Genomic DNA, 144,179 nt, shown 5'->3' with positions numbered 1-144,179 from the left:
CTTTTTCATATTGACTCTTTAGGGCATACCTTACCTCTGGTAGGAAACATAGCTTAGGTTTGCTAGTTTATTCAGCTTGTGTCCTTGGAGGACCTAAAAATGCTGAAGTATGCTGAGGCCAATAGCTTGCTTACATAGCAGTGAAAAGAGCCTGTGAGCTGACCAAACCTGTCTGAAATGAAACTGTGGTTCCCAACAGGCTTCGGGATTACATTTTTTAAAGTGGGAGGCCTTCTTGTCCAAAGATTGCGTGACAGCAGTTCTTTTTTCTGTTTTTTATTAATTTGTTTATATGTTTACATGTTTACAGGGAATGATTTGAAAAGAACATTGGGGAGGCCTCCTTATCCAACCATTGCGTGACAGCATTTTTTTCTTCCAATTTCTGTCTTTGTTTATATATTTATAGTGAATGATTTGGAAAGAATGCTGGGGAGACAGATCAGCAAAATAATAATCTCAATGGCCATTGATCTACACAGATGTGCATAAAGATGTTGTTTTTGAAGCAGTTACAGTTCTGTTAACCACTGAGATGGTTTTTTAAAAATATATTTGAATTAATCTTCAGTTTTAGAGAACAGATATGGGTCAGTGAGGGGGCCATTATATAAAGATTTGATAAAGTTGAACTTGTTAGCTTTGACAAGTGCTGTAAAAGTCCATTGTTGGTTTACTAAGCATTGGCAGCTTACTGTTAATTAATTGAGAAATTGTCTGCATTTGATCCTTGCCAAGAAGGGGTGGAGTGGGGGTGTGTGTGTGTGTGGGACCAGGCGAAAACAAGCCCTGGAACATCTCCAAATTATGCACTTCATTGGCAGCAATGCCACACATGGCACCTCTACAAGTGCTCACGTCCAGCCTCTTTCTAGTAGCTTTTCAGGGAGCAGGCTCATTGACAGACCAAAGCTTAATGATAACTACTAGACAGTCATATACACTGAAATGGGATTTTTGATCATCTTACCAAAATGCCAGGCCATGGCTGAATTTGATAGAAATGATGGTGAAAGTGTCTTTAAATGGTTCTGGATATTCAAAATTTCGCAATTTGCAGCATCCTCTTATCTCAAAGGCATCACTAAAAATCATCTTCTGAGTAAGTTCATGAATGATCTAATAATCTAATTGATCATTTTCACTAGTAACCATTAATATCAGTAGTATGTGTGAACAATTCTTTGTGAGCATGATTCAAATTCTTTCACATAGATGGAGAGATTGTTAATTTAATTCTCATTATCTTACTGCTGTACTGTGTGTGCCTTCATTAACGCCAGATGTCACAGATGTCAGAGATATGTGTATGTCTATATATCACATCTACAAGCACTGAACTGGCATTGAAGAGTGGTCATTTGTTGTTCATTCAGAATACCCCTGAAGCATGTAGTTTGAAGTGTGTCAGCCTCTGTTATGACAAATCTAGTATGATGTTACTGATATTTGAAGGACTTCTTTGCAAAACAACACATTTTGAAATCTGTTTCTTGTGGGGACAGTTTCTAACATTCTAAGGCAACCAGATTTCAAAATTGGTTGTCAGATGTCACTGATAAGGACAGTTCTACACAAAAAGCAATATTATCAATCTTTTGCTAATCTTTGGAAATATGAGAAATTAGGCCTGCTACTTTCTGACATTGAAATTCATAGACATTTAAACATTTTATGAAGTTGCCAACAAGTAATTCACCAATGCCAAACACTATAACAGACACACTGCCAAGTAATATATTTTACCTGGACTTTGACTTTTGGTTCAACTTTTCTCACAGAATAATGAATAAACTGTAATTTGTATTATCATTACAAATTCAGACAAAATCTCATTCTACACCAAAACCAATCAAACTGCTTGTGAAGGTAGTCCCCAGTGCAGTCCCTCACATGCAGAGTCTCCCTCATTATCACAGATCAGCTACAGGAGAGCTCTGAGGAAGAGTACTGACACTCTCTTCTCAGCTAACATACCACAGATTACCCCTTATCTTTTGTATGCTGTCAGTACAAATATGCCACTTGACAATTTGTCTTACATTCTGAGATATTTGTTTAATAAAGTTTCACATGTAATACTTGCCTGACATAACAGGTGTGCCACTGTTCTGGCTCTCTTTGTTCTACAGATTGAAGCAGGCCCCGATTTCTACACAAACACAATGCGACTCGATACAAGGAGTGTTTCCATTCTCAGTCTACCTGATTGTCATCTCTCAGGCTTTGAAGGAAAAGTTATTTTCCCATTTCCCATTCTGTTTTTTTTTTCCACAATTTCTTTATGGTTCATGTTACACCCACCACAAATGTGGATGATATTTGGAATGAATGTATGAATATATGTTTTGAGGATGCCTGCATGACATTTTAGGAACCAAAGCTCTAATCCATTGTTTTTCAAAGTCCGGGCTGGGAATCATGGATGGTTGGCAGGAGATTTAAACTAGGTTGCCAAAGCAAACTAGATCTACAATGTAGATCTATTCCAAGAGTAGAGTTATATTTATATTAGCAGTAAACCTTGTAGACACATGAGGCAATTTAGAAACATCCTCTGATGATACTGGAGATAATTATACCACACTTACTGAGAAAACAAATTTGTTCTGATAACACTGTATTAAATGAGAAATTAAAGTGGGAAATTTAAACTCTGTCCGATTGCAGAGTTAAAGTTTAAAGTTCATTTTTGATTACTTCTGTTGTTGCTCGGGTAACCTTGGTTTGTCATTTTAAAAATGTGATTTTCCTGAAAAAATTTTAAAAACCTCTGCTTTAAGCCACACCCAACATGGTTGCCAATGAAGACAGCGTGGCCTTGCAATCGACATGCATATATTATGATCAATACTGTAAATGCAGGGCATGAAAAAGTTTGTTATATTGCAAATGCTTTAATCTGATGTCCACATTGCATGGTGAATGCAAAACTGTTCCATGATTCCTGTTGGAAGCCAATTAGGCAACCAAACTGGTCATCATTCATAGAAGTGTGTTTCATAGAAGTGTCACATTATTTGTCATGTAACATTGCTTGGAAATGGGAAACCCAGTGGGAAATTATTATTGTCATATGCTTGCATGGCATTTGGTTTCTGTACTTCTGTATTGGTTTGAATGTAAGGCAGCATTTCTATCTCCTAAATATACATTTTAAGGAATCAAATCACCCTATATTTGCAGACAACTTAAAGTTGCTCGTGCTAATAACAGAATAACCCATGGCAAGCTAAAAAAGTATGGTGTGTCCACAAAATAATGTGAAAATCACACAGAGAAAAAAAATAAGAAGAAAATACAGCAAAGGATGTCTTCATTTTATCTCTTCCCAGTTCACTTACATTGCTCCTCCAAGTTTGCCCACCATAGCAGCAGTAACCTCAGCGTACATGCAACACCATCAGTACTATAATGTTTGTACATACTAGACAACCAAGGACATTTGCTAATTGTACTTCATAGTATGCTAGTGTGTGATTTGGGATACAGTCATAGTAAATATTAGTACAATTTAGTACTAGTAAAATTTTACCAGCATTCACTTATTCATGTCAGCTTTGGTACATGCATTGTTCATATTGCCTGTGTGTGTGTGTCAGAAAGAGGGAGAGAGATACTTTTCATGGCCTTAGGCTATAAACATTCTTATTATAGTCACCAAAAGTGTTTTAAACACATTAACGTATTAACTTATTTATTTCACAAATATTTTTCACACATTGTATGATTCAGCTGAAAGTTCATACACTTAATAGTCATAGTCTATAGCTGTGCATAAAATACCCTTTAACCATAAATCACCTGCCAAATGACTTGAAAGCCTTGTGATTGGCTGGAGCCTGTGGTTAGAATCTATCATTTCAACCACAGTGGCCATGCACATACTGGGTGAATACCACAAAGAATAGATTAAAGAAAGCGGAGAGAAAATTTTCTCAAGACCTTAACTAAATCTCTGGTCTACCCTCCTTTCCAGATAATTATGGTTTTTCATTACACAAGACAAGGGCATCTGTAATAATATGTATACTGTGCACAGCACTTTTGAGGTTCCCGTTTCTGACAGCTGAAGCCTTCATTACCAGCTAATTTTGTGAGGCTGGGAAGGAGGGGTGTTATATGAGCTTTCTTTACACCCTCCGTGGGTCTGCTAGGTAAATCAATACTGCAACGCCAACAGCAGGCCCCATTGAACCGAAAGTGTTACTCTCTCGTTAAAGTGCAGATTAATAGCAAATGAATAACAAAGTAAACAATAAAACTGGATCCCCGCAGCTTTTCCAACCTTAGTGTAACAATGAACGGAGGTCTGTTTTGCTTCTCACAAAAGGTATTTATTTTGACGTCTGCCCACCAAAACCAGCACTCATTCCATTCTTGTAAACGAGGAATCTGTTTTCGCGCAGAATGGTGGAGCGAACCTTATATCCGCAGAGGCCCATCCCAAAGCCATGACCAATTCCAATTTACTGCTTGTGCGCACACACTGACCGTACAAAACAGCCTTTTTATGAGGCTGTTGTGAATGGTAAAAGGCAGGTGCAAAACAACTTGCTTGTCCAGGGATTTAAGAAACATCTGACTTGTGTTACCATGAGACATACAAGCCACATTGATGAGAAGTTGATTGTCGTGAAATGACGGCGTGCACATGGCACCAGTCGGGCACTTCTCCTAACCAGTCCTGTCCTGTTTACCGATGGCAGCCAGGTTCCTTTAAGGGTAGAACTAATAGCCGCCTGACAAGCAATAAATCCACCATTAGGATCAAGTCTGTAGTTTGTGGGTAGCGGGTGAGCCAAATGTGGTTTGAACCTGGGCCTTTGCCAGAGTGAGGTTTCATTCCTTTTGGTTTATCTCACGTCATGCCACAGATGACTAAATCTAATGTGAGCAGAACTGGGTTTGGGAATGGTTACAGACCCTCCGGTGTGGTAACCAAATGACTCACGCTTTGTGAGTCAGGACGCGTACTGGCTGTTTCTGTTGAGAAAAAGGAAGTGGCTTTCGGTAGGAACAGCTGCTCCCTTGTTCGCTGAAGGCAAACATACCCTGTTCATTAATTAGCCACAAAGAGACTGAATAATTGCAAAAAGCCTCAGTAAAAGACATACTGTCACACCTGACTTGCAGCATGTGACAATCTGCAGATGGGACTGGACTGGACAAGGGGGAAAACATGGCTTCACTGATTTATTGATTCATAGAAATATTTCTTCTTCTTTCAAATAGGTGCTTGCATTCAAAGTCTAGTCAAGAGGTTCCTCTGAATGAATTCACTGGTTATCACAAATGAGAATAGGTGACTTAATGTAGCTGTGTCTGCACACACCTGCATGAGGATGCATCCCTGTGGTGGGGTGCGTCCACCACCCTCCATCGCCACACATGTGTCTGCTAGCGATTTGACACCGCGGCTCTGCTCAGACCCGCTCCTTTGTAACATACTGTGCTCCCATGTGTTTTTACGGCTGACGGCCCATAAACCTTTGCACCCGCGGGGCCTCTTTTATGGGTCCCTTTGCTTTCATGCACCTCCTGTGATCGACACTTGCTTATGATCTTCTTTACTGATGAACACAAGAGGTTTGGGAACTGGAGAGGTTTAATGGTGGGAACAGGCCGTTTCTCCCCATCTAAGCCTGTAGGCCATTGGGAGGCTGCCTCTCTGGAGCTTGAGCTGTGCCTTGGTACAGCATTACATTACAGCCCTTCACACTCATTACGCTACAGCCTGATGTACCCAATAAGAAACAGAACCAAACTCCAGACTAAATCAGACCTGCTTGCGTCACACCGAAATAGAGGTCCTGCGTAGTACCAGTTTTCAGATCTCAGACTTTAAACATCAGAGGAAACGTCTTGTGATAGTTCCAGGTAGTTATGCCACTCAAAATAAGCTGTATCTGACCAGAGATGGAGATGAAAGGGGTGAAAGGGGGTCAAGCCCGGTGAAATGTTCTTGTTAGTTAATTGGTGTCTCTCACAAATCAGGGACAGAGGCAGAGTGATCAGTGCACCAGGTGTCTTTCACAGAAGAATGAGGTTTCATGCACCAGGTTTCTGTCACAGAAGAAACAGTGATTGTTACACCAGGTATGTTGAGTCATTTTCCAAGCTGTGGACTGCTGCTGGTTACACATACATTTCAACAATGTATTTCTGCTGCAGTCAGTCAACTATGAAAAGGACAACTTCAGTGTCACTCTTAGATACTGTAATTCCTTTTGGTTCAACACAGGTGACATCTTTTCCTTTGGCCATCTCATTCCCCATTGGGGCCTCGAGGTAAACAAAGCCCCTTCGGTTTTAATTTTAGTGATGAGTGGGAGACAACCTGGGAAAAAAGTCTGATGATCTGAACACAGTGGTGGACATGACAAACAGATGGTTGCACACATACAAGAATACTTATCTGGGAACAGTGCCTTCACAAAGGGAGCCAAAAACTCACAGTGGAGATCACAGTGCTCCACTCTGCCCAGCTGGTCGTGAGCATGGATCCAGGTCTGGAAACAGACAGCCACTCCTCTGGCAGATGAGAGCGCTGGCTTTCAGCAAGGTCCCCTAAAAAAGTGGTCCAAATCATGCCTGTCAAAAGATCCATTGTCAGAATTTTTTTCTGAGGGGTAGATTGCAAATGAATAAACAGTAAAGGACACACAACACAAAGGCTCCAGACACTGTATTTTCAGTATCTATTCAACCAGACCAAAAAACCTGAAAAGCTATAATTACATTTGCAATTAGTTTGCTAGCAGCCCAGGTGCATGTTATGCAACTGTGTGGAAGAGCCCATTCCCTAACAGGAGTCCTTGCACTGGGTGTCTCTGTCTGCCAATCTACAGGATCTGCCAACCAAGCCTGAGTGGGTGAGCTCGCAAACATGCTGACACTCACATTTGCAAGGGATTCAGTCAGCAAACTTCTCACCGATGGAGTTTGAGAGTTTCACAATTCACTGAACTCACAACATCCAGCGATGGGGCAGTAGATTGGGGTAGTGGTGGGGAGCAGGGCTCAGGATGCAGCTTGACTGTTTGACTCCCAGGTGGGCCAATGCTGTTGTATCTTTGGGCATGATACTTAATCTGAATTGTCTCAGTAAATGTCCAGCTTTATAAATGGATAGCATGTGAAAACAGATGCCATGTAAATCCCTCTGGATGAGACTCTGCTAACTGCTACATTAGAAAATAAATCAATAGGCTTAGATGGAGATGTACGAGCAGAGCTGAAGTTCCAGCCCAGTAGTGGTAGGGTAGCACTGCAAACATACAAAGAAAGTCTGCAATAAGGCAGACTGACCATGGGCTGTGAAGTTCCATGTCTCGATGAGTGGGATGAATTGCTGACCTCTTGGACACTGTACGCAGATGTTTTGAGATCCTCATGGATATTCTGAGTGGAGCAAATGCTGGTTCATTGCTTGGCAGGCCCTCTTACTCATAGCAACTTACACAGTTTGCAACTTTTCACATTGTCCATTAATGCTACTGGATATTTACATAGGCAGTTCAGGTTCAGCACCTTGTAAAGCAGGGCCCCACCAGGGAATAACAACAGCATCCTTTGGGTTACGAGCCCTGCTCCTTACCACCATACACACACCGCTGCCCTGCTGAGGAGTGTATAAAGATTCTCATAGTAAAATATCAGATGTGGCAATCATCACATTGTGAAGAACCCCAGTGAAAACACACTAAGAACATCAACATCAATAAACTCACCTTCTGCCGTTGACTGGACAGCCGTGATCTAACCATGAGTTTACACACTCTTCAGATGTTCACAGCACGTCCTGCCGCATTCGTTGCCATCCAAAGAACAGGAAATGGTTAAGGAGCATGCAAACAGTTTCAAGCATAAAATGGCAGGAATGCAAGCATGGAATGCTTGAAGGGAATCTGCCTGTGACTGGAGGAGAAGAGTGACAGTCTGTGTTAATTATGTTTCTACCTGAGCCCCTCTCTGTCAGAATCCCCTGCCTGATCAGCTCACTGTCTCATTGCTTATCAGTGCTGTGCAATGGCCCCTTGTTTAATATAACATCTCCTGTTGACAAAGAGGTTTGTTCAGGTCAGGAGGAAAGGGGGGTGGGGTGGCATTAATGATTAGGGAATTAGGCATTTCAAAGATATGTTATGCAACCAAATGTTGCATGTAAGGAGCTTTTGCCTTCTGTAGTTACTCTCATGTTCAGGTTCTGTGTGCAGCTGTGTACAAAGTCTTCATGGACTGCACATGCTGGTTTTTATAAATTATATGTGAACCCCGAAAAAGATGAATACTGAAAACTTTGCTAATGAATAATTGAGATGTATTTCATCTATGTAAGATAACATAAGTTGGGAAATGGGTTTTAATGACCTTTGTAGCTGTAAAAACTAACAAGGGGAACGTATTGCAGATCACAGAGCCTTATTGAGGGAGAGTGTCACAGGTGTGTTTCTTTTCTGTGTCTATGTGCCACGTGAGAGCCACCTCTCCTGCTCTCCCTCTGACCAACTATCCAGTGCTGCCCTCCTGGACAGATGTGAGAAAGCAGCTCGTTGAAATCGATTAAGACATGGAGACACATCATATACTTAACACAACATCTAGGGCTGGATCCCAACATAAGCACAGGACGAGCTCTGAGCCCCTCCTGCACAGCCACAGAGATCAAACACTAACCCACCCCTGAAGAAGAAGAAGCTCCTCGGGGGGAGTGGGGATGGCTGTGACCGATCTCCTTGTAGACATGCATTAAGCAGATAAGACATCCCATTGAGAGCGATCCCATCCAAGCGCCACGAGCCACGAGGAGAGTCTCCAGCATCTCCTTTCATTCCTCTGTGACAGGAACTACTTCCACTTAATTAGGGGATCTGGGGTTTGCTGTGGGTTTATCTGTGCATGCCACCATACCGGCTCAGGGCTATTAAGTGCACATCAGATAGAATCTTTATGTCCCATCTCATAATGTACACAACACCACCCATCGTCCCACCACCCCTCCCAAAAAAATAGAACGAGAGCACCAGCCACCCAGCCACCCTACCCTCAGTGGTTACAGTGCCTCTTTGTTTTGCGCTGATAATTAAACTGCCGCTTCGCCCCTCTGAAGCAGGGCTGTCCACCAGTACTTTTGTAAGGTCCATAATTGGATAACCACAGGCGAGGGTCTCGCTGTCCCCCCCCCCCCCCCCCCCTTTTCAATCCCCCACTTTCCCTGACGGAACTAAAAAGGGGGCGCCGCGAGTTGTCATGGCTGGTGCCCAGCCTTGTTGGCCGAGGGGCTCGTAAAGAGCACTATAAGTAGGTTAGTCATCAACATTGGGAACTGACCTATGTTTATCTGTTTATTGAGTGATTGTGCACACCACAATGGCTTCAAATAGCAATTCACAGCCGTTTTAATGGAGGTCACTGGCTACATTTCCACGCTCAAGTGCTGTATGGGGCTAAGGCTGCCTGCTGACCGCTTTCAGTGGAAGAGGATCAACACCATACTGACCTCAGGTCAGGCTATGTTCAATGCCACACTGACCGCTGACCAGGCTGTGTTCGATGCCACACTGACCTCAGAGCAGGTTGTGTTAAACACCACACTGACCTCAGAGCCGGCTGTGTTCGACACCACACTGACCACAGGTCAGGCTTTGTTCAGAACTGCACTGACCTCAGGTCAGGCTGTTTTTAACACCACACTGACCTCATGTCAGGCTGTGTTTGACCCTACACTGATGTCAGGACAGGCTGTGTTAGTCTGTTTTCTAAGTGGTGATGCAATTCCACACCATTAACTGCAGCACAGCAGAATTTTGATTTCCCTCCAATAAGCATGTGAAACCCATTTGTTAATAATACATATTTATTTGACTGCACTCCCCTCTGAGAAATTTCCCTCATAATGCAGTTGACAAGCAATTCACTATGGCTGTCCTATTTTATCCTATCGCACATCTGGTTCTAAAAGAGAAGGACGAGGCTGGCTGCTCTTTGCCCACTAAAACGGATATGAACTTATTGGTCTTTGACATATTACATTACACTCTCTGTGATTTGAGAAGGAAAATGGTATGAGTTTGTTTCCCTTCTATCTGAATGTTTTCTGTTTGTTACTCCAACCTCAGAACCTACTGTAAACATAGGGAATATCAGGGCAATAAATTTCACTGACCTGTTTCCATGTATTTTGCAACATGATCTGGACAATCGTAGCAGACTGTGCAAAAGAGTTTAGATATGCTACATTAACAAGTGCTGGAAGACGTAAGGCCAGCAATACGAGACAAAGCCTCTTAAGCTTGCACAGAAATATGTGAGTTGAAAGCACCAAATCACCACAATCTTTGATGTGATTATGTGTTTAAATGAGGATTCATTATGACTGAGGACGTGTGCTCCCTATTGTCTTAGATTGAACATTCATCCTTAGGCTTTGTCAGAACATCTAAAAAAGAATTTTAATTATACACCTGCTCACACACCAGCCCTTAGCATGTAGATCACACTTCCATTACATATATTCTGTTATTGAAATGACCAGTAACCTTTATTTTCAAAAATGGTTTAACTATGGGGCTAAAGGAAAGAACAGGGCAAAAGAAGATTTATATCACTTTATAAAGGCTTTCTATCTGACCCTAAGAATGATATCATGGGAAAATCTTAACTCATTCCATCAAAGTACTCCTAGTCTCTGACTGAATGTTTATGGCAGAACAGAGCTGTGTTCCTCATAATGACATACATGTAGTTGGATCATTGTGTGTGGAAACATTGCTCTTTGGATCTGCCAGCCCAGCAGGTGAAATTCTAACAACAGTGGTGTAATACAACTGCCGTGACTCAACTGGATCCACATCTGTGATTCTGCATGTTTTCTTGAATGTCGTGAATGTTTTGCAGGTATACATTCACAACTTCCTGTTTTCCTCTGTTAATATACACATCTGAGACTGTTTTTTCTCTGTAAATGTACACATCTGTGACTGTGCTTTTCTCTGTAAATGCACACAGCTGTGATTCCACTTGTTTTCATCTGTAAATAAACACAGTGATTACGTATGTTTTCCTTTGTAAATTCATTTCTGATGCCGATCTAGCACCATCAGAGACATGGAGAGGCAATGAGGGTGGCTTAACTGTGCCCAAATGTCAGTTGACACCTAGGAAAACCTTAGCTAAGGCCAGCACTGAAACAACATCAGACCACATTAATGCAGTTTATTTATTTATATTTATAACAAGAGATTTTTAAGAGATGGTAAAGCTGCTTTAGAAAAACACAGGAGAAATGTGACCTTTTAGCAAGTACCTCTGGGTAGGAAGAGCTATTATAATGGTTAATACCATCAGCACTTGCCAGAATCTATCTGAAAAGTTTCTCTGCGGGGTGATGCTGACTCACGCCAGGTCCTTGGAGTCATTTCTGTAATTTAAGACTCGTGGAAAAGGCCTCGTTATTAGGCCTGCTTCAGGACCCCATCCCTTGACTCGGAAGGGTTACAGTACCTGGGGGGGGGGGGTCCTGAGCCATGGATGTGGCTGTCAACATTAATCCCCTTTTACAGATTCTAATCGGTAGTAAAAGAAAAGAATGTGTTAGAGGGCAGAATGACACACAGGCACAGCCCGGCAGAACTGCGCTGCTAGAGCCACTTGTCACTCTGATGGACTGACCTTCATCTTATCCTGTGAACACAGCACAGATAGGTAGAGATGAACACAGAGCTCTGTGAACACGGCACAGATAAGTAGAGAAGAACACAGAGCCCTTTGAACACAGCACAGGCAACTAGAGATGAGCAAAGAATTCTGGGAACACAGAAGAGTCAACTAGAGATGGACACAGAGCCCTTCGAACACAACTAACAGATAACTAGAGATGGACATGAGGCTTGCGATCACAGCGCAGACAACAAAAAAAGAAAACACCTTTCAGGCCTTTCAGGATCACATCTCATGCCATACTTGCATGCTCTGACATGACCTTAAGATGAGAAGTAGTATATACAGACCTCATTCTTCATTGTTTGTATACTTGATGTAGTGCCAATGCAGGAAGCCTGAAGCCTACTGACATGCGTTGATGAACAAGTGCAGCACAAACAGTCTTAATATGCTCATTTGACAGACACATTTAGTGCCAATGCTTAATGAAATGCAGCAGTGTAAGGAACAGTTGTAGTAGTCACTTGTGGGTCTGCACTGCTTTTTATAGCTTGTGCCTAATTAATTGCCATTGCTCATTGTAACTGATTAACGTCATCACTTCAGAAGGACGGGACCATGCAAGTTGACACATATGGTTTCAATCAAGCTGTCCTTGGAGATAATATTTCTGCTAAAAAAAACAATAACAAAAACAGACAAAAAACTGGAGCACATTATGTCCTGCATTTGCTGTGACTATTGTATTGCATTTCTTTTGGAAATGGAGAATGAAGTCAAATTAGTGTTGCATGTTCTGTTAATAGGTCCATTTACATACTGATTGGCTGCTGTGACACATGACAGCACACTAAAACCATGAATTAGTATGCATTTTCAGGCGAATTATGTATCATCATAGATCTATAATATATATATATATACGCGTGTGTGTGTGTGTGTGTGTGTGTAACAAATGGATAGATAATAATAATTATAATAATATTTAATAACAGATATATACTTGTTCATAGCTTTATATCATTAAGACCTATGCTTTTTCATCTGGGTATCAGAGATGTAGATGGATCACAGATGGGAACCATCCATCTGCACACTTAAACTAGGATGTTTTATTGTTCTTCTTGGGAAGGACCTTTGGGTTTTACAACCAAAAACAACTCATTACGCAATACACTGCTCTGTGCCGATGAATTGGGCGAAGAAGTTTCTGCCGCAGGGAGTACTTTGTATTAGTATTAATTACAAATAGGCCATAGGAGCCTATTTGTTTTAGTCACACTACATTAAGTTGCTCTTTACCAATATAGTTATCCTGCAACCGATGATTACAATGTAGTTACTGTGTAATGGCATTGTAGTTACACCCTTGTTACATAATCATCCACCGTATGTAAACTTGCCGAGCCCTTTAAATAGCAAACACACTGTAATTTACATGTAATGGCATGCAGTTGCACTCTTGTTATCTAATTACTTGAAATATGGCTACAATGGTATGGTGCAACTACATAAAGTGTTAGCCTACTTTTGTTTTACTGGGGCCTTGAAATATAGGAGGTGAAGAAATGGTGCTATTGTTCCTATAGGGCAGTGGCTCAGCTGAATGCTTTGACAGTGGAGCCTGCCGGTCTTATTGTGTGCTCTATTTTAATCTAAACGGAAGGAGCGGGTGTTTGTGCACTCCGGCTCCTCACTTTGAAGGGCTGCATATTTTTGTCCCCCTGTCTAAGTGATGGATTAAAGCAACACCGAGACTACATTAATGTTTTGGTCAATATGCGGGGCAGTGAAGCATGTGGACAGTGGGAATTTGGCATGGAGTGCAGGAGCATGAGACTGAGAGGAGGGTGAATGCATTGAGAGACCAGCTCCGGAGAGACTAGGGTCCGGAATGCTGCTGTCTGGTCTATTTCACTGCAGGGGCAAGCATTTGGGCTGGGATTCACGGGAGGGGCAAGTGTTTGGGCTGGGATTCATGGGAGGGGCAGGGGTTTGGGCTGGGATTCACTGAGGTTTGGATGTTTGAGATAGGATTCACTGGAGGGGCAGGGGTTTGGGCTGGGATTCAATGGAGGGGCAGGTGTTTGGGCTGGGATTCACTGGAGGGGCAGGCATTTGGGCTGGATGGGGGGTTGTTCTGCTGAGAGTGGTAAATGGCAGTATGCTGTTTCTCTGTGGGAGCTGGTCCTAGAATATTGGGTTTTGTATTAGTGATTTTGTGTGTGTGTAAATGTGTGATTGTGTGTGAGTGGCTGTGTGTGTGTGCATGAATTATGGTGTGTGTGTGTGTGTGTGTGTGTGTGTGTGTGTGCGCATGAGTTATGGTGTGTATGTGTGTGTGTGTGTGTGTGTGTGTGTGTGTGTGTGTGTGTGTGTGTGTAGGTACATTTCCCATGTGCAGCACTCATGATTGATGTTCCTCTCCACCCCAGGAGGTGAGAGGCAGACCAGCTGGGGGGGACAGGTGGGGGGAGCGGGTTGCTTCATTTCATCCTAACTTCCTTCAGTTAAGCCTCTCACAAAACACGGTCTCTTTCCAAACTGTTCCTGCGCTCTCCTCCCTCCGCTGCTCCCCTTGCCCCTCTGAGATACCAAACCCTTTGATTCCATTACTCCTCATGTCGCTAATGCAGAGCTTAGCTCACTCATCCAGCATAAGCACAGAGACCCACGTGTCTGCGATCCATCATGACTAATCCAGTGGCAGGCCGGCTCTCTCCAAGTGTGCCCCAACAGCGGCCACCGGCCCCTTCAGCTGCGGCCAGGATCAGGACATTGATAAATACAACAGCATTGGGCAGCAGTGTGGTATAGTGGTATGGTAGTGTAACTAAAAGGTTGCTGGTTTGATTCCCCAGTGGGGTGCTGCTGTTGACAATAATGTAATGTCATAACGTCAAAGGAAAAAGGAGAAAAAAATGAAGACATAAAAATGACCAAAAGTAAACAGCAGCAGTAAACAGCAAAAGTAAACAGCAGCAGACCCAGCGTCTCTGTGCTTTTGAGCTTAGAGCTAACGGCCGTTAACGCTGTGAAACCCACGTTTCAATTGCACTGGTTGTCGTGGCCAAGAGACAGGAGCGCCGAGATGTTGTGCACTTCATTTTTATTGTACATCCTGTAATATCTGCCGAGAGGCTGTTACAACTGCACACAAATACCGGCCAGATGCAGCAACGTGGCGAAAACCCGACAATAAATTAAAAGAAAGCTCACATAGGCTGCTTACATACAGAAAAACAAACAAACAAAAAATGAACTACCACATCTATGTTACATAAAGCTTTTCCTTCAGCTTCTCTACAGTTATACGATGGACCCCTATGTTCTAACATCTTTTGTGTCACTACCTATTTGCAGAAAACATAGCAAAAATGTTGGAAGGTCCTTGTGGTACGATTGGGTAGTGTTGGCTGGAGACTGCATTCTCTTGCTGAACTCTTGCATATCAACAGATTCCATACAGAGTACTTCTGATGGAACAAGAAGACAAACACAACTGATAATAAGGCAATCATTCCCTATCTGTACATCAGATGGTACTGCTAGAAAAAAACACACACACACACGCACACACACACACATCTAAATATATTCTTAATTTTAATTTAGGACTAGAAGTATTCTGATAATGTTGCTGCATAAACCCTACTTTGAAGTAAAATGTTCCTTGTTGTACTGCTTTGAACATAAGTATTTAGTGGGAATGGCTGATTTAGCATGGCTGAGGTTTTAGTATGCGGAGAAATATTGAATCTTCTTCAGCAAGGAAGACTGGTGTTCTTTACAGCACGCGGATAGGTTTGGGCTGAGCAAGCTTCTCCACACCTCTATGGGGGGCCAGGTTTTTTGAGCCAGGTTTTTTAGTTGGGTCCTGGCGCCTTTGTGCAGGTTGCAGGCTGCCATCTTGTAGGGTTCATGCTCCACCTACATACCACAAGGCCTTTCATATCAGATTCACCATCCCTCCCTGATCCCAGTTCAGAATACTAAGCTGCATTTCAGAACCATGAAAAGCAAAGGGGTGGGAACCTTCCAGTAGGAAGTCTCGGGTTCTGGCCCTAACCCGCCCCCTCTCAAATGACAGTGTGTCAATATAACACTGTGTTATTGCCAAGATGCTGTCATTCCATGTGATGAACCCAAAACCTAAAGCTCTACTCAGTAAGAACAGTGCTTTCCATGTAGCAATTTTGTAGCTTTCCATGTATGACAATTGATAGTCAATAACTGAAAAACTGATTCACTTCTTGGTTCATATGAGCTGACCGTGGCGCCTCAACCAGAGAGTGAAAAAAACCAAGCTCACCCTTTTTTTATGGTATGTGTAATCGTATGACCCACGTCATCTGCAGGTGGATGCCCGAGCATGTGCAAGGATGGACTTCCTGCATTACATCTATCATAATCGGATGAATCAATTCTCCTTTTTTGATGGGATCATCAGCTGCTTCATTAGTATATTTCCTTTCATATCTTACCATGGATTTGATTATGAATATATATTGGCATAATCTGAAAGCAAACACACATGCACACTGTAGACACAGCACACTGTAACAGGCAGACAGGGAGTGGTGTACAGAGACAGCGTTAATTCGGCGTGTCACTCTTTAAAATATATGCCTTTTGTTGTCATGGCGGCTGTCTGCGTGAAAATAAAGGACAGATATGGAACACTAACATGCTCCAAGCAATTGGCAGATGAAAGACAAAATGTTCAAGATGTTCCAAAAAAGGGTAACTCCACCCCCCCACCCCTCACCATATGACCTCAAGTTTCTCTCCTCCAGGCTGTGGTGTGCCAAGGGTCCTCCTGCCGTGTATTGGTACAGCGTGGTCACTAAGGTTAGTACACAGCTTATTAGCTTATTTAAAAATTTTTTACAAAGCATAGCAGATTTGGGGGTTCCAAGATTCCATAACTCTAGCCTGAGAGAGATAAAAGGAGCAGCAGCTAAAACCGTGACAGAGAGGTGGCTCATGGGTGCGCATTCAGGAACAGAAGGACTCATCTAAAGTGCAGAGAGTGAACAGACAGCAGGTGAAAGAGGACGCTTCTCAAAGCCGTTGCTACTGTGTTAGTACTGAGGGTGCGCTCCTTGGCGGGCGGGGCGACCAAGAGCCCCTTCCATCGTGTCAATCAGAGTTACGTTACCACCACAGTCATGGTTTTCACCTCCCCCCGCATGTAACCAAGGATCTTTCCCTTCTGCCCAGGTGTGGTCTTAGGCCGCAGTACCAGAAGGGATGATTTAAAAAAAAAGCACCTGCCCCACCCCGCCCACCCCCATCCTCCTGGTTCCTTGGCTCCGCTCCCTTAGCAGTGGCTCTTCTCCGGCTTGTCCAGGAAAAGGACCCGCACCAGGTCCTGCAGCTCGGTCCGGCAGGTCCGGTTGGTGCACATCTGGCTAACCTGGGTCTCTCCTTCACGGAAGATCTTCCAGCGACCTGCCGACAGAGGCCACACCCACATTTTGGTTTCTTCAGATTGCGATGTGATGCAGCCAGAAACCGGGGGCAGGGGGTGTGGTGGTCAACATCGACAAAATAACATCAACAACTGTTCTTGTGTCAGTGAATGAACTACAGAGGGGTAGTATAAACGGTAATGTAACACACTGCTTGGAAACAGTATAAACAGCCAATGCACCGCACAGGGACAGTATAAATGATCAGCTGACACACTGCTTAGGGACATTATAAATGGTCAGCCAACCCACTACATGTGAAAAGTGCTCAGTAAATGATCAGCCAATGCATCGCATGGTGACAGAGCAGTCAGGCACACATACTCTGCGTTGTCCGTGTCAGTGGTTTGAAGTCGCTGCGTTTGTGGAAATCCTTCACGGGGATCTTCTCAATGTGGAAATTTCGCAGTAGACCTGGGGGAAAATGGTTGAGGAGACACACATCATCCCTGACCACAAGGCTGTGAACATTACTTGTACTAAAGGAGAAACAGAACACATGTTCCTCTAAGAATGAGCATTCACACTCCTACTGTTTCATGATGAACACTCATGAATACTGAAGCAATCACACAATGGAGAACAAACATAAGCGCCTTTCATTATTCATAAAAAACCACTCCATTTTGCCGGTACTTTGTTTCAAAAAGTGATTCACATCAGCCTTCCCATCCAAATACCCACCCACAGCCTCCGAGTCGCTGGGAAGGTTAGCTCCATGGTCTCAGAGTCATGGCGTGTGAGAGTTCACACCCTGTCCCATTCCTGCATTTGGCTCAGAGAGCAGAGGGCCGTGAAGACCATCTCACCGGTGGGAATCTTGCGTAGCCACGATGCCAAGACCACTCTGAGACAGGCGAGGAATTCCGCAGAGGGGGAAAAAAGACGAGGCGGCTCCCGATATAAATCTGTCACGCGGCGGCACGAAACCGATCACCGTCTCCACTCTCTCTCTCTGTTTTTTTATGACTCATGGAGGCTAATTTATTTGCACCTCCATATTGTGTTTCAGCAGCTGCATGTCACGAGGGCACCGAGCAAGTTATGCATAAAATTGGCGTGAAGGTACATCCGCACGGCAGCAAGTGCGAGCCAAGCGCTTGTGAACACCGCTGGGGAAATTTATGCACTGGAAAAATCACTGCGGAACATGTATGGCCTTGTTTGTGTCAGCCATGTTTACCGGCAGATGCCATTTTGATTGGATTGTCATAAACCGGCCAATTCATTTCTTCAGACAATTAATGATGGTGCTCCTTTTGGCTATATGGGATCAATCAGGCACTATATCAATGGTTCCCATATCAATGGTCTGGTAGGCAGACACTTCCCTTCAGGTGTCTGCCTTATCTCTGATCTGATTTGGGGTTTTTTCATTACCTCAGGTCTATTTCAGGGGGTTTTCATTATCTTGTCATAATTCTGGTGTTATGGTCTTTGATCTAATTCAGGGTTTTTCATCTTGTCTGATTTAATTTAAGGGTTTTAATTTTTGCTTCATAATTCTGGTGTCATCATTATCACTGATCTAACTAATATCTTCGATATTTCTAGTTCAGATAAGGGTTTTTCATAATTTCTGTTTAATGCTGATTTTTCATTATTTCTGATTAAATTCAGGGCTTTGTGTAGGTAATTCAGAAGTCCTCATCATCTCTGATTCAGTTCAGGGGTGTGCATTTTCGCTGGGGTAATTCAGAGGTTTTCATTCTCTCTGAGCTTACCTTTTACAATAGTCCAGATGTGTAGCTCGGCCTCGGCGGGGGTCTCCATCTCCATAGCAATGGTCCTGATGCTGGCTCCCTCAGCAGACTCCAAGGCCTCGAACACAGGCAGGGTCTCTTCTCCACAGAAGTACTCCTTGCTGTCCTGGCCATCCAGAGCTAGCTCCTCCTCTGCCGGGACACGGGCCAACTGACACCAGGGACACAGGACTCTCCCCCCCACCCCTTCCCAGATCATTTTCATTTCTGTTAATTTATTCTTTGTTTTTGCAGGAAGTTTCCATTCAGATTAATACCTCTTTTCCAAGGGAAACCTTGCCAAGAGGCATCAATGCAGTGGTAGGGAACATGTTACAAAAGGCTATATTAAAATTGATGAAAACAATGATGATACATAAGGCATGTTAGCACAGATCGGTTTTACTGCTGCATTGATGGAGACGTTTCTAACATTTCCAAACCTCAGATGATGAAGGTTATGAAGCTCATAGTTGCAGCTACAGCACATGCTGAGTGATCATCAGTAGAGAGCACAGCCAAAAACGTCTGGCTGTATAAAGTAGAAGTACTCCCAGTATTAGTTCCAATTACTTGGGTTTTCTAGCCAGAAGGAGAATGAATTACTGAAATCACCTGGTTCAGTCCATGGCCAGAACAAATACATATGAGCACTTTTGCTTTTTAGAACTGAAGACCTCTACCTCAACTGGACAGTAGCTGTCCCTTTCAATGACAATGATTGACATTCACAGGGGTCCTTGTCCTTTCAACTGTCCACTAGTCAGAAATTCAAAACGTAAAAACTAGCCTCACAAAAGCGGAACACACCACAGGCAAGAATTCGTTCTAACATTTGACATGGTTTTAACCTCAGGGGCCAGAATAGTAGAGGAAAGCACGTTTAACCAGCTTTTTTTATTTAAATGAGATTTTGGAAAGCAGCGTCCAGCCAAAGGGCAAATCACCCGTTTGGTCCAGTAGCACGCGCCAGCCGAGCTCCACAAGCAGACAGAATACGTGCGTGATTGTCATACTTTCCAGCGTATCTCATTTCATTGCAGCCATTTGTAATCTCTGCCCGGGCAGCGAAGCGTGATGGTACGAGGCTTTATTGGCTGTTTGTGAACCGCGGAGGGGCCACAGTAATGCAGCCCGGGTCCCGCCTGTCGGCCTGGCTCCAGACTCCACCCCCAACCCCCCAGCACCGAGACCCTGCAGTAGCTGGAACACGGCAAACGGCAGACACCCCGCTGGTTCCCAATAATGCTTGATTTGCATCTTACTTTACTAGTCTACTACTTTTTAAAAAGAAGCATATGGAAAGCCCCAATGCATTTCTTTTGAGAGATGTCCAAAAATGCCCTGAGCTCAGTTCCACTAAGCGCTGCCTTGGGGGGGAAAAAAGGGGTGGGAGAGAATTTGTGCCACTGTGGCTTATCTAATCATCAGGGGACATGTCGTATTAATAAACCTGAAGCCTCCGTTGGAGCCGTCGGATTAAACGGACAAATGGCAAGTAGTTGGCCCTGGATGTCTGAGTGGGATCGCGTATGTGCATGATCCAGGAAGATTACTGGATCATGTTCGTATTCGTGGGAATAAAACAGCTTCGGCGTGCGGCTGGAGAACTGGGACCCTAAAAGTAGAGTGACTGTTCGTGTGTGTGTGCGCGCACGCGCGTGTGTGTGTGTGTGTATGGTTGGAGGGGGGTGTATCCCAGGTGCACAACAGTGTGAGTGTGCATGTGTATGCATGTAGGGTTGGGGGATGGGGTAAGGGTGGTGTAACCCAGGCACGAGATGGTATGAGTATGTACTTGTGTGTGTGTATGTGTGTATGTGTATGGGAAAGTATCTCAGGTGCTTGGCAGCATGAGTGTGTGTATGTGTGTGCTTGCAGACGCGCAAAGAGCAATGTACCTGGACAAACCTTGCAGCACTTGCCATTGATCTTGTGCGGGTGCTTGCAGGGGTACAAGTCCGGGCAGTGGATCTTGCGGCACTCCTGCCGTGTCACGTTGCAGGTGCAGAGGACGCACTCCATGACCCCGAAGGAGCGCAGGACGGGGTGCCAGGACTCGCCATGTGAGTATGTCTTCCCATTGGACACGCACACTTGGAGAGGAGAGAGACAGCACATAACAAGTGTGTAGCCCCAGTATGGTGTAGGAGCAAGGAGCAGTGCTTGGAAGCCAAATGCCGTGCCACTGGGCAAGGTACTTAACCTGCCTCAATTGCCTCTGTGAATATACTTGTTTATAAAGCACTTTTCAAGCACACAGCACAAAGTGCTTCACAAAAACAGAGGGACAGCTAAAGAGTTAAAAAAAGAAATGTGAAATATAAAAAACAGATCCAAAATCATTAAAAATAATTAAACCAAACATTACAATACAGATTTTTGAAATAGAAAAATAATATTAAAAAAGTAATAAAAAAATTGTAAAACCAAACTTGTATCTAGCCATTAGTTAAAGCAATTCCACCTCCAGCTGTGTTAATATTTACACAGTAATGGATAACATGTTCAACTGTAAGCTCTGTGAGTCCCTCTGGGCTAGAGCATCTGCTAAGGGCATGTGCTGTAATGTGATGTAGCCGCAGAGGCGTCTGGCGCTCCTGAACCCGCCGGACGGAGAGCCGGGCTGACCTCTGCCATGCTGGCTCTGGCTGTCGATGAGGATCTGCACGGTGGTGCCCGCGCTCTGGGGTGGTTCATTCGGCGGGCCGCGGTGGGACCGGAAGCTGGGCAGGCGGGGCAGGCCGGACAGGGAGCGTGGCGGCAAGAGCTCGTACTGAACGCGCTGGTACGAGTGCCTCTGAAACACAACAGATCACGCGTACTGAACACATTGGTACGAGTGCCACTGAAACACAACAGATCACGCGTACTGAACGCGCTGGTACGAGTGCCGCTGAAACACAACAGATCACACATACTGAACGCGCTGGTACGAGTGCCGCTGAAACACAACAGATCACACATACTGAACGCGCTGGTACGAGTGCCACTGAAACACAACAGATCACGCGTACTGAACACATTGGTACGAGTGCCACTGAAACACAACAGATCACGCGTACTGAACGCGCTGGTACGAGTGCCACTGAAACACAACAGATCACGCGTACTGAACGCGCTGGTACGAGTGCCACTGAAACACAACAGATCACGCGTATTGAACACATTGGTACGAGTGCCACTGAAACACAACAGATCACGCGTATTGAACACATTGGTACGAGTATCTCTGAAAATAGGATGTTGCTCATACTGAACACACTGATAGGAAGAACTCAGAAACAGAAGACCGCTTTAAGTACAAGTGTCTCTGAGAAACAGAACTTCACTCACACTGAACATGCTGGTTATGAGTGTCAAAGTGAATACATAGCACTGACAATGTATATTTATATTTGGGGATAAACACATTGTCCACAGCAAAACTGAGCCAGTGTCTAGAACAGAATAGTTTCATGGCACCAGCTAATACATTTAGAGAAACATTACAGACAGGAAGTCATGTTCCACGGTGATTATGGCATAGTTCAGTTGAGCGCAATTCTTTTTCAAAATCACCTCCCCAATGTGAAAAGTTCTGTACCCTCTGAATGCTACTGGTTTTGTACATACTGCAGAAGTCAAAGCCGAAATGATGTTTTGTATGGTTTGGTTAAAAAAAAAAAATAACTCATCTTTTCAATGGTGATGATCTCCCATCATTACGAGCACTTCCACAGTTGGGTTGGGCAGGGAGGCACGCTGAGACAACTGGGAGTTTAAACACGCTAAGCCAACACGGACCTCAGACTTCAGTCATGTTATGTATTAAAATTCATTTTTACTGGATGATTCTACAAAAAAACAGACAAGTCGCAAGGAAATGTCTATAGCCTGACTCAAAACAGCTCCACTGAAAGCTGTCTGTTATCCAGGTCTCATTTGCATTTAGTATCTGGAAGCAGTCAGCTTGTTTTTCTCCCCGCTTACATATTTCTCAAACGAAGAAGAACTGATTGCAGCAACACCCTCCCCCCAAGTCAAGCATCACACATCTCATTACCATCGTAAATAAAGGTCAGGGGGGCCATCTTTGATTCGTGACTGTTTGCAAGCGACACCGCAACCGTGAGGCTGAATACATTAACTCAACAACGTACCAATACCCAGACGGGTGTAAAAAAATGCAGAGAGGTGAAATATGTTCCCAATAACTCATAGCAAATGTGAACTTTGGACCGTAATGATTAAAAACACAATGCTGGAGACAGACAGACTGGACGCGTTTGCCAGGAGCTCTTGCCCTGCAGTAAAGCTTAGCGGATCAAAGAAATTGACTGCTTTATACAAGCAAGACAGTTATCCATGGTGCTGGTGGATGAAACAACAGAGCCACTACATACCTACAGTACAAATAAATTCAGTTCATTTTCAAAACAGCTCTCGGTAAGTAACAAAACAGTGACCTATTGTGACCTAAAGTAATGAAAACCCACCATGAACAATATAATATATCATTTACATTTTTTCAGATCCCATTTTCAGACCCTAGAAAGGTCCCATTCTTTCTGAGTGTGAGTGTTATGCAGTCCTTTATTACACAGATTATGTACACATGTGTTTCTGTGCATGTGTTGGTGTGTGAGTGTGTGTGAGTGTGTGTGTGTACCCGTGTGTGCAGTGTATGTGCGTGTGTGCGTGTGCATGCATGCATTGCTCAGTACCAGTCAAAAGTTTGGACACACTTGATTAGGATAATGACAAACACACCTTCGAAGACATTTCCATCCAAAGTCTTATGCTTGAATGCTTGAAATTTGCTTTTTAGACGCATATAAATAGGGAAGTTGATGCTTATGTATGAATTTCTTTCCAAAATATTTTAAGGCTACTTTGAAGAATCTAAAATATAAGATCGTTTTGATTTGTTTAACAATTTTTTATTCACTGCATAGTTCCATTTGTGGCATTTCATAGATTTGATTTCTTTACAATTATTACAAAATGTAGAAATAGTAAAAATAAAGAAAAAACCTTCTACGAGAAGGTGTGTCCAAACTTATGACTTGTACTTTATGTGTGTATGTGTGCACGTGTGTGTGTCCAATGCAATACATACCGCCTCTCTGTTAGCGGGTTGCCGAGAGATCTCGCCTTCTGCTGGGTCCCATGAAGTGTCTCCATCACCTGATCCTCAACAACACAAACACACACACATACAGTATACTCACACACACACACACACAAGTGTATACATGCACACACACACACACACACATACATGCATGCACACAGACAAACATACAGATATACACACATGTCAAGTGTACCCATGCATACACATGCATACAAGATTAAAGATGTACAAACTTTGTCTTCTACTAAGTTTTGCACTAACAGATACAGAGTCTGAATTAATGATGCATGTATGTCTCCAGGTAATCTCTCACTTAAATTAAGATTCACAGATAACCCACACACAGCAGTGTTCAACTCAAATTGCTTGTTTAAGTGACATGGTAGTTAGATGTTAGACATGTAAGTTATTCTCAAGTTTGCTTTTGAAAACATGCTTACTTCCTCAGTGCTTTAAATACTGGGAGGCAATTTAACATAAAATAAATGGAATGCATACTTTTATGCACTTCTGTCATTTCCACTTATATTATAAGGACTCATTCGACACATTCATATGCCATGCACAATCAGTCCCATCATAAATTAATGACATTGCGATAACTTCTGGGTCCCTGGCTTGTCAAGGAGAAATTGATATAATGTCATTTGATCAGATGTCATTGCAAAAACTGTATACCTTTACAAACCCGACAGCAGGACTCTGGGACAGAGACAGGAAAAGCGCAGGTGAGCTTGGGACAGGTACGCAACCTGCAGTAGACGTTCCCCTCCTGAAACACAAAGTCCAACATGGCACCCACTGTGACACATATTCACCACACCAGAGAACACTACATAACTCATGTCTATGTTTTAGCCAGAAATCCAGTTGTGCTACTAGTTAAAGTTACAATGAAAATGAGCACATAGTTCACTGGCAACAGCGACTGAAGTTGCTTTGGATACTGTAAGAGCGTCTGCTGAGCAAAAGTAACAACAGAAAAGCCAAAAGCCTCTTTAAAAGTTGTTAATATCCATACGGTCATGCTCACTGTTGGGAGAGGGCAGATGAGATGGCCTCAGATATCTGCTCTCATAGAACATTCACACCAATCACTCACAGAGCAAACTGATCACTCACAGAGCATAATCTCAGTCACTCACAGAGCATAATCTCAGTCACTCACAGGGCATAATCTCAATCACTCACAGAGCATAATCTCAGTCACCCGCAGAGCATAATCTCAGTCACTCACAGAGCATAATCTCAGTCACTCACGGAACATAACCTCAATTACTCACAGTGCATAATCTCAATCACCCACAGAGTATAATCTCAATCACTCACAGAGCAGTAAACTAGTCACTCACAGAGCAGCTACACTGGGCACACTGGTTGGCCTGGCGGTTGGGAAAGAGTCCTTCAGCCACAAACACCTCCCCGTGCTGGTACTGCACACCATTGTAGTCACATGGCTTGCCCCCCACGCGGACCACCATTGGGGGAGGAGACGCCTCTAAGGAAACAGTGCAAAAACACTGTCACTGTCCAATGTCCCATGTCAACAGTACCACAGAACCTCATACAACTTGCAAGGTACCTGCATTGAGCAATGACTGAAAACCTTTACATTAATTGTAAAGTTGATTGTAAAAAAAAGTCTTATTAGCTGATTAATAACAGTATTAAAAGTGTGCTCCTGCACAGGCACTGAATTTGGCAGAGAACCTCCCTTTCGTCAGCCACATAAACTCAAAGCATTCCTGTGCTGTCCATGTATTCTCCTGATAAAACCAGCCCATTTCACATGAAAACTAAAAGAGGGTTTTCTCTGAACTGGAGATTGAAATAAAAGTGTTAATAGCTTAAACTGAGAAAAAAGGTTCTGTTTGGCAATCTTGGCAGCAATATGACAAGTAAGATTAAAAGTACCGCTTGGCTCAAAATTGCTTTCATTTCAGCCTGTTCACAGCGCCAGGGACACTTTAAGAGAAACAGCTCACTCTGAAGAAACACCGCCTGGCTCATGGGAGAGAAGAACTAAGCAGACTATGCTGTTAGTCATCACAGCAGAGGGAAAAGCAGCACGCCTCTCCCTCAGACATGTCGCTCTCTGGCATGTGTGGCCTTCAGCAACTACAATATCCCTCAGCAAGCAAGTCAGTATTTTTCACCTCCGTGTCTGTAGGCTGCCCTGGGCCTTTCCCGCCATAAACTGAGTGATGTTGTTGAAGTTGAGTTTGAAAGAACCAAAACAGCTTGCCAAAATATGCCTGAGATTTGACTGGAACTGTTTTACATGTGTGTGCGGACATTGATAAACAGTTTGTGGTTTTAGAACTGAAGGAACAAGTTGCTTTTCAGATTAATGTAACACAAAACAGAAACCCTAACCTATCTGTAGTTTTTGTCAGTTGCATTTGAAATGCATATACGGAAAGGATAGCACATTTTCCCAGGGGAACCTAGCTGAATTACATGTGAGATGCAGCTTGCTCTGAAAGCCAAACAGAGCAACTCCGAGACAAACCACTCATACGTGACAGTCAGTCAGTTGCCGAATTACCAGAGGAGCGCTTGCGGCGCTTGTCCTGAGAGATGGAGCAGACCAAACGTATACAATGGGGCACCCAGAGAGTGAGAGGGCCGGGGGGGGGATGTCAAAGATGGGGCGCTCACAGAGAGGGGTGTGCATCTTACCTGGCAAACTATGATGGTGTTCTCAGGGAGAGACAAGGAAAGCTGAGCGGGGCATACCTCGGGACCTAAGGTAGGGCACCTAGAGAGAGGGGTCCCGTGGGGCCTTACCTGGGCACTTGTGGCAGCACTGTTGCGGGACAGGCACTGGGCTGGCACAGGGTAGAGGAGGGCACTTCACACGGGTACACAGCACACTGCCACTCTACCAATGAGACAGAGAACAAGATCAGGCCTGGCACCTCTGTCACTCAGAGTCACTGTTCCACTGGAGGGACATGATCTGAGTCAGGGCTAATCCACTAGAGAGACATGGTTTGAGTCAGAGTTAATCCACTGGAGAGACACAATCTGCTTTGAACACAGCATTTTAGCTATTCATACATATGGTCTTGGCTTAAAAACCAGTGGCCTATCAACTTCTTAATTTTATTATACGGGTGGATAATGTCTCCAAAAGGGTATGTGGAAAAATGACAAAGAGAGAGAAAGAAAGAGAGGGAGAGTGAGTCCAGAGCCCTGAGCAGCATGCCAAGGCTCCAAACTCCCGCTCATCCCCAGGCGTGCCGCCCACCTCGGAGCACAGGCAGTTGATGCAGTACACGTATCCATAGGGCTCCAGGTATGGGTGCCATCTCTCCCCCACTTTGTACTTCTTCTCCTGGAACATGCAGAAGGAGTGGGACTCTGTGCAGAGGGAAGAGAAGGACGGGTCAGAGAGGGAAGTGCGTCAGGGCCACATCACAGGTGGGGCGTGTGTGTGTGTGTGTGTGTGTGTGTGTGTGTGTGTGTGAGTGTGTGAGTGTGTGTTTATGTATGTATGTATGTACAGTATGTGCATGTATGTTTGCGTGTGTGCGTGTCTGTGTGTATGTGTGTCTATGTCTGTGTGCGTCTGTGTGTATGTCTGTGTGTGCATGCATTTATGTGTCTGTATGTGTGTGTGTATGTGCGTGTCTGTGTGTGATTATGTGTGTGTGTCTGTGCGTGCGTGTGTGCTGGCATAGTGTGCCCCTCATGTTTCCTGGCTCACTTTTATCCTCCACTACTCACTAGCAGAGCTGTTTGTATTGGCTTCACCCCGCTAAGCAAGGGACAGTGTTACCTAGTCTACGCTCAACCCTGGCAAAGCCGGACAGCAGGCCACAACCAGAAGCATCTCATTACCACCTTTAAGAGACTTACACAGACCATTAACCACAGCAAGAGAGAATTCAGCAAACACAATATCACCAGACGGCCACTAACACACTGTGAAATCAAATGGTGGTACAATTAGCAAAGCAAGGGAGTTCCGGGTAATGGTTGTAACAGTTAGCAGGGCAGAGTGGTCAGCAATAGTAACGGTCAGCGGGATGCAGCGATTAGCACAATGGTACAGGTTTTCTTACTTACGTTTCTGGGAGACCGAGCGCATTCCGTCCGTGGCGGCCAGGACAATCGTCCACACCAGGGGCAGGCACCAGTTTTCAAGCCTTGAGGGTGTGGCCATGGTGCCTGTGGGAAGTGGGTCCTGGGGATTTTTGTATGACCGGGAAAAACAAAACTGCTCTGTTCCCCTGCTTTTAATCGCCTTACAGACCAGGGCTGGGAATGCCAGCGTCAGGTTTCCTTTAAAGTCTTACGAAATATAAAAGGCAGAAATTAAAGAAAAGACATTTCATGCCGCAGGACGTAATCAGAATGACATTCAAAGCCTTTCGCTCCACTGAAAAATAAGCATTTTTTCCCCTTGTTGCAAAGGCTGGCTAATTCTCACTCAGTCGTAAAGCAGACTGCGAGCCAGATTGCACGTTCTCGTACATTATTCATTGTTACAAGTATACAGCAGGCGGCAGTGTAGCACAGTGGTAAGGAGCAGCGCTCATAACCAAAAGGCTGCTGGTTCGATTCCCTGCTGGGGCACTGCTGCTGTACCCTTGGACAAGATACTTAACCCATAAATGCCTCAGTAAACATCTGGCTTTATAAATGGATAAAATTGCAATCTTTGTATGTAATTCACTCTAGGTAAGAGTGTTGGTTTCACAAATGTCACCATGTTAGTCAGATGATGACAATTGGCTGTGGGACACTGTTTTCCCCAAGCGCTGAAATCTCAGAAATGTTAATGTGAAACTCTTTAGATTTGCAAATACATGCAGATATATAGCACATGTGGCTGTGTAGCTTAGTGGTAAGGAGCGGGACTTATAACCAAAAGGTTGCTGGTTCACTTCCCTACTGGGGCACCATTCCTGTACAATTGGGCAAGCTACTTAACTCAGAATATGCAGCTTTGTAAAATGGATAACATGAAAAATTGTAACCTATGTAAGTCGATCTGGATAAAAAGGCCTGCTAAATGACCATAATGTAATATAATATATCAGGCCCCACCAACATTAGCATCATAGGAGTCCAAGGTGCATGGATGTCTTGCATTCTTAGCATTGACAGCTTCCAAATGACCTGAGTATTCAGAGATTAAAAAAAGCAACTGGTCATTTACATTAGGCTGACAGTCCTAGAGATATAGAATACATGGCCTACAACATAAACTCTGAGTACACAATACACATAATTCTACAGCATTCAAGGAGCTGTGTATCTGTGTGGAACAGAGGCATTGTGCTGGCACTCTCCTGTCTGTCTGAAATCCCAGAACTCCCGGGGTTAGGGGGGTGTAATATCAAGTATTTACATTTTTGTCAGGAGTTCAAATGCAAGCACTGGAAGGCACTTGGACTCGTATTCAAAAAGGCCGTAGATTGTTCGACTTAGTGTGCAAATTGCTGTCAGCTTTTTCCAGCGTTTTTGGCGGTTACTGGTTCGGGGGCTTCCAACAGAAATCCAGCATGATTGCCCTGTCAGTCATAACCTGCCTCTACCGCTCGCGGCTCTTTTTCAACTGCTGCAGCCATAGAAAACGCAAGCAGAATTTTCAGGTCCGAAAGTAAAAAATTATTAAACGTGTAAATGGTTGAATGAATGACGTCAGCGTGGCGGCAGTCCTACCCGAAGCACCGCTCGAGGAACGCACAGCGCAGGGCTAGAACTGCGCGCCTCTACACCCAATCATCCAAACGTTGTCTCCAGAGGAAAGTCTCTTGGTTGCCCTTTCCTTCCAAAACTGTCGTTTTCACCTCTGTGAGGACTACGTGGCAAAATGAGAGAGCCCAGCAAAAAAAAGACGCTGCGAAGGACGACTCTTGTTCTGTCTACAGAGGGGAAGAGCCGAACAGCACAGCAACCGCGACTTTACTGTCAGTTCGACGTTAAGCAACTTCTGATCTTGCCCGAGTCAACCCTGGGGTCGTGAACGCAGGGTTTAAACCATGACCATGGTCACCCGCTGTTAACCCAACCCCTCTCTGCGGATGAATTATAAGTCTGAACGACCCTTTCTGAATGACCCGTTTTTCCTCCCGGCTCCACTTGTTTCTTGGCGTCTTGGCAGCCAGCGAGACGTGGCTTTATTTACCGCTTCTCGCTCACAAACCGCAGACTTCACTTTATCCCAGTTACTTTTACAGCGGTCTGACGGCGAGCCTCTTCCTGCGTTTGATCCTCTTAGGGAGGTAGCGGGGACAACCGCACCGGATCTAATACCATCTCAAACCTACTCCTGTCCGGGCTCGCACAGAACAATGTTTAATCGGCATGTTACACACCAGCCTTACAGAGCAGGCCTAAAAGTAGTCCGTTAAAATAACGTGCTTCGTCCCGGTAGAAGGCTTGACTGATTTGCTCAAAATATGTCTTTCACTTTCCCTTGCTAGTGCAAGTATGGAATAATGTACTGCTTGCTCATTATCATGAAAGATCGCCAGTAAAACACGTGTTTCAATTCTGTTCATGTGTACTGCATCCCGAAAGGTTGCAACAGTTGCACAGTTTAGACATCCAGATTGCAATTACCGTGGGCTATCTTACAGATATTTTGTATAGATGAATTAACCTATAAAAAGTAAGGAGACCTGTTCTAACGGTTATTTTATCGGTGCACGCATTCATTTCGTGAAAGTAATGACTTTAATTCCTAAGCATTTTAAATCTCAATGACGTTTATGTATAGTGCACACACCGAATTGTTACACATTTTACTGCACCTAAACAAACAAACAAAACACAGGGGTGTCTGTGTGTATATTTTTGCCTTTGCAGCCCGAAACATAGCGGTTGGGGGTAAGAATGTCGGCTATTGCAGGAGGCAAAATTAATTTCGAAATATTTACAGGCCATGTCTCACGAAAAACAATCATTAATGGTATTAATGGTAATCTGACATTAATGGTTTATCTGACATTAATGGCATTAATGTCAGATAAACCAACCCCGCTGTTAAAGGACAGCTCATTTCTTATTGCCTTGTCATTAAAAATAGTTTGATCGACGCCACAGGCAAACACTGAGAAAGGATACTTTTATGTCATAGGTTATTGATAATAGTCAATCTGACCTCGGACTTGTAAGTTTATTCAAGCAGAGTGAAGCTGTTCCTATATGATCAAGGAGTAACTAAGACAATGTAACTTTTAAATTGAGGTTTTTACTTGTCTAGAAATTTCATTGGTAACGTATGAAGACGCTTCGATATACTTGATGTCCATTACTTTTAGCGCAGAAGAGGGCGCTTAATATTGAGGCTATAATCTGTAGTTACATTTTTGTAATGTACATCACATTGAATCAGTTTTGCTGCGCAAGGAAAAATAACAGCCAAGGTGAACACTGAAAAAACCACAGCAAGTTTCTGGAATCAGAACTGTACCAGGCTTATTGTGGCTATCGTCGTTAATATTTTTCATTAATTTCGGTCAGCGTAACAGTAACATGGTATAAAATAATTTCGTTTAAATAGCTAGTACTACATTACGCCAAAGGGTAATATACTTACCAAAACGACGCTTTTTATTGGTTTATTTCCACAGTGTTTCAGTCGTGGTCCACAAGTAAACAAGCCTCTTTATCAGAGCACATTAAAGTGCAGCCCGCACCTTCTTTCTTTTTTATTCAGGGACAGCCAGATGAATAAAAACGTTTTGCTGGAAAAAAGTAATTGCGGCGAAAATAAGGTTCCTGAAATTGCGAAACGGAGGCGAGGGATTTCACTATCGAACTTAGTAACAAGTTAAAGGGCTCTTTTTTCGGGCACCTGCTCCCACTCCACTAAAACGAGTCAGGGGCGCTTAAAAGCGAACTGTAGACCACTGAGTATTCCTTCCACAAGCTTTGTAATCTCATGACTGAAACACTGTCAGAGTTCCAGAGAAAAGGAAAACCTGCCAACTTTTTTTTTAGTCCGCAGACTGGCCAATGGTGTACAGCGGTTCTCTTTATAAGAAAGCGTGCTTTAGGTTGAAGGTTGTTTTCGTCTGCGGGCGCCTTAGCGTGGAGGTCAACGAATTTTACAATCACGGTTTGCCACAAAGTAACGGTACGGTGCAACATTAATCGAGAGCTGTATCTTTTACTAAGCAGGTAAGATAACATCCATCTAGTAAACAGGGTCTTTCTTGCGGTAATGGCATTCCAAATAATGGCATTTTAGAGGCAGTACCATTAAGTTTTGAGCCAATAAAATTATTTGTAAGGGAGGATTAGACTATTACTATTCTAAAATTAATATGCGCATAATGCATAATGATAAACCTTACTCTCTTAAACACTCAACCATCTAAGCGACCTATAACGTTTACATTTTTCATTTCCTGACGATTCGATATGATTCTTAACTCAGTAGGCCTATCTGGTAGATAGTAGTTGAACAGAAATTAATGGATTACATATGGACCTATGGCCATATGGATTGAAAACAATGTCAATAGTTATATCTCAGACAACAGGCTGAAGCTTTCTCTTTGAAATTCATCGCCCGGTTAAAACCATAACTTTAGCGAGAATGATCTAAGTATTAGACATGTACACAGTATATTATTTTATCTCCACGCCTCGGGGGTAACGTGATTAATGTCCAGATGTATTTTCTCGTGCGATTACAGCTATAAATTGTTCAGATAAAGCCAATAAAACAGTCCATTTGCTTAACATCTCGCCTGGAGGTCTCGAGTAGCCTATACTTCAATGGTTTTGATCTACGAGGTACAGCCAGGGTCTGACTCAGGGAGTAGGGATCTAGTTACGCGTTGACACTCCAGCCTGATTGACAGCCTTAAATCTCTCTTTAAAGACACTTTTCCATCGTTTCATTTTACTTGACCAGATCAGACTACATTCAAGACAAATGCGTGGAGCGCAACAGCAAGCGCAGAAGAGGTAGATTTTGGAAATGCGCTCTGGCCGTCACCAAAACTTAGAAGAGAGGCAGAAACTCTTCCCCACCTGACAGGCCGGGTAAGGGGAGCTAATTAGCCCGAAGCCTCCGCGCTCTCAAAAAATAAAACATTTTAAATTGATTTAATTTCACGCATGATCCGTTTTAGCTGAGCACAATCCATTCCTGCCAAAAAGGCATCTGGAGGGTGGAAAAAATGTGTTGGCGCCCTGCATGCCCTACCTTTCTGCATTTCAAAATCCGTCTTTAAGAGAGGGGCACAGAGGAGAGTTTGGGTCGGGATGAAGGCCCGGTTGGCGGATGCCGGTAATCTTCCAAGAGTCACGTTAACTACTGTGGCAATCCCAGCATGAGTCAGCAGCATCTTACCCATCACAACCAGAGGGACTAGTGTGTGCAGTAGTGTATTGCTTAGCGGTGGAGTGAAGCTACCATCTGTGTCTGGGTTCTGGTCAAAGAGGGCTGTAAAATAAGGCCTCCGCTACCACCCAGAGATAGTGTAATGAAGGGGGCATTACAGAAACAACTTTCACAAGGAAACGCTACACCACACCTGTTATTAGTGTTTAATGAAGACTTCACCTTCATTTCACTCAGCTCCTAGAAATAAAACCTTATTAAACGGTTAGGCTAGCCTCCCGATTCCCCCTGTGCTGGGAGAGGCCGTCGGACAGGCAAACGGAGCCAGCAAAACTTATCAGAACTGGACCTAGGCCAGTCCAAACCGCTTTAGTTTTTTTTCCACCAATTAGCGGAAACCTCCAAGCTGCGGCAATGCCCAGCAGGGACCCCACTCCTCTAAAAAGAAAACTGTATCAGGCCTTTGAGTTACCTTCGCCTTCAAGGAGCTACGCGCAAGCACATTTCTACTGGATCACGCAGGAGAAATGAGATTATCATTGAGGGAGCATTGTGTGTACAGATGGGTGTTAATGGGGGTGTGGGGGGTGGAGAAAGAGCCTCTTAGTTGGAGGGCCTTAAAATGAAATGGAGAAAGAGGCCCAAAAGCAGAGACAGCCGGGTGGGCAAACAGCCTTTTCCGAGTAGTGTAAATAAGCCCAAAGGGCACAGGACAAGGAAGGCAAGGAAAATATCTCAGCATCATCTTGAAAGAGGTACCAAGGCTAAATGAGATTTACAAATTCATGCGAGATATGTTTTATAACATGTACCGAGTGCATGCATGTGCAATTGAGATCCTGTAAGCCCGTGAGAGCTACGCTCTGCCAAATATAGCTTTTAGCATGTCGCAGCTGATTAATAAAAAGCTGAATGATCTGGGTTCTAGGCCATGGTTGGCTGGATGTCGTGATCTAGCGTTGCAGGATGTGGTTTGGAGTGCTGTCTCACATGCAAATATTTTATGCGTTTTATGAGTGGAACTTTAATTGTGGAATTCAACTTGTACAATTCTACTAATCCGATATAAAATGTGTAATCATATTCTGTCCTCTTGAATAAAGTGAATATTAAACTGTATGAATACTGCAATGCCAAGAGAAACTTTGACAGTTTGAAACTACCAAACAAAAACACAAAGTGTAAATCAGTAGCCCACAACCAACACAATGAGGCATGAGACACTGGACTCAAGAATATAAAATCAGCTTTTTATTTAGTCATTTTAAGATTCACTAGGACAGCAATCCTTACCCCATCAAAAAATATTAGGATCAAACAAAGACAACCCTATAAAAATACTATTTACATACTAGCTTCTATGTACATAGAATAATGAGCTCTAAGACCAGTTAGTGCTCAGACTATCTCCATAATTCTAATATTTCCCTTTTCATAAAACAGTTCACAGTATTTATTCTAATGCCAAGTTTCAGTGCCACCTTAATAAGGCAGGGGAAAACAGCACCTACACATCCACCTACAACACAATTATTAGAGCTACAACATTTATGTGAACACATAAAAAAGACAGGACATCTTAACAACATGTAAAGAGGTAAAAACTGAAGGCTGCCGGTGCTGAGCTGAGTCGGCGGTGTTCAGGGCTACTCTCGGATGGGCGTGCACCCAGAGAAGAAGCTGCTCTGGCTCGTCAGAACCCTTTTCTTCTTCTTCAGAATGCTGGCTGTGCTCCTCTCCTGCTCTTCCTCGTCCTCCTCCACCGTGGCTGGTTTCCTCTCTAGTTTGAGGTCGGCCGGGAGCTGGCCAATGTCGCCGATCTCTTTCAGAACCTGAAAGCACATTATACTGTATATCTACAGCACATCTACAGTGTGCTGCCCATTCGCCTCTATAGCAAACCTACAGTGCACTGTCCATTGGCGTCTACGGCAAATCTACATTTCCCCATTTGTCAACATGTACCATAACACATACACACTAGTAACCTACTGACATAGGATTTTTAAAACAGATACAGATTTTGATATTTGAGGATTTAACAATCCGATAATGATATATCGGCCGATATTTTTTTCCCCCAGAAAAAAATAATGTGTAGTTATTTAAGAGTCCTCACCAAGATAACATGACATAATGCAGTTTAAAAATAAACTTGTTTTATTGTCATAAATAGTACTTTGAACAAAAGTACAACAAAATATATTAAAGTTTTCATAAGAGTCAAATGTATAAAAACATAAAAAAGCTAAAACAAATATCATGCCATCTTAAACTATTAGGGGTGTGCAAAAATATTTTTTCGATTCAATATCGATCTGTAAAATTTATGGATCGATCTTTTAGGCTAATATAAATTTTTTCCGATTTTCTAGGTTCATTTCCGAAATGGTTAAACATAGCCAGAGAATTAAATAGACGGGCTCTGACATAGCCTAACTGTCGTATTAAAGGCAATTACTCTTCTGTGTCTCTTAACGTCCACGATACGTTCTGTGAAATAGGACATTATGTGATTTGGACGTTTTGAAAACACCATACTATATATTCAGCAAACCTATATGGAATAGGCACGAGATAAGCATAAAAAGTTTACCGTATAACAGTCAATCAATATCGAATCGAATCGTTAGCTTGTGAATCTGAATCGAATCGGATCGGGGCATCTCTGCCAATACCTAGCCCTATAAACTATGCAGTAAACTGATACAGTGACCTAGAGTAAATGCTGCTATTGAATGCATCTAATACTACACGACTGTCTGCAACAAGTACTTGTGACTTTGGGATTTCACACTACACGTTTGAAAGAGAAGCTAGATAACTTTGTTTGGCTACCAAGCCATGTTAGATACTTGTTCAGCTCATGTTTATTTACGTGTCCCCTCTGGTTTAACCGTTTCGCATGTAACTTATTTTTTATGCTATGTAGCACACGTGTTGCCTTACATGGCTCGTTATGCTTCCATTAGCATTTTAAGCTTCTCATAGTTTTCGGTTAGCATTTGCTATATATTTTTTTTTTTTTTTTTTAGAGTTAAATTGCTGTTTCTTCAAAGCTAAAATTAGCTAGAATTTCTCCAATCTAGTGTTCTAATCGCACCAGTTTTAGCATATGCGCTAAATGGCTAATCACACCGGTGTGACTGTACACGCAAAAGGGTTAATTTCCAATGCACTGAGTAACTACAAACACGAGAGTTGCAGATATATTTACCATTGCTTCATTAAGGCAGAATAATTTAAACGCTATAGTTTACCCGCTCATTAACGTTAGTGGTCTGCCACTGATAAACATGACATTAGCTAGCTTTGTGGCTAATCTAATTTAGCAATGAATGGCGTTATAAGCTGCTTTAAGCAATGTTGCCAGAGAATTTTGTGATGAAGGAGAACGTCAAACGAAATTTTGATGTTTGACCGAACATACCGGCTTTCACATTACTGCAGCAAAACCAGGCATGGCTGACATGAATGTTGTCAGGCTTATTTAGGCTAAGAGGAGAAGTGATGGGGATCTTTAAGTAACGTATTTCTCATGACAATTACCAACTTACCATGAACTACTATAAGCTACTCTGCTCGACGGCTTGGGTCAGCAGATTGTTGTGATTTGTGGTGTTCCAACCACGTGTGTTGCCAACAGTGGAGTTGCAGTGTGCACTCTGGTGGACAAACTACGCAACGACAACACTCATAACATGGTTGAAGGATCCATCTTCCGTCTCTCCGTTTCTTTTTTATTTGTCATTTATCGTTCGTTATAAACGCTGATACTGATATGAGCTAATTGCAGATATATCTGCCGATAATATCGGCACACCGATTTATCAGTCGGGCTCTAAAACACACACATTTACATAGGCCACATTAATGTGCCTGCACACATAATTTGCCATCTGTGGAGGCTGTATGACGACAGAGAGCCCACCTTCATGGTAAGAGTGACGCAGGGGGGCTTGAAGAAGGTGGCGTCCCCTGGGCTGACAGCTGTGGGGTCCCGAGGGGTGAACACAGAGTCTGTGGCTGATTCCTCCATTTTGCTGGAGTCCTGCAAAGGCGCAAAGAAAGAAAGAAAAAAAAAGATGACCCAAGGAGCCCTGAGGAATCGGGCAGTGCGGTGTGGTACAGGGGGTGCTCTCACCACGCTGGACAGGTGGGGGTCCATGTTACGGCATTTCTCGTGGTTGCACTGGCAGTTCTCCCCGCACGTCATCTTCCCCTTGCGGCAGTGGCACAGCTTGTTGCCACAGCGCCCCTTGCAGGCACACTGTAGGAATAACACACAACCAGCAGCCCTTTCTCAGTTGCAGTGGATACGTTTACGAGGTAATGATGGACATCCCAATGGACACTCCAATAGAATAGGTGAACAGGAACACCATGACCATGTCAGGTTGGCCAGTGTGGGGGTGCCTCTCAGCCCCACTGCTCCTGATTGAAATCTGACCCTTCTGAAACACTGCTGTAGCTGTGGCATAATAATAACACAATCTTTAAATGCAACAAAACAAAACTGAACTATGCATTGTGGTCATACCCCAGACATTGTAGAGTTCTTGCGGTTGCGATGGGCTTTCTTCCTCCGAGGGACCCACTCGTCCTTCTCCTGATCGGGGTCCGAGTCAGAGGGCGACATCAGCTCGTCCAGGTCAATGGTGGTGGACAGACAGGGCTCTCGGACAGCAGGGAAGTGGCTGGCTTTAGGCTTAGGGGCGGGAAGATGAGCCGTTAGCCATACCCATTGGAACAGCAGGTAACAATAACCCACCCCCACCTACACAGTACAGTAATTATTCAGACACTCAGAGGAAGTAGTTACCTAAGGAAAAATCACCTTCTTACATATTCTATTAGAATTTAGAAGATTTCTTCGTGAATGAGAGGCTTGCATGAGAGTGGCCAGGGGGAAACTCCATTGTGAATGGTGGATGGTAATAATCAGGACCGTTTGATAGGACACTATGCTCTAATGCTAATGTGACACGCACCCATGTGACAGGTGTGAAGCATGGCCGACAGAGAGGGTGAGGTGACCTCTGACCTCTGAATTGGCATGGCAGGGAAGACTCACCTTGGGAGGGACGTACTCGAAGGAGGAGTCTGGGGACAGGCTCGGATCCGGACACTGAGAGTCTGCTTTCCTGCCACCGGTCAACTGGAGGAGGGTCAGTCTCTGCAGGCCAAGTGGAGAGACTCAGGCACGCAATGCAAGACGGATAAAGCAGCCAACCATAAGGCTTCTGGGCCGAGTTGGCTACAAGGGCGGTCTTTACCTGCTTGTACTGGCTGTTCTCCTCCAGCAGCGTCTGATTCTGTTCGCTGAGCTCCTTCATCTTCTCTATCTGCTCCTCCTGTCAGCGAGGTGCAAACACACACACACACACACACACACACTCACACAGGTCAGGCAGTATTCACACAGGCTTCATTCAGTACTGGCACCCCAGGCCCATTAATCAATCTGCTTCTATCTGAATCATCATAATAATTATTTATTATGCAGATGAGGAGGTGTCTCTCCAAACAGAATTCTGAAAAGACTGGAAGTGACAAGCAAAGGGGGCATCCAAGAAGTGCCGGTCTCACCTGGAACTTTAAGCGCTGCAGCAGCCCCTGCTCCCTTTTTGATGCCTCTCCTTCAGTTTCCTCCTCCTTCCCAGCCACAGATTTTCCCTGCAGCTGACTGAGCAGATACAGAATCTGGGGAAGCAAGACAGGCCTCAAAATGACAGCCTAACAACATGTGTGGCAAAGGACTGGGGGGTGGGTGTGGTAAAGCACGAAGGGGCTGCGGCAAATTGGATGAGCAGCGTGCTGCTAGGCTGAACTCAGTGTGACAATCAGATGAAGAGAGTGCTAATGGACAGAAAGGGATGTGGCAATGAGATGAGGCAGTGTGGCAGCAGACTTGGGGGTGTGAATTGCCTTCTCTTGGTGTCTCTGCTCCAGCTCCACCAGGTGGCTCTGGTGCTCCATGTCCATGGTGGACATCAGCTTCCTCTCCTCGTATAGCACCCTCTGCAGGTCGCTGTAGTTGCCTTTCTCCTGCTTCAGCTCGCTCTCCAGACTGGCATTCGCCACCTTGGCAGACACCAGCTGCGAGAGGGAAGCAGTCCAGTTAGAGACAGGCGGAGTGATCAAACTTGGCCAGTACACCACACACTCAGTACCACCAGGGATCATCCCAGTAAAGAATAATGCTCATGAATGAAAGTTGTCATTAAAACCCAAACGTCTCAAAAGTGTTTTACAGAAACTATTTATGGGTCTATCATTCCTGGTGGCTCATTTGAGAATTATGAGTATGAGCATTAATAAACCGATCAATGACAGCAACACAAATATTCTGCAACACGACTGACATAGCATTTTTATATTGGAAGTGACATGATTTATAGGTGAGTGATATGAATGTATTCCATAACATTGAACAGTAGTTTTTGGATTCTGGTCTTTTTTTCTTTATGTAAAGGGGGCTGGGGAGTTACTGGCCAAGCCACCGTGTCCCCAGGGCACACTGACCTCAGACATGAGGAACTTGAGGGCGCACTTGGCCTCCATGATGGTGCTGATGCTGTCCCAGCGCTGCTTCAGCCGCTCCTCGTTATCAGCGTCCAGCACCTTTTGCTGCAGGTCGGCGATCTGGGCGCTCCTGGGAGAGAAGGGGGTGGAAAAACAGAGTCGTGTATGAGTCGTGCCTCCTCTCACGGGGTGCTGGGCGAGGTTTTCGGGCTGTGCAGGGGAAGCTCACCTGAGCTCCATCTCCGTCTCCAGGTTCTCCACCTGCTTCCCCAGGGACGCCTCCAGCTCGCCTTGGCTCTCCAGCTCTGCCACGGTGAAGGTGCGACGCTGGGGGGGGCAGAACAACACAATATTCAAATTCATTCACACCACTAATCACACTGGAATACAAATGGCGAAGAAATGTACATATTGGCTCATTTTTTCTGTTTATTTTCATAGTTCTGCACAGAGTACAGTTGTCATTTTTATCCAAAAAAAGCGAGGGCCTTTCAGGCAGTCCTACAGTACATGCACCTGCTCTCCTGCATTGCTGGAGAAGGGACAGAGGAGGGTCACTCACTCGCACTTTGGCTGCCGGCCGCTCCCCTGCCTCCATCCTCTGCTTCAGCTGGGAGATCTCCTCGGCCAGCATCTTCCTGTCCTCCAGCATGTCCTGCAGGTGGCGCCGAGCCTCCTCTGTGCTCACCAGCACCTCCACATCATTCAGCAGCCAGCTCTGTAAGCGGGAGAGACAGGCTCACACATCTCTCTCTGTCCAACACAGCAACAGTAATTTCGGGGGTATGGTCCCATGAATAGGTCATTTCACATTAGGGCTGCGTGATATAGCCGTTCACGATATATCGAATAGCTATTTTCAGCGCAATAACAGCTGTCCCCGGTGTGTGACGTTAGGTTTATTTCCATATTGTCTTCCCTTTAGTCATACCTGATGCGGGAGCACATCTCCAGTTTTCCGAGGCCATGTGAAATGCTTCCAGGGGAAAAAAGGCCACTCGTATCTATTCGATGTCGATATCACAGCAACAGCACTATGCTGCTTCCATGTGGTAGATAGAAACACATGGCTACAAAGATAAAGAATGAAAACATATGCTGTATGTTTTTTAAAGCTAATAGGTAAGTCAACCAACATATAGATACAAGTGATATTTTTCTGCCCTGGAAGCGTTTCACTGAACTTTGGAGATGTGCTCTCACATCAGGTATGACTAAAGGGAAAAAAAAAACATACGGGAAGAAACCTAACACCATATAACGGGGATAGTGGTTACTGCACTAAAAATAGCTATTTGATATGTCGTGACGGCTATATCATGCAGCACATATTTCACATTAAGCAGAGATTACAAACAGCCGCATTCACATTATAAAAGGTGATAGGACAACAGAGTGAGGGAGAGGTATGAGGGAGGTACCTTCACTCTTCCTGCAGCTCCCTCCATTCCTCGATTCTGCGTCTCTTTGCGCTTCTCCGCCTCGCTCCTCTTCAGAAGGGCATCCTTCAGACGCCTGTTGGCCGCTGCAGCCTGCAATCACACCCGCACATGCAAAAATGCACAGGTGCAGACATGTTTTAGTTGGTTGTCCACATAAGGCTGGGGACCAGCTCTGGTGGTGATCCATGTTTGACCTGGAGGCAGTATGTGATGGCATCCAGCTGTCTGGATGCAGAAAACACAGCGAGACAAGGTCGACTCACCTCCTCGGTCTTCCGGCGCAGAACACTGGCCTGTTTCTGGAAGTCCCTCTCCAGCTTCAGCATCTCATAGCCTCTCTTACGGTCCTGCAGGTGTTCAAACAGGAATATACAGATTAGCTCTGCACACTCTCACTAGCCAATGATAATCAAGGGGAGCAGTGCACAACAGCTGGAACAGTAAATATTTCTACAGTACACAAATACAGTGATCCACTATCTTTGCAGAAACAACGTACATTCCACTGTATTGTTTTTATGGACTTTTATAAGTGGGTTTCTGAGGTATGAAAATAGCCATATGTGTTAAGTATACTGAATGCCTGGTTCTTGGCAGTTAAACATTCTTCCTGATGCAGACTGGAAGTGGGTACATTCACCTTAGAGCAGATTTATAAAATTGATTACAATTAATTTCTTTTTGCAAAGTAAAGTAACAAAGTAATGCACATGTGAGCGTGTATGTGTGTGTGTGAGAGAGATTTGACCATACCTTCTCCTTGAGTTGCAGAACCTCCTTGTCCTTCTTACTCTTCCACACACGAAACTTCTCAGCATCCTCCCTCATTTGCCTCATCAGCTGCACTCGCTGGGACTTCATGGCCTAAGACCCCACAACACAGTTAAACAACGTAATGATATTTTACACATGCTATACAGACGCATACAAGGTCGCTCTTCTAGGCTTGATCTGACAGGGTTGCATGAAGCGGGGAAAAAAAGATAGCAGATGTGACCCTTGGGTACTGCTACAACACTTACTACAGAGTAAAGCTAAGGCTCTGCATTCGGCTCCCTCCTATGACACAAAGTCACCAAATCTCCACTGAAACACGCTAGCATGCTGCTTCTTTTAGCTTCCCATATGGCTGGTTAGGCACCCCTCGGCCTTCCTGGGCATCTGCACCTGGATCTCCTGGTTGAGCTTGGCCACGCTGCGCACAGACGTCTCCTTGAGCTTGAGCAGCTTGGCCTGCTCCTGCAGCTTCTTCTTCAGCTCAGAGATCTGGCCCTCCAGCTCCTGCAGCCTCTTCCTGCGCTGCTCGCCGAGCCTGGGGCACAGGGAGAGGGAGACTGAGCCACTCCACACATGCCTGCTTAAGCCACCAGTGCACCGAATTTAACACTGTCAAACAGCTGGACTACATGAGCCAAAACGCAAATATCCACATGACAGCAACAAACACTTCATTTGAAATTTGGAAGTATTACCAATACATGTATACATGTACACACACACATACACACACAAATGTGCACATATTGCATACCAGGCTATTATACAACAACCGTGCTTTTAGTACACCTATTGTGTATTTAATACACCTATTGTCTATAAATGTACAGAGGATGACACAGAAATAAGTCAACAGATAGATAGAAATCATAATATTCATGTCTTCATAGCTACCACATCAATGTCAGTAAGAGTCCAATTTGCAACTAAAACCTGCCCAAATTATACATGCACAGCAGAGGCACTATTCTACATGAATGCTAACCAGTGTCTGCTTCGATCCCTGCATTACTTTAGTATGTGGAGAGAAAGTGGTCTTTTCACATTTACGGTCTTATGAAAATGGTAGGAGAAAGCATGTTTGATTATGCATTGCTGCAATAATGCAGACCATGTGGACAACTGTGTAACTGCTAGAGTGTTTGGCAAAATCAGAACTAGTCTGTGTCCCGGTGTTATACCACTTCTTTACCAGCAACATTATACAGCCACCATATATATTCATGCATATTCAACATGTGCACTGTTAGGAGCTGTAGCCAGGAGAGGCAGTCATCTCTTTGCTCCTAAGACCCCAGCACTCCTATGTTGGTCATAGAGTAGTGCCCTACTTGGCTTGGGTAGTGTCCTTCTTGGAGGAGTGCAGGGCCAGGATGAGCTCCTCTTTCTCCTGCTGCAGTGAGCCAACAGCCGTCTGAAGGCCCCGCATATTCTCCTGTGAGGAGGGGAGAGAGAGAAAGAGGGCTCATTGCACACCACAGCTTCACCCCCCCCACAACCTGACCAATCACAGCTTCCTTCCCACAACTCCACTGCACGTCTCCAGAGCCAGTGTGACTATCCTTGCGCTGTACCTGGTACTCGGTCTGTATGGGCTCCAGGTGACTGTCATTCTGGCACATCTTCTTGACAAAGGCCTCCTTCAGAGCCAGCACTTTGTTGAGCTCCAACAGCTCCTTTGACATCTGCGCCTGCCGCAGGGCATGCTGAGTAGCGAAAGCCTCCATGGAGCTCTTGTCTGCTGATGTGACATGGGGAGTCTGGGCGCGAGTGGAGACAGAGACCACAGGGGTAAAACTTCAGGTCACCTGGCTGGAAGCATAGCTTCGGGACAGCTTTTACAAAGGCAGGGCCTGGAGAGCTAGGGTGTTACACGTCAATCTCTGGGTGACTTTACACTGTACACACACTCACGTGTAATGCAGGATCTGTGTAAAGACACCTATTATTTACATTAGTCCACAACTAGAAGTTAAACAGACTAATGCAGATAACGTTTCACATTTACTTTCAGCCAAATCAACACCATACATATGCTCTTAAGGGAATGCCTTTCCCAACAGTATGTCACTTAACTAGCTACAGTGTGTGAATCTGATTGCTTGGGTCTGACTGAACCCTATGCAGACAGTGAGTTGCATCAGTTAAGACCGACTACTCAGATCTGACTGGACCCTGATCACAGCATGTAAGGCTAGCTAACCCCACAGTGCAATCCCTGTACCCACCCCTGTCCCCGTTGGGCTAGGCTCTCCCTCTCTGTCCGGAGGCTTGCAGGTCTCTGACGCCATGGCCTCAATAGACGCCGCAATGCCAACGCTCTCATCCTGAGGAAACAGACAGACAGGAAAGGGAAATTAAGAGGCAGATGCACACAGGAATTCACTGTCTCCCAAGGTAACTTGAAGCTCCTTTAGAACAAATTGTTCCTTTTATTAAATTATTATTGGGTTTTTACAAAAATTGCCTCAAAAACAATAAAGTTGTATAATCATTTAACAAGAATATTAACAGACACCATAGTGTATGGGTACAAAAAGGATTTCACAGCTCGCTATCCATCTCATTAATATTTGTCACGCAGTAGGTAATTCCTTGTAATTCAACCAGCTCTGCATAGAGCTTCTTGGCGTAGGCTGTACCAGCCAAGTTATTCCGACCTGATTGAAACAGGGCTTTATGGTGACTAGTATGAAATTCAGTTTGTTCATTCTTTATTTTCCCTGAAAGTCCTGTTAAGATTAGAATGTCCTTTCCAAGGGTGATTGAGATTTTAATGTAACATGAAAAAGACTATACGCAACCATTGTGGCAGCTCTTATGATTTAAAAAGGTACTATCCTCAGTTACACACTGTAAATTATGTGCTTACAAGGAAAAGGAATGTGACACTAGTCAGATTTTTTTGCAGCAGGTAAAGGGTGGAAGAAAACATTAAAAGAGGCCAAGGAGTAAGTCCAGTCCTTTTTGTTTCAATGTTATGTTGCAGATAAAGAAAATTAACTCTCCCTTGGGTGGCCTGTACCTGTAGATGCAGGATGACCTGCTGCAGGTTGCGGATCACCTCCACGTTGTCTTTCAGCTCCTGGTCCTCCAGGCTCTCCACCACCCTCTGCAGGTCAACTCTGCAACTGCAGGAAAACACTCAGTCACATTAAGAGTGTTCTGTGATGAATAATGGATCATTTGCCTGTTAAAGAAGAAACCCATAATATAGGAATGGAACACTACCACAGTAGAGGCACTCCAGAGCTCTCTGAACAAATACTGCATGAAACATCTCTGCCAGGGACTTGCCATGTAAGGAAATCCTGACAAGACTGATAAAAGGTAACATCTATCAGGTTTGGGCCAAAAGCTTGACTTGCTGAGGTCTGGATTAAAAAAAAAAAAAAAAAAAACACCTAAAAAAAATCTATACTTCAATAACTGCAAGTCACTAAGGCCAAAATGAGAAACTGGGTCATAGCAATCAATTTGGCTGCCTGAATACCATAGTTAAAGAAATGAGAAGGGTTCATGTCAAATGTATTTCACAGGACAGAAACAGGAAGGTGCACTTACGCTGCATGCCTCTTCAGCTCCTCCAGTTTACTCTGCAGACTCTCATTGGCTTGCTCAGTCTGGCAAGGCACAAGGAAGGCGGTAAACAATCAAAATTCAGAAGAACGGACAGTTACACATTTGGCTCTGCCATTTCCGTGATAATCACATATCTGTGCAGTTATGCTGGGCCAACAGTTGACATTATCAGCAGTCGGTCAATTGCAGTTCTCATCTAACGTGTGTTTGACTCACTATACCTTATATCATCAACTGTATGGCATGAGCATAGCAAAGTGCAATTTGCAAAGTGATTGCAACAGGTTCACAAGCTAAGAGGTCTTTGTAAAATTAACAAGAGCTGTCCATCGCCTATTCACTCCTGTAACATGGTGTGAGAGCATGATGTGTCAGAGGTACAGGTGTAACACACGGGTGGTGAGGGATTATAAGTACTGTGTCAGAGATACACAGTGAAGATGAACTGTCAAGTGTAACTGGTGAAAAGTAATGTGTCAGAGGCGCAGGTGTAACAGCGTGGAGGGGTGTGAGGGGTGATGGCGCACGCACTGACCAGCAGGATCCTCTCCAGCAAATGCGCTGTTTGGTTCACAGCCTCGCTCAGCTCTCGGCCCAGCTTGCTGTTCTCGTCCTGCAGGCAGGAGTTCTTCTCTAGGAGCACGGACACATTTCCCAACGGCTCAGACCTGGAAGGAGATATGACTACAGTGTGGTAACAGTACTTCCCCCGAAAACGAACCACAATACCAGAGGACTGCAGCTCCTTACAGCACATATGCCAGACATCACATTTTCAGTACCTGCGCTGCTAATTGCCTAAACCTACTGAATGCACTTCTATGTCGCTCTGGAAAAGGAAGTGTATCTACTGAATAAATGTAAATGTAAATAACAGGAAGGATAGAGAGATTTTATAAATTGTAAGGTGGGGAAAACAGGTTCAAGCCTCTGTCATGATGCAGACCTCCATATGAACCACACCCTGCCGTTTCGACCTGCAATTAATCAGTGACGGCAGTCTCAGCTGCTGCTGGGCGAATGAATGGATTAAATTACCCAGAAAGCACCGGGGCCACTCCTCCACGTGCATGCAGCAGCATCACCTGCAGCTCCTGGACCTGCAGTGGTAAAAGGACATAACCTGCCATCAGAGGCACCGCTAGTGATGGCACCACTAGCATTTATTGATTTACGCATTCAACTAAATATTTGCTTATTGATACGCTGGTATAAATGTTACAGGCTGTTTGTAACAAATTCAGTGAAAATTAACATTGCTCTTGATAGTTGCAATGCAATGTTTATACTAGTGCATGGATTTTTGTACCAAAGTGCCTTTTTTTTTTTTTTACTAGTCCCCCCCCCCCCCCAATTCATTGAACATGGATGCATTTGTCCAAGACAGCATGTGTAAAGCATAGTTACACAAGCCCTACTCGTATCACTAAACTTGTCTCAACATGCCACACAAAGTCAGTGATGGAAATAGTCGGTAATACATTGTGTCACATGACGAGTCAAACTGACCTGTCAGGAGCGTCTTGATTGATGGCCTGCAGCGCACCATGTTAAGAAATACAGGGACATGATGGGAACAACAGCATAATGGTGTCCCTGGTGCGGTTCCTGTACCTGCTGTCTGAGCCGCTGCATCTCGGCTGCCCGGGGGTCCATGTTGACGATGGGCTTGTTTTTGATCTTGCGCGCGCGGTCCGCGTAGCGAAGCGTGTTGATGGTCTCCTCCATGTTGGAGTCCGCCGGGCTGACGCACGCAATCATCAGGGTGTGGCTGTTCCCACCCAGAGAGTCTAACACCACCAGGCAAAAGAAATATCCACATAATTAAGATAACAGTGAGGGAAGGAAATTCTCCACTTATTTAAGCTGACTGCACCGAAAAGAAAACGTCTACATATTTAATCTCACACTGAGGAGAAAATCTGTATGGTTGGAAACAGTCTCAGCTTCCCGTTTTAGAATTCTTCTTGCAGCTTTAAACTGAGTAATATACTTGGATAGCTATGTACTTGTAAAATGTAAAAGCTGTTGAAGACTGCACATGTTGCTAAGCTATACAGTTTGACTAAAGAATGCTCCCTGGCTTAAAGACTTTAGAAGCACTCGGCAAAACAGACCTAACAACATAGTGCCATTTCAGGTGATCCCTCAGTGGTGGAAAAAAACCATGATGTATCATTAAAATGCTTAGAAAGAACCCTAGCCTCCCAGGGTAGATCCTCACCCTGCAGCAGTCGGGTCAGCTTGGAGTCTCTGTACGGCACGAACGTGCCCCTCTTGGTTTCGTCCCCAAGGGCGCTGATGACGTTCCCCAGCGACAGGAGACCTCTGTTAATACTGATGCCTGGAAAGGAGTCGGGGCACGTCAGTCAGGTCGAACGGAATCACCGCGGATCACACGCACCATGTGAGAAACTCGCCTTCCTTCAGACGGTCGCCCTCCGCTTTGGTCTTCTTCTGCCTCTCTGACCCAGCCAGGTCCACCAGGTGCAGCTTGGACACCACAGAGTCACCTCTGTGGAAAGAAAGGGGGAAAATGCTGGGAAACATTTAATTCACCAAGAACCATTCCCATCTTTTATTCAAAACATAGTGGTACCCAGTTTGCCTAATGTAGCTGGAAAGGACATTTTCTTGGACCTAGCTGTTCTGTTTCTTCGCAATTCAAATTTTTTCATATAATAAAACATGAACTTTGGCTTACAGGTTTGACAGCAACAAAAAATTGTTAGGCACTGGCAGTCCATATACTTTTTGCAAACTACCTTAAAGGCTTTCAGAGACAGAATTAAGGTAAAGAATTTTTTAAATGTAGAAGAGACACATTAACTGCAAACATAGCGTGGGGATGGGGACTGCTAGAGGGAGGAGGAGTGTGGGAAAGGGGGTGGGAACAATGTGATTATAGTGATACAAATACTAATTTGAGAACATGTGTACAAAATAAGTGAACCTCTTTAACACAAATGACATATCCACCCATACTGCATTCAAACGGAGTTAACGGCATTTTCAGTCTTGGTGCTGAAGATGACATATATAACAGCACTGACTGGCAGCGTTGGGCAGGGTGTGGCGTGGCTCACCTGTCGGCACTCCGGCGCTGCTCCAGCGTGATGGTGAATATGGCGTGGGAGCGGGATGAAGCGGAGTTCATGGCGGTGGAACCCACGGTGCGGGCCGAGTTCCCCTGCTCCAGGCAGCTCACCATCTCCCTGGAGCTGGAGACCGCCTTCTCCGTCAGGCCCACGATCTGCAGCAAGAGCAATGTTAGCATGCTCCCATTCAACAAGGATCAACTTATGCTGACGCTAACACGCCTGCCAACTAGTTAAGCACCAACGCATGCTCACCTTAATGCCTTCTGTAAGATTCTCTCAAATGATACATACTCATTACACCAACGCATGCTGACCTTAATGCCTTCCTTGGGGTCTTCACGTATGCTGATGACTGGTTTGTCTTTGGATCCACAGAGCAGGTCCAGGATTTCCTCATTATAAATCTGAAACAAACCATGCCAGTGCAATTCTTACATTAAGTGTGGCAATTTGGCCTATTATTCAGCTGAGTGGTTATGACCCAACCCAAAGAGTAGTCATAACCACTAGTCAAATAGTCAAAATCTGGCCCTACTATGTTTCAAGGAGAACTTTACAATGACGTTCTGTTGTCCACCTATAAAGTGGTCCAGATCACCTAGTGCACTTGGATGCTCAGCAAACAAATCAAGACATTTTTTCCAGCGTTGGCCAGAGAGAGAGAGAGAGAGAGCGACATGCGCACCTCCAGGTAGGAAACTGTAAGCGCCATCTTGTCGTCCTTGTCCTGAAAGATCCTCCTGATGACCCGGGGGATGACGCCGACGGCAGGGTCGTGCTCCTGCGCTGATGTGTATGCGCCCCCCATGGAGAACGTCTTCCCAGAGCCTGTCTGACCGTACGCCAGCACTGTGGCATTGTAGCCTGTGTCAGGGGAGAGGCTGCTGGTGAGCCACAGAAACACACAGAGCAAACGAAGAAAAACCACACTGACATAGCGGCAAACTGATCCACAAGAAAATAAAATGACACAGGGTCTGTTACACTGTCTAACTGCACAACCCTGAAACAAGGGCACTAACAGTACTTAGCCATTAGCCATTACCAAAACTCTAAGTTGCAAGCAACCTGGTATTTGGATTAAAAATAAAATGAAAGTATCTGTTGCACTGTATCATGCAGTACTACCCTGCTCCAAGGGCTCTACCAGTACTTTAACACATCTAAGAAAAGTTATATCCGCATGTTAAATGACTACCTGACAGAGGACATGTTAAAGTAAGAATGCCCTCACTTCAAGATAATTTTCACTGTGACCTTATAGTCATGTTGCATGCCAAAAAGTAACATTTGTCAACATTCATGTGTTGAATGTTACAAACCAAGGCCTCTTGTGCTCAGATGACCTCAACACTGACATTTTAAAACACATGAGTGAATTAATGTGTGTGACACACCTTTGAAAAGTCCAGACAGCAGTGAGGCCACGGCAGTGTTGAAAACCTCCTCTTGCTCAGTCGCCGGGTCGAAAACGTAATCGTATGTGAAAGCCTTGTCCTTGCCAACAATCACCTGGGGGGTGAAGGGGGGAGGGAATGGGAGATACCATTTCCCACAGAATCAGACGACTGCACTCATCAGTAATATAATATAGTGTGCTCATTTTGTCTTTGCTAAATACTAATATGAAGCAGCAGTGTCCAGGCTGAGCCCACCTGGGGTTCTCCGGGCACAAAAGTGAGGCAGCACTGACATCCCTCATTGATCTCCTTGGGAACGAGAGGTCGGCACCGCAGGGCGACTCGCACAGGGATGGCCTTCTCATCCTCCCTCGTCATGCTGGGACTCCTGCGGTCATAAGTCACGTTCACTTGGTAAGAATGGTCTCACACTCAGATGTGTAAATTGGTCATAGTTTTTGTTTGCGTTTACTGAGCTTTTGGTTTGACAGGAACTTACAAAACAGATAAATTAAAACTGTGACTGTATGCCAGTCTCACCTGTTTGTAGAATGTTGGACAATTCTTTCCAAGGTTACAATACTGCTCTACTCTTAGACACCCAAGTTTATTTCGGTTGTGAATATGTTTTTCAGGTTGACCTCAAATCACAACAGCTTCCAAAGTGCCTATCTGAACAAAGACACGTTATCGCAAATCGATGTCTCTGCACACAGTGGCTGTCGGTTGTCTCAATCTTACTATCTGTCCTGAAGAGCAAGGGCAAAGGTTATTGCTTTTTCTTCGTGTACACTTTTAAATAGCAAAGCCGGGAGAGTTAGTAGTTCACCGGCGCTTCAAGTCCACACAGACAGAGCCTACTGACATACTACCTGTGTTTGCTGTCCCACACACCAGTCCAAGCCAAGTGCTGGGGGAGCTACTATGGGAACTGCAGCAAAAGCAAACCTTCAGACCCCTACAGTGGACAAACTGGACAACTTACTTTGGGTGAGAGAAAATACCTCGCATACCATTCGTGATGCGCTTCAGGTTAAATTCAGGGACCCTAACTCAAATCATTTGGACTCGCAAGGTGTACACACATGCACCTTGCGAGTCAGGCTGCCAAACCAGGTCAAGGCCTATGCAAATCTGAGTAGCAGTTTTGCTATTATGCATTTTGAGCCGAGTGGATTGCCACATTATCGTTTGCAATGTATAATATTGCTAACTTCCCAATATCATCCAATTAATATTTACGAATATCTCTCTGAACAAAACGTTTTATTCCCCCAACCCACTGACCTGCCAAATGGTAGCTAGCCAGCCAATACTCAAAATACATTGCTGACTATTGCGCAGTGATCGCATAAAACAGTAGCCAGCTAACTATCTGCTGCTATGGAACCACATATCTAGCTAGTGGTCTGCAATGTTCTTTGTGTCCGTTTTCTGCACTAAGCTCTTCGCTGCTTTCCCAAAGACAGTTTTTGAATAACTGTGCGGATTAGCAACGTTTGCTAAGCCTGTGCTTCATTAGCTAAGCAACATAGAAAAACTAGCATGAAATTTGACATTAATATTTGCTGCTGTACATGTGTAGGCTAGTTAGTTAGCTACAGAATACATGCTATTTGATTAGGCAGCAAGGCTAGTAGGTTGGCGACTTGTGCATGTTACAAACCCTGCATCAGCTAACGTTAGCTGCGTAAGTTGCTTGCTTGTTCATGTTTTTGTGTGGTTGAGTCCAACTACGACTTACCTTCTCAGTTTAAACTACAGCTTTGATCCGCAAAGTAGAATGGTTTCACAGGATAAATAATGTTAGCTAGCCTGCTAGCTAACTTAAGTTGACCACGTATTTCACTCTTAATCCTGAATGCTCTGTTTTCCTTTGGATGAAGGAAGTTTATGCAGCCAGATGCAAATCAACGGCCCGCCACTTTCAAACCATCCGCTCCTCCCCCTAACCCCAATGGGAGATAAACGTCATCGTCCCCAGGCTGGTGTGGTAAACCAGCAAATGTAACGTAAGTTAAAAAAAGAAAAAAACTTCCATGTGTTGTTGCCTACCCATATTTTATCACAACTAAGATGTTCAGAAGCTGCCATGGTGGGTGTTTGACGAAATAAACTGATAATGGTCTAGCTAGAGCTTGCTAGGTTACAAGCCGCCTGGTGTGATGCAGTGACTGTAGATTATTTTAAAAGATAGGTGCGTCATATTTCTTTTTAAAACAATTATTTTGCAGTGTCCAGTTTATTATCATTATTTTTATTGTTTAAGCTCGAAATGTGCAACAGCAACGGTTGTTATGCTAGACCACCGGAAGGGGGAGGCATCACTTTAATTTAGAGTAGACGGTACTGTCAGCTCATCCATCTCTGCAAGCGACAGAGGGGCTCTATAATAGGCGATAGAGGGGCTACTGCCTTTTATGTTGCTTGCCTCACTGCTGATTTTTTGTGTGCATGTCGTTGGAGAATAATTACAAAATTTGACATTTTTCATATGCTTTATATCATATAGCAGAATGGTATGACTAGGTGCAACCCTTTCCCCCCGAGAGAACCCACCCCAGTGCGGGTGTCTTCTGTCTGAGGCAATGCACAATGTGGCTTCCAGATGTGTGCTTCATGTAATAATTCACATCATAACATTTCACCACTTTCATTTATTGCCCCCACATCTGGCAATTTTGCCATGGTCTGCCAGCACCTTGTCGAAATTCATGGTCTCTGGCTATGCCCAGCCATACCCAATATGGTCACAAAACATGACTTTTGCATAACTTTTCATAGCATTGCTCAACTGAGCTACCATTTAGGCACATGCATTGGTAACAGTGAAATGTATGCAAGTGAAAGGTCTTACATCATGACAATCATGGCCATTTTAAGATGTAAATAACTTTTAATAGAATTTCCACAGTCAACTCACATTTGGCACACCTATTAGCCATTGCCTCTAGATCTGAACTCACTTGTTGCCATAGCTCTTGTAAATGCAAAACTCAGACGGCTGCCAGCAACCTGGAATTTGAATTCAAAATAAAATGAGAGAGTCTGTTGCATTCTGTCATGCAGTACTACCCTGCTACAAGGGCGCTACATTTTTTTTAGCTCATCTAAAAAGATTATAACCTTATGTCTAGTGACCACCAGACAGATGACATGTTGGCAGAGTAAGAATGCCCTTGCTTCAAGTTCATTTTTGTTGTGACCTTTCAGTTATGTTGCAAATCAGGGCACCTTGTGCTTCAATTCACTGAAACACTGTCACTTAAAAACACAAAAGTAAATTAACATTGTGAGAAAGATGTATGTGAGGTGTTCACGTGTCAGAGTCAGCTGAAATGCAAATATCTGTGTTAGTTTGGAGTGCGATCTGAGTTACTGCATGCTTTTGAAAAATATGGAATATTTCATCAGTGCCCTTTGTATAGTAATGGTTGCTCCCCATACGCACCCGGCACCACGAGGGGGCAAGAGGGGGCTTTGCCCCCTCAGTTGTATTTTGTGCCCCCCCCCGGTTAAGTTTTATGTACCCTATAGAAACATAGCAAAAACAACTAAAATATTGGAAATGTTGGAATACTCATTGGAGACGACACAGGGAAGTGAAGTTTCGGTCAGCGAGAGAGAGAAAGCGAGAGAGCTGCATGGCATGAGCAGAAAGATAGACAAAATGATCTGATCATCTTCTTTTTTTACTTAATCACCCTGATGTTGTTGGCTATTATTTTGTTGATTTTAGCAGTCATTTCTCAGTGGCTAGAATCGTTAATAATTATAATAATCGTTAATTCTATTATTTTGTGTCTTGTAGACCTAAATTCCCTAAATTGTGTGAGGACACTCAGGTTTAATACTGTTTTCACCACTGCTGTGAAATAAATGTATTATTTCATTTTGAAACAGTAGTCTTGTGTTGTTGTTATTTAGCCTTTCAGAGTCTATTGCATGGTTAAATCAATGAATTTCATTAAACCTACCACCAGACCAATTTTAGGTGGTGACCTGGCAATCTGCCCCAAATATTCCTATTTCATATTATGGCCATGACGCACAAACACATGGAAAAGGTAAGGCAGGGAATTGTTCGCATCTAGTCAAAAAGGCCACTATATTGCCACCTGCAGGATGAAAAAAATGCAGAAAAAGGCATAGCAGGATGATAACCTACTGTTTTACTATATAAAAAGATTTGCCCCCCTCGCCATTTTTAAGTGCCCCCTCAGTCACTTCATCCTGGCACCAGGCCTGTCCCCATCTGAAAGACAATAACATCATATTCTGGTTTTGCTACTGCGTGAGTAAGCAAGATAATTAAACTTATGGTATATATAGTGCAGACTCATGTTGCTTTGAGACCTCTGGTCTTATTGGGCACAACCAGGTCTGTTTCCACTTCATCAGTGCCATACATGGAAAAAAATACTGTTCAGTACTTAAGGAATGAGCCTGAAGATTTAAAGTGGTGATCAACTGAAATTCAGGAACAAACATTTATTTTGACTGAATATGTCACCACACATATGGTTATGTTGTTATTATTCATCATAATCACATTTACTGAAAGAAAGCTGATGTAACAAAAGACACAAATGTGTTGTAGAAGTTTGACTGTGAAGGATGGCATGGTTAAGCACGCTTCTGCAAGCTGAGAGGAAAAATGTTTAACCCTCATCTGGGTGTTTTGCTTTTCACTGATTCTAAGGTTGGCAATGCTGATTGGTGTTTCTCCCCATTGCATGATTAACTGTTTTTAAGTACAACAATGACCTCAAGTTCATTGTTTTTTTGAAAGTATTGAAACAATAAGGTAGCTCTATACAGAATACACAAATAGCCAGACACAAAGGTTGATTTACTGCAGGGTCTGTCTGAAATATAAACACAGATAAATTATTTTATTTTCATGTAGCAGATGCTCTTATCCAGAGTGATCATGTAAGTGAGATGAATTCTCACAAAACAACTGGAAATATACTTTGAGTGCTGACTGGTAGGTGTCAGGGGTGATCAATTTGGCACCTGTCACCATTAGACTCCTCTGTAAAGCCTTTCTGGTGCTTGCAGTACTATTGGAAGTGGTGTCTGAATTGGGCTTGTGCTGTCTGAAGAGGGCCCTGAAGAGAAAAGACAGTGATATGAGGCAGCTGTGCCCCATGCAAAGCACAGGGGAGCGAACACATGACCCTAAGCAAGGCCTTCACCCTGAGGAGCAAGATGTGGCAGGCAAGTGTATCACCCAGAGAGGCAGGATAGAGATCACCAAAGGGACATACTCAAATAGTGCCTTTGCCAATGCAGCTGAAAATGCGCAATTCATAATTGTTAGGAATTTTGAGCATCTAAGTTATTCTTACAAATGCATTTTATTTTATTTATTTATTTAGTTATTGTAAGTGTAGACACAAAGGAGGGAGTGCAAGAGTATAAGGGAGACCCATTCATTAATTTCCATAAGGACAGAACATTTTGAATATTTGGTCTTGGACTGAACTATGGAAGGTGATGAAACGCCCTTAAATTGTCAACTATGGGATTTTTATATTTGTTTTGAGGGCATTACTGAGAGGTCTCCAGAGGTCACCAAAAGTGCAGCTATCTTAGCTAGCTGTAAGTGAAAAAAGGAAAAGACTGTCCACGTGTGTACACCTGCAACACAAAATCACAAAATGTGCTTACCAAGACAGAAAACTTACCACAAAATAAAGCTTATTTCATTGCGATTTAAGCATATGCCTAATTACCAGGTCTGAGTGCGAAAGCAGATAACATGGTCTCCATATGTGAGACTTGGTGCCTATTATCGCCATTCTTTCTTGGAGCTGGAAGGCCAGGTGGTTATAGAGATGGAAGCCTGCCTGTGGTGAAAGGTCACCATGAACCAGTGGGCTGGCACCAGTCTGAGGAGAAAATGAAGAGGAAATGGTCAGAGAGGCAAAGAGGCAGTGGTCCTGAGGAAGGTCTGGGGGCTGATGCTAGCCCAACTATCGCAACAGTCCAGCTCACTGCCAGTCAATGTCTCTGCTGTGTGTGTGGAATGGGTCCTCTTGTGAAGCTTTGAGGTAACTTCAGAGTGACCTAGACTTGCAGTGATCTAGTCATGAAATGAACTTGTTTAGTGAACTAAACAAGTAGTGAACTAGATATGGAGTGAGCTGGATGTTTAATAAGCTAAACATGGAGTGCACTAAATGTGGAATGAACTAGACATGGTGCGAATTAAATTTGGAGTGAGGTGAACTAGACATGGATGAGACTTGGAGTGAATTAGACTTGGAGTGAAGTGAACTAGACCTGCAGTGAATAATGTGAGTGACTTTGACTTGAAGCACTTGGCAGGCATTCCCTGCTAGGGCCATGCTCTGTGAACACACCCCCCAAAGCTTTGACAAAAACATCAAACTGTTTTTTTTTCTTTGATTTGCATATATTACACAGTGCTGCAGCTCTACTCATGTCATTAAAGTCATTAAAGGCATGTTTTTGTGGTTTGGTTTAGGATCATTAAGCCGAAGCTCTTAGTTGCCCAAAATGTGTATTGATTTGCATTGTCATGGCCAGCGAATCATGTGTGCCATGTGTTTTGGGGGTGCTGGCGGGGGGAAGGGACAGCGCTTCTTTGTTTCTGGGTGCTTCCTAATGAGTTTTGCCTGTCCCACACGTGCGCACAGACTCTCACCAGGCACCTCGTTGTGCTGTAATTGACCAGGGGCAATAGATTCTGTGGAGGCAGGCTGTGGGTCTCATTTGGATTTTGGAGAAAGCACTATTAGAGGAGAAGAGAGAGTGCTCAAGCCAATCTACCCCCCCAACCCTCCACAGGCCTCTATTCTCATGGTAATGTGGGCCTGCCCTCTGGACACCATCTGCCCCGCTGAAGGCACAGAGCTAGGGACACCGCACCCAGCCTTTGTTAGAGCCAGGCCGGGCAGAACGGCAGAGCCGCCAGCAGCCTCCTGTGGCCCGGCTCCTACAATAAATGCCTCTAATCTGTGGGTAATTGCCCCCTGTGATTACATCTGCCTTGCGGAACGCGTGGCCTGAACATAGCTCATCTGCCTGTTCAAACCCTGCAGTCGGTGCGCTGCGTGACAACTCAACGCTGCAGAAAACCTGCGGTGACAAAGTGACTGGATGAAAAAACTGCCTGAATGAGGTGTCATAACACAGAGAGAGTACAATTAAAATGGTGTCAGACACCTTCAGGGGTACAAAAGATGCAAAGTTTATTTTTTACTGACAAGATTGGTACACCACTTCATTCAGTCACCTCTGCCTCCCACCAACTCCAGCCCCTGAACGCTAAGATGTCATGTGCTAGATGTCACACATTGACGACATCACAAATGCATGGTACTGAAACTTAGTTAGCATTTAAGATTCAGAAATAGTTGCCTGTCCTTTTCCAGTTCTGCAAAGCTTTGCTGATTCTTATTTGTGGTTAAGATCACAGGATTGTCTCTGCTGCTCTGTAAGAGAAGGTTAGATTGCATCAGTGCCCTGTCAGTGTAACAAATAACGCCATTCTGCAAATCAGACTCAGACAATGGACTGAATCCAGGCAGAAATGTTCTTGATAACAACAAAGGCTGATTAATTCAGTTACATCTGTAATTCCACAATACTAAGTGTACATGCAATATTTCTAAACCTAATGGGTAAACTGGAGAAGATTTTGATCAGATTTCCAGCCATACTCATATCTTCTGTTGCCGCCATGAATGAGGACCTAATCTTCATTGGTTCGTATTAATTTTCTTTTTTCATCCAACTACTGGCTACTTGAGTTTTGGTAATGGAAAATATTTAGACTGACATGCTTCTTTTAAATGCTGTTCCATTACTCATAAGTGGGAGAAAACGTCCAGGGTGCCATCTGAACAGTGTCCCCTTTCATAAGGGGAAAAACTGCAGACTCAATCCCCAACATTCAAGCCCATGTTGGAATAGCCAAGCGGGCGTATATTGTTTCCATTACTTATTTATTGGTTAAAGGGAGCATTTGCTAACTTCATTACCTTCCTCATACTCTCTGCATTACAGAGACAGGGGTTTTGTGCTTTGAGGTAGTGAGGTATGTGGTCAAGCGGATGCACAAGGAATCAGAGTTGTGGCCAGTGGCCCACGTGACAAGGGCTTGTAACTGTAGCATCTACAGTCATAATGTTATGAGCTATGAATTTCTGGAGGAGAGTTCCTATAGTGGATTGTCAGTACTGTGGCTTCGTAGCCGGTTTGTTTTTGTTTGCCTGGCCATGTGCTTTTGTTTTCTGTGCTCTCATTTGCCTGCCCCGCTCCTTGTTTCTCCGCCTGTGGCTTGATTGTTCATGTGTTTCACCTGCCCGCTTGTTCACCTGAGTCTCATTTGCTTGTTAGTGTGTGCATTTATACCCTGTCTGTTTCCTAGCTTGTTGTCAGTTTGTCCCAGTTATTCTGTGTTGCAACCAGCAATCTCCCGTGTTATCATTCTGCCCACCTGGTTTTTGATCTTGCCTGTTTCCCAACCACGACTTTGGATCTGCTCCTGTGCCGTGCCTGCCTGTTTTGTTTACCCTGCCTGTTTCTCGACCTCGCTTTTCGGATTCGACTTTGTACCATTTGCTGTGCCTTCCTGGTTTTTTGACATCGCCTGCTTGACCCCATTTTTTGGACTACCCCTGTGGACTGTAATAAATACCTGTGCATCCTCCGACTCTGCGCCTGAGTCCCTGCCTGAGCCCTGACAGTGGATATTAAGAAAAACATACCTTTTGGAGGATACTTCTCTAATCCGCTTCTCTGCATGACAGACTATCAGTATGGCCCGTCTTCTCCTCAACCTGTCTCTCAATCCACAAGGTCTCTGCTACTCAATGCTTTAAGATGAACCTGCTAGTACAGGATTTGAACAGAGCATCACTGACATAATAACTTAATTGGTGTGCATACTTCAGATATAATATACCAATTATTTATTTGCATGTGGTTCCAGTCATTCCTGGCTATGGCAAAGATTTTAAAACAACGCATGTTTGTTATTCCACAATCTATTGTTTCAGCATTCAAAAGCCGCTGTATTACAACTAGAACGGCTGTATAATGCCAGGTTCAGACTACATGATTTTTTTTGTCTTTCACGACGGTCACCATGTCAGACTAGGCAGTCATAGTGCCATAAAATCTTGCCTTGTCTTGGTCGGGAGACTGGCAACGCTACAAGTTTGAGCTCAACCAACCATCGTTCACGTCCTTGCGTGTCGTCGGGGAGGCAGGTCAAGAAAGTGCCAATCATGGCTACAGAAGCACTATATGTATTGTATACTCTCTCTGGTAAATGAAGATACAAAGATATGTTTTAATATCAGGTGGTTTCACAATCACTATAACTGAAATCAAGAAAACAGTAAATACAGCTCCAGTTCATTTCATTGACCACCGCCTGAAGTGACAGCATACGCATTCAGTTTACATACAAAAGTCACATAGCCCTAGAGCAGGACTTCTCAAAGTGCAGACCACGATCCGCATCCGGACCGTCATGAAAGACAAAAAAATTGTGTAGTCTGAACCCGGCATAAGACAAATTTTTGCAAGCTGGGCTGGTTAACCTATGGAATGATTATTAATTAGAGAATAAACTGGTCTGTTTTATAAGCTAACAAGACGGAATAAAACATCATTTATTGGAAAGTGAAGTGATCAGTCTCAGCAGAAAACAGTACATGTAATAAAGGTTATTTATTAGAGAAAGAGGGATCTGTTTTATTAGCTAACTTGTTTAACTGAGAATCGATACTGGGCATGGGAGTGATGTGTATCAGTTAACTGGTTGAATAGAGATTAAGTATTAAAGAACTGTTTCATTAACTAAATCGTTGAGAGAGATTAGATATTCTAGGGTAGAGACCAGTTTCAGTAGGTAACCAGTTGAGTAGCGATTATATTTGGAGGAACAGAGGGATCTGTTTCATTACCTAAGTTGTTGAACAGGGATCAGATATAGAAGGATAGAGCGATCTGTTTCAGTAGGTAACCGGCTGAATAGAGAATGGATATTGAACCAGCTAGGCAAGGTAAATTAGGCAGCTGTGTGTTGCACAATAGGCCAGCTGCCAGGGCCTTTGTCTCATATACCGCCTGCTGATTGGTGTGTCATTTGACTTTATTGGCTTTGGGGAGCAAACCAACATGGCAGACATTGATTAGTGCTGACACAGAACTCTATGGAAGGGAGGGGAATGGGGAGTGGTCCTTGTGAAAGAGCTTCCCAAAGCGAGGTCATGCATACTCAAGGGAAATAGAGGTTTCTGGGTATAGGTCATCTTCTAACACTCCTGCAAGTTACAGAGCAACCCAACCCAGACAGAGACACTGCAGCTTCAGTCAATTTTCACTGCTTAATATGACTGATCAGGATACCTTTTTGTGCGTGACAGTATGATAATGTCATTTAGAATTCTGTTTTTATTATGCTGTTGGGTCTTTCTTGCAATCTGCAGATGATATCTCTACTAGGGCTGTTACTATGACACTATGACCACACTATCCAGTTCACCTATGATCAAACTATGATCCAGTTTCACCTCCGAAACATTCATCCTTTCTGAGGAAAATTCCTTCAGCACCCATTTGAAAAACAGACATTTTTATTTGCACTGTTAGTTCCTTTACCATTATGTACCCCACAATAGTCAATGAACCCCGATATCTTAATGGGTTGAAAAAAAAAAATCTTACCCGATTCATTTGTGTTATATGGCGGCAGAAATGTGGTGTAGCAGTAAGGAGCAAAGCCTAAACCAGCTGATTCGATTCCCCCCAGGGCACTGCTGTTGCACCCTCGGGCACGTTAACTAACTAACCCACAGTTGCCTCAGAAAATATGTAGCTCTATAAATGGATAAAACTGTAACCTGTGTAAGTCACAATAGGAGTGTTAAATGACTGTTAAGTAATGTAATATGCTATGAATTCCTGGTAAAGTGCTCCTATAGTGGATATTAAGAAAAAATTCCTTTATGAGAATACATTTCTTGTCCACTCATCTGCAAGATAGCCCAGCACTGCTTTATTTTAAAGAGATGTGTCACTGATTGTTGGGTCTAAAGATGTTTATTTCCACCTAAAACTCTTCATTTTGGAGATCAGATAAATTTGCTCTCTGGCCCATAGTATTACAGTGGATGACTGTAATATATATCATTGTTTCCAATGCCTTATTGTTAACAGCTACAGGAATATTATACAGTCAGACTGCTCTTGAATGTTCATATATTAAACTAATACAGGTATGTGTTTATGTAAAATTCACTGCTTGGATACATACTGATGTGTTGTTAACTCGCACGCTCATGAATAAAACAAATTTCCAAGTGTAGATGCTGCAGAGAAATGGTATTGATCAATGAAAAAATAAACACGAAACTAAATTATGATTCAGGCAACTTACAGGACGGCTTATTTTTTTATTCTACAGTATTAACATGTCTAGCTAATTAGATATTGGGCTGGTTATGTAATTTGCTAACTAGTTAGTTTGAAAACAACTGCTTTTCCAGCAAGCTGGAACTTGTCAACCCTCACCTAGTTATCTGTTTAGGTAACAGCTGATGTATGCAAAGTATTAAAAAAAAACACAGACGGGTGAGTTGTATGTTTTACACTGTAGAACACGTATACTTTTCAATGCAATGTCAGCATTACTACTTATTTACTCACTTTATTTATGCTTTAAAGCATTTCTCTGCATTTTGGGGAACAGATTAAATGTCTCCTTACTCACCCTGTTTCTTATTCATGTTGAAGAGTGCAGACCCCTATAAGGCTACTGAATTTAGAATCTAAATAAAAAGCTGAGGCTGTTGCTGTGAAAAGAGTGCCACAGTTTTTATTTATGAGTGGAATCCCTTGTGGACCTGTGCAATTTGATCATATGAAATCCAATTGAAATGATGTAGCCTGGGCCACACAACCCCCCACCCCAAACCTGCACAGGTCCTGAAATTACACACCTGACACACTGCCCATTTGAATACCTGAGTCAGCTTGCTCTTTGCCTCCCAGGAGATGAATGTGATTAGTTGAGCCCAGCCAACTCAGGCCAAGCTCAGCGAAACAGCTACTTGGATGTGTGCTGTTGATCAAAAGAGATGACATTGATCCTTAACTCCACAAACGCGCATGGGGGACAAAGCAAACCAGGTGCCTGTTTGTGGCGGAAATGGTCAAAATGTCGTGCAGGGTGTCACATCATGTAAACGATCCCTTTGTATCTGTGGTGCTTAAGCTAATTTGGAATCTCATTATTTTAGCAGTTGGGAGGTGACACATTCTGCTTAAAAACCAATGACCAGGTGCGCTTCACTGGATTACTCTCACAATGTTGCTGTGATGTTTTTAGGATGTTTTTGATAGGGTTGGTGAAAAAATATGTGTCCCAGCAGAGATTAGGAAGCACACACTGAATTGTAAGCTTTGCTCTCTGATGTTTTGGTGAATGGTGATGTTTCCTTAACTGATTTAATTCAACATGTGCCAACTATGTCTCTCTCTCTCCCTGAAGAGAGCAAAGTTTATTTGTTAGCTGCACCTAATCGGAGCCTATTAGTCTATTAACCTGTTAATAACAGATAGTTTTATTAAGACAAACAAAAGGAGAGGTTGCTAGCTTTTTATTAATTTATTTTTTATTAATGAATTATTCAGTTGTAGTAGGAAAATGATATAGGGAATATCAATAGTCAAGCCCTAATGTATGGGAATTGCGCTCTCTGGTTGAGTTACGAAAAACATACTGTCGGCCATGAGATTGCAACAGCTGATTAGATGCTGAGGCTCCATTTAGGAAGACTATAGCCCTGGGTTAGGGCTCAATATCGTTATTCTGCATTTGTCAGTGAAAGGTGTGCCTTATTCGACAGGTATCATAAGAAAGCTGTGCTCATGGAATCGATCTGGATTGGATGGGAAACCAGTTCAGAGTTCAATTATGGAGCCCTGATGTCACCACCTTTTGACTGCCTTCTCTGTCAGACTCATGGATCAAGCATTACATTACATTATTGGCATTTAGCAGACATTCTTACCCAGAGCGACTTACATTAATGTACATTAATTGCTGAAGCTGTAAGTGCTTTACTGGTTTATTATGAACAATTTTGAACACATGAATCAATGTATACAACACTGGAACCACCTGGAAACTCTTAGACAAAGGACAGAAGCAATGCTGGAGCAGAATATCTTGTTAAAATAGAATATCTGTGATGGCACTACTTAAAGTGTTGTTGCTGATATTGGATATGATGACTGAATATGGGATATGGTCCAATGTGCTTCCCACTGTCTCACACTTCTTCATCTGTCATATCCAGTGCTTCCAGTGATATTGTAAACGTTCTAAAGCAAAAGGTGAAATACATTTTCACAGAATGTTTTATCGAACTATTATTTGGTCTTAATTATGGTTCTTGTATTTTCTTTTTCTCTTCCTTTATTGTATTAAAACAATATGTGCCCATTTGCCTCTCTCTGAAAGAATGGAAATGATAATATTTGTTATTCAGTGTGTTGCCCTTGAATGAGTCAAAAAGCCGAAACAGAGTGTTTTAAGTGTGTTTTTGCTCATGTTAACACATGTGCTGCTGTTGCCCTTGACAGGGTCTGCATGTAGAACATCGCCCAAGGCCACAGGTGACCCGGGCGATAGGAGCTCTCATTACAGAGCCACAAAGCCACTTTGTCCTTTTGGCTGCCTTCACACTGAAATAAATGAGAGCTCTCTCTCTCGCTCTCTCTCTCTCTCTCTCTCTCTCTCTCTCTCTCTCTCTCTCTCTCTCTCTATCTATCTATCTATCTATAAAGCTGTATCTGTTGCACGCACACTCTTTCTCTCTATATTTCTCCTCTCTCTCTCTCTTTCTATCTGTATCTCTTGCACACACTCTTTCTATCTCTTTTTCTCTCTTCTTTCTCTGCCTGTCTGTCTGTCTCTCTCTCCCTAGCGTGCACACACACACACACACACTCTCTCTCTCTGTGTTTTATATCTCTATCTCTCATATATGCATGGAGTTTGATTGGCTACAGGATTTTTAATTAGTGATAAAAGTAAATCACTGCACCTGATTCCCTGCCGCAGGAAATGTCTCACTGCGTAAATAGATACAGTGTAAAAAAGGTCAGTCATGTAAATTGCTTTGGATAGAAGCTTCCGCCTAGCATATGTAGTGTACTCTTTTCCAATTACTTTGCAAAGGTCTTCCACAGTCCAATTAATTTCTAACTTAACATTAACCTAGTGTGTGATCAAGTGAGGCATTGATAGCTTTGTTTGTGTATGGTTCATTGTCATATTCTTCATTACAGGAGAAGCCTGATAAATCAGTTCTGCCACGCTCCACGATTATGATGAATAACGGCAGAAACAAACGGCCGGGGTAAAGAGTCGATAAACTCTGGAACTCTGAAAAGATAATGAGCGGGCGTAGCAGGACGGGACGCATAACACTGCTGTCATTTTCGCTGTTTACTTCACTCCAGCGTATATGGCATTGATTTTACATCCAGCATGTAGATCGTTCCCGGCTTTTCTTTCTTAATGGACCCTGAAATGATTGAGTGTTTACAGTTTTCAATTGTTTGAAATGTATTGTGCATTTTAGACAGGCAATAAGTAAACTCAAGAACGAGGAACGAGAGCGGAATCGCGCATGCATCAAGGTCCCAAGTCTGTTCTAATGCTTGAAAAATTGTGCCATTGTTACATTTGGAGGGATATAGATGGAAAAAGATCACTAGAAATGATAGAAATATGGCTTAAAACCAGGGTCCAATCATTTTGCAGCTTAGCAGACGCTCTTCTTCGTGGGAAGAGTGTGACTGCTGTTACATTCAAGGCATAATGCCATTATACCATTATTACCATCTTGTTATATAACTACAGGAATGCTGACAATCTACTTGGATTGTGCCAATTTTGATACAGCTGATCATAATCCCTACACAATCAGCTAAATCTAGATGAGCTAGTTCTGAATAGATCATAGAAACCTACTGTCTGTGTAGCAACAGAGACAGATTTGTATGTATACACAGCCCTATACACAAATATGTCTACAGTATATACAGCAATTGTGTTGAAAAAATGTATATGTACTACAGTATAACATATACTGTATGTTGAATAAATTAATTTGTTTAGAACAAAGCGTAGCCGCTTAAAAAGAAAGACATGTACACAGACAAATATTTTTGTACTTTTCACAGCAGTAAGCCTAGTTGCAGCCATGGGAACTGCCCTGCCTATAGTTTTCTGAAACTATTAGCCTCTTATAATTATAGCGCTCGCAATGTCAGACCATAATACAAATGAGAGCTCCTGCGGTCATGCAAATGACAGCAGCCAGCAGTTTCCACACAGCTGGTGGTCAAACTGTAGCCCCCTTTGCTGACCCTTTTTTCCAGGTCCCTTTTTGATGCATGTCAGCATGCCAGTAACGGCAAAGGGGAGAGCTCATGGTTAAAACATGGTGTGTGCATGGCAGTGGTACGGTCGTGCTGCCAGGTGGTGAATGTGCTGCAAATGACTTTAATCTCCTGGGCCTGCAGCCTCCATATATCAAGGCCTCACAATGTAGTGAAGGGGGTGGGGTGGGGTGGGGGCGGGATGACTGCAAGATTAATTATGCCGCCCATAAGAAAACTCTCAGCGGTATTGGACATTGTTCTTTGAGTCTCTTTATCATACAGCCTGAACGTAACGGCTCCCTTAAGCTTTGAAATGATTTGAATGACACAATAAAAAGCTAGTGAATGAGGCATGAAAGTCCCTGGATGCTGGGGCTGCCAACTGGAACCCCCTAGTTGGAGGACAGAGGAAATGCCGGAGCTAAATATCTGGGCGAAATAGATTATCTGTGACACCACTCTGCCTATGGCATATATACAGCTGCAGACTGGCTTCAGCAGTGTGTGAGGACTTAACTGTGGGATATGTGCTGTTTCATAACTGCAGCCATCAGTGGAAATTAAGCTGTGAAGGTGCAAGGCACTGGATGTGTAGCTAGGGTTTGTCAGCAGTTTGGCTAAGGCCTCTGAATGCGTAATGCACGTCTGCCATGCATCCATTAAGAGATCACACTGTTATTGCTGGTAATGCTCCATTTACTGTCTCTGCCCTTCCCATTTATAGCATAGACAGTTGAGGTATCTTTACATCCTTTATTCAAGAGATCACCATGCACATGGGCCTGGGGTCTCGACTCTTCTGCTCTGACACCCTGCTTCACAGTGTCCCTTATGTGTTAATAGAGAGTTTATGTACAGTCCATTGTCTCATTGTGTTATTTTGTCTGCACTACTTCCATTACACTGTGCATGATGTCCTGTAAGTCTTCGTACATCCATTTCAGGCTGTGCTGTTTGTTGTGTGTGATATTGTGACTGCTGGCTCCATTCTACCAGGGCAAATTCCTTGTGCATTTAATGTACCCGGTGACTCTGATTCTGATTCTAATGTTATACCCTCAACAGAAACCCAAGCCAAAGTCCTGTGGCTCTTGGACCAGGTTTGCTGATCATTTGTCTGACGCAGGTTCCATGAACGATTACAGCCCCACCTCTGCCTTTAGCATGTCGTGAAGGCCCAGCATGTAACTGAATTAAAGTGATCCGCAGCGGAATAGAGGTGGCTAGGTACTGATACAGGGCTCTCTCCCTCACAGCCTGCGAAAAGCTGGGGAATGTCCTACATCTCATGACGTTTCAATCCAGCTCCCAAGCATCGCTTAACTGCTGCCGCTAAATTTGGACCTAAGGGGACTTCCTTGTGGGTACCCATACCTGAAGAGCCCTCGAGGCACAAAGGACATGTGGCCGAGAGGGCTCTAAACTCCGAGTGCCACGCTTTCCCAGAACTCCCCCGCCCATAAATCCGATGCTAACGTGCCCGCTCCGCTGGAGGGGAAACGTTAGCGTCGTTCCCATGACTACCTGCCGCGATTCACTGCTGGCGCATTCGATTGGCTGTTTGAGGACAGGAGCAGGGGAGGGATGGGGGGGTGCAGATGGTCGGGGGAGTGGAGTGTAGTGTGGGGAGCGAAAGGGGGTGGCATAACAGGCTCGGTGTGTCTCCATCATAGCAGCCCGCCTCGTTCCCTCTCCCCATACTGCTGTGCGTTTCTATTCCTCTGACAGACTTCAGAAGCCTCCTCCCATCGCTCACATTAATGCGATCCTGCTCCTCTCCTGACACCCCCCTGCCACACCGGTGAGTGCGAGAGCCGCCCGGGGAAGCACAGAGCATCACGCCGGCTGTTCCGGGAAGGTCACTTCCTGCTGAAGGCTCCCCGGTGCCCCGAAAGACAGAGCACATAATTAAATGTCATCATTGAGTGAGAGATGGTTCATAAGGATAAATTGCATAAACCCCTAATCTCCAACGCCTGAGATATAAATAGACCTGACCTTATCAAAAAGCTGGGATGAGAAAATATAACCAGAAGGTAATTATGTTTGCTTTTGACTGAGGTGTTAAACCCTGCGTATGGACATTAATGTATATATCAGTCACTCATTTAGAGAGAGAGATGATAATATAGTCTGATATCTTCCACATTTAGAAAAAAGTGTATAATAACCAATAATAAATGTGTAATTATATCTGATATATGATATATAATATTTGTTCAAGCACTCTTCTAAGATGCAACATAGTGTGTTGGAAATGTTGGTTATGAATTATGAATTGAGCTATGAAAAAATTCAAATAAATATGTACAGTAATAACCAGAAATATATGTGTTCCTGAAGCTCCATATGGGGCCATGAAAAGGCTCCATGTCCCTCCCTTGCTGTTTACTCAGACCTGATATAACTCTGATTTATTTACTACTTGTAACTGAACAAATTGAAGCCAAAACTGTTTAAAATATATCAAAAACCTGCAGGAAGGCCAGCAGAATCTAACTTGCAGGAAAGCGAGCACAGTCTAACCTGCAGGAAAGCCAGCTCAATCTAACCTGCAGGAAAGTCAACACTGTGCTAAATTTGCTGCATAGGTTCAAAGCTACATTCACTGTTCATCATTCCCACACCTATTTTAAGCAGCTGCCTCAGGTGGATTTAGGTTGCTATGGCCAGGAGGCAATGCGTGAGTGAGTGATGGTTATTGCTAATGGGATTGATACATGTGTAATGAGTTTACAATTTACAGTTTACAATTTGGTATTTCGCAGATGCTTTTAAACCAAAGCAACTTACAATTAGTGCATCAATCAGGTTTGGCTAACTACCTCATAAGCAAAACATCACAGTAGGAATGCAAATTAATTATTTACAGTACCAATAAAACAGAAATCTGCAAACAAAACCTGCAACATAGAGACAAGGTTAGCACAGAAGTTTTTTTTTATATTTTACACCATAAAATATAAAAACATAACATAACAGAAAGGTTACGCAATAGGGGACAGGTGGATTCTGAAAAGGTGGGTTTTCAGGCTCCTGCGGAAGCTAGCGAGTGATTCTGCAGTTCTGATTGGGTGAGGAAGGTCATTCCACCGCCGCGGAACGAGGGCAGAAAAAAGACGTAGCTGAGTGGAACGGCTGCCAGGTTCCCAAAGTGAGGGGACCGCCAGCTGCCCAGAGGAGGTTGATTGGAGAGATCTGGTTGGAGTGTATTGAGTGATCAGATATCAGTTAAGCTTGAAGCACACAGCTGAGGAGAGTGTTATATAGAACTGTAACAGATAGGTACTGCCTTCTCTCTCTGAGTGGGCTGGGATTGGTTACAGTATTTACATACTGCTCTCTGTATCTATGTCACGCAGCTGCTCTCTGTCCTTATATGACTGTAAGACACAGGAGTGTGGGCATGCATTGTGTATAATGAATCATCAGGACCACGTCAAGGGAGAGTTGGATTTGGGGTTACAGAATGGGTCTTTCTTGAATTGGTGTCTGGGCTATATTTCTGTGGTGGACAGGGCATTGTCCCTACTATTACCAGTGGCCCTGCACAAAAATAGCCATACCCCCACACATACACAAACACACACGCTCACTCGCATGCACACACAGACTTGCACACAAACATGCACATGCATACTCACTTCCCACAGACACACACATATGCATACAACACTCTCCTGCACACAAACGCACTAAGCCAAATTACTCAACTACAGGCGGACATTAATGGAGGTGCCTGTTGGAAAGAGAAGCTATACCTGTGTCCAGTGGGGGTTGTTGAGGCAGGTATGATTCTGTACCTTCCCCTGGGGACCCACAGGGCTGTCTTTTCCTAATTCATGTGGGGATGGGGGAGAGATTAGAAAACACACAAGGCCATCTGCTCACCACCTCTGCGCTCATGTACTGACTTAAATACCAACAGAATATATGCCAGACAGAGGCTGTTCCAATATATCTGTGCAAGGTTATCAACGTTATCATCTCGTATTAACTTGTTGACACATACTAGAGAAAGAAGCCTGCCGTTCGGCAAAGGTGGCTACAGCAGGAATCTGTCTTCTGTGACATAACCTCCCTGTGAAGAAGAATAATTTTCCCAGTATTCCTTGTGCCCCGTTGATCGATACATTCTTAACATGACATGTCGTGTGCTTATTAAAATAAAACATTTTATTATCGATTTTTTGCACATTTCATTCTTTATAATCAGTTTTGTGCATTTGGAACCACTGGGATACAGATTTTGAATGACAATGACAGTTATAATGGTAAGAGAAACATAAGAGATATGTATGGAGAGCACAGTTGTGGGATTTGATGCAACAAAGAACAGAGACACTCTCAAGCCTTCCCAGCCTCACACGAGTGTGTTTGATCCACGGGCCATGGCTGGCGTTCTCCCTTGAGAGTCAAATCGATGAAATATTAATCCAGAGGTCAAGCTGTGTGTTTTATTGTTCGAAATTTCATCAGCGGCACCCAGTCGAGGCCCACAACACCACAGGGACCACATGATGCTGCGAGCATAATCTCCTTGATGAAATTATCCCTGTTCTTCTCTTATAAAGCAATGAAAGAGGCTTCGCAGTTCCTGAAAACGTTGGTAAAAATTAGTAGAATCTACAGGTTTTGTCACTTGCTTGCACACTGTGACTGCAAGCATACACACCATGATCAGAAGGAGAAACTCAGAATTGTAACAGAATAGTACAGCACTTTTGCAAAGATCTGCATTTTACTTGTATTCACTCATAAGAATCCAGTTCACTCTTACAAAATGCTTCACACACAGTTCTAACTTACATCATGGTTTCCATGATTAATTCTCATGTATTCATGTGAGAAACATACAATATAACTACAAATACTAAACTATAATTACAAATTGCCTTCATTCACTCTTTGCCTATACTGTTAAATTATCTGTCAAAGCTTTAGCATGAGTAAAAGAACTCACAGGTGAACTCTTCATTGTTGAAGAACAATGTAACCAAATAGGGCAGAGAAGGGGTGAGGAAAAACTAAGAGAAGAGGAAGAAGAGCAAGAAGGCAGTAAAACATTTCCAATTACATTTTTGCAATGCTGGTCGATCATTTCCTTAACCATGGGTTCAGCATGAGGGCGGAGCATGAGTGGGTGCAGCCCAGTTTGAGTTGTTTCACTGTAGCCTTTATAATTTGGACATTTATAAATGAAAATAGGGAACACGAGACAAGAGAACATTAGTGATCTGTTGTGGTATCTGTTTTATTCTTATGTGCTATCTATTGTTTTCTTATGTGGAGTATCATACGATATGCAATACAGGATGTAGGTGAATACAAAAAAAGTGAACTACTTAAATGACGCATAGGTATTTTACATGTATGCAAAACTGGAAATTGTAGCATATGTCATATGTCACCATATGTCAACATATTTGTGTTTGTGTATAGACCTGAAAGAAAACTGTACAGAAATACAAATTCAGATATTTTTTTTTCAATTAAGTTAAGCCGAAACCCGGTGTCTTAAAAATGATTTGGAAAAAATTGTATTTTCATGATAGGTGTGATCAGGCAATAAAGACATATAAATCCTAATGGTAGTGTTTTCTATTTATCGTTGCAATGTGAACTTGGTGTTCAGTGAATGCTATTCATATGATGATATGTGTGGATTGTTTTATCCAGTGTTTCATTTTGCACAGGACCTATGAGTTAACCAACTGTTTAGAGCATTGTGTTTGAGGTTTGAGGGCATGAGATGTTGTTTCAAGAAATGTGTGTAATTGAGAAAAACTGTAAAAGCAATTAAATGGCACAACAGTAAAAAAAAAAAAAAAGACGTGGCTCACAAATGGTCCCAAATGGTGCCTTTGGACTATTTCTTCCCATTTAGAAAGACCTAACAATACAAAAGCACACAACAGCCTCTCCATGGTGAGGAGCTACCACCTTTTGCTGAATTTCTAAGTCATCTTATGAAATACCCTGGAGTAATGAGTGTCACCATCTCATATGGCTCAGTGTGTCATATCCATGGGATATTTAAGGAATTCAAAGTGACTGAAAATGAAATTTGGGTTACACCTTTGTTTAGACCGTGCTCCCCAGTGACACATGGACTATTCAAAGTTTCACAATGTCTGGCTTCAGGCTGTTGTGGATAGCTGTCTGCACGAGGACAGAACTCTGTGAAACAATATTTACTGGTCTGCCTAATCTTCTACAAAATTTATGTCATTATAAGGTTTCTGTATGCTGTGTGCCACAGGATATGTTTTGATCTCAACCCATTTTGATAGCGAATCATATTATCCTCCTTTATATTCTGTTGCAGTAATGGTTTGTCTGCCACAGCATTCATTTGTATAGATGAAAGCTGAGAACAGAGAGGTTATTGTCATTGTTCTTTTGCATGGGAATGAAATAGATCCCAGACCTCACAGAGGCTCACTGTGAGACAGGTGTCAGGGACAATATAAGAACCCACCAATTCCCCACACAGGCAAACACCATCATAGAGCAAGCATATTATTCTCCAAAGATGAATTGACAGTGCATGGGTTGTCAAGACAACCAGCCACGAGAGCGGCTCTGATAGGTCTTTACCTTAGGCAAGAAACTAGCCTTGAGATCTGAGCAGATGCTGCGACCGATCAGCCAATCACAGGTGAGCAGGGAAAAAGATGACATCATAGGCAAATTAGGGCAAACGGCGTGATCTCCGTTTGTAGAGCCCGCCCGCAATGCCTCTTAATGAAAAATACTAAATGCTTCAGAAGCAACAGAGTGCACAATAATGTTGCACAGGAAGAATCTCGTATACCTGTGACAACAGCTGTTTCGATTTGTTTAAGGATTGTAACTGTGTGAGGTTTGCCTTTGTGCGCAGGTGGAAATTAATTTGGAATTGTCTAGTATTGTCCAGTATTTCTATATCTGTACAAAAGAGTAAACTGAGACTTCCTGATCTGCAGAGACCTTTGCAAATGCTGCCTCTTAGCCTATCTCTCATTATAATATTATATTACGTTTAGCAAGCACTTTCATCCAGAGTTACCTACATAGTTTACAGATGATGCATTGATACAGCTGTATGCTTACTGAGTTTAAACACATTGTGCATACGTAAACGAGACATATCTGTGAATTGCAAACAAAATGTCATATGTCACATATTTAATAATAGGAGAACATTTTAAAAATAAAGCCATGGCGTTTATAATATCATGACTAAAACTGAGCCCAAATATCAAAATACGTTTGCATGCAGCCAAAGTTTTCCTCCTCCACTCGTTGCTGTGTTTTTCTTGCCAGTCAAACAAAAGACCAATTTTGTCTGGTTCTTCCGCCGTGCTCTTGGCATTATTATCATGTTTATGATCAACCAATGGGCTCGGCTGAAAGATGACATCATGGGCTAGGGAACAGCAAGGAGCCAGTGAAGCAGCCAGGCTGCCGAGCGAGCCAGGGTTTGGGGTCAGGAACCGGTCTGACAACAGAATGGCAATGCTACGCGCGGACTGTCACTAGGGCTTCACATTACCGGAATGAACCCTACAGAACCTTGGATCAAAAGGCTATTCGTAGAGGGAAAGCATGTCAAGATATATTCAAGGTAAATGCCGGCCTCTTTGATCCCTGATAAGTTGGATGTGGAAAAGAGTATTTTCGCCAGCGTATTTTTCTTCTCTCGCTCTCTGTACTGAAAAAAAAAAACGCCAGATCGATTGTGTTAGCGAAGGCATAGGAACATGTATGCATGCACGAATGGCGTGATGATGGCTGCCGTTGCTTTCTTGCGGTCTTAAATTCCTCTCTGTTCCTCCTGCTTTTCTCGCATAAAGCATCTTTGTTGATGCGGGAGGGTTGAATAGGTGCACCAGTCGGGGCTCCGTGTATGTCCGCTCGTCTGTATAGGAACAGCTGCAGAGAGGCTTCACATTAGCAGTAACAGACATCGCTGTTTTCGGCACAGAGAGAGAGAACGAGAGAGAGGGAGAGAGAGAGAGGCTAAAGTTGGGGTTGTTTAGAGAGTGATTCTACCCCTGGTTTATTCAGTAAATCGGGATAGACGTTTGCAATGGGAAGAAACGTCTCCCTCTGTTATGTGAAGTGCTTAGCGCTTTGTGCGTTTATATTTTTCTTGACATCATTTCATCTCCATTACACCTACTCTGGTATGTCTCATTTTAAACAGGAGCTGTACTGTACTCAGTGGTGTTACATGGCGTTCCGGCAGTAGGAGGGAGAATTCAATATGTAATCATTTGCTTGGGGAAGGGTGGCACTGCCAACTGTGGGCCTGTGATATCAGTGGTGAGCAGCCAGTAACATTCACATATTTCTAAGTGAACCCATGAGGACTCATTTCACTTGTATTCATCCAGTGGAGAGACATGTCGAAGCTGAGGGGCAGCTCATGTGTCTTTTGATGCTCTGCCTCTTGCTTCACACATATTGGGGGGGTATATAGTGCATGTATATAGTTTATCGTGCCATGGTGCTGGGGGAGATGGGAGTTCAGGGCTCCCATGCTATTGGCTAGGGCTGCTGTCTCATTACACTGCCTGGTGCCCTGTACTACCTTCCCTGACCACACCATCCACCTGCCACAACCACATCCTCACCACACTACTCCCCCTGCTTGCACCCGGACCACACCACTCCATCTTGACTGCACCACCCTTCCCCTGACAGCACCCTGTCCACACCACCCCCCTGCTCCAACCCCATCCTGACCACACAACTCTCCCTTTGACTGCACTGTGACCACACCAGCATCCCCCTGACCATACCCTGACCGCACCCTGACCCAACCCTGAATCCTACACACCCCCCTCAACTGCAATTTGTACACCTCCTTTCTGCTGACTTCATCCTGGATCCATCCCTCTCCCCCTTGCCAAGACCAGGACCAGGACCAGGACCAGGACCAGACCTGGGCTGACCGCTGTGTCCTGCCCTGATCCTGGCTACCATGTGAAACCATTTACTCGTCTTCATCTGCAAATCACCATATGCTTGGGAGTCATGGATTTTTTAAGCCAGTTTTTTACAAGATGAGGTCACATCTTTAGCACAGGTTATTTGAGGCTGAGATAATACATTAGTTTCTTAATACTTGTGGCTGTACATTTTAGGTCTGCCAAGGAATCCAGTGATGTATTGTTTTTCATTTAGTGTCAGCAGACTAAGGCTTCAATTAGATGGTCAAGGGGGCGCAGTAAAGCATGGGCCTAAAGGAGCTGGGGAGGAGGTGTTCAAAGGGGACGGATGGGCATTTAAAGGGGTTGGATGAATATTTAAAGTAGTGTGATGGGCATTTAAAGGGGTTGGATGAATATTTAAAGTAGTGTGATGGGCATTTAAAGGAGCGGAACAGACATGATGGGCCAGAAGATATAATGCTGAGTATTAAGGGCTCAAGCTGACTCTTGGTAGCTTTGGTAGCTTTCGGCATTGGAGCCTCTAACATTTCTGTGGTGTCCAAGATCAGACTCCTGTGTGTTTACATTAAATGGAGCCCAGTGGTAGATTGGGGGGTGGGGCTCATGGAGGTACACTTTGTAGGTTTATGACAAACAACTTTGTTACTCAGCCTCACGATGAGATGTTCAAGATGTTTAAACCTAAGCAGGCACATACTACAGCTACCTCCTCTGTCACCATGGCACCTTTTCATCCTGTGACCTTAGGTTTTCTCCAGCATGAAAAAAATGAAGTATATTTGCTCTGTGAGCACATGGGGGCAGGAGTAACTGCTCTCTGCTCTGATGCCCTGTGCTCTCAGGTTTAATTCATGTAATCCAACACTGCTGACTTGCCTTACAGCATATGGTTTACAAGAGCACCTGCAGAGGGCCTGAAATGTTTCCTGCTTGCTATCCAGGGTCCTTGTCCCAGTGTCTCGCCATACACAATCTAATGTGGCTAGATATTCAGCCGCTGTGTTCCCACCATCCTTCGTCTAGGAGGTTCTAGCACAGATATTCTGTTACAACCAGATATTCAGGTCCTGAGCTCCTTCAGACCTCTCTGGGAGGCTCTGGTGCTGTCTGAGTTCATGTGCTGACTGTGGATGTTTTGCTTTAGACCACTCCTTAAAGAATGTTCACAAGAGCCAGCCAATCAGAACACTGCCAGCTTCATTGTTAAGAGAGATGGAATTTTTAATGAGGAATGTATCAAGCTGACTATCTGGCCATCTGTACAGTATAGAAAATCCATACAACGCATGCAGTTTTATGTGCTGTGTTAGTTGGGCCAGTGCAGTGTGAGGTCTAGTCTGCGCGTTGGGTTTGCATTAGGGGAAAGGAGCCATCTGGCCCAGCTCCGGAAGCTCTGCAGAGGTGAAATCTGGAGCTTGTAGTGAGGGGGCCCTCATGGATGCCTTTTCTTTTCTGAGCTCATTTTACTCCAGTGTAGCACCACTGGGGTCAGGGGCACAAAAACTGCATGCTAATATCTTAGTGATTTCATTGTTTCTTCTTTCATTTTTATATGATTGAAAGCAAGCTCCAAACAGCTTACAGTACAGCCCTCAGTGGTGTCAGTTCAGCTGGCGGTAAGTTGGTGCCGGTCCGGTTGTTTCAGGATGGAGAGAACCAGAGCTGCCACATACACTCTCCTAGCATGATGCCGCTGGCACACCCTCCACATCTGATTTGCTCAAAGCGGCCAAACATATCTCCGCCATGCATTTTTCACTGATCTGTTGCTAGGATCATTTAGAATGCTTGCTCCTTGACCCATTTAGACGGTTGTGCTGACCCAGCTGGGACCCTCAGACCCATGTCCTGGATCCTACACTGGACAGGGTCCTCTGCAGCAGGGGTGCACAGTGGTACCAGGCCTCCTGTGGAGATATGCGGTCCTGTTCAGTAGAGGACAGGGCTGAGGCCTAGCCCTTAGTCCCGCAGGGTTGGATGGGCTGTGTCAAAGCCTGTATAGGGGTGCCAGAAGAGATTAGCGTGAAAGGGAAATAGTACATCATGTAAAGTGCAGTACTTTCTTTCAGAATCAGTGAAATTGTCTTAATGCACACTCTCCACAGCATACAGACATTCACATCAATTTACTCTGATCTTGCAAAGAGATTCTTTGTTTTGCAGTGTTCCTTTATTGCAGTATGTTTAAATGCTTTTACTGTGGGAGTTAGCATTTAGCATTGCATTTAGCGTGGCATCACCCTGGCAGAGGATAGCATTGAGACGTGGCAAAGTGATGTGGGCCTGTGTGTGTGTGTGTGTGTGTGTGCGCGTGCGTCTGTGATCGTGTGCACACTTGTATCATTCACCAATGACTGTATCCACTGACTTCAGAGCGGATCTCTGCTTCTCTGTACCTAACAGCCCACTCCACAAGACCGAGCTTCTTGCAATATATACACAAGTATGTGAATACAAAGCCACAATGCAATGCAGACACAAATGCAAGTACAAAACTGTAATGTGATATAGATATAGATATAGATACATGAATACATCACTACAGTGCAGTCCAGTCACACATGCAGTTTCAAAACTATAATGCGATATAGATACAGATATGTGAATACAACACTACAGTGCAACACCTTCACAGAAATATGACTGCAGAACTTCAGTGCGAGGTAAACTTGGGAATATGCATGCAAAACTACAAAACAGTAGACACAGAAATGCAAATACAAAAATAAAAAGGAATACAGACACAGAAATACAAATAATGTAATCATGATAAAACATCTTGATGGACATTTCCAAGTGTGTATGTTTGCATTTCATATGTAACCAAAGTAAGAGTTAATGACATGCTAAATATACTGAAAATGATGTTAGACAGCATTATATATAGTATATCAGTAAGGAGCTTTGTTAGTGTAACTTGGCTTGGGGGAGGGGGTTATGTAGTTTTTATGTGGACATATTTAATATACTACAAATTTTAATATGCACATATTTAACATCTACAAAGTTGTAGAGTGTAGTGGGGACATATCTCTGAAAAAAAATGTTCTTGTTTTGTGGGAGCTACATGGCTCCTTGTGTTCAGCTCTGAACTAAGTCCAAGATCTCAGTTGGGCAAGCAGAGGAGCCCCTCCTGGCATACTTTGATAGTCACCATGTTAGTGGTTGTGCAGAGGCTCCAGGCAGAAGTTGCCTGTAAGTGCCGATCTAGCACCAGTTTTGCTGTTTAGCTTAATATAACAGTTAAGGTTAAAATGTGGCTTGAGAATTTGGTCATATTAAATGAGGTCAACTTCTGCCTTAACCCTTTTGCACGTACGGTCACACCGGTGTGATTAGCCCTTTTGTGTGTACGGTCAAATGCAGCTCCTTGTCCAGGCCACAGTGCTCCCTCGCCTAGACTACTGCAATGCTCTCCTTGCAGGCCCCCCAGCCTGCACCACCAAGCCTCTGCAGCTCATTCAGAACGCAGCTGCCCGACTAATCTTCAACCTCCCCAAATTATCCCATGTTACTCCCCTGCTTAAATCCCTCCACTGGCTTCCTGTTGCTGCCAGGATCAGATTCAAGACGCTGACCCTTGCCTTCTCTGCAGTCAACAGGACAGCCCCTACCTACCTCCAAGACCTCATCCAGGCCTACACACCTGCCCAGCCCCTGCGCTCAGCAGCAATTGGATGTCTTGCTCCTTGCACAGACAAAGCAGGAGGTTCTCGCTCTGCAGGGCAGCAACGTTTCTCCTACATCACTCCCCAGTGGTGGAATGAACTCCCTGTCCCACTACAGACAGCTCCATCACTCTAATCCTTCAGACGTGGTCTGAAGACACATCTCTTCAGACTCTACCTGTACTGACCTATCACACAAACCCCCCAACCCGCACTTCCCAACTCCTGTCTGCTGTCATCTTTCAGCTCCCCATCTGGATCAGTGCTGTTATAAATTGCTGTGTGCTTTTTGTGTTTTTGTTTTCTTGTTACCGCCTTTACTCTGGCACTCATTGTGCTGTTTTGAAGTTGATTCTTGTTAGTTGCCCTATACCCTGTAGCTGTATAAATTAGCTAGTACTGTGTCCTCAAACAGACTTTGCTCTCAGCTGAGAACTACCGTCTCAATGTGGAACTGTACACATCCTATCCCCGTATTGTCGCTGTACTTACTGTATGCACTTTTGTATGTCGCTTTGGATAAAAGCCTAAATAAATAAATCTGCTAAATAAATGTAAATGTGACTAGTTAGGAAAAATTCTAGCTAATGCTAGCTTCGAGGAAATAGTGATTTAACATTACAAAGTATACCAAATGTGGTTGTGAAAACTATGAGAAGCTTAATAACACTAATGAAAACATAACGAACCATGTAACGTAACATGCAGGCTACATTGCATAAAGTAATTCACGTACGAAAGGGTTAAGCCTGTTCAGAGCTAGAGGAGAGGGGTGGTCTGGTCTTAGTGGTGTGAGTTTCTTATTTGGCCAATAGGATTGACTGATTCTATACCTGCAGTTCTGGTGCTACACCTCCAGGGAAAATGACGCTCTGTACTTCCAGATCTGGTACTGCACCCCCCAGGGAAATGAGTCATTCTATACCTCAAGACCTGGTTCTACATATCCAGAGAAAATGACTGATTCTGTACAGCCAGCGCTAAGTTCACATCAGCAGAGAAAATAACCGATTCTATACCTACAGGGAAAATGACTGATTCTGTAACTTCAGCGTTGGTTCTACACCACTCTAGGGCAAATGACTTATTCTGTATGTCCAGCACTGATTGTAAACCTGCAAGTCAGATCAGATCAGAAGTACGTGTGGTAGACCAGAGCTAGTTTCCTCCTTGTACATCTCAAATAAAATGGCATTGCCCCCTACAGGCCCTAGACTACTCAATAAAATAGATTTAGTTAACTCCCGACAGGATCGTTTGAGATCTAAGGCAATCCCAAAGTGACCTCACATCAATCACAAAGAATATACTGTCATTTTCCATCTCCACCGGCAGGGTTGAGCAGTATGAGTTCTTACACTACATAGTGCTCACCTCAATGACTCTTAACTCATTCAATCATTAAATGCTGGTCATGTGTTGTTTGACTTTGGTTTAAATATATGGAGCTCTCAGTGAGTGCGCATTCATCTCTTGGCCTTGGAAACTCCACAAAGGGCACTTCATCACAAACGCAAAGCTCTTCTGTGAGAGATGTGTTGGTGGCCACTAGAATTCAGTGATTCCTTTTCTTGCTGCAGTTTTGAATGCAGTGACCCTGGACTTCAATGGGCTGCATTCAAGTCTAATCATGAACCTCTGAACGCCCTAGGGGAGACAGGCCTGTGTTGTGAGCATGATTGCAAAGACATGTGCATGTACACATATGCAATGCATGCTCACACGTGCACACACACACAGACACGTGTAATTCTGTAGTTATATTTGGCATCCATCACTCTTTCTATTATCTTTGAAAGAGTTGAAACTTGAGATGGACCAGCTGCCTGCAATGGGTTTGTCTCTCATGAACTCTATGTCACTCTATGTGTTTTATGATGTGTATGTTCTATTAGAAATTTGATATTTTGCTTTTTCAACAGTGTCACATTTTTAAAAGAACTTTTCTTAATGTTTGGAACAATAGTTGCACAATAGTTGCACATGTTGACATCATGTAATATCATTGAATCTGGCTGCAAAGGCATTGCAACTCAAGATCAGTATTTGAGCTTGATCCACTGACTATCTGGGACAAGCAGACATGAATTGGAGCTAAGGGGAAGATTTACTTATTGTCTGTGGTCAAACAGTATGCGGTTATTTTTGCAAAATCTTCAGACCGACTACCATTCTAACCATATTAGAGTTGCATACTGTTTGTTGAAAATAATTGCTGCCCCATGCAGCAGCATTGTTTAAATTGGTAGGCCCTTCTGGAGATGCTGATGTTATTGACGTTGTCATTGCTCTGTACTGTTCCTTACAGTTTCTGCTCATCCTGTGAGCTGCCCACTCATCCGTGCTGGCTTGATGGGAGCTCTTGTGAGATTGAAACTGTTCTGTGTGCATGTGAAACTCGTGAAACAATTTATTCATTCCTTCCTCTAACATGTTTCAGACACTTCCTTGTTTTTGTATGACTTACACTTAAAATTATGGCCGTCAAAGGTTTGTTGTTATGAGGAGTTGTGCTGTTACATATGTGTGAGAGGCATGTTATGCTGTTCAAGACATGAGTTAGAGGTGTGTTATGCTGTTAGTGATGTTAGAGATATGTGCTAGAGGTGTACTGGTATTTGGAGTCATGCTGTTGGTGATATTTGTTGTTATGTTGTTACTAGTGATAGAGGCATGTGTTAGGAGTGTGTTGTTATGTTGTCAGTGGTGTTAGAGGCATCTGTTAGAGGTGTTGTTGTGTGGAGTCATGCTGTTGGAGGAATGTGTTATGTGTTGTTATGATGTTTGTGCTCAAAGAGACATATATTAGAGGTGTATGTTTATGTTGTTAGTGCTGTTAGAGATACGTGTTAGAGGTACTTTGTTATGCAGTATATTGTTACTGTTAGAGCTGTTAGAGACTTGTTACAGAGGGGTTAGAGACCCGTGAGAGGCATGTTATGCTGTTACTTATGGTATGGTATGGTATGATAGGTATGTGTTTATGTGGTTATATCGTTAGTGCTGTTAGAGATGTGTGAGAGGTATGTTGTTATGTGGAGCCACACTATTAGAGACATGTGTTAGAGGTACATTGTTATACATATGGGTGCATAATGAGCATGGGCTGTGGTGCAGTAAAGCAGTACTAGAATAATGCAACTCATGTTAATTCTCTGGATGTCACTGACAGTTGCCAGCACTGTTTGAGCAACAATGCACAGTCAGTGTGATAAATTAAATTAAAACAAGTCATAATCATATAACCAAACCAACAAAAAGAGAAAGATGTCAGTGCCACAACAGCACAATTTCAGGGTTCTGCAAAAAAAAAAAAAACACCTCATCCTAATTCACGACAGATATATATATAACCTCACACCGTGAAACACAAACCTCATTACAGAGTGTGGAACCCAAGGGGTTCAGGGGGACAGCACTCCGCCACACAGTGGGAGCCAGTCGCTCTTAAATATTTGCCAGAGCCGTAACGAAGCCGCCGGAAGTGTCGCATGTCCCGATTCCACCGCAAATCCCTCCCGTAATGAGCGGCAGCCGCGTCTCGCTTCGAACTGCAAAAACGGCAGAGCCCTCGAGCTGCGTCACGACCAGATTTCACAGCCTCGCTTGATGCAGAGACGCCGTAGTCTATTTTTGTCTCATTGTTGTGTTGCGTTTTTTTTTTTTGCACAGTCATATTGCAGATGAGACGTTATCCGTATCGACAGCTCGAGGAGCTGGCGCAACCTTTCGTGAGCCTTCTGAATACATCAGCGTTGCACGCCAACTAACTCCTACAGCGACACCTGCCATGACAGTTTTTTTTCACGACAGTCGTGATTGTGGCATTGATTGTTCATACTAGCATGACTGATTATGGGGTGTGTCTGTGGGATCCTATTGGACAAATTGGTTCAGACTGGATTATATGGACTTTTGATAGATTTCTACTCTGGTAGCGTAGAAAATCACTATATAATGTGACTGAGATCAGTCAAACCCCTTGGAGGCACTCCTGGTGTAGGTGGGTGATGGTTGTAGGTGAGGAGCAAATCGTGCTGTTGAATGTAAAGCATCACAGTTTTCCAGTGACATGGACATGGAACCTGGGCCTGAGTGCCACTTCTTATTCCTGTGGTTAGTTTGGGAGGTGTGGAGGTGCTGCATACCTTGCCAGAAACAAGAGCTGAGGCATACCTGTGCATCTTCCATCAGGAGTTGAGGTCCAGACATTATATCTCAGGAGCTCAGGTATACCTGCACATCCTCTGTCAGCAACTCAGGTATACCAACACATCCTATCTCAGGAACTTTGGTGTACCTGCAAATCCTCTATCAGCAACTCAGGTATACCAACACATCCTATCTCAGGAACTTTGGTGTACCTGCACATCCTCTGTCAGCAACTCAGGTATACCAACACATCCTATCTCAGGAACTCAGGTCCACCTGCACATCCTGTCAAGAGCTCAGGTATACTGGCACATCCACTGTCAGCAACTCAGGTGTACCAGCACATTCTTTACACAGAGTGGTCTATCTGTACATCTTTTCTCAGTAGCAGAAATCTACCTGCATGTTATCTATCAGGAACTCAAGTCTACTGTGCACACCATCTCCCAGCAGCTCAAAGGTTATTGCTGCACACATAAATGGCTTTAATTGTAGGGACTGACCAATTCCTCGCCATCAGAGCATTGCATCATGCTGTTCCTGCTTCCATCTGGATTCCATTACCAAAATCACTCAATTCACCCTATAAATGGGTTCTGTCTTTGCATTTATTTGGCATAGAATTTTATTTTTTTATTGTAATATATTTAAATCTGAATTTAGTCATATTGCCTTCTATTATTCAGTCATTGTTGTAATCCATATCGTAAAAATGACTCAGCTTCTCAATCATAATTAGGAATCCTTTGAGGAGATGCAAGAAATTTCACAGTCTTGTTTTCATAGAGATGGGGAGGTGTCACTTGATGTGAGCGGTTTGGTCCCAGCCAGTGTCTTGCCAATAGGACTCGCACAGTCCAGTGCACAGAGATCAAACAGAAATCTTCTCAGCCAAGTCTGACCTGTTATTCTTCACAGACCTGAAAAGGTATGGCACTCATTTAAACTGCCCTTTAGAAAGGGTGGGGGAATGCCATGATCAGCCATTTCCTTCTAAGATTCAGGTTTTTCAAGAAAACGTGCCATGCCACACCCAGCAGGTGTCAGGTTCCAAGAGTGGTGGAAGGAAAGAGTAACACAGATAGAGGACCATGGTGTGGGGGTCATTTTAAACACAGGGAGAGGACGATGGTGGGGTTCACTTTAAACACAGGGAGAATGCCTCTCCCTCTCCCTGGACTCTAACCTCTCATGCCAGGGACCTGTCTCCAGCCATTACACAGCTCTCACATAGCAGTGAACACCAGAGCAAATTGCTTCAGTTTGCAGTTTCTGTTCCTTGGCTGTGTCAGTGCTCACCCACAGACAGCTTGTAATAAGGTTTAACACTGAGCGTGCTGCCTGGCAGATAACACCACGGCAGCTATGTCTGTTGGGCATGGCTGCACTGGGACAAGGGAGGGTGGGGGCAATGCATGGCAGATAACGTTAACACTGCTAGCTTGGAGCTGCAGATAAAGGAGCCCTGCAGGGAAGCTGTGAGGAAGAGCTGAGGGGGAGATGGGGGCAGGTCATCGGTGCGTGATCTGCTGTCATTCCTACACTCACACACAGACACATGCACATACATATGCACAAACACACATACATGTACACATACATATGCACACACACACACATACATATACACACACAAAAATATCTACATACAGACACACACACGCACACACAAACACACACACACAGCTGCTGGAGAGGGCACGCACACACATACATACACATGTGTATGTACCTGAGTGGTAAGGCCCCCTCACCGACACATACATGCTGCTGTGGCATGCCCAGCAAGTCACATGACACAGGAAGCTTCGGGCGCTGCAGTTTGAAAATGGAAACGTGGAGTAGGGGCAATGATGGGCAAACATCAACCTCTTTGTTGGAGAGCTGCACTTACCTCTTTTGGCTCTTTCGCCTGAGCTCACTAATGGAAGAGACTCAACACCAGATGTGCACTATAGCTCTCTTACAGGCAACCTTGTTCCCCTGCCTTATGCAGACATGGAATACACATGAACACCAGCATGTACATGATCTTCTAAAAGGTTGTTTTTAAAGGATCATTTCCCCACATTATTAAATAAGGGAAATTTGGAAATGTAAGCACTAGGCATGTATAGTAGGTACACACAGTGGCATGTATGTCTAGTGCCCTCCATATTTATTCATACCTTACATTATGTTATGTTTTTTCCTATTTAATATAACAGAAATAGTATGTATTTGTACTTTTCCTCACTGCTCACAGTTTTTAAAACATCTGTGTATTTAATGTAATATGAATAATTGCACAGACAAAGTCAAAGTCAAATTGTTCACAAATACATTTTTTTTCCCAAAAAAAACATGAAAGTCACATTTATTCACACCCCTGTAGTTAGCATTTTGTAAATCCTTCGTTGACATGGATTACAGTGACAAGACTCTTCCTGCAGTGTTTTATAAGGTTCTGGCACTTCTGAGGGGAATTCTCCTTCTGGCAGAATTCGCTTTAGGCTCTTCACACCATATTCATTTCAGTTTTTGTGTGTGAACTTGTTTCGCACGCAAATTCAGGTGCGCCTGCATCCTATGAATTTCAGCCAGCTAGCGATAAAGTGTTTTAGCCTCTCAGTTGCCATTTACCTGCAGTACAAGCTGCCTGTGGAACATGCAGATATTCCAGAGAAGATAGACACCTAGTGTCCTCCCTTTTTGTGCTTCTCCTGTGTGTTATTTGGTGCTTATGCCAATTAACTGCAGTAGAACTGTCTGTGGAAGGCAATGTCCTCTAGGCATTGATTCATAAACAACGACCATAGAATTGGAGGCGGCTGAGCTGCTGCCAGAGATATCCACCTTGCCCCACCCCGTAGTTTGGCTTTTTTAAAATTTTTTTTTTTTAAGAGGTTCATTTTTGATCCTGAATTGTGGTTTGCTTTCATGCTGGGTGTTGACAAAAATGGCAAATGCATTGAGTTAGGTTTTGAGAGAAAATGAGAGCTGGAAATGGTCTTGAAGTACTGCCTGTCTTCCTGGTTTCATTCATAAATGTGTGTATGTGATAACCAAGGGATGAGAGAGAGTGCTTGGATATTTCAAATCTGCATTTGATTGCATGGTAATATGTTGAATAAAATGCATAAAACATATTCACTTAAGCTATTTTGGGTGCTGACAAAGGCAGAAGCAACAATTTTCATAATGTACAGTGTAATTACTTTCATTTTAGTAGCTGCCTTGTGTTTTTTTTCATTTTAAAATTTTTTAGATTCTGTAGACCAACCAGTTAACATAATGGATACTACCAACAAAGGGCTGGATGTCAAGCACCGTCGAGAATGATTTGATTACTGTGATCGTGTTATGTGTCTGTATGAGATTTGAACGCGGAATAATTGCATGGCGGTGCTTTTTGCTGCGTGTGGAGCAGACAGCAGACAATAGCTGTCACTCAGCCTCACCGGATAAGTGGAGGTGCAGAGCTGCCGTGCAGCATCATTTAATAAGGTCCTTTTATGTGTCTGCTGGATGAAATTCACAGTCTGTTTTTAACATGGAAAATTTGGAAATGGCAGTAATTAAACAGAGGAACTATGGAGGACAGATCTTTGACATGACTGATGTCTAGACACTGATCTATGTTGGCTCTGGGCTAAAGGGTGACGCGTGCATCGGTATCCAACACACACTCTATTGCAGTATATCTCATGTAGTTTTCACTGACTGAATCCATGTGTTCAAGTATATTTCCTGTAGCTTGCATTGGCTTGATTGATTTGTTGAAGTATGTTTTTTGTAGCTTGTGCTGCCTGGATTGATGTGTTGAAATAAATTTCCTGTAGCTCGCAGTGGAAATGTTGATTTGTTTAAGTGTATTTCTTGTCCTAACAGTCCCCTGTCATAAGAGAACTGTGGTCGTTTGCAGCAGCAGTTCTTTGTCCTTCCAAAGAATTCTGAACCAACTGCTGTAAAAATGAGGGGAAGTTTATTTTTTGATTTTATATTTATATATTAACAAGCACCAAAAAGTGGTTGGATTTTTATAATGACAAAATATTGTAAAGAGTTTGCTAGCTCTTGCTAGTTGTGAAAACAGTGGTGCACTTTATTGATAACAGAGTGCACTTTACCTATGAAACACAGCACCAGTAATGGTAGATTCCATCATGACAGTGGAGGCAGACTCTGCAGACTCTGATTGGATAAAGGATTCCTCCACGTCACACCCACTTTCCATTCATCGGTGAAGTGATTCATCTCCTCAGCAGCACTGCAGGAAACCATGAAAAGACACTCAGCCTAAACGGAAAAAGAGAATCCGGGAGGGATGTCTGGGCACTGCGCCATACCATTACACACAGGGTAACTGAATTACGGGGGCTAACTCGATTACACTCTCCCGTCTCACCTCTGGCTCAGAGTATGTTGTCCTCCATCGGCCTCTCTCCTGTGGTGCACCGATCCGCTTCACTGGGATCTGGGTGTCTGGGACACAGATACGCAGATATCTGGTTTGTGTAAAACTATCGGGAGTGGCCTCATGACTCCTGAGGTGCACACGAGACATTGCGGCCGGACGCAGCAGCCTCTGTCACCAATAAGCGATCGCATTTCTGTTTGATTCATGTCCAGTCAGACACCTGTATGCAGTCCGCCGGTTATGTTAATGAGCAAAGAGGTTCATGTCATTTTGTTTCTATGACCTGGGAGGGCGGTCAGCTCAGCATGTCCTCATCTTTGAAAGAGCTGCCCCTTTGGGGTTAACCTGAGTATTTAAATGCTCTGCCTTATGCCTTAAACTACTATGTAGATACGCATTACTAATGCAAACCTAAATGGCAGTCTTAAAGAGTTTGCACTGAGTGAATGGATTTTGCCTTCTATGCGCAGTAAAAATTAATGGTGTATCAAATGTTTTATTTCATTCTTTCTTTTCTCTCCATTAACCCCAGGACATTGTGAGTGCCGCTAAAGATGTCCGATAGTGTGGATATAGAAGAGAAACCGCCAGCCCCGCCCCTGAGAATGAACAGCAACAACAGAGACTCTTCCTCAGTGAATCACAGCTCCAAACCCCTCCCAATGGCTCCAGAGGAAAAGAACAAGAAGGCCCGTCTACGCTCTATCTTTCCAGGGGGTGACAAGAGTAAGCCCCACCCCTGGTCTACCCCACTGTCATGGCCACACCCCAATCATAAAATGGCGTGATGGAAGGAGAGTGCTAGTATTTCAAATAAATTCCTTTAGGGAAAATAGCCCCAGTGCAGCTGAACCGAGCCAGCTGAAGTCTCTCTCATTTACTGCTTTGATCAGGGAAATTGCATTCGTTTTGGGCCCCCAACCAAGCACAAGCAGCGCACTCCTAATTACAGCCTGCTGGAATCATAGCTGTCCTCCTTGGAACTTGCATTTCAGCTATCATTTGTTAGCCTTTGCAAACCCAAGACATAGCCTGCTTTCTCCTCTTCAGAATAACCTAATCATAGGCCTCTGTGATATTGAGGATACATTTTTATTGGCAACTGTTAAAAAAATTCCAAAAGCAATATAAAACTGTAACCAGTGTAACCTCTGCCACAAGGGAAGCAGAAAGCAAGATGACATGCTTTGGTGTCTATGACCTTCTGATGAACAGAAGCCAGGCTGAAATTAAGTGTCTGATGCATTATATTGTTGTGCTGTCTGTAGCCAATAAGAAGAAGGAAAAGGAACGCCCAGAGATCTCGTTGCCCTCTGACTTTGAGCACACCATACATGTGGGCTTCGATGCAGTCACGGGGGAGTTCACTGTGAGTAAAAACCGGAATGAGGAGTCTACTGATTGCCAACGCACACTCGTTCGTCTAATTGGTAAAAGCCCATTTGTTTTGTCATAGCAGAAAACAACTGCACCGATGTAAGTATTTGTGTACAGTATGTATATTGTATGTGTATATGTAGTGTATTTAGATGAAGGGACAAAAATAGAATGGCATCCTTTCTGTTAAAGTCATTTAGGAATTGGTATCAGATCAAAATGTTAAGCTTCCTGTTTCTTTCCCAGCAGCCCCCTGTGCTCATTTATATTTGCATCATATTTAGTTGTTTAGCAGAGAAGAGAGCATGTAACAAACCAGAGGCATAGTTGCAAAAATTGCTCTTAACACAGCTAAAACTGTATCATTGTATAATTGTATAATGCAATTCTACCACCAAAGAACTGTTAGACACAAGCAATGCAGGTGTTCAGATGAAAAGGTGATGTTGTACAGATCACTGGTTGGGAGATTCCATTTTTGTTATCCTCCCACCCACCTCCCCACCAGATTTCCTCTGAACATCACTGTTCTGGAAAGGGCCACACCTGGAACTATGGGTAGTCTGTTTCCATGGAAATTGTAGCACGTTTGCAGTGTTCACCTCACATGGGTGTGCTGGGGTATTACAGAACACATGTGTCTTGCTGCGCTTCCTTTGGAATAAGTACGTGCTCAGGCAGATGACACACAGAGGACATATCAACATCCATCTGCTGGCAGTTAGAGTTTTAAAGGAGACCCACTGCCTGGAAGTAGTTTGGAAGTATAGCGGGAGTGGCCCAGTTTGTGCTGTTCCCAGATCAGCGGGGCAGGGTGCAGTATGGCGGTGTGACCCCTGTCCTCCCGTTCCTCTAGGGGATCCCAGAGCAGTGGGCCCGGCTGCTGCAGACCTCCAACATCACCAAGCTGGAGCAGAAGAAGAACCCCCAGGCTGTGCTGGATGTTCTCAAGTTCTACGACTCCAAAGAGACAGTCAACAACCAGAAGTACATGAGCTTCACTTCTGGAGGTGAGCACCTGTCCATATGTAGGACATAGTCCTGCTGCAGTTCTTATGGGAACCATATTGGACAACTGTATGTATGTAATACAAGTCAAAATATGGTAATTCCCATAATATGCCATTATATTTGCTTAGTAGATGTTTTCATCCAGAACAACTTATGTAGCTTACATATTTACATGTTATCCATTTATCCAGCTGGATATTTGCTGAGATAATTTAGGTTAAGTACCCTGCCCAACGGTTCAACAGCAGTGCCCCACTGGGGAATCAGACTGCTGAGCTATGGTTTATGAGCCCTGTTCCTTACCACTATACCATACTGCTGCCCACATTAAATACACAAATTTACATATACAAGTACATATCCATAAACATGTACTTTCCATAATTTGTACAGAGGAAAACATGGGTTATGTTACATACAATGCCTTTATTATGGAAGAGAATACTCCCTGTATTATATTAAGAATTCTTTTGACCTGCACGTAGCTGTGCCTCCTACAAAAAAAAAAAAGAAAAAGAAACAAGACTAAAACCTCTCCTTTTGTGATTTAGCGGGGAGCAAAACGGTTCTTGACCGCAAGGTTCTAACAGGGTAACATGAGATTAACTTTCACATAAGGATCAAATGTGTATGTATTCTTTAATGCAGAATAAGCAATTGCCTAATATTGTATGGATGTGGGTATGGATTCTTTGTGGATTGCATCAAATTCCGAGCTAACTAAAGGACTGGCAAAAGCTCAACAGATGGAAAGCCTTTATAGATCTGATACAGCTGGAATATGTGTCACACCACATGGTTCACACTACCAAGATACAGTATGCAAAGTCAGTCATGCAGTATGGTTTCAAACTATGGCTTGAATAAACTGAATGATCACTATGACTTGGCCTGCTACCAGCTGTCAGTTCCACTGTTAAAACCATACACGCTTTTTTTGGTCACTGCTGTAGTATTAGTTTTTATGTAGTTACCTCTGAATATGATTCTAAATGACACTGTTTTGTTTGTTTTCAGACAAATCAGCACATGGTTATGTAGCACCCAATGCTCTGGTGAGTATACATTTAAAAATGTTTTTTACCCCCCACTTTACAGAGGTGTGCTAGGGGATCTTATTTCATGTAACCATGGAAAGAAACCTGATCATGAAGAATTAAGCATGAAAGATGAGAAGTAACGAGTAACTATAACATACAATAACTGACACTGTCACTGTAACTGTCGCCAAGGTTGTCAACTGTCACTGTTATTTGACATTCAAAGAAATTGCAAAATCAGCCGGTTCGCCATGTTGCTTATGCACCATGAACAGCAGTTGTGCTCAAGCACTGTGAGGGCGTGTTTCCCGTGGTGGCCATCTCTACATTCAGCTGTCACCAACAGGCAATACAATTTCACTGTAAAGAATTGCAAAGAGGTAATATGAAAACATGCTAAAAGCCTGGTGGCCGGTGCTTTTAATATGACAACTTAGCTACTTAGCTTTCCTTTTGCAGTGTTCACTGGCTACTTGTTCAAGCAGCCCATGTATCCAAAAATGTCCAAGTGATGAAAGCCTAACAGAATCAACTAAGAGTCCCTCCTTCAAAATGCAGAAATACAACTGCAAAAACCCCATAATGCATTGTAAAATGAAACAACAGGAAAGACATCTCTGTAAATTTATCCCATGCAAAAATGAATCAGACCAAGAATATATTGGAAATACATTAAAAATATATGAATGCTGTGGAGAGAGGCACTGCAGCCTCTGTCACAGATGAAAAACAGAATAATTTGATTTAGAGCTTTTTAAGTTGACTGGCCATTGATTGCACCTTCTTATTGGATCCCTGCCACCGTGCTGCAGGTGTCTGGGGAGGTCGAAATGAGCAGGATCTCATCTTGCATTGGTGCGTGTGTGTGCGTGTGTGTGCGTGTGTGTGTGTGGCACTCAGAAGGGCAGGATCCAGGCCGGCATCTGGTCTAAACATGGTTTCAGATGTCATTTTTCCAGCTTCATGGAGGTTGTGTAAGCTTACTTGTGGTGAAATGTTGTTTTTGTTACCTATATGGGTACTTTGGCCGTATTCATACACACACAAACACTTATATTGGAACCCTTATGTGCTAGAGCACTAACAGCTGATGCACTGAACAAGGCGATAATGCGGGTGCTGGCCTCTTTACAAACCTCTTAGCCACCTCATTCTGATGCTAATTTGGCATTGTTCTTTGGCGGAAGCTCATTGCTGATGATCACTAGCACTTTAATGTCAGTGGGTATCACTGTGTGTAGACCAGGTGCATCCATTCCAATGAACAGAATTGGCCTTGTCGGCTCTGATCAGCTACTTGTTCTATATTAATTGTAACCCCTCCAAACTATAGCCATTTATTTCTTTCAAAATGGTTTCTTTCATTGGTTAAAATGTTGGCAGGCTAGTCATAAGAAAAAAGATAACTAAACTACTAATGAAGAAATGCACTAAATGTGTGCGCTAAAGTTCAAGTACTTTTGATATGTAATAATAATAGTAATAATGATAATAATAATCTTGTGATGTTGCTTTGGGAAAAATTGTAATAATTAAAAAACAAAGTAATCTGTGCCTCTTTCCAGACTGGATTTCAGCATCATGGAAGTACATCAAGTCTGTAGGAGAAAGGTGCCAGCTTTGTACCAAACATTCTTTCACTGCTGAAAACCGAAGTGCCAGTAATCCCCTTACCCCAAGCAGAGGCGATCAGCCCCATCATAGTATCACTTAGAGTGCTGTGATCGCTGCAAGCCAGCTAGACAGGGAGCAGAAATTTTACTGCAAGTATCACAGAGAGGAAATCTGCCACTCCAGGCTGCCCACAATTCTAGGAGATACAGGTGAGAGGTAGTAATATTAGTACAGTATTTATTTTTTGGAGTGGTAATATGGAGCATACTATTTTTTTGTTTAAACAAGTATTTTCACAAGGCATGTTTAGTAGACAGTTCACTGGCTTAGATGCTGGAATCAGTTCTGTAAACTTGCTTGAAAGATTTTTACTTCGGTATAAAATTGTTTTGTGGAGGAGCATGTTTTGTGAGAATTCTCAGTTGTTGGGTCCAAGTGAGAGCTGGCCATGTAAATTGTGATCGCGGTGCATGAGATTCATTGAGTGGAAATGGCTAAAATTACGGTTTGTAATGAAGACTTTTACCCTCGTTATGCTTTATATTCTTTATCGTCATGGTTCTCTGACACTTTGAGAGGCGGGAGGCTTTCCAAGACAGTTAAGCCAAGGTTACATTAATGAACAGGAATTCGCATTAGAACTGGATCATTTAGCTTTCATTTGCCAAAGAAAGTCCAGATAATTTTTTCTTGACATTTACGGTTGTTTACTTTGACATACCCTTGCTTAAAATGTTATTTTGGCAATGTTTAAAACGGTAATAAAACTGAGAGTGATAAAAAATTGCAAACTGCAAGATTAATCTTTTTTTGCCTTACTTACTTAGAAAAGACCAGCCAAATAGCATATTCATTCATGTCGTCATGTTATGGTCTGAGGACGTGCTCTGTAGTATTGAGTATCTATGGGTTATCTCTCTATGCTGTTGGGTGTCTATGGGTTATCTCTTTGTACTGTTGGGTGTACGTGACATCTCTCTAGAGTGATATCCCATAAGCACCTGACAGGACAGAGAGATATCCCACCATGCAGTATAGACAGTGACTGGTGGGCAGGGATATTCCAGTTGATCAGAATTTGAGTTACTACATTTGTACTGTCCAATATCACTGTCGGTGTCATATCATTCCTTAACTGCTAAAACCATGGAGAAAAGCCTCTCAGTTCTAGTTGTATGAACTTTACATTAGAGGTCTGTTCAGAAGGGGGAATGAGTTTCAGTGCACACTGTATATTTCTGTTCTTCCGATATAGCTTTGTGGAAAGGATGTGGAAACACAGTATTAACGATGTTGCATTTGGCTGATTAGTGGTTGGTATCATTGTGGATGACAGCATAAGAGCCTATATATTAAATTCCCTGTAGAGATTCTTAGTAAAACATGTTAGCATTAGTGCGTCACTGTTAGCCATCACCAAACTCTGTATCAAGCAGCTTGGAAGCAGCAACTGTGACAGAGCGATTGGCATTAAAACGCATGTACTTCCTAAATCTTTAACCATATTTCAGGTTCATATCCTGAAGCACATAACTATTTCACAAAAGTCAGTGAGTGGTCCCAAGCATATGGTTGTAGATCTTGTTCATTTCCAAACCTCAGACAGAGAATTTCACGATTCACATGATTTGTGAAAAATATTGTCCAAATATTTTCAGTTCTTGTGTTTGAATCATTTGCACGCCACAGTATGAAAAGACAGATGTTGAAGGATAAAAAAGATAAACTGCCAGAGACGTTTCTTCTACTGTGAAATGAATCCTTTGCTGGAGGATGCCAGGGTAATGAAGAAAGCTCTTTTGTGCACAGAGGGTGAATATTAGCGGAGGATCGCGTGCTAGCGCTAAGGGGTTGCGGTTGCGGTTAAAGCCCCCCGCGGTCCTTTAGAGTGTGTGTGTTATGTGTTCCCACTCTGAATCTCCTCATTCAGAAAAGCCTCCTGTCTGCGCCCCCCCCCCCCCCCCCCCCCCACAGCAGCAAGTTGTTTGACAAGGTATCATCTCAACTGCTTCACATTTGTGAAAATGAAATAAGGACCCCTTTGCAGCCTGTGCTTGCCTGTTCAGAACACTAACGTTCTCTCTAGGTTTATTACCCAATTGGGACAGCTCCTCAGGGCTTACTATTCAATCAGGACAACCTCTCAGGGCTTCCTATCCAATCTGGATCGCTCCTCGGGGCTTCCTATACAATTGGGACAGCTTTGAAGGGCTTCTTATCCAATCAGGACAGTGTCTGGGTAGGTCCTGTTGAGAAGGGCCCAAGATTGCTGAGGTGCCTCCTGGCTGAGGTAATGGTGTCGCTAAAGAGGAGCTGACCCTGCCAGGGTCCAGATTAACCCCTCCGCTCCAGCAGGTTCCAGAAGATGGTGAGGCAGTAGTTCCCTTTGCCCAGCCGTGGCTGAATTATGCAGGAAAACCCATAGGTTTTGGATGCACCCCTCTAAATATAGCAGAGTGAATGAGAGCCTCTGGGCCTGTGGGCCAATCTGGAGCACAGGATGCTGCAGTGTTGTCCCTGGACCTGTCTGACATGCAGGAGCAGCTCAGGTAGTGTTCTGGGGGCTAGGTTGGTGTTCCAGGAGGCCATGATGGTGTTCTTGGGAGCAGAGTGTTGTTCCAGGAGGCCACAATGTGCGCGCGTGTGTGTACGTGTGTTGGGGGTGTTGCAGTAGAAATTAAACTGTGATGACCAGCACATTAATGAGAACCCCTAAATTTCAGAGCACCCACGCTGAAAAGTCAAGCAACACCATAGCACCAGCAAAAGAAAATCTCTGGCGCTGCCCCTGGGCAGGGGGGGAGAGGTTGACACTCAGGTGCAGCTCACACACCTGATCTGTACATGTCCTGAGCACAAAGCGCATATAGAGAGATGAAAGCCATGCTCTGAATGGACATCACAGCGCAATGCCATCGACTCTGCAGAAGATTCTAATAAAAGTGTCACACTCCAAAGCTGAATCGTATGATATGGTTTACCCATGATTCAGTACAGCGGAATCAGCATATTCCCACTTGCGTATCCCATTAAAATTCAGATAGGTTCTTGGGTTTTGCGTAAATAAATTATTTACTCTTGATATTCTGATTGCTTGATATTTAGATTCTTGTTACATTATTTTATGAGAAGTATGAAGCAATAAAAAGTGTAGACTAGAATCCAGACATTTCAGATAGGATAGATTATATATCTGTAGGATTCTTAGCCTTTTCCTTGTCTAGTACACCTTACCTTGCCCCCCCCCCCACCACCACCACCACCACCACCATCACACACACACACACACACACACACACACACACACACACACACACACACACACACACACACACACACACACACACACACACATACACACACAAAACGGGATAAAATGCTATCAAATGTTCTCATTTTATAAATATTTGTCATCTCAGCAGATGAGATGGCAAATATTTATAAAATGATCCAATTTGCTGTCTACCCGGGGTAGTTTTTTGGAACCAAGCAAGTTGTTTGTAAATGTGCTCCATGTCATCATGAAAGAACTGCAGTGTTTCGACTTATACAGTATGTGGTAATGGGGAAAATAATGTGAAATCATAAGGAAAATGACTTTGTTTTGCTTTTCATCCCTTCTTTTCTCAAGTCTTCCTGGCTGTTAGTGAAATATCAGTTTCAGTCACACCTTTGAGTGTCGGTTTCAGCTTTGAGTCTCCCAGAGATTTCAGCTCCAGCTTTGAGTCTCCCAGACAGTTAGTACTGTGTCAGTTTCAGCTTTGAGTCTTCCAGACTGTTAATGCCATGCCATTGTCAATTTTGAGTCTCCTAGACAGTTAGTTCTGTGTCAGTCTCAGCTTTGAGTCTCTCAATCTGTTAGGGTAGCTTCAATCCCAGTCTTACTGTTTTGTGAAACGTGTACAGGTTCAGTGTCCGTGTGTGCGAACAGTGGAGATAGGTGCCCCGATGATGGGGAAGGGCTTTTCTGCCACCCTACTGCCGCTGCTTGCTTGACCACTGGTTGAACGGGGGGAGCAAGAATCACATTTTGGCCACCTGCAACCAGCTTCTAGCGCTCACAGTTAATGCAGTGCACACAGTATCTCAAAGAGATGGCTACATGCACACAACACACACAGGCCTGATCAGCATCATTACTCTGGCAACATTCTGTAGTGTGTGTCTTTGAAACTGAAACATTTTTTGTATGGAAGGGAAACCCAGACCCCCCAGGAATGCTATTTCAATTCAATGATTCAATGTCCCACAAAACTGTACCACAGGGACACTGATGCCGTGTCATTCTCTCCCTGCAGGGAGCAAAGACAGCATCTGAGCCACCGCTGGCACCCCCTGTGTCAGAGGAGGAAGAGGAGGATGAGGATGAGGATGAAGATGATGATGATGACAATGAGCTGCCCCCAGTTATCGCACCACGACCGGAGCACACTAAATCTGTATGGAGAAATTTGCCATCTCTCAGAAATTGCTGAGGAGTCCAGAGGAGTATTGCATGACAAATAATCAGTACTTTCATAATGTATTGTAGAGATGTAGCATATACAGTACCAATAATTTCAGTAACAGTCTTATATAGCAAATGTACTAAGTAATTAGTATTATATTAGTATTGTTGGGTGGCAGTTTAGCATAGTAGTAAGGTGCAGGGCCTGGAACTGAAAGGTTGCTGGTACTGAGGCATTGCTGCTGTACAGTTAGGCAAGGTACCTAACCCAGCTTTGCCTCAGTAAATATCCAGCTGTATAAATAGATAACATTTAATAGCTGTAACCTATTTAAGTTTCTGTGGGTAAGAGCATCTTTTAAATGTCAATAATGTGATGTGTTAGCATAAGCATGTGTAATGTATAATATACTTTGTTAACAGTGCTATTTATTATTGTGCCAAATATATACCTTTTTAAATTTCACAGTGGTAGAAATGAGATTTTGGGGGTTTGAAAAGTGAGGCCTGTTAGACACTCAAGTCTGTGGCAGGGGTTTGTTTGACTCATGCTCCGCCCCACGTAGATCTACACTCGCTCAGTGATTGAGCCGGCCACACCCCTCGCGCCTGTGAAGGAGGTGACCACCCCTCCTGAATCACTGCCTGAAGAGAACGTGTCCAGCGCCCTGTATCGACACACCGACCGCCAGAAGAAGAAGTCTAAGATGACCGACGAGGAGATCCTGGAGCGGCTGAGTATGTCTGCGTGCCTGTCATTAATCTCCAGGGCACGTGTCAGACAGACCTAGTGAAGCTGTGCCATACAGACCCAGTGAAGCTGTGCTGTACAGACCCAGTGAAGGTGTGATGCACAGACCCAGTGAAGCTGTGCTGTACAGACCCAGTGAAGGTGTGATGCACAGACCCAGTGAAGGTGTGCTGTACAGACTCAGTGAAGCTGTGCTTTATAGTAGAGCTGCCCCCTAATAGTCGACCAAACCATTAGTCGATGAGAAGAGTCTTGGTCGACCAAATTTTCATTGGTCAGTTAGTTGCGGGAAAAACCCCCCTCAAACTCCGTTTGGGAGCTGCGCCTTGTCGGGCAGGAAATCATCCAAAGTGTGGGATCATTTTGAGTGTGTAAAGGACAACCCCAAGAAGGTGACACAAACTCTGCAAACTAATTGCAAAGTTAAGGCCATATGCAGCTAAATAAATATATTGTCATATGCGCTATTAGGCTTATCCAAGTGTTCATGGGGACTGGGGAAGCTAAATTATCTCACTTACTGCATTTTTAAAACCTTTCACGCATACGGTACACCGGTGTGATATGCTGTTTAGCTCATATACTAAAACCAGTGCGATTGGAACACTAGATTGGAAAAATTCTAGCTAATTTTAGCTTTGAGGAAACAGCAATTAACGTTAAAAAATATAGCAAATGTTAACTGAAATCTATGAGAAGCTTAATAACGCTAACGATCATAACGTAAAACATAAAACATAAAGAACCATGTAACATAATACGCACGCTATATAGCATAAAAATAAGCTACGTGCGAAAGGGTTAACTTCATGTGCATTTCCCTCTATAAGCGCATCCACTATACTGTGAAGATGACTCCCCATCCTCAACTTCATCTTCGCGGCTGACACTTTTTTAACAAAAGGCTGTTTTTTATTTATCATTTGTTTTATAAGTTATTGTGTTGGTGTTACAAGTTCATAAGTTGTGTGAAATAAATTAGGAAAATGTTCAGTCTCCTTGCTGGTTGTTCCGACACATTCAGAATCATTACCGCTTTTACCATTAGCATTGTCATTAACAGGTGGCCCGCTTTGTACGCGCACTTGTAAAATTTATATTTTAAAGGGTCATTATTGTTACGGTTTTGTATTTCTCTATAATGTAGCACAGTGTTAACAATGTTACTTATAACATTCTTTTTTAACATTCTCAGCCCTGAAACTCAAACCATTTTCTGATGCCCCAAAAAATTTATATTTAAATAATTAAATTACTATCATAAACGTGTGATGACTAGTCGACTAATGGCTTGAACTAACGACTACGAGTCCACTAGGAAAATCTTTGGTCGGGGGCAGCCCTTCTTTACAGACCCAGTGAAGCTGTGCTATACAGACTCAGTGAGGCTGTGCTTTACAGACCCAGTCAAGCTGTGCTGTACAGACTCAGGCTGTGCTTTACAGACCCAGTGAGGCTGTGCTGTATAGACTTGGTGAAGCTGTGCAGATTCAGTGATGCTGAGCTGTACAGACTGTGCAGGGACATTCTAACCCAGCAGTACCACTCTATCCTCTTTTCCAGGAAGCATTGTGAGTGTGGGGGACCCGAAAAAGAAGTACACACGTTTCGAGAAAATAGGACAAGGGTATGTTTGCACACTCTGACATACTACTGCTGAGAGAAGGAGAGAGAGAGATGGAGGTAGATAGAGGGAGGGAGGGAGGGAGGGAGGGAGGGGGAGAGAGAGAGAGAGAGAGAGAGAGAGAGAGAGAGATGAAGAACCGAAGGGACCGAGAGATCAAGAGGGACAGAGGCAAAGAAAAGCGAGAGAGAAGAGAAGGGGGTAGAGAGGAAATGAAACCTTTATCCAAGAATGAGGCGAGGCAGGAGGAATGTGGGCTGCTGGGGGAGAGCGGGGGTCTGGTTTGAGTTTTCCGATAGAGCCGTGACACCAGCGCCGGGTGCGTAAGATCCGAAGCCCTGGCGCTGGGATTATCAGATCTGCGATCCATGTCCTTCTGAGCGCTATCCAGCTGAGCTTCAAAGGCCTACAGAAGCCCACTGCGTGATCCAAGGCAAAGAGCGAGCTCTTCCTTGGAATGCAGAGGCATTTTTAGAGATTCTCTTAGAGCCGCTCTCCATGTTCTCAAAAGAGGGCCTCTGTTTCCCATCGGACCAAAATATTATATCTTAATAAGTTGGCATGTTTATGAAATGCCTGCCACTCAGTTGTTGTTGTCTTGATTGTATGCGAACCTTCAGAGCTACTCTGCAGGCAGGGATTGTTTCAACCCAAGAGCACATTTTTTGGAAAGCGACAGGGAAAAAGAATTCATTTCTAGGATCTGGGCTTAGACCCAGTTCACTGATGTGCTGGATGGTTAGATCCAGTTCACCCACTAGCTGTGGGTGTAGACCCAGTTCACTGATGGTGTGGGCTTGGATCCAGTTTACTGAGATCCAATGGGTTTAGACACAGTTTACTGACATGCTGTAGGCTTAGGCCCAGTTCACTGACACGTTGTGGGCTTTAGCTCAGTTCCCAGTCATGCTACCCTTGGTGAGCTGAAAGTGAATTTAGTAGTGCTGGTACACAACCCATCCACTCACTGTGGTCCAATCAGCCTGGGGTCAGGCACACCTGGAGCTCTGGGTCCTGCAGATGTCACAGACTGCAGACATGCAGTACTCAGCTGATCAGCTGAGACAGAGCCAGTCAGCTGCAGCCAGAGCCAGTCATCTGATCCAGAGCCAATCAGCCAGAACCAATCGGCTACAGCCAGAGCCAATCAGCTGCAGCCAGAGCCAATCAGCTGCAGTTAGATCCAGTCAGCTGCAGTCAGAGCCAATCGGCTATAGCCAAATCCAGTCATCTGAGCCAGAGCCAATCAGTAAATTTTGTATGACCTTGCATGAGTCCTCTCCCTCTTAATCCCGCAAATGTGAGCGGGGGCATTAGTTATGTCACAATCCTTTAAAAGCTCTTTTGCATGAGAACATGTGTGCATCCTCCACCAGAGAGGAGAAACAGGGAAATGTCTGGCTTCCGTCATATGTCTCCTACGGAATTGGAACAGTCCTTAAGATGGCGACCAGTCATTGATTTCTGAGTCATGGAGGATGTGAGGATGTAGGAATGTAGCAGAGCAGTTTAGCACTTTTGGAAGCCAGCCTATGTCTAGTCATCACATAAACAGGAAACAACAGTCTCTCTCAATGCCAAACCTTTTTAAACTGCAAGTTTGGGGAATTCATATGCTGGGCAACACTGCCACCTAATGACCAGGCTGGTCTGCTGGGGCTCTGTGTAGGTTCTGGGCTTGTCCTCCATTGCTTTTTTAGTTCAGAGATAAAGCAGTGACATTTCCAGCAAATGCAAAAGTAAATAAAATTTTTTTTTTCATCACATAAAATTTTTGTTTTACAGTTATTGTGTATGCTCTTTAAAAACCTTTAAAAAATCATGTCCTGGGAAAATGCACTTAACTTTAGAAATCATCACTTCACTATTATGTCATACTGAGCATTACCTCAGTGGCTTTTGTCTGTTGTAGCTGTGTTTTGACCAAAGACATCTGCAGCTTGCATGTATGAATTGAAATGGTTTGGTGTTCTTTCACCGATAGTTGCCGTCTCGATCTAATCCTGGTCATCGGCTGAAATGTTGTGTTGGCCCAACCATACACCTGGGTCACACCAATATTGCCAAGCTACTTGTGTTGTATCGTTGGTTGCTATTGTGTGTGTGTGTGTGAGTGAAAGTGTGTGCCACCAATCAGAAACGCCCTGGCAGCAGCACAGCGGGAATGATTGATGCCACTCTTCATCTCTTCCTCCAGAGCCTCTGGGACTGTGTACACTGCCATTGACATTGCTACAGGACAGGAGGTGAGCTTTCGCTTGGCAGACGCCCATAGACAGGACCAACCAACAGAGCCTCTCCCCCCACTCTTCCCTCAGTCTCACACTGTCCCGAGATACTTACTCATGAGGTTTCAGCCAAAGAACCTCCTGAAATTAGAGAGACACGGAATTTTCCAGGAGTCTCTTGACCACCTTTCCTGCAGCCAGTTTCCAGTTTTTTCCCAATTGACCCTGTTTTTTTTCATTCCCTCTGGAAAATTCACTATGCTCCTTTTTCAGCTCTTTGTAAGAATTCCCAGTGTAAAACTGTGTGATAACAGATATTTGATTGATTGATTGAGCTTTGGCATTGAATTTTGCTCATTGGGAAATGAGCCGAATTCCACAAAAAAGGAGAAAAGGATTTGGTTATGGGTGATGCACGGGGAGAGAGGTCTCATAAGCTGCTCATCATGGCATCAGAACTGGAAGCTCAAACTGAAACAGCTTGTCAAGCACTGACCCAGGATCAGCTGAGTTATGCTGGGCTTACACCAAAGACTTTCAAGCGATTTCACTGTTGCGAACAAATTTCCAATGTCGGAATAAAATCATGAGAGTTTTGGTAGAGTTGTGGCGTGCTCCCATGATCTCGATCTTTTGGTGTAAGGTGTTAATCAGAGCTGTTTTAAGTCAGTCTTTTTCTCGTCTTGACGTTCTGATAAAATCAACCATGTTTAATATTATCATAAGTTTTTAGTCTTGGCTGATGCAAATATTGACGTGGATATTGTCAACAACCAACAGGTGAGTTCTCTCAGCATCAAGCAGGAAACAGCAAAGCATGATGATTTCTTATGTGAATTGTTCTATGGAATGTCTGTGAATTTATCTTGCATATAGCTTGCGTGAGTCTCATTATAAAATGGTGAGCGCTGTTTATGCAGTGCATTTATGTTAATTAAGCAGAGCTTGTTCCAAGTCATTACGGGGTGCATATAACATATCCAGCTATTTCAGCACCCCTCATTGCGTGAGACCATTTTTAATTACTGCGGCTCCGTCAGCAGTGACGGCGATGGGAAATAAAACAAGACAGCCAGTGTTCGCCTAGTTCCTACTTTGGGACTCGAACAGAGGGCGTAATTTTTCTGTTTGTACACATACACAAGGATACTGGACAGCAAATAAAGTTTTCTGTAACTCTGTTGTGTCTCTGCTCATTCAAAATAGCTAAATAGCGCGGTTCCATCAGCAGTGACAGTGATGGGAAATAAAACAAGACAGTTGGCTATCTTCTAGTTCCTACTTTGGGACTCGAACGAAGGGCGTAATTTTTCTGTTTGTACACTTACACAAGGATACTGGACAGCGAATAGTTTTTTGTAACTTTATTGTGTCTCTGCTCATTCAAAATAAATATTGCAGCGACTTAACTAGAGGTCGGTCGAAACCATTACGCCCTCAGTCTGACTTTTTATTTTTTTGCGGCAATCAAGACACACAAACAAACTTTATTCTAAATAATAAACTAAACAACAAAAATGCATGTTCAGTCAGGCTGATTGGGCCCAAGGTGGAACTGGAAGAACCGTAGGCCTGGGGCAGCAGCACCCTCCGCTACAGCTTCTAGTGTATGGTTAGCATAACTCTAACCTTAAAAGGTTTTGGGAAAAAGCACAAACTGATCCAAAGTCAGTGCCTGGGGACATTGCATTGGTTGAAATGGAAGCTTTCAACCAAACAAAGCTGAATCGTGACTGAAACATTGAAACATTTTTGGCAAAAAGCACAACATAATTGAGAGTAATTACATCTATGCTCAAATGGTGGCTTTCATTGAAAGAAAGCCAAATAGTGTCTCAAATAGTTCCCCTACTACTGATGCAGGATCAACTCTCTTATCCCAACCTCAGAATGCCTTTAGCAGAAAGCCCAAACTGATCTAGGGTCAGTTCTTGGGGGTAGTGATTATGCTCACCCTGATTCATCTGCTCTTCAGGTGGCCATAAAGCAGATGAACCTGCAGCAGCAGCCCAAGAAGGAGCTCATCATCAATGAGATCCTGGTGATGAGGGAAAACAAGAACTCCAACATCGTCAACTACCTGGACAGGTGTGTCTATCACAGCTGCAGGATATGACATGGTGGACCCTAAATGTCCTGCCAAAGAGACACCTCTCTAGAGGGGTGTGCTGGCAGTGGGAAATTGAATTAAAGTACTGCCAAAAATGCAAAGATGAAAGCATTTACTGTGCAGCACTATCATGCACATGATCGTGATTTGGATAAACATTTGCTTGGCCAAGACAAATATTTCTTTCTGTCCAAAGAGCAATGTACCCATTACATCAGCTCTTACAATGTCACAAGCAGGCATTTTAATAGCTGATGGCCTATTAAATATATTTAACTGCTAACTAGAGGATTCTTTTTTGATGCTGCCTGACTGTAATATAGTGCACATGCCTTTGCATCCATAAATCTAGCACACTGTCTGAGTCAGCCTCTCATATGCCCATAGGCTCACCCAGGAGTATGGGCCCTTATGAAGAACTAGGCAGCCAGCAGATGTGTTTAACTTAAGTAGCAAGTTTCCTAATTGATATGTAACTATATTAGATCCCACATGTGTCAAATTGGAAATGTCATTGAGGGCTGGTCCTGTACTTGAGTCTTGAATTATACAAGGGGACTGCTACTCCTTAAGAATACATGGATAGTATTACACTTCAGTTATACAGGGGACAGTTACATTATACATGGAGAGTACCCTGTCTTGCATATCAGTGGAACTTACACCTGTACATGTGATGTCATAGAGTTGGAGCAAGTGTCGCCTCTTTGTCCCCTCAGTTACCTGGTGGGGGACGAGCTGTGGGTGGTGATGGAGTATCTGGCTGGAGGCTCCCTGACAGACGTGGTGACCGAGACCTGCATGGACGAGGGCCAGATTGCCGCAGTCTGTAGAGAGGTAAGGCTCACCGATGAGGGCCACACATCTTCCATCTGTGGAGGGGCAGGGCTTTGGTGCCTGATCAGCTGTAAGGGCGGAGTCTACTGTACTTCATCCGCTTTACATTTGTTCACTGCTAGAGGCGGGGCTTTGGTGATGGATCACCTGTGAGGGTGGAGCCTGCTGCTGTGCACACTGCTGTTTAAGGCCTGGCCAAACTCCACTTTGTTAAATGCAGTAATTGGATGCACAGTGCCAACCAATGAAGGGAGCATTTTCCAAATGACCCATTTTGCCTCCCATAGTGTCTCCAGGCTCTGGACTTCCTGCACTCCAACCAGGTGATACACAGGGACATCAAAAGTGACAACATTCTTCTGGGAATGGACGGGTCTGTTAAACTGAGTAAGTGAGAGGGGAGAGAGCTCAACTTCTTATGTTTAACGCTTCAGCCTTATTGTGATGGCTTTTGTAAGGTGTTGCCCATGGAAGACTAATTGACTGTAAGAATGCTTGTCACATGTTCACTTCTGTATTTCATGGAAAACAATGGGAATCTTTCAGTGGGTGGGTGTATGAAATAAATAGGACATTGCTATTTGGTTTCATAAGAACACCACTCTTTTCCCTCTGCTGGTGATAACAGGGTTAAAGATTAGTCTATGTATGGAAATCCTTGATTGCTTGCAGCCTTAGGGCTCTGTGGTAACAGGCCCACATCTGGCAGAGGTCATTCGCTCTCCTGTGAAGTGACGATGGGTGACTTTGTGTTCCTCCCTCCCCTCCATAGCGGATTTTGGCTTCTGCGCCCAGATCACCCCGGAACAGAACAAGCGGAGCACCATGGTGGGGACCCCGTACTGGATGGCCCCCGAGGTTGTGACCCGCAAGGCCTATGGCCCCAAGGTGGACATCTGGTCACTGGGCATCATGGCCATCGAGATGGTGGAGGGGGAGCCCCCCTACCTCAACGAGAACCCACTCAGGGTAAGAGCAGCCACACGCTCTCTTTCCAGGGTCTCCCGGCCTGCTTCCCAATAGGTCACCTCCTACTCCAAACAGTCCTTAAAAAGTTATGCTGGGGCCTGAGAAAATATTTGCCCTTTATCTTGTTGCTGTGATTCTAACCACAAGGAGGCGGTGTGTAATTTTGCAGATGCAGTGGACCATGACAATGTTTTTTAGAGCTGATTGCCCTGTGCAGTCATGTGTGGTGGTGTGTGGTCGTGGCACTGTCAGGGCATCAGGCCTGTGTCGCTACCACATCAGATAAATGTACATTATGGGGCTCAAAATTACTAGCCTATCAGGACCCGTGATTTCAGGCAGGAAAATGTGTCAGTGTTGATAAGAGCGTCATTAAATGTGTGTTAGAGGTTGGCACGGTTTTGTCCTGCATAAAACCAAGAACACGAGGGAGGAATGAGTGGCTGAGTTTGATCTGACCTCTGACCCTCTGACCCCTGCAAGGCCCTGTACCTGATTGCTACCAACGGGACACCAGAACTCCAGAACCCCGAGAGGCTGTCCACTGTGTTCCGTGACTTCCTCAACCGTTGCCTGGAGATGGATGTGGACAGGAGGGGCTCGGCCAAGGAGCTTCTGCAGGTACCCCCCACCTGTCACTGCTTCAGTGGTGGTGCAGTGGTTACAGCAGTACACTGTGGAGCACAAGGCTGTAGATCTGACTCTCTGCGTCAAAAACACCATACAAGGGCTCCTGAGTGATTCAGCCGGTACAGGCTCAAGGCCTGGGTTCCATCCCCATTTGTGCCATCAGCTGATGATGAGTGGGAGCCCATAGCAGTGAAACATTGGCTAATTTCACTAGGGATATAGGTGAGCTTGCTGGTCTGTGTGGGTAGTGACATCAGACAACATGGTCTCTCAGAGGAGTGTGTTCATGTACTGCTCTACAGGAGGTGGTGTAGTGGTTAAAGCAGAGTACTCTGGATCTCAAGGTCGAAGATCTACACCTCACAACTCAATTGCATTTTCAGGGCCATGGTGCAATTCTTACAATAATAATTACCATATTCATAATGAATCATGTTTATGCATAGGTTTTCCTGGCCCTCAAAGAGATTTACAGTGAATGGGGCTCTCAATTAGTAGTTACAAAAGCATGGCAATGATTTGATTTGCTTGCAAGACTACAGCCGTTTTCTGTGGTCTTTCCAGCACCCGTTTCTGAAGTTGGCCAAACCCCTGTCCAGCCTGACTCCACTAATTGTGGCTGCAAAGGAGGCCATCAAGAACAGCAGTCGCTAAGGGGAAGGGCCACAGCCGTCCTCGGAGACAACCCGGAGTGCTCGGACCTGTTTCACCTCCCGGGGTGGGAGGTGAGGGGGGTCGTTGTGCTGACGGGACCCCTCTTTAGTCTTTCTAAGCGCTCTGGAAATACACCATCTTTCAGAACTGGGAGGCTGGCTTTGAAAACCCTGCCCACTAACACGACTGAAAAAAAACTTTCATTTCCCAGAAGTTCTCTGGATCCGGGAAATGATTCTAGAGAGGAAATGGGAAAAGCTGACGATGGGAAAAAACCTCCTTCCGTCCCCACCCTCTCAGGCCACAGGATCAGTTATGAGTGAACCACAGCCAGACCGCACGAAACACTCGTTAGAAAATGTGGATCGCTAGTGCTGAACGTGTTACCATGACAACTCTGGACCTGCAATCTAACTGCATGACCATGTCCTGGTGGCTCCATATAACGGACCAGATCATATCTGCTGTTCTGAGATTGATGGACATCATGTTTGTGTGTTTGCGTTTGTGTGTGGGTGTTAAAGTGGCCTAACTCCTTTCAAAGAGTTCAGAGTTTTGCCTGTTTTATTGAGAGATGATATGTTATCAAGGCAACAGACAGAAACCTGAAGGTTATAATTGTACAGCGTGTGGTAAGCTAGTCCTGCATTTAAAAAGGATGTGACAGGACTGCACCTAAGCTAAGCTAATGTTTACTGCTAACTACAAAATTCCTAAGTCCACTCAAAGTACCTCTTGCCAGCATACAGTGGAATAGGTTTCTGTTGATCTTACAAAGAGATAAAACCATGAACATTTTCTTTTCCAACTAGGAAACACATGAATCTTAAAGGAGGTCCTATGTGCATTATTATAAGCCATGTGTTCAAACTGGTGAGTTCCATGACTGGATGAGGGGTGCGTGCCCTGTGAATATGCCTATCTCTCTCTGTTAAATATGTATAAACTTTTTACAAGGGGTGCTGTTTTTCAAAGAACTCGAGTTACAATTTTCTGTCTGGGTAGCTTGTTGTTCCTTGAGGTTACATTGGGAAATCTAAAGAGTCACTGTTTTTTAAGGGTTAATTTCAGATTCGAAGGTACTGAGAAGTGATTACGTGTCCTGTTGTGATTGTACCCTTATTTTATGTGTCACAGAGGAGCGCTGAAGTTGTTACCTGCTTAAATTCGGTCATTTTTAAATTTCTAATTTTTTTTTATGGAAGTTTGAGTGAACACCATAGCAAGGCAAAACTACTGGATTGGATTAAGGAAGACCACAACTCAAAGTCTTTAATATTTATCCACAGTTTGTACCAATTGGTAATGCTGGTTCTTCTCTAAAACAAAGATTGCCCTGTAATCTGTAACATCTGTTCCTTCAGTTAGATAGCAGTTTTGTCAGTTGAATGTAGAAGGGACCCTTAGAGCAGCTGAAAACCTCTCCGCAGGTATGTGTGCAAGCTGAGGACTGAGAGCGGTTATGCAGGAGTTCACTTAATAACGCACAACATCTGGCCCTATGCGTTTGCGCACTATACAGCCATTCTACGCTTGTTCACGCTTGTTCTTGCTGGTCTGCCCTTGTGAGCCCGAAAGGTGGGGTTCACTCATGTCACTCATGAGTGAGCTTGGTTTGCGCACCCATCCACTGAGAGATAGCACATCGTCTTGGAAGCTACCTCAACCAGCCCCAAACGCCACTGCAACAGGTCTGCAGCAGTCCTCCAGGCCTGATTTGGGGCTGGTGCGTACCCCTGCCACACAGCAGTGGCCAGGGACCACAAGGCCATGGACATGAGTCCCGCTCCACCCATGGCTCCATGCTCACAGGTAACTCCGTGATGGTTACTACTCCTGTGTAAGAGTAAGAGTACAGTTTTCATATGAACAAATGTAGTTAGTACCTGTTTCAAAGACTCGACTGTACTTGACTGTTGAGTTGACTCAACTTCAGCTGTAAGCGTCACACAGCTCTGCGGTAAGTTTGTATTTGGAGACATTTTGCCCCACTCTATAGTTTATAAGAAGCACTGTCAGATCCCCTTGTTCAGGAGCATCTGTAGGCTTTGTGTTAGGAGAGGAGAGCAGCCTTCTGTAATATGAGCAGTTAGCCCTCCGGAACTGTGATAGGGAGTCCACTCACATGCAAGGAGTGGTCTACTGTGGGCCAATGAGGTCACTCCGCGGGGCACACAACCGTCATTCCCTGAGGCCCTGAGGTTCTCCTGTGCGGTCCCGTTTCTCCACACCTTCACCAGTCAGCTTAACATGAACATGAAGTTCCTCTCCAAACGCACATATAGAGAAGCTAAGAAAAAAAAGATAATCTTTCTAAATTATTTTAACTTGACAAAAACAACCTTGGCAGATTTTGTTTTCACTTCTTTTCTATTTAAAAAAAAGAACAAAACAGTGTGAAAGGCAGAAAAAAAACTTGTTTTCGATAAGCTATTTTTAAATGTGGTTGAAGCAATAGAATTTTTGGAATTGTGCATGGCTGTGTCTTGAGTGTAATAAAACAAGAAAAAAACCTGCAGTTTTGAAAGTGGACTAAAATAAAAAATAAATTAAAAAGCATTCTGAATAAGTTTGTGGTCAATGTGCTTAGTTTTTGCCACATTACGTTTTAGTGTGGTTTAGTACATTTTTACAATGAATATTAGGTATTTAGCTATTTTACAGTACAGTATACACTCTAGAACGACCACACTTTGTAAACTGTCTGTATATGTGAGTTATAGATTTGAGATGGATATATGAGATGAAGTTAGACACAACAAACATGTCTAATTACAATGTTTATTTTTGTGATGACATACTTCAGTATAAACTTGTTCCTGATTTCATGTTATATAAAAATGCTACTTAAAAGTGACTGGAATGCATAGAATGCACATGTGCAAAAATATAGTGTAAAATACTGACATTAATATAAATGCATTAGCATAATATTTTGCTAAATTACTTTGGAGACAATCCTGAACATTGCAATTTATTGCAAATGGTTTTTCCCTTATAAAAAGGCCATATTGAACCAGCCAATTACTGCTATATGGATTTACTTAAAAGCCTTCGTATACACACTATATATCCTAGTCTTTTTTGCAGGGATTATGTCAGTAGGATTATTCAGGTATAGACTGGTTGTTAAGAAAAGAATCATTTGGTCTCATGCTGAGGCTAAGAAATGCTCAGCCCGTTACCCTGTTAGGGATCTTTGGAAAAGTAAATCCACCCTCAAATGTCTGCCCATAACTTGGCTGGCTGCGATTCAACATACAACACTGGTTAGCGATGGGCAGGGTCAAGGTGGTCAAAGCTGGTGTAGAAGCATGTGTCAGTCAGCCAGGGGGAGACTCAGGCTTAATGATGCATGACAGTTGGTTGGAGGTGGTGGAGCCAGGTATGGTAAGCTTGCAGGAAATGGGCGAAGCCGGCCTATAGATGTCACAGGGCTGTCAGCTGGCTGGAGGTGACCACCCGGAGGCTAATGGAGCCTGGCATCTCCTCGGCTATCTCGCGGCCTCGCTTGTGAAGCTGCAGACTCTGTGGCTCCGACGAGTCCTTCAGGGAGGCAGACAGGACCACCTGTCCCAGAAACTGGTCCTGCACTGTGTTACTGTCCCACACCTAGAAGCACAATTGAAAAATCAGTCCTCCAACAATCTGATATGCCTGCACACCTGAGAAACAGTGCAGAAGTCAGACATGATGTAAGCAGCATGTATGTAAATAAGTTACAAAAAATGTGTATATATAGAAATATCAGGGCAAGAATCCAAAATTTCTGTCAATTTTGGACCTGCTGAATATGTTTACATGAGCTCAGGCAGTACTGCACTTCTGTAAGAACAAAAAATTCCAACAATCAATATCTATAATCAGCCAATGTTTAAGTCATGTCAAATTCAGATCAGTATTCATTGAACTGCTCAAACTCAACTGAGTGTCAAAAGTTAATGATTCCAGGGGCCTCATTTACAAAAAGCACTTGGATTCCATCCTATAGTTAACTCTATGAATTTTCTTCAAAAAGTTTGAAGGTAGCATTTTATAGAAGTGATTGCATGCATGAATGAAGTTGCATAGTTGCAACTATGAATCTTTTATTTGTAAATCGCAAGCTGATGACAGATTGAACACACAGATTTTAAAAGATGTGTCTGGTAAAGCAATGGTGGCTCATAAGCCAGCCATCACCCTAGGCAGCTCAGTCAGCTCAGTCCCCAAACACTCTCCACCTACAAAACGCATGGTTCACCAAGTCACCTCCATTTCCACTAATACCAAAACCTTCATTCTGCATTCTTCTTCTTATGCTGATTCAATCTGGAATCTGGAGAGCTACATTATCAGTCTCTCTCATGAAATTATAGGCTTGCATGTCTTGTCAAGCCTGTAATACAGTGGCTTGGCAATCAGGAAAGGTTTGTACACCAGTTCAAGAGCTTTCACAGGGCAAAATGCTTTTCCACATAAGTTTCAAGGTTACTTTCAGTACTTTGATGTGGATTTTAGGTCTAGGACTAGGTCAAGGTCTATCACAAAACCATAGAGAGCAGTGAAGTTAACATCAGGCACTTTAACATGGTGAAGCTTGTCATATGTAGATGTAACCACACTAAATCAATAACCATAGAAATCCTGATACTTCACCAGTCCTGCCATGTTCCACATGCAGATCAGTAAAAGCAAGCTTAAATAGACACTGCTTTTCACAGCTGTAATAAATCCATATGAAGATCAACCCTGGAGCTCCTCTTCCTCCAGTCATAACTCTTAACTGCAGCTGCAGGGTCCTTCTTTACACGTGATTTCACTGTTCACCTCACCTGGATAGTGATGGGCTTTCTGGGGTTCTTCCTGTAGAAGATGGCCCTGGTGTCAAACAATGGCTCCAGCGTGTCCTTCTGAACCTCAGACTGAACTGAACTTCTTTCACAGTATATAATCACATAGGGGTCTACTCCTGTACATCAGAGAAATGGCAATGACAACAAGAAAGGTCTACTCCTGCACATCAGAGAAACACTAATAGCAATAAGGGGCTCTACGATTACTTTGGCCATTCCAGTACACCAGATCTCACCCTTAATTCTGGCACTCAGACAAAAAGATTTAAATATCATGATTCTGACACTAGAAATAAAAGCTTTGGATTGCAGCAGTGTCAACAGGGAGTTGAAGTACAGGTAATTAACAGGTACTCAATTTCTCCTTCCTGGCAGAAATTGAAGCCCTCAGATCTGTGTGGCAGTCACTGATGCAATTCCAACTCTCACCACCAGAGGGGTGCTGCTTCTGCAAGCCTTCAGCTCCGTGGACGTAGATGTGGGTGACAACGCGAGGGTACCCCAGACATGCAGTCCAGCACCTCACTCTGGGCTTGTCTTCAGTCAGCTCTCTATTGGAGGATTACATTACAAGACACCCTTATGAAGGACAACTCTCTGACAATATGTTAAATGGATAGCGGAAGAATTACACTGAGTAGGTGAGCAGATGGAGGCAAGAGTAATAAGCTTCATTTTAGATGTGTCATTGGACTACAAATCCTACCAACATTGTATTCTCAATATCTTGAAAAACTGTATCATACAGGGCAAGAGAGAAATTAAAATGTAAAGTAATGAAAATGAAAAGTAATCAGACAGCCACAATAATGTGGTACCATTTCTCCAGCTATTGTGAGCGGTAAAAGAGCAATATAGTGCTGAACAAGCACATTAACACTGATGTCAAACTGGCACAATCCCACCTCAAAATGAGTCCACTAAACAATTACCACCCCAGAAACACCCCAATGAAAACAAAAACCAGAGACTCATGGAAATAACCCAGCAGCTGTTCCTGACAGCTTCAGAGAAGAAGACACCATAACATCTACTTTTAGTCTCATTGGAGGATGTTGTGAGAAGTGGAAGGGTACAGATGGAGCTCAAACCCACAGTCCTTGTGAGTCAATACTGCTTAAAATCTTCTGACTAGTTACATGCTAATCAACTCTGCTTGTTTCCATTTCAGGCCACCAAGCTACAATAACACAGAAGACACACAGAAGAATCCACGCTGATGCTCTCAAAATCTCATTTCCACATATACCTTGTCATTTCTGATTGAAATATATAGTACTCTCTGAGTTTTATCAACCTCTATATATTAAAGCACAGGCTCAATTTTGGATACCTGTGATTGTCCCTGATCATATTATCCATTGCTGTCACATGTATTAGTGGAATTTGATACATCTATATTCAGTTATTCAGCAGACTGTCTTATCAAGAGCATCTTAGAAAGTAAGAGTAGAAAGTGCATCTAACGACATTTCATCAACATTGGAACACACTGAGCAGCACCAACCACAGCCTAGTGCCTCTCCCAGTGCTGTGATTATTAGACAGCATAAATACTGTAAGTTAAAAAGCGCGTAAATTCAAATGTGCAGCATAGCAGCACACCAACTGTAAATACAGGGTTTTTCAGCATGCTCGGTTAGTCTGCAAACATAGAGAGAGGGGGAATCTCTCTCGGCGGCACATGTCAACACTCTATTACCTGCAGGCTGAGTCTGTGTCCGTGTAAACCCGCAGCATGAACTCTCCCAGGGCCCGTGCCATGTGCGTGGAAGGGATGACGATGTATCGGCCCCTCGGAAGGGACTTCCTCATGAAAACGCTCCGGGCGTTTATGAAGGTGGATATGGCCACGTTAGGCTGGGTTATGAGGGCATGCATCCTGTAGGTTCTGTTGAGCTCCACCTTAAGCAGAGCAAAAGGCAGGAGAACAAAGTCGCTGTTCTAGCACTCGCTGATCCATAGACGAGGCTGTTTTGATACGCGGATCAGAAGAATAGTCTTCCTACTATACTTCCATAACCTCTCATAACCCAGCTGAGCCGTTATCATCTTTGCCGTTTCAAAAGGGAAATATATTCAAAGTATTCCAAGATCTGATCTTAAGAGTGATCAGATTTAACTTCTTTAAAATCCACCCAACACTTCCGCAGTTCTCTGTTTCCACAGCTCATGTGCCAGGGTACTAAATCAGCAACTATTAATCACTTCTAATTGCCGGTGCAGTTGAAGTCTTAATACTTCACCCCACAGTGAACCGCGGGTCTGAACATAGTAATTGTCAGGAGTTTGAGCAGCCCTGCCTGCCTTGTGCTAAAATAAGTGGGAAGAAACAGACAGGGCCCCTGATTTTAGGCAAATACTTTAACAAAACAGGCTGCCAGGAGTGTCTGGTGTCTGCCGCAGCAGCTGGGAGCTTCCCCTTGTTTGGTGAACCGCACCAGCTGGAGCTCTCGCCTTGCCAAAAGAAACCAGACGAGCCTCAAGCAAAAAGCATCACCGTAATTACATCTAATAGTTAAAAGCGATGGAAATGTCACAAAATAGTAAAGAATCCAAACTTCTCAGCGGTCATCAGTGCAGACAGTAATAAAAACGTTTCTCTCTCTCTCTCTGAAATTACACAGGCCTACTTAATATTGTTTATGCTCATGTAGATTTATTTCAGAGCTTGTCTTTCCAAGATCAGAAAATATTTATATAAAATACATCTTTGACAAGCCTTTTAAAACAATGATCACAAGGCTACAGCCACAGATCCCACAAATTTAAGACATGCTTATGAAATATCATAATATATAAGTATAATGTCTGATAAGGAGAAAAATGGCTTGCATAATTTCAGTTATAAAGAAAATCATCCTACCGAGAAAAGCAGCATTGCTCCTGACTTCTTGATTATATGGATGAAATAATTTACTGCACAATTTACTGTTGGAGCCTATCATGTGATGCATTTGTTAAATGGCACTGGCAGAATGACACCAAACAAGGGCAAATAAGGAGCTAATCTAGTTAACTATGAAAAGACTAGAAATGATTTTGCACAATAGCAGTTTATCTCAGTGCTACACTGTACATCCAGGGATTATAGTAAAAAAATCAAAAACTAAGGTAATGATGTCATAAATCGCATTGTGTGTATATTTTGGTGATTCACTGCTCATTTTCTGCATCCTGTTGAAAAGTAAACATACTTAAATAACCTAATCTCCCAGTAATGCCACGATCCGGCCTCTCCGGCTATAATAGGTAAACCTGATGACCCTGACCAGGCCAGAAGCCCACTCTCATTTGAAATGGTTTGTTCTGAGTCTTCTCACTGTGTTTACCTTGAAAACAGCAAAGCCTATGGTGAGGTTCTTCCCCTGGCCAGCGCAGGCATGTATTTTCCTGTCCCGTTGCTGAAGGGATATCAGGACCTCGTCTTCTGCCTTTGTGACGTCAAAAACAAACTACCGTGGAAACACAGAGAGGATTGCAGTATGAGCGGTTATGGAGTACCTGCCAGACTACCTCCTATTCTGTTGAAAAAGAAATTTGCCCAACACAGCTGTTGGGCTAAAGATTAAAAATCTTTAAAAATTAACCCCATCTACAAAGATGGTTTTCATTGACTGCTAAGCATAGCAAAGCATTTCTAAAATTCTAATGAAATATTTCATGCAAATATTTCATTAAATATTTCCATCACATCTGAGTCTTTTGTATCTGCAGGATGGTTACTGAATTAACTGACAAAATATTGGGCCCTTTTACAGGAAATGTACAGCAAACATCCAACGGTAAGTAAACTGTGTATTAAACCCTCAAGGAGGTAACAGAGAAAAGTGTCACCCACTGCAGCACAAATAAATACATTGGTAAAAATAAATCCCCTTATTCTGCCTGTTTAAATTTTCCCAAAAGCATTTTTGCTTCCTGGGCTCCTTGTTTCTCCAGCCCACACCTTTCTGAATGCCAGATTTTTACATTATGTGTAGTTACTGAGGAAAAAAAGAGATCATCTGTTTTTCAATTGTATCATATGAGCCATTTACATTCAACAGTGTTACATTAATCATATTAATGCATTATTTTACATGCTTGCAGTCACCAAATATGCATACTTGGTGCATATTTGCTGACTACTAAAAAGCAGGATAAAAAAGAATTCTCTAAGAAAGATCACTTCAGCTAATAAGCAGATGGTAATGCTTGTCTTAAAACCTGCAATTAGTTAATCCACCCTATCTTTGTAGTTTTTCTTTCATACCTTAAAAAACATTTCTCTTTTGTTCCCTGACAGTAGGTTCAAATGTCTGCCAAATCTGGAATCTAATTCGTCACCCAGGGTAATATGGCACGCATGTGTTTTAATGTGAATTTAAAAAGCGAAATAAAAACATTCCGATGGAGAGCCTTTGTTTGATTACAAGAATCAAAATCTTCAAACTCTTAAATGTGTCTCATGTTATTTGCAAAGAAGACAAATCCACGTCAAGAGTATTATGCGTAATTGGTTTCACATAAAAGTGTCTGGATTTATGCAGTGGAATATTTTCCATTTACAAGCCACTATTAGCTTCTAATCCACTGTTTCCCAGCGTCAGAAAATAATGTTCCATTTACATCTCTCTGATTGCTCTGTGTTCTCAGTGAGATTGCTGTTGCAAGAATTCCACAGCTTGCAGTAAACAGTCACACAAACTGCCCCAGTTCCTCTGTGGTATAGAGGTCCATTAAGATCATACTATAATCTTCATTTCTTCATATAATCTTCATTTGATTTGAGAGAATTAATATATTATCCCTGAAACAAGAGGCATGAAAAGGTATGTGACTACCTCATAGAAATAGATACTCGGAATATTCATTATTGATGTTTATTATTATTATCATTTTTATTACTTCCCTCAGTAATCTGTGGTATATTCATAATGTGCTTTTCTGTGTGTATTATTGTTCAAGACAAGTTACCATGACTGTGTAATCATTCTCTCCACAGTCTTTGAGATCCAGTAGGATGCTTGGTCGGAAGACATGGACTTCATTGACATTTTGAGACTCAGACGGACCTCTCTCACTAATCTCCTTCATGTTTTATACTGATGTGTAATTGCTTGGCCGCAAGCAATACATAATTTGATTCAGCTTTGCAGCAAACTGCACAGTGTTGATTTCAGTGATTGAAATAACTTCTAAATTAAGGATCTAGCATTGAATCACATGATCTTCACATGTGCTTCTTTGGTGATTCACATACAGGGGCTGTTGTTAAATATATTTAATCTTCAGATCCTTCACATCTCTCAACTCATAGACACATGATGTGTTTTCGGCATTTGCCTTCCTGAAATTCTGTCCCTCCTCTTCAGATTACATTGTAACCCTTGAATCTTATTGGGTCATTTAAAAAGTTATTTTTCAAAATCAAATGTTGTAATTTTACAGTGGAAACAAAATATAAATCAGTTGTGATTAATGTTTGGAATGACTTGAACTTGTGTTGCAGCAGGTACATAAATAGTCAAATAGACATGAAGTATAGACTTCATTACGCAAATGGAAGGAATAATAAATTCATTCTGTCTTTGTGTCTTTGGTGTTGCAGTCACACTACGTATGAAAAATAATTTTAAACATTGTGACATAACAGCAGCCCCCTGGTTCTGACTAAACATCAGCAAAGAATGAAGTTCCATTTTTCAATTGTAAAAATTGTTGTCATTCTAATTAATGATTTCTTTAATCAATTAATTTGAAAAATTAGCACAATTAAGTACTGCTAACACACAATGATGGATGTACTTGTTTGTGGGTGACACATGCCCCATCACAGCATATAAGAGGCCAGCTGGAGGTGTAAGGGACTACCTGTTCCAGGCACCCTGAAAGGAGCTGCAGGACACCTGGAAGAGCCATGTGCCAAATACCTTTGCTTTCACACATACACCTGTCTTTTATCTTTTAGCAGACAATTCAGAATTCAATGCATGAATGTTCAAGGGGTCATTAATCACTTCCCTGATTAGGAACTGTTACACAAGACAACTCTTAAGCAGACTGGGCACTAGAATAAACGTTAATAATTAAGTACTTTGCAGCTTACATATTGGATGATATCGCCATCAGGAGGATGGAGGACTGAAACAAGACTCCTCCATTGTTATAGGGATTGTCACCTGATTTCAGCACCTCAGTCATGTGGGAAGGCTAACATGATTTCAGTACCACAGCAGTGAGGAGGGAGGGGGACAGGGACAGGAGGGGAGGGGGGTACCTGTGGGTTCTGCAGGATGGAGGGGTAGCCCCCGCAGCGGTTGTGCAGGGGGTTGGTGTGCTGGGTCCAGCTGCCAAAGTGGATCGCCTCGTGCCACGTCTTGCTCAAGCTCAGGAAGGACGTGTTCATAAGGCGGCACACATCCACGTCCGTGAAGTGCGTGAACCAGTCATCAATCGCCATCCTGCCGTGAAACATGCACACCTCAGAGCCCCCACACACCTCAGAACCCCATGCACCTCAGAGCCCACACACACCTCAGAGCCCCCACACACCTCAGAACCCATGGTTATACAACTTCTATACTCACCAAAACTCCCCATTGTTTTCCACTGTGATCCCCATCGCATTCCTCTCTTCACTGCTAACACTCTGCCACTCCTGGGAGCTTGAGAGACAGTGAGACAGACAGAGAGATTTTTTATTATTACTCCTAATTATTTTACATAAATTGAATGTGCTGTAAATGAATGTGCTGATGAATGAATGCAAATTTTTGAGCATTAATTGCCCTGACATTTTTAACAGTCCTACCAATAAAGCGTATTTTAAATTTAAATTTGGAAGAGAGAGACAAAGACTGGTGGAAAGATGGACAGGGCATTGAACATGTTTGGCGTGGTGCGCCAAGGGGGCGTTGGTCGCAGCCTCTGCAGCAACGCTCTGCCCTCACCCGTCACTCCATGGTCCCTTCCACTCTGTCCGGCCCCAGGGGTTCCTCATCCGGATCAGGAACACCTTCTCCGGTCTGTGGAAGGGCGGCTGCCCTTGGCCAATCCGTGCTTTCCTCACCGCTGTCACCGAGTAGGCGTGGCCCCTCACCAGGCCACTGGGCAAGTGGGTCTCAAAATTGTCCGGGGAAGCCTAAGGCGAGACGTGAAAGGGGACAGGGGTCACCCCCACCCCACTCCCATGGAGATCAGTCTGTGCTGCCAGCCCTTTGAAACTCAGGGTCATGTGAACTCCTCTCTAATGGACGTGTTGAGAATTCGAATGTTCCCTTTCATAACTGAATTCCTCCACTCTGAGGCCGATCTCTCCATGTTATTGTACATGGGAAACTTTTATGTAAAATTTATAAGGCTCATCTTTTTTCCTCTTTTATCAGTTGTGTTTTGCAAAAATGTGCGTGTCCCTCACTTGGATGAGGTCATCTGGTGCTCTGTAATGTTTGCTGAAAAAATTTGTTTATTGGTGTTTTAATGTTTCGCAATTTATGCGCACATCAGTGGCTGAGAAACCCAATGTTTAGAGATGTTACTTATGGTACAGGGCCTGACTGCGCAGAGGGTTTACTGGATTTGATTACACTATATCTAGAGGCATCACTTATGGTAAGTCTGTAAATGATGGTGAAATTCAAAAGCTTTCTGAGCATCAATCGCATGGGTTCTCACATGAATCAGAGCTCTGTGGAAGTGTGGCAGCACTGTAGATTAATTACCTCTTTGAATGCTTCTGGTAAAATATTTCTGGTATTCGGTTTACTGAGAGAATGTAACTTTCCAAGCAAAAGAAATATTCTGTCTGCTGTCTGAAGCACTGTCTAGTTATGAAGGTTGGCACAGCTTACTTTGTAATTCCAAGTCTACATTATAACTCCCACTGGATCACTGTGCTAGGCTACACAGTAAAAAATCCTGATATGTAGTGTTGAAGTAGCACAATCACTGGAACACACATTATTAAGCCAGACAATGCTGAATCCACCCTGTACGCAGCAGTTGAGAATGACAAGTGCACTCATTCACTCATTCATTGCCTTTGAATGAGAAATTAATTTGGTCCATTTGATCTAAAAATGCAGATCACAGTATTCAAGTACCTGCGCCAAACAGTTCAAACATTGAAGTTCCCAGAACACCTGACATAGTGACATCAAGCTATGCCAGTAGAGGACACATATGTGATATTTGATATCATGCAGAGGTACAGAGTTGGGAGGAGTGGCAGTGACTTGTAAGTACAAGGCCTGGGAGCAACACTGTAAGGAGTCATACCTGGGTACATGAATGCGTGCACCCGTGTGGTGGTGATCTGTTTATACAGCTGGATGTTTACTGAGGCAGTTGTGGGTTAAATACCTTGCTGAAGGGTACAACAGCAGTGCCCCAGTGGGGAATCGAACCATCACACCATCAGCCTGGTTACCACTACACCACACTGCTGCCCACTGCATAGAAATGATATTTAAATGGTGAGTGTCAGCTAGCTGTAAATGCACCGGACTGAGGCCTTGCCTTGATGGAGCAGCTGATGATGCCGCCCCGTTCAAACACGCTGAGCAGGTCCTCATAGAGCCGGATCTGTGCAGGGATGTCCTGCTCGTACTTCCCCTTCTTCAGGTTGATGGACTCCGCCACCGCCCCCGTGAAGTCCACCACAGCGTCCGCTGTGTTTCCACCATCCAGGGACTCATAGCACTCGGACAGCCTGCCGATGCAGCAACATCAAGCCTTTACAGCCACTTCATGAATGGCGAGCTTGTGGCCCACACTAAGAGGTTCTCTGAGACCATTGATTTAAGGTCACCGCTGAGGCTCCTCCAGTCCTCCTGCTCCATTCCACTGTTCTCAGGCTGACTGCAGATCACACTGCTTTCAAAGTTCATTTGAAAGTCTGACCTAGCTTAATGTGTTATTAGAACAACTAACGTGACACCCCTCTGATATAACAGAATGATGTCATTCTGTCATTGAATTTTCATATCACAACAGGTAAAATGATATCATTGTGTTGAGGAAAGATGAGGATCCCTCCTCATATCAGTCAGGAGAAATTAAGTAAAATGCTCATGCAGAGTTAGCATTAGCATGAGTTTACTAGGTTCCACTGCATTAGCATTGGCATGGGTTTACTGGGCTCCATTGGGTTAGCATTAGCATGAGTTTGCTGGGCTCCGCTGGGTTAGCATTAGCATGAGTTTGCTGGGCTCCATTAATTTAGCATTACCATGGGTTTACTGGGCTCCTTTGGATTACCATTAACATGGATTCAAAGGGTTCTTTAGAATAATATCTTTAGTATGAGATTGTTGTGGTCCATGCGATCAGGATGACGCTCACTTGGCATAGGCCTTCTCCAGCAGGGCGCTCCAGAACTCATTGCGCATTTTGGAGTGGCAGTAAATGAGCTCCCCGTTGATAGTGGGGAGACGGTCATCCACCACCACATCCACCCATTCGCCAAAGAGCCAGAAGCGGAAGTGGAATATTCCGGCATAGTTTTCTGGGTGAAGGGGATCCCACTCTTGCTCCTTCCAGTCGGGGATAACCTACCAATGGGGAGATGCAGAAATACATCAGCGTGAAGCCACCCACAATAGCAGTGAAGGCACTCTGACAATTTAAGAGACACTATGAGTAAGTCTTTTTCACAGCAACTTTGATCCCACTTTTTCAACCCCAGCATGATTGACAGCAACAGGACTCCAAGGACATCAAATGTACACTCTGATACCACCTCAAAGGAAAAACTGGTTAAGTTGAAGGAGGCAAAGAGGTTGACTCAATTCCCAAAACACTGCATCCATGAGTAAATATCTTGGTTGAGTTAATCAGCAAAAGGCAATTTACCATTGATGTTTAGGAGTGAAAAACCACAACAAGCTTACTGGTGTAACTACACTCTGTTTGATTCAAATTCATTGCCACTACAGAGGTGCTGGCACTGTGGCTGTGTGCAAATTCTTCCCCCTCCTGTAGATCTAATCTTGTAGTAAGTTCAAGTAGTTCTGTGAGGTAATGGTCTGATGAGACACAAGGGAGCCTGGCTTTGAAGTTATATTTAGGGGCAGTTACCTCACATCCTAACGAGATAGTATTGGAAATGTAATCTAAACATAACTCTTCTCAAAATGGAATCCAGACTGTTACATACCATTTTCTTAGCCAATACTTTGATTCAGAACCACTTACATCATTGGCAAATCATTCATTTAAACAGACAGATATTTTTCAGAGGCAATTTGGGTTAAGTACTTTGCCCCAGAGTGCAACAGCAGCTTCCCACCTGGGGACTGAACTGGAAACCTTTGGGTCACAAGCCCTGCTCCTTACTGTTACACCACACTACTGCTTCCAAAGGCCTCTACAGAATCATCACTAACTGCATATGCAAGAGCTAAAGTTGTCCACAGAGGTGAGAAACAGAGAGAGATATACTGTCTAAAGTTCAAAGAGTGAGTTAAAAAGGATGAGAATCAATAAAGATAGACACTGGAGAGGAATATGCTGTACTGATCCTAACTGAAGCAGATAAGGGTATTCAACAGATATCAGCTAAGAAATCCATGTGTTGCTGTGATCTGAGGTGAACCCCAACCAGCTGGAAAATGTCATGTGTGAAAGCACACAAGGTTTTGTCCCTGGCCTGGACTTCTACTAAACATGCCAGTACCTTTTCTGTCAGTAAACAAGCACAGAGCCAACACAGGACTGAACAAGTTCCGTTTGGGGAATAAAAAATGTGATATCATTGTGACACATGCCATTGATATCATGTGACATATTCCCATCTTTGGAGAGTATTAAAATCCTCTCACTTTTCTCCTTTGAATTTGGCTTCTCCTTTACCTTTCTCTGTATAAATACATCATACAGTGTAAAAGTACAGTGCTCAGGTTAGACAAGGAAGTAATTGGACATCTTATTATGTGACAGGTGTCCAAAGACTGAGAGTTTTGTATCTGTATGTGTCAGAGTAAATACACTGATGTCATCCAGTCTGCAGTTCTGAAGTGGAGATAAAGCAGACACAAAGAGAAAAGCAGACATAACATTTGTCCACTCACAGTAGTATGAACACACATTTATGTTAAATATCACACTGCCCTCATTGTATGTCTTATTATCAGAATCCAATTTCCTCATGCTATTCTGAAATGTTTCTCATTTTTCTCTGTAAAAATAGCTAACCAAAGCAGAAATGAGAAATGAGATTTGTTTGGGGAAATAGGAGTAATTATGTGAGATAATATCAAGCAATACATTACATTATTGTCATTTAGCAACTGCTCTTATGTAGAGTGACTTACATAGTAGGTTACAGTTTTATCCATTTATATAGCTAGCTAGGCAATTGAGGGTTCAGTACCTTGCACTAGGGTACAGCAGCAGCGTCCCACTGGTCAATCGAGCTAGCAGCCTTTTGGTTATGAATCCTGTTCGTTACCATCAGTGACGTTTTGAAAAGCAGGTGTAAGAGTTACTGTGACACCAAAATGAATACTTCCCAGGGCAAAACAATACTGTGGGATAAAATGCACATGTGTCTGTTTGCCAGTGGCTGAGTACCTTTTGCTGAAGTCCTTATAAAATTAGCCAGTCATTTTATCTCTCTATAACTTTAAAATCAATGGTTAAATTGTGAATAGCTATAAGATCTGCATTTACAAAAGAAGAGACTGCAATTTTTTATGCTATTCATTTTTATAGGAAAAAATATAAATATGTTATATATGAGTGAAATTTCATATCTTCTCATACAGCAAAATAAATTGCATGTTTACTGGTAACAGTTCAGCTCATTAATTGCCCTTATTCCTGCTGTATGCTGTCTGACCCATCGAACGGATTAGCTGTGAACTGCGCAGTCACAACTTGGTAGTAATGAACTGCAAGAACTGATAACTGGTTGAGAGGAGCTGGATTACCGGACCATGCGCCAGCAAGCGGAAAAAGACACCCACCTTCTTCCACAGCTCTGGTCTGAGTGCGAGGCAGGAGCATGCAGCCACAAACCAGCAGTTTCCCAGAAGCCCCTGGTGCAGGTCATGGGCACTGATTCCCTCAACAAATAGGCGAGGGTCACTGCAGATCTCCTGCAAGAGGATTCATGACCAATCAGGGACTGCACTCAGGTTTGCTTAGAGTCATGTAAATCTGCACTACAGGAAGGTGCCATAATTGTGAAAGAACAGTACAGTGTAGTGTGTATATATATCTATATCTATATACATTACATACAGTGCCTTGAAAAAGTATTCCGCCCCCAACTCTTTTTTTTTCACACAAATGATTTTCACAGCCTGAGATTTTGACTAATTAGACATTTTTTTTATTTGAATCACTCAACTCTGCAACAGCGCAGCCCAAAAACAGAACAAAATTATAAACCATTAAAGAATAAAAAATCAAAAACTGAAATATCAACAATTAATAAGTATTCATCTCCCTTCTTTAGTACTTGGTTGAACCACCAAGAATGTCAATTTTCTTGATTTTAAGCCAATCGAGTGTCACTCTGGCAGTGTGCTTTGGGTCGTTGTCCTGCTGGAACAGGACCCTAGGTTAACCCTAAGTTATACTTTCTGGCAGAGGGGAGTAGGTTTCTATCCAGAATCTCCATGTATTGTGCAGCATTCATCTTCCCATCAATCTTGACCAGACTGCCAGTCCCTGCTGCTAAACACCCCCATAACATGATGCTACCACCAGCATATTTCAACTATGTGGATGGTGTTTCCTGGCTGATGTGCATTATTAGCATTACGCCACACATACCACTTAGTGTTTGAGCCAAAGAGTTTCACTTCAGTCTCATCAGACCACAACACCTTTTGCCTTGTCTTGCCATATTCTTCCAAGTGATGTTTTGCAAAGTCTTTACAGGTGAGCGTGTGCTTTTTTCTCAGCAAGGGCTTCTTTCTTGCCATGCTCCCATAAAGGCCCTTTTTATGCAATAGTTTGGATATTGAAAATCCATGTCCATGGGTCAACAATTGCAGCCACTGACTTCTGTAGCTGTTATGTTGACAGTTGGCAACACAGCAGCCTCTCTGACAAGTGCCATTCGTATTCAGTGACTAAGTTTAACGGGGCGGCATGTGTGGCTATAGTTTGAATGCCCTTTTCCCTTTGTTTTGGTTTATTCAATTCAATATCCAACCATACTGTTTGACCTTATGGAGCGGGAAAGTATTTATGCTCATGAAGTAATTCAGAACAGGTAATCCACTAATTTCCCACACAGGTGGAGACCATCACCAAACTGGATGAGTTTATAAGACAATATCTTGCACCTGAGCAAGGTTAGCCTTATAATTAGGTTCTGAAAATTTCTGAGTAAGAATTTTTTTACCATTTCTCTTAGCCAAATTGCTCTAGATCCCTCAGACCTTTTTGTCTGATAACAATTGACTTGTGCTCAGATAACCTTTTTTGTGGGTTTGGTGAATGCCTTGAATCATTATCATACTGGAATGCTCATTTTTTGCCAAGCTTGAAGTTCTTGGCAGAAGGAACCAGGTGTTTGGCCAAAATGTCCTTATACGTCCCTTTTAAATGTTAAGCCAGCCAGCAGACACAAAACAAACCGTAAACATAACAGACCCCCAACTATATTTCACAATGGGCTTGACCTTGCTATACCAAACATAACAGTGATGAGTGTGTCCAAATAGCTTAGTTTTATATCTGATCGAAAGCCATGCTTCCAGCTGTCATTCAGATGTAGTTTGCCAGTCAACTGTATGTACCTTCAGAACAGGCCCTCTCCCTTGCTGCCTAACCATGAGTGCCACAGTCATGCAGGCTATGTGAACAGTGCTTTTAGATATCTGAGCCACTCATAATACATGCCAGTGAAATAGACCTGTGTGCTCTTCCCAGCAGGATTGCCACTGTGCCAGTAGCTTGAAACTTCTTAATAATTCACAATATACAGAAAAGTGATTAATTCAGATTTCTGTTAGCTCTTCTATAGCCATCTACCAGTGTACGGAGGTCATTTTCCTGTAGTCTCTGAAGACGTCTCTGTCCTTCAGCATGATGATCCAAGATAATAATGACTTTCTTCTGTGTTTCATCTCCTTTTCCCTTTTCCAGGGAAACAGAAAGCCTTCAGATGCCTGCAAATATTTTATGAAGACTCCCTTCCAAAACCTTCCAGACAAGCATAATGATGGTGTGGATCTGTTTAGGTGGGTTAGGTTTTAAAAGATTTCTTAAAGATGCAAATCTGGGTCTTGTGTTTCCTGGAATAAAATTCATTATTCAGAAACAATATGTCTTCTCTCTGCACCATGCTATTAAGATTATAGGGTATATTATTATCTGCACTGCACTGATCACGAAAGCATGCGTTCATGACCTGTACCATTATCTGTGTGTTCGTCACCTGTGCGAAGAGTAGGAATGCAGCCTTGGACCCTCCTCATTTTTCCAGCCTAAGTATATAATTACGCACAAATTAAAACAGACGCCATCAAGAAATCTGTATCCAGACAAATGACATCAAATGAAACATGGCTTTCCTTCATGGCGACACAGTCCTGAGCCCTGCCAAAAAACATATCTGTTTTGGGGAAATGATACTTTGATGAATTGGCCTCGTGGCTGATCGGTTGAAATAACATTGTTTATTTCTTTCCAGTCTGTGGCCTTAGGCCTTGATGCTGTCACTTAAGATACAAAAAAATTTGCAAAGCTTTGAGGCTGATTTCTGCTATGAGGACTGACAAGGAACATCTCACTTCATCCCCCCAGGAGAGATTTATGCAATGTCCAAAGACTGAACCAACATTTCAGCATAAGTGCTGCCAAACAATGTGGTGTCTCAGCGTAGAGCTCGTAAATAAAGCTTTTCCACTATCATTCCACTTTGCTGCCTTTAAAGTAAATGGAGCTAAGAGCGAAAATAAACCAGATAGGCCAGACACGCAATGAAGCTGCGTGACTTACACTGACAGATTGCACATCTTACCGTTTCAGTGGTACGACTTACATTGACAGTTTCCACGTCTTAGCATTTCAGAGGTAGTAGCTTAGCAGCACTTATCCAGGGGGACTTACATAGGTTACAGTTTTTACTTGTTGTCCATTTATACAGCTGGATATACATGGAGGCAATTCAAGTTAAGTACCTTGTCTAAGGGTACAATAGCAGTGCCCCAGTGGAGAAATGAACTGGCAAGCTTACCACTACATCACACTGCTGAAATAGACTATGCATAGAATGCACATACATGTTTGATGGAATTCCTAGTGTTCTTAGGTTCTCTCTTGTCATCTTTTTTCCTGGGGTACAATCTACATAATCATATCACAGCTGACTGAATACCAGCAACAAGCTGTACTAATGGCACTGTGGACGAGTGAGGGGTGGAGGGCAAGTTTGTTTGTTTGCATTGTGCAGACAGCTACAGGCATCTTCTGCTTCATACATTTTAAAGAGAATGCAGCTAATGAAGTCAGAGGTAAGCTGCTCTTTAAAGAAGCATAATAATAAATGGCAATATGTCTGCCAAACACTCCTAATCAGGCGCTAGAGAGGCCAAACTAGGCTTGCAAATCCTGACTTCCAGTCGGGGTCCCAACTTGTCTCCCCATGCAGCATTGGATAAATTTGGCTGCCCTTCCTTCTGGAGAGAAAGAGAGCAAAAAGTCACAGTCAGATTCTGCATAGCTACAGTATTCCTGGCCATCTATGTGACTGCTAGACATGCTTTTGACCAAATCATGCCCATTCCTCTTTCTGTGGCTTTGTGTAGCACAAAAGTAGTCAAACATGGCATTCAGATTCATAACTGAACTTTCTGGGTAGGGTAGTCTCCAAGTACCTCTTTGTGCAAAGTCTACAGTTGTTTTTCAGGCCCTTTAGAGGCAGTGTCTCCCAGGAGATTTCAAACAAAATCGTTTAAATGAAGAGGCTCAGCAAGCACCTGCTTTTTTAAATGCCATTATATGTTTTATGGTCACAGTACATCCTCTCACTCCTGGTTTCTAGTCAAAAGAGCTATGTACAGTGTAAGAGGCAGAGGTGACAGGGGAATTTGCGATAATAAATGGCACCAGACTCTCTGTGTTTTTGTTTCAAATGAGGCTCCTCAAGGAAGTTGCTCCTCATCTATCCCTGTTGACCGAATGAGAGTGGTTTGTTCATGGCCTGCCGAGTATCTGAAAAAGCAGCTCATATCACCATGCCAAAGCGGGCTGCTGGCCTGCCATGTCTGGGCCTGTGCTGGGCTGATAGACCCGCTCCCCTTGGACGGATCTCCAGTGAGGAAAGGCAGACTAATTTGTCTTCTCAGCACCCAAGACAAGGTCCCTCTCATTGTTGACAAAATAGAAATCTTTCGTTGTCAGGAACCATCCATCTTCCCTGCAAAGCCTCCCTCCCAGTACTCATTCCGAATGGTCCCGCCAGCCTCGCTGAAGCGTGCTGTCAGTTAAATGTGCAATCGGGTGTGTGCAGCACGCCAAATTCACCCAATTATTGCCATAATGAAAATAAAAAAATATGTTTTCTTTTAGGCTTGGAAATCTGTGCTGAGTAGATGAAGGAATTCTGGAACAGATTTGTTTCTCCTGCACAGAGCCATGTTCATCAAATAAAGCTGTACTGTCAGCCCCTGACTCCATTCCAAGAATACCATGAAAAGAGTCTGTGCTCTACATGGGGTGTGTCGTACATGTGTATCAGCATCATGTCCAGTAGGCCAACTTTAGCCGTTTACCCCCATAGATACCTCCATGTTTCTCTTCCAGCATACTGCAAATGAGGGTCCATTCACCCTGGCTTTAGCTTCAAGCAGAAGGCCACTCCAAAACACAGTTACGTGGAGAATAAGGTTCTGTGCACCCTAAACATCTAAATTGGCATGTTGCAACAGCACTGAGAGCAGTCTTAGATCTGTGGTACGAGGCAGAGTATTCCTCTGCTTGGGTGAGGTCAGACAGAATGTTACCTTTGGTCGCTTCCACTCGACAGGTCTATGAGAGGATGCTTGGTAGAACAGGGACTCATCTGTGGCTGGGAACTCAGGGTCCTCAAACAGCCTCTTCTCCTCCCTGCAGTCCTGCTTCAGGTCGTAGTACCTTTGGTTTTTGTAGGGTGTGACAGAGCAGAACATGGCTCTGGCTCGGGGTTCCCTGCTCTGCAAACAAACCAGGTCATGTGGTATTAGGTGTCGTGTCTCATGTGCACGTCACTTTTAAGGGGGTGGGAGGCTAATCCGAGGCACCTGACCCTATGTGATGCTACTGTCCTGAAAACCATGGACTTGAAACAGGGCTGCAAAGCACTTTGTTCACCTCACTGTGTATAAACAACAATACGAGAACATATTTAATGGATACATTTTTTGCTCAATCAATATATTGAAAATATATATATTCTTGAAATGAATTTCCACTTTGCATTTGTATATTTTAAATGTATTTGCAATACATTTAATGTTCTTGGGCTGAACAACATATTTCTCAATATACAACTATTTTTTTAATTTTCATATTACAGTCCTCAGGGAATGATCTCATTACAGATTTGGGAAACCTTGCGGCTTGTCAGTATGATCCAATAATTGCGCAATGTGAAGGCATTTCCAGTGATGATAACACCATCTCAAGCCTTAAGCCTAGCGCCACATGACATCTGTTCACATTCACTGTTTTAATCATATAGAGAATACACACAGAAAAGCCAATGACAGGAAACACTCTCGGAAGCATCCATGTTTAAGGTTCACCCAACTCTTCTTAGTGGCAATGGAGTTACAGTGGTTAAGAAGCAGGGCTTGTAGTCCAAAGGTTCCCTGTGGGGCTGTGCTGCTGCACATATCTCAAATGTCATCAGGAAATATCCAGCTATATAAAAGGACAATATACAAGCTTAATGGCATTTGCCATGCAAGCACTGTAACTGTACTTAATTCCCCATAAGGTACTGGCTTTGCATTTCCCTGCTTTGATTGAGTGGGAGTTATGTCCCCTGTGTCAGTGCATTCTCCTGGCCAAAGCTTCTTGCGCTCGCTGTGATTGACAGATCCATGCTGCTCTGGCCGCAGCACTGAGATAATTGAGTTAAAGCTCTGGAGGCAGCAGGCTGCAGCACTGTTTATTCAGAGCATGGAAAACTCCCAAGGAGAGAGTCGTATAAACAAGCACGAAACAGCTGTTGTCCTTTGGGGATTGGGAGGATTATAAATTCCATTACAACTTCAGCGTAATGGCCTTTTCCTATGCTAAAACGACTAGACGCTGGCTCAAACATCTATAAAAAGCTCATGTTTGCTGTGGCAAAGTATTTACAAATGGAACTGGGGTGCTGTACAGCCTCCTATAATGAGGTAAATAACAACTTTACGCTTGTAATCAGGGATGGCATGCTTTCACATTAGCCAAGGACCAATCAGCTCTCAGACTTGGCCTTGAATGTCATTAATACTATATATACACTTAAATAAATATACTACGTATTAGGCACAAATGGATCTTCATATTAAACTCCTGGTATAATTCTAAACCCCACATTACCCACATTGTTAAATTTGCTGCTCCAGTTTTGCTAATAAGCGCAGACTATATGATGCAGGTTTCTCATCTCTGTTATATCTAAACCCTTTCATCTTGAACCCACAGGGGGGAAATGGCTTAAGGTGCTCTTAGGTGTTCCGAGAGGGTTATTAAAAAGCCACTGTGGTTTAATTGAAAGGGGCAGGCTGCTCCAAAGGTTGCCAGGTGGGAAACTGTTGTTGTGCACTTGACTAAGGTACTCTAATTGGTTCAGACAAATGTCCATCTGTGTAGGTGCATAAGTTAGTTGCCAAGATGATAATGTCATGTGATGTGTGATGTAGTGATCCCAGTTTCTGCATAGGTGAATAAGGGTGTTTGCGAAGATAACAATGTAATGTTATGTGTGATTTAGTTATCCCAGCATTCCAGTTCCCCTACTGCTACTGAGCTGCACATGTGGCTGACCTCTGCAGGCCACTCCTGCTTGGAGAAGACAGGCCATTCCTGGTTAGAGGACACAAGCTGGTCCTGCTCAGTCAGAAGCCACAAGACCAGCGCAACTAAAATGATGAATCTTAAAACTCTGAGCTGCTAATGCAGCAATTAAAGCAATACACAGAGACATTCAAACCCACTCAGAGGTGAATCTGCAGGTACGCAGGAAATGCAACTTCAGCTTGTAATCCAGGTTTCCACAGATAGAGTTGAGGTATATTTTATAGAAAGAAAATGGTTCTTTCTATAAAGAAAATTCACAAAATGACAAATGCAGCATTGAGCAGGCACTCGTATACAGAGCGACTTACACAGGTTACATGTTATCCCATTATACAGGTGGATATTTACTGAGGCAATTGTGAGTTAAGTACCTTGCACAAGGGCACACAAGCAGCTCCCCTCTGGGGAATTAAACCAGTGATGACCCCTGATCCTTACCACTTCACCACACTGCTGTCTCTGCCTGGCTCTTTGGTGTCATGGTCAAAGTTGCATGTTTGGTACCCTGTAGACCTGGGTTCAAGGCCGGGTGGGGTGACTGCTCTCGCCCTTTCCTACAAATGGTGTCAGAGTGGGATGACTTGCCGCGAGGCCATCGGAGGCGTGTGTGAGCTGTATGAGGGACCCCCAGGTTCGGTTGACCCCAATGTGTGAGGGACCCCAGAGATGGGTGAAGCACCGGTAAGTGAAGCACCCTGGGATGGGAGAAGTATGGCAGGGAAATGCGTGAGGGATGCCATGGTGCATGAAGCGCATGGGCGCACTTCCCGAAGGGGAGGGCAGTGTGATGGAGTGCCATCACCACGGTTAAGTATGAGCTCTGACTGCCATACCAACGAGCCTGGCTCTTTGGCGTCGTGGTCAAAGTCGCATGTTTGGTACCCCGTGAGGCCGGGTGGGGTGACTGCTCTTGCCCTTCGCTACACAAATATATCCATGTGCTTTTTCCTTGAAGCTAAACACAGAATTAATATGCTGTGGAACATCAATGTCATTTTTTTGACATTTACTCTTGACCCCTTCTCACAGTAATAATTACACTTGAAAGAACCTAATCATGCATGGTGCAGTAAGGTTTAAAATAAAACATTTAGAATATAATCACAGACCCCAATTGCATTATATGTACACAACATTCTCTATTGCAACTGATCTTTCTCAGAAAGTGGGAACTCCATTTGATACATTTTGGCAACAGCTTCTGTTGTTGGAAAACAGGGTCATGAACTCCTGTATAAATCAAACTGCTGTTCAGCAGCATGTCGGTAGATGAGTTCAAACCACAGATGGTTGACTGACTTTATGTCTGAAGATGGTTGGTTGAGAGCATTTATTTTGTCCTCAGGTAACAATTTCTTTATAGATTTGGATGAATGCTGGAATGTCCATTTTGGCCAAGTTTAAGCTTCTTTAGAGAAGGATTTTTGGCTAAAAAAGTACTTAGAACTTCGTACTTCGATCTCAACAAGGTCTTCAGGACCCATAGATGCAAAACTACCTGTAAATATAACAAATCCATGCCATATTTGACAGTGGGCATGACTTTTTTTTAACCCAAAACCACTTGTCTCACAGCTTGTGGTGGCAATATATACTTGCCTTTTCTTCCCTCCACGGTTGTCACTGTGTCAGTGGCCTTGAATTTCTTAATAATGAACATTACAGCGGAAAGTGGTAGATCAGCTTTTATAAAATCTGTTCTAGGCATTTCCCAACTTTCAGAGGTCAGAGCCCAATTGCCTGAAGTCTTGATTGCTGCTCTCTGATATGAACCATGATGGGGTTCTTCTGTGTGTTCTCTTTTTCTACCCTTGGGAAACAGGGAATTTTCTCAGGCCTCTATATACTTCCAGAAGCTTCCACTGAACTTCCATAAAGCAGAATGTTAACATACATATTTGTTTTTGATAGATTTTAAGTACTGCCCAATGGTGATACCCTTATAGATAGATAACACTAGATAATTTCATATTCAGCTTCAGATGATCTGTCTTCACTCTGATAATCAAACTCAAATTCCAATCTTGTCTGGATCTGATTGAGGTAATTTGCCCCCTTTTAATGTTTTTATACACTAATCACAAGGACAAGAAGAAATTTTCTCCTACAATCTAATCCAAGGTTTATTACACAGATGACTTTCATTAACTAAAGTCAGGTTCACTTTGTATCCAAATTGTCAGAATTGGCAGTGTAGCTTGACTTTTTGAATTTTTTAAAATGAAAATTTGAAAATTTCCATAGTAATATGTATTTATCAATAAAAACAATACACTGATGATATCCAAACGCCCGTCTTGTTTACTGTGTTGTGGAACTATTTAGATCATTGTTTTCCAGTGGAATAATTGTGTCTGAAACAGAGAATTCCACATAAAACTAATTAGAGCTTTTGGTCATGAAACTCACTCACAAAACACTGACACTGAAACATTTAACTATACACTATGTAGGTAACCAGAATGGATAGTAAATGGCCCTGCAATACATTCAGTGGAAGCTACAGTGTTTGGTCTTGTCTGGTATTCACAAAGTACTTTATCATCAGAAAAATGTGAAACAATAGAGAAATTTCCATGACCTTGGTGAGAATATTATTGTTTAGAGTGTGGAGCCTAACTTATTTGCTGTGTGATGTTACAGTTATCTATCATGTTTCAATTTGTTTTCTTTTCAGGTTCAGATGGGGTTATTACTCATGCATTCAACAGATACCACACACATCTTTATGAATTAATCGCACACCCAAGCACAGTCTTCAATTATACAGTGAAATTATCCATTCAGGTCACTTATTCAATTTTTCAGTTCCCAGTCGTTCAGTTACTGTACTGATATAGCTTGATAGAAAGTTCAGATGAGGTGATATTCCCTGTTGCACGGTTTCTTTCAAACCACAGTGACACTCTTGACTGAATCCACTGTCACAGGCAGACAATCTGGCTCTTGTGGCTTTTCAACAGACACCTAGATGCTATAATTAGTAAAGCACTATTGGTATCTAGCAGAGTTATTGTCTCACATGATCTCGCACATCAGAGTAGAATTTGGTTTAATTGTTCAGGTTACTAAGAGCGCTGCTTACCTCTGTGTGGATGGCTCACTCTCGCAAAATCTCCGCAGATGCTCCAGCAGCTCAGAGAGGGATGAACTGATGCCCCTTTTCAGTTTTTTGGACTGCAGTTAGGTTCTCGGAGAGCTCCTGTGGTGGTGGCGCTTGTCTCCCGTGACCTGTCTCCAAAACTACAAGCATCTGTACTTCACCCAGGCTTTTGAGTGTGTGAGAGCTGTCTGGCATCAGCTCGTAGCTCAGATCTAACCCCCCCCAACTTCCCCCCTCCACCAAAGAGGGAAAACCTCACTCCCCCGAAGTTGGTCTGGAAGTGCTGGAGGCAGGGGGAGGTATTATGCAAAGTGCTGGCATGCAAACTTGTTCTGGTCCGGAGCTCTGGGGGATAGGGCATGTCATTCCGTCGTGGTATCATCGCAACCCAACCCATTTCCCCGCTTCTGGGTGCACAGCAGGTTTACTGTACGGACCAGGGGCAGGTGGGTATGCACCTCCGGTGAACAGGCAGATAGGAACCCAATCAGAGTCCCCGTGGCCCCAGCCAGGGGCATGCCCCACACCCACCCTGCTCCAATCCAGTGTGCGGCTCCTCCCTCACCCATGCAGATAAGAGCACAGATGTGCTGACCCATTAGGCTGGTATCTGTGAAAAGGAGCAGGGGCTGTGTGTGGAATGTGTACAGCCTGATAAAGTCTCTAAACCACCTCAGTCTGGAGCTTGCATTCCTTACTGCAAGTCATCAGCTGGCATTGAAGGGCATCACAAGGCTAGTTTATCATTTGAGATTTGTTGTTTAATTTAAAGATGTTTAAAAAACAATTCTTTAGACTCCCTTGCTGACATGGGGTCTGCATCTTGGAGGAAACGTACCAAATTTAGATTACATCTGGGGGGAAAAAAGTCATTTATTTCTTTCTTTTATGTGACATTCAGCCACCCAGTGGGACAGGAATGCCAGGGCCCCACAATATGGATAGTGACTCGCATCACATGGTGACAGGCAACACAGATGCCACATGCATCCAGAAAGTCCAAATGCATTATCCACGGAAGAGCACCGGATGGAAGCTGGGTCTGGCGGCAGCTCAAGCCAAATCCTTCCGACCCAAAGCAAACAGCTCCAGGTGATTCAGTTAATCTGGAAGAGCCAGCCGATCAGACAGGGAAGCTGAGGCTTTTCAAAATGATTTACAACCAGAGAAAGAATGAGATTCAATGTTTTTAGGTTTAACTGTAAAGCAGTGTCTTTATTCAAGAATTGCTTGGTGACTTACAATACATACTTTCCCATGTACATGCAAAAAGCAGTGATCCCTCAAATAAACATAAAATATCAATATGTAAGTACTATTTATATTTATGCATATGTATATAAAGCTATTTATCACTGCTACTTGTTTAATTACCTGACTAGCTAACTAGCTCAATGGCACATTGGTGAAGGCTGAATTATGATATTGTGAAGCTACTACTCCCTGTTTAGCTCATGTTGGCTTCACTATCAGACCCACGGACCCCCAGCCCCCTTTCTGGCCTTCATCTCTCATTGCTCAATGCTATTGAATTGCCTCATATACTTCAACACCCACTTAATCTGACTCTGCCCCAGCTAGCATAACAGTGAGTGGGAACCACTCCACCACCATTTTCTTATTTATTTCTAGTTTTAATTACTGATAACGCTGTTATTTGTGTGCGTCTGTTGCAGTTTTGCATCTTGTTAGGTTGGCTTTGTTTTTAGATCTACCAATAAGAGACTTCCAAAATGAGATTTGTTCCAAATCAATTGCAATTAAGAGGCTGAGTGGTATTTTTGACAACTGTAAGGTACTATTGGGACAGCAGGGTTTCAACACCTCTCAGTGTACTATGATAAATACAATGCAACCCTGTTCCTGGATGCAGCGTTCTCTCTTCATTCCATAAGCAATGGTGGGAACAGCGTCTGTGACGGCTTGCCACGTCAACCACAGAACTGAAATCAGCAGCATGTGCGTCATAAATAACGAGCCAGTGGTTTTCCTTAAAGACAGAGGGGACCGACCGTCCCCCTCACACAGGGACACGGCTCAACATAAAAATGTCTCCTTGCAACCCCCTCAACGGCGCTAAAAGTCAGACTCAAAACATTCCCACTAAGGAATGACACATGCAGTACCATGAGATCTGGCTTGAGTCCATCCCAGGAGGACGTGCAAAAGCATTCAGTTTACAAACAGCCCCAGGACGGCCAGAGGGGCCTGGACTCTTGCAGCAGCTGAACCACTGCTGCTTGGCTTATATTCAGGATTGGCCCCCAGGCCCCAAGCACTCTTTGCCTCTGGGTCAACTAACAACAGCAACTTGGAAACAAAATGTTCTGCGTGGACCGTTGCATTAGCTTCCTTTTCAATCAGTCACATTTCATTCAGTGTGAGGCTCTGCCAAACAGAATCACAGGGAACATTTTATAGACTGTAAAACATAAAGAATGGAAAGACATTTAACACAATACTGACACAGTTATTGGGGAAGCAGCAATTATCAAAAATGAACATTTGCAATGGAACGATAAAGAATAGACAGAACTGGAAGGGGAAATTTTGCCAACAATTTTTTGTCTGATTATAAGAGAATTTCATTTGACTTATTAGTGCTAGCATTAGCATGATGATTACCACTATCATTGTGTATTTTCTAGAAAAATATATAAAAATATACTTTCTCAAAAATAGCAGTGATGTACATGTGTCATTGTAATGTCACATGCTGTTGTGCCAATTGTAGGTAGCTAGCTAATCTTTTCTCTGATCATGGAAATGCCTTAAGTTGTTCTAATCAATACTCTGACAAACATATCACTAAATATTACCCACCAGTGGGATTAGGTACTGTGTAGGATAAAGAGGTAACAACAATATTAGCAGATATTGAAGCTATCTAGGTAGTGACATACAATGTGTTTAAAGCTGTTGCTCTTTCTTTAAAAGTTAGTTGACATTTTACCAACCAGTGAAATATATTTTCAAAGAAATGTGTTTGGATTGCTAACCAACTATTAATAGGGCCTTTTTTATCCCTGTTTGTTGGTTAGTTCGCTTGTTAGATTAGTGCTTATTTTAGACTAGTTAGCAAGTTAGATAGTTAAGCAAGCTAGCTAATGAGCTTATTGCTATTGAGATGCTTGGATGTAGATGGATACATTAGCACAGTCTGACATGATCTTGGTGTTCAGTGTTACTCCAACAGAATCTGACTGGCTTTGCCCTTGTGGGAAACAGATGCAGTTATTTGATCAGTTAGCTAAAGCTAAAAAAGCACTAATTTCTCAGCAACCAAAAGGAAATTGAATTATTGTTATTATTATTATTATTGTTGTTGTTGTTGTTGTTGTTGTTGTTGTTGTTGTTGTTGTTGTTGTGTCGTTATTATAAAGCATAACCACAACCATGAGTAATCCTAACAGACAGATCAAAGGGGACTGTCAATTTACGTTGAAATGATAATATATGTATCAGAGGCCAACAATACGCTGGGGATATATGTTCTTAATATCTCTGACAACAGGAAAGTCTGCAACTTTAGCTTTGATTGTAGAATTGTACCCAAAAGAGGAAAAAGCACTTTTAATGCCAAGATACAACAACTTATTAATATATTTGTATGTAATAACAGGGATAGATAAATAATTTGTAGTCCTCTAGGCTACCAAAACCTAACTCTGGTAATCTAAAAGAATATTTAGCTGCCCAGACAGTTTTACAGCATGACATTAAAGAAATTACAGTCGAAATAGGGAAACCAAGAAGCAGGAGTTTGAGGAGTCTATGCTAGTCTCATCTAAACAAGCAAGTTCCTCACACTATTTTTGGACATTTTGGAATTGTAAAAGGTAAATGAGCAAGCCATATTGAAGTGAACAAGCGCTAACAATCAATCTGCACTTTTCATTTCTGCTTCTTCACTAACTGCACTAAAAAGACATATTCCTGGGGTTTGTAATGTCATAGTTTGGTCTGGAATGAAGGATAGTATTCCCACTTTTCTGGAACTCTGATTTACCCATTTTTATGCTCTTCCACTATACTGTGGAATAAATTGCCTTGTGCTCTAGCCATCAGCTAAGAAGTGGAATTAAAAGCTGTCTATAAATGTACTGTAGTTGAATGTTATGTCCATTAAAAAAGAGGGAAAAAAACCCTGAAAAGTACAAACCTCTTAATTCATGAGAGAGTTTAAATGCATAAAATGAAACATGTGAAGGAATAGGAGGCAAATACGCAATATCACAAATCCTGCAAATGTTGAAGGTCTGTTGTACAGTGTAAAAGGTTTTCCTAAATCTAAGTTATTTTTAAAGCAGTAATGGCAGATAAACTGCATGATGGGTACTGTAATGGGAGGGGCTGTCACATGCTGTCAATAACTGAACCAATCAGAAGATCCACTCTCCACAGCAGAACACTGGGATTGGTTCAGATCAGTAAGTAACTGACAATTTGGGATAGCTGTAGAAATTTTGGGGTCCATAATGCCTCACTTTTTCAGTCATTGATTTGAACACATTCCTTAGTATTGGTTGCCTGTAATGGGGACTGTAGTGGTGGCAGTCCCAGCTTCCAGTTCAACGTTTCCAGATGCAGTCCCTGGATGCCCAATGTCTACATCTGTTTCTGAATATCTTTAAGGCCATAATCTGTCTCTCAATTCAGATGCAGTCACTAGCTCCTTAAAACAGCTTTGCTCCTCCTGATTGTGTTCATTAATCCAGAGAATCTGGGACCGAGACACAGTGAACCTGTCGAGGCACCTATCCAGCACACATTTGTGAGATGTTCTGCCCGTTCTGTTAATGGACATCAAGCTAGACCGAATTCACCGAACACTTACAAACCACGTACTACCAGGAGATAGAGGAATTCTGTAAAAGCCAGACCCCATGAATACACCCCCCTATTCCCAGACACAAAAATGCTGTCCGCTATTTTCAAGTCAAAGATCACAGTCTGGATTTTAAATGGATAATGTGTACCGTTTGGTATGCTGGAAACAGAGGTCCTTCCTATCTCTTGCGTAACGCTTGGCAGAACACTGTCGCGCCAGCACTGGGTATACAAGCTTCAGTCTGATCTACAGAGTCAGATAAGATGTTTTTATCCATTTCCAATGTGTGGTGCTAATGTTTCTGCTATTTTTCATCTAGCCACTAGATGGAACCCCAACAGAATTTTCTGCATGTGATGGCAGAGATTGTCAGCAGTGATACCATAACCCTGCTGCTATTGAATGAGCTAGACTGATCCCTTTAAACCTGGGAGCAAACAACAACTACTCCAATAAATAGCACCAGAGTTAGATTAGACTTTTGGAAATCCTGATTATTTTTTTAATACAAGGAAATGCTCTTCTTGGGCCTATAAAAATATAGCAGAGGATGTATCCTAACAATGACCCTGTGAATAAATCTCAGACTTAATGAGATTTTAGTTCAGAAATAAACTCAAACCAGTCAAGTTTAATGAATAGAGGCAGCTGTAATACTCTCACTTCTCACCTTCCTGCTAACACACAGTTCAATAGTGAATAGTGTAAGTGTATATTCAAATGGTTTAATCCATTCAGCACAGATCTCCTTTCCCTGTAAAAGCACAAATGCATGAGGAGTACAAAGTATGCTGTGGAGAACCTTCTAAAAAAGTTAGAGTAAGTAGTAACTAGGTATCTTGAAGGTTCTATTCAATGCATTTTCTTCTTAGATTAAATAAAACCTTCAAGATGCCTAAAGATGCTTCCCTGTAAGATTCATGTGTTTGTTTCAGTCAGTGGAAGGAATCCTGCTTACTGAAATGGGTGGGTTTTCACATCCTGTTTTGTAATTACAGGGTTCTTGTATGCTGTTGGTATCATATTCATCATGGATATTAGTGTCTGTTTTTGTTTTTGTTGGGCTTTTGCACAATGTCTCTTGACAAGAGCACTCTTCAGTCCACCTCCCCAGGCAATGGTCATTTAGAGAAACACACACACACACAAACACATGCATACAAACACTCACACAGTACTGATGCTGACCTAACTAAACAATTTTTATTGCTTCCAGGATGACAAAAACTTGATTTTTTTGCTTTGGACCAAAGAAAAAAACAAGGAATGGGCTTTATTTATATAGTGTCTTTTCATCCCCTTTAAAATTCTCAGAGGGCTTTTAGGGACAAAAAAGGGGTAATTCATTTCAGCTGTCAGTACCAGTGATGGTGAGACAGGCTTAATTGTTAACTTCAGAGGTGTAGACCAGGAAAACTTACAGTGGCCTCTAGTGGTCAACAGTGGTTTAGGTTTTCATGCGGCACAGGTCTCAATGACATATCCAAAGCTGGGGTGGGAAGGGATGGGGTCTGTGATCCATGTTACTGCAAGAGTTCCGCACCTGCACCTCATGCACAATCTACAGCTGAGAGGAGCAGCCGCTACCGTCAGTACCTCAGTAGTCCTGCAGGGGCCGCTGTGGCTACATTTTCCTCCTGATGAATTAAACACCAACCAGACATACCAGTGTCTCTTGACACTGCAGTTTTTTTTTTCCATTTTTCCATTTTCTCCCCAATTTGGAATGGCCAATTCCCTGAATTCTGGAATGTCCAATTTGTCGTCATTGATGTTCAGTCCCATTGCGCAACCCCCACTGTCAATCTGGGAGAGAGCCGAAGCTGACATACCCACCCCTGTCCCTGGCAGAACAAAGCCAATGTGTTCCGCCTGTGAGCTCCTGGTGACAAGGGACACTGCAGATTTGTCTGAGAGCTTGTAGAAGTCATATGTAAAATGGTAGGCTAAATATTTTTCTGGTTCTGCTCAGAATTTCATAACTCTGAGTATTATTGTTAGCATGCGGAAATCAGAGACTGTGCTACCATATGCAAAACAAGCTAGCAGTGAATTCATCTTATAGTGTGTCACGTGTATAGGAGTAACTGACACAAAAAGAGCCTCCAATTTACAATGAAAAGGGGAAGCCCAATGACTGTAGCAACAGGAACCATTTACCTACCAAGTGACACCATTTTGAAGTTGAAATACTTTCACTTCCTGTCAGTATCTTGCAAACTCTCAGGTACTGTGCTATCTGTTGGACAACAATACACTTCCAGCTGAATCACAAACAATTCATTTGCTCCCCACTTCAACAGTCAAACTGATCTCTGACTAGTGATCAGCAAATAGGTACCAGCCATCTTGCAAGTCCTTCATGTCCCGATCAGATATCAGTGAGAGAGGTACAGTATGAACCGAAGTTTAAGGAGTTGGTTTCCCTGTTAATGCAGGATTTTTGTTAGTCCACTAACTCCAAAAAAGTGAATAAATAAATAACTGCATGCTCCATGAGAGCTGTCACTTCCTTGGTGAATTATTTGACTGAAAAGAATCTCTTCCACTTAAACTCAACAGCTGGCAGCATCTCCACACATCCCTTTTAAAACAGATAGATTTGTTCTTGTGGATGGCTGATACTTTATATTGTGTGTGCATGGTAGTTTTGAAGTGCAAAACCAAAGGTTTCCAGTGTGCAAAGATCCAAGTTTTTCGTATGAACAAAGCTCATTGTCTTGAAAAGTCAGTCGATAATCACTTGCAAAAAATAATGTGGGCCACATTATGGTTTGCTGAAGCAATTACGATTTAGTGAGGTATGACATCAGTATTCCATATCTATAAGGGAATCAAACCTGCAACTTTTGGGTTTCAAGCCCTCCTTCTTAATCACTATGTTTAGTTTTTGTCTTCAGTTTGAGTCACTTTCAAGCCAGGGTAAGAACAGCTCTTCAATCCCCAGAGACATCTAATCTAATTGGGCATCATATTTTATATATTGTTATACTGCATATTGCTGCCACCCCAAATTTCTGCAGCACTCCAATGATCTGAATTAAATGGGCTGCCACCAACTGAGTCTTCCACTGCCCCCCTCAGCCTAATCTATCCACCTCAGGCCTTGTGCCACAGTTAAATTATGACAGATGAGTTTCCCAATGATCAAAACACACCTTTTTCATGATATCCCACTGTTAGCATTTTTGCTGTTTTCCAAAGAGTCTTGACTGCCTTCTCCCTGGGTCAGGGCCATTTTTCCCCAGTTAACCCTGTTTTTTTTTTTTTTATTCCTTCTGCAAAATTCAGTATGCCCCAGGCCCAGCACTTTGTAACAATTTCCATTTTAATGATGCACTCCAAGAAATAACACACATTCTGTAATCAAATTTATTGGTTCAGACATTACAGTACACTGCAAATGTACTGTATACAGCAGTGGATAAGACAGACTTAAATGACAGAGAGTTAAAGACCTAAACGATAGATTCTGTGTGGTCACAGTAGTTAGTAGATCTGTTTTATGGGTTGTCAAATAAGGGAGTGGGTTGATTGGTGTGCAGAAGTGTTCTGTTAAGTTAGACAGTGAGCATTTTTATAGAAGGAAACCGGCGACAACTTGTTGCTATAATAGACACTCCCCCTGAGCTGAATATAGACTGGTGATGTTGTGTTGAAAAGCAAGTCATAACCAGTATCCAGTTAGCCCAGTAAAAATAATAGTACAGAAGTCCATCCATTGTTTGAACACCGATAGCATGTCTCCATACAGAACATACATACATACATACATACATATATGTATGTATGTATCAGGGTTTCCGCTAGGATTTTTTGTTGCCGGTCTGCTGTTTGGAAAGAATTTATTTTACCAGACAAATTTCAAGCTTACCGGTCACGTTCCAATAACATGTTACAAACGCAAATATAATGTACACCTAGGCTGACGAAAGAATGACAATGACCTCAAATCAGTTTGACTATTTAATGAACAGTAACGATTAAGCAAAAAGAACTGTAACAGTAACGCAAAACCTTAGCCGCTAAAATGTAGGCTATTACGAAACATCTGTAACCTGTAACATCTGTTGCCTGTTTAAAAAAGGCTAGGCCTACATGGCATCAATTGTAGCCTATAGACTACCAGGTAACATTTTATTTTCTCCTTTTTTCCATTGCGGCAAAGTCCTCTGCTGCCGACTTGAAATCAAATGTGTCCAATGTGTTTTTGCAGCTTGCAATGCACATAAGCCGCATCATTCTCTCATCCTCCAGACGACTTTGCAGCGCCATCTTAATTCGATTCTGCAGAGAGAGACTCCTCTCTGCTGGCCTAGGAGCAATAGTAAAAGTATCGCAAGAGCAAAAGTATCGCACAATAAAAGAGCGCACCCTTTTGGGGGAAAAAAGTACTGTAGGCTGCTAATAGGCTGTTTCACTGTCAAAACACAAATGTCCTGTTTAGGGATAGCCTTCGTTATAACTACGTTTTGTATGAGCATTAGTACCGGACATTTTGACCGGCAAGTTTTTAATTTATCCATTTTTTCATAAATTTTACCAGACAAAAACCGGTAATTACCGGATAATGGAAACCCTGGTATGTATGTGTGTGTGTGTGTGTGTGTAGCCTCAACTCAAATCAGAGCTGTTCTCAGACATAGTTAATGATTGTAATCAGTGGACAATTGTAATGCAGATTGATAATTGACTCATTAGCTGAATTACTACATTGATCATCAGACAGGTCTGATGCCAGTTAAGGTAATTAATTCAGGTCTAGTGTGTTTACCTTTTATGCATAGGTATATTTGTTCTGTAAATCTGTCCTGATGAAGGATCTGTTGAGATAAATACATGTAGGTGTTCAAGTATCATTTTGAAGCCTAGGAAAGAGATGAAGGCTATGAATATGCCTTTTTGTGATTATAAGGCATGCGGACCTGAGATTCACAGCATTTTTCCTTTCCTCAGGAGGGAATCAATAAACCTTTGCCAACATTTTGGCTAACTTGGGCACAATACACTGCGTGTTTCATAAATGTTTTTAACTGTACAATGTCCCTGAATAATAAATACATATTAAATAAAAAACTTTAAATTTTCTTTCCTCTTCTTGTTTGTGCAACAGTGACTGGTGGTATTTTTGAATTATTTTCATAAAAAGACAATACTTTTTTGTGAATATCAGCTTTCATAAACAGCTAAATTTGCAACAGAACACTTTACACACGTCCATTGAGATTACAGACATCAGCATCCTCCCATGAGTCCCTTCACTACCCAGTAATGACTGAAAGGTCCTGTGCTGGAGAAACCCCTTCATGTTACAGAAACACTACAATTCTAAGTCACAGTAGTCATTGCTGAAAGTACACATTGATCCAGATGTGAGGCAATGATATTAAAAACATACACATAAGGTGGCTGTAGTCACCCCTCCGTAACAGGAAATGCTACTCTAACACTGTGACTATTCAATCATGAGACGTATGGACTACAGAGCATGCATTTACAATTTATTTTTCAGGTTCATCATTGCAAAAACAGAATGTAAATCTACATGCCACCTAATTCCTAACTCCTAACTTTATACACCAGGATTCAGCTGGACAAAGGCTTTACAAAATCTTTTTCTCAAAGTCCATGTATTAACTGTTGTCAATCAAGTAATAAATGTTGTTATAAAGATTTTAGTACTTTGTATTAATTAGGGACAAACACATGTCATAGTTACTGTATTTTACTGTGTATTATGACAACACAAGTCTGTACAGAACAACACAATTATGAGTTTGGAATCATTTGGGAAGAATTACTTGTTTGATAACAGTATAAACAGAACCTTACAATTAAGACTGTCTCAAAGTATAATACAATGGTAATTTGAAAAATGACAAATAAAATCATAAAAAATCTTTGAAATTAGAGAGGTGATACTCTTGTATGAAGGTGTGCTCACAGATTAGTTCATTTGTTAATCCGCAAACCTGTCCTTATGGAGAAATATGCTGTTCTGCAATAAAAATATGTTTGAGTTATACTTTTTCCTCCATCCTTCTGACAGCTGGAGAATATCACTGTCCCGATCAGTCCATAACTGTTTATATATGGAATATATGGAACACAAATCATACTAATTAGAATATTTATATGCATTGTAGTTGTAAAGACATGCTGCAAACATCTCTAAAAAATAAAAAAGGTATAAACATGGCTTTTATCGGAGCTCACACTCCACCGATCAGTGCTGAAGGTACATGATGTTTTTAGACCATCTTTTAAATAGAAAATACATGCAGACTATACATATTACATATAAAATGCTTAACATGATGTTTTCAGAGATGTTTTACTGGCCTGTTACAATTGCAAAGGCTTTTAATGTAAATT

The 144,179-nt window shown here is 43.1% G+C and overlaps 4 protein-coding genes across 6 annotated transcripts; 1 reads left to right on the top strand and 3 right to left on the bottom strand.

The window, feature by feature from the left end:
- Nucleotides 1-16,985: 16,985 nt before the first annotated feature.
- LOC118791349 (chordin-like protein 1) lies at nt 16,986-31,939 on the bottom strand. Of its 3 annotated transcripts, none has more exons than XM_036548672.1 (12): nt 31,558-31,939; nt 28,074-28,298; nt 27,253-27,365; nt 26,790-26,883; nt 25,352-25,497; nt 24,678-24,771; nt 23,982-24,055; nt 21,512-21,680; nt 20,782-20,976; nt 18,863-19,033; nt 17,463-17,552; nt 16,986-17,118 (listed from the first exon to the last, which is right to left on the bottom strand). In XM_036548672.1, the coding sequence occupies exons 2-12, from the start codon at nt 28,168-28,170 to the stop codon at nt 16,988-16,990; spliced, it is 1,374 nt and encodes a 457-aa protein (XP_036404565.1). In that variant the 5' UTR covers nt 28,171-28,298; nt 31,558-31,939; the 3' UTR covers nt 16,986-16,987. The 3 variants fall into 3 exon arrangements, with proteins under 3 accessions (XP_036404565.1, XP_036404564.1, XP_036404566.1); XM_036548671.1 differs by having other exon boundaries at nt 28,074-28,175; XM_036548673.1 differs by having other exon boundaries at nt 23,982-24,049; nt 28,074-28,175.
- Nucleotides 31,940-34,961: 3,022 nt separating this feature from the next.
- Nucleotides 34,962-51,925, bottom strand: LOC118791552 (chromosome-associated kinesin KIF4-like). The gene is made up of 31 exons (XM_036548948.1): nt 51,887-51,925; nt 50,398-50,530; nt 50,140-50,254; nt 49,428-49,606; nt 49,057-49,146; nt 48,728-48,894; nt 48,062-48,156; nt 47,866-47,985; nt 47,256-47,431; nt 46,680-46,741; nt 46,177-46,309; nt 45,624-45,682; nt 45,085-45,190; nt 44,284-44,386; nt 43,634-43,800; nt 43,391-43,494; nt 42,450-42,594; nt 42,036-42,146; nt 41,546-41,629; nt 41,262-41,372; nt 40,403-40,558; nt 40,070-40,167; nt 39,841-39,970; nt 39,244-39,414; nt 38,905-39,018; nt 38,592-38,669; nt 38,390-38,491; nt 37,856-38,023; nt 37,460-37,585; nt 37,247-37,366; nt 34,962-35,147 (listed from the first exon to the last, which is right to left on the bottom strand). The coding sequence occupies exons 2-31, from the start codon at nt 50,518-50,520 to the stop codon at nt 34,962-34,964; spliced, it is 3,699 nt and encodes a 1,232-aa protein (XP_036404841.1). The 5' UTR covers nt 50,521-50,530; nt 51,887-51,925.
- Nucleotides 51,926-73,014: 21,089 nt separating this feature from the next.
- On the top strand, nt 73,015-108,566 carry LOC118790844 (serine/threonine-protein kinase PAK 3-like). Its single transcript, XM_036547937.1, has 15 exons — nt 73,015-73,195; nt 87,280-87,473; nt 88,016-88,116; nt 88,981-89,134; nt 90,153-90,190; nt 96,088-96,228; nt 96,803-96,974; nt 98,551-98,614; nt 100,809-100,857; nt 102,815-102,927; nt 103,669-103,786; nt 104,074-104,173; nt 104,559-104,755; nt 105,239-105,376; nt 105,950-108,566. The coding sequence occupies exons 2-15, from the start codon at nt 87,302-87,304 to the stop codon at nt 106,037-106,039; spliced, it is 1,647 nt and encodes a 548-aa protein (XP_036403830.1). The 5' UTR covers nt 73,015-73,195; nt 87,280-87,301; the 3' UTR covers nt 106,040-108,566.
- A 489-nt stretch (nt 108,567-109,055) lies between these two features.
- LOC118790983 (calpain-5-like) lies at nt 109,056-133,166 on the bottom strand. Its single transcript, XM_036548168.1, has 13 exons — nt 132,956-133,166; nt 127,824-128,012; nt 122,826-122,957; nt 120,202-120,410; nt 119,377-119,569; nt 117,810-118,000; nt 117,447-117,524; nt 117,137-117,320; nt 114,207-114,329; nt 112,577-112,779; nt 111,304-111,425; nt 110,854-110,990; nt 109,056-109,651 (listed from the first exon to the last, which is right to left on the bottom strand). Exons 2-13 carry the CDS (start codon nt 127,986-127,988, stop codon nt 109,469-109,471), a joined length of 1,920 nt encoding a protein of 639 aa, XP_036404061.1. The 5' UTR covers nt 127,989-128,012; nt 132,956-133,166; the 3' UTR covers nt 109,056-109,468.
- Nucleotides 133,167-144,179: the final 11,013 nt, after the last annotated feature.

This window comes from Megalops cyprinoides, chromosome 16 (assembly GCF_013368585.1).
Source record: "Megalops cyprinoides isolate fMegCyp1 chromosome 16, fMegCyp1.pri, whole genome shotgun sequence".
NCBI lineage: Eukaryota > Metazoa > Chordata > Actinopteri > Elopiformes > Megalopidae > Megalops > Megalops cyprinoides.
The sequence above is the reverse complement of the archived record's forward strand: the minus strand, read 5'-3'. Positions and strand labels throughout refer to the sequence as shown.

Coding starts and splice junctions, on each gene's coding strand:
- LOC118791349 (XM_036548672.1), bottom strand. CDS start 28,170: ATGGCCACACCCTCAAGGCTTGAAAACTGGTGCCTGCCCCTGGTGTGG. Junction 25,498..26,789: donor GTGCTGCCACAAGTGCCCAG/GTAAGGCCCCAC, acceptor CTGTTTCCTTAG/AGGCGTCTCCTCCCCCAATG. Junction 20,977..21,511: donor CCAGAGCCAGCATGGCAGAG/GTCAGCCCGGCT, acceptor CTCCTCTCCAAG/TGTGCGTGTCCAATGGGAAG.
- LOC118790983 (XM_036548168.1), bottom strand. CDS start 127,988: ATGTTCTGCTCTGTCACACCCTACAAAAACCAAAGGTACTACGACCTG. Junction 120,411..122,825: donor GACCAGAGCTGTGGAAGAAG/GTGGGTGTCTTT, acceptor CCCCATTGGTAG/GTTATCCCCGACTGGAAGGA. Junction 118,001..119,376: donor TCATCAGCTGCTCCATCAAG/GCAAGGCCTCAG, acceptor GTCTCGCCTTAG/GCTTCCCCGGACAATTTTGA.
- LOC118791552 (XM_036548948.1), bottom strand. CDS start 50,520: ATGACGAGGGAGGATGAGAAGGCCATCCCTGTGCGAGTCGCCCTGCGG. Junction 48,157..48,727: donor CAGCGCCGGAGTGCCGACAG/GTGAGCCACGCC, acceptor TTCTTTCCACAG/AGGTGACTCTGTGGTGTCCA. Junction 47,432..47,865: donor GCTGACCCGACTGCTGCAGG/GTGAGGATCTAC, acceptor TGGTGGTGTTAG/ACTCTCTGGGTGGGAACAGC.
- LOC118790844 (XM_036547937.1), top strand. CDS start 87,302: ATGTCCGATAGTGTGGATATAGAAGAGAAACCGCCAGCCCCGCCCCTG. Junction 87,474..88,015: donor CTTTCCAGGGGGTGACAAGA/GTAAGCCCCACC, acceptor TGCTGTCTGTAG/CCAATAAGAAGAAGGAAAAG. Junction 89,135..90,152: donor CATGAGCTTCACTTCTGGAG/GTGAGCACCTGT, acceptor GTTTGTTTTCAG/ACAAATCAGCACATGGTTAT.